This window comes from Osmerus mordax, chromosome 8 (genome assembly GCF_038355195.1).
Source record: "Osmerus mordax isolate fOsmMor3 chromosome 8, fOsmMor3.pri, whole genome shotgun sequence".
NCBI lineage: Eukaryota > Metazoa > Chordata > Actinopteri > Osmeriformes > Osmeridae > Osmerus > Osmerus mordax.
Genome location: NC_090057.1, coordinates 5,293,324 through 5,436,164, shown reverse-complemented (window position 1 = coordinate 5,436,164; position 142,841 = coordinate 5,293,324). Strand labels below are relative to the sequence as shown.

Here is a 142,841-nt window from a genome sequence, read left to right as displayed (position 1 = left end):
GGAGGCAGAGGGAGTGGAAGAAGAGGGAAGAGAATAAGGAGGGAGGTGAAGGAAGAGGGAGGTAGAGAGGGAGGCAGGTTGAGGGTGGTGGAGAAGGAGGGAGGTGGAGGGAGGTGGAGGGTGGTGGAGAAGGAGGGAGGTGGAGGGAGGTGGAGGGAGGTGGAGGGTGGTGGAGAAGGAGGGAGGTGGAGGGTGGTGGAGGGAGGTGGAGGGAGGTGGAGGGAGGTGGAGGGTGGTGGAGAAGGAGGGAGGTGGAGGGTGGTGGAGGGAGGTGGAGGGAGGTGGAGGGAGGTGGAGGGTGGTGGAGAGAGACGGTGAATCCTATGAGTAGCAGTACTCACAAAGCCGACTAAGAGTTTCTCAAGGCTGACAGGAGGTCAGACCTGGCCTCATCACCCTGACGGATGCACACCCACCTCACACAACAGGGGCATCCTCAGGTAATGTAGGTCACCCACACAGTTTGAGACATCTTCCGAACAGTTCATACTGAGATGTGCTGTTCTGTGGGCGTGTGTGAAGCCCTCTGTGACTCTGCTTGTCAAAAGGGCTATACAGCTCGATTTGATTGGATTGGATCTGTGTATTCTTAAGTTAACGCTGTGTTTCGTCCACGCGGCGGAAAACTCACAGTAGGACATTTACAGTGGAACCCTGGTCGTTTCCTGTTCCAACGAGGCTGTCCGTGGTGGTTCTGACCCATTCCAGGCCAGAGAGAGAGAGAGCCGTGGGGTGCATTAGAGAATGACTGTGACTGAGGGGTGTAGATGGAGAGGAGAAGGAGGAGGAGAGGGGACTAGCAGCAGTAGCGGTGAAGCTATTTAAATTGATTCCTCTCGGTGCAGGTCTGGGTCTGTCACACCATCTCAGCTCTGTTCCCAAGCCATCAGCAGTCAGCCGAGGAGGCTCTCCTCTCCAGGTCGCTCTGCATTTCTCCTTCATTTCACACTTCTGCACCTCTCCATCTCTATCCACACCGTGTTCTCCATGGCCATCTCTATCAATTTCTTTTTCTCTCTCTCTCTCTCTCTCTCTCTCTCTCTCTCTCTCTCTCTCTCTCTCTCTCTCTCTCTCTCTCTCTCTCTCTCTCTCTCTCTCTCTCTCTCTCTCTCTCTCTCTCTCTCTCTGTCTCTCTCTCTCTCTCTCTCTCTCTCTCTCTGTCTGTCTGTCTCTTTCTCTCTGTCTCTCTCTCTCTCTCTGTGCCGTTTTATCCCTTTGTTTTGCTGTTGTTTTCGAGTGCCACCCGCTCATGGTGTCCTGTTCTATTTACATTTAATTTCTCGGCCAGCTCTTTGCAACACGTCCAAGAGCTGTCTGGTAATTAACACATCAACACAATGACTTTTACAGGCCTAAAGGACTTTGAGGGGAGAGGGAGGGGGGCCGTGTAACAGGCGGTACTGTGTGACACTGTAAGGGTCTTTACTAAAACAACTCCAAGATTCACCAAGCGGGACTCAATTATCTCAGAGACAACAATTAAGGGCCTTTTTTCAAAAGCAAAGCAATCTCAAATTGTCAATGTGGCGAACGGCATCAATATATCACAAGTTGTATTTGGCAGGTGGATCATACTGTTGGGGACAGCAATGTGAGACACAAGCCAAGAAAACAGAAAATCTGTCTAATGACTACAGGGGCTGACAAACCTAAGATGGTATTGGTTTGCAAATTGAAAAATGAATGGAAACTGACAAGCCTCCCGGCGAAATCAATTCACCGAAATAAGCTGCCGATATTAAAATGCGCTAGGAGATGATCACCTGTAAAGCGCAGACGCAGTTTTTTCCTTGTGAGAGTCTCGGGAATATAAATCAGCCTGCCTCGCTTGGAAGAACGGACTCTGCAGTTGCCAGAGTTCCATCCAGCGAACGCCTCACAAACACTGTCAGGAAATTGTCTCGATCATGAAGACATCCATTATGAACTACCTTTTATCTGGCTCTGGTTTCCCTCTGCGTCCCACTGTGGTTGATGTGGATGGACAGGTGGTTACAGCCTGAGTACGACAGCTGCATGAAAGCATGCCGGCGGCCCAAACAGACCCAGGTATCTCAGTCCTGCTTGTCCTGATAGCTCCCAGGGGTGTTCGCTGACTTCATAAAAACATGTCCGGACCACTATTAAAGCCATTTGTTTCTGTCGTTTTGGCACTGGGAGAACCGCGTCTGGCTCTCCTGCCCTCCATCCATCAGCCGGTCTCCAGAGGAGAGGACCGCCCGCCCGTCAGCCCACCTGCCTGATCGCCCTGCTCCTGCAGGCCTGGACGCTGGCTACTCGGTCTGACTGTCTAGGGATGCCTGTTGTAATTACCCCTTGTGCGCAGGATGGATCACCAGTGACGTGCGTACAGGCTGGTGGTCTGAGGCCAGTGATTAGCCCATTGTACAGCTGGAGAGAGCCAAGGCCTGTGACTTCTCTTCCTAGTTGAGCATCATAAAATGTGTCCCGCTCTAGGTAAAAAAACAACTAACGTTTCAGGTGACAGGGGTGCTCTTTGATTCGGTGATGTCGTTCGTCATACAACTTGTTGTTTCTTTTACGCTGACTAAACAAGGCGATGCTAGCACACGCAGGCCTACTGAAGACACACAACGACTGAGGCAGCTTCTCCAGTGACCAACAACAAGAAAATCCCTCACTTCACATGAAGATGGGGTCAGATGGCTGAGCTGTTAGGGAATCGGGCTATTAATCAGAATGTTGCCGGTTTCGATTCCCGGCCGTGCCAATTGACTTAGTGACCTTGGGCAAGGCACTTCACCCTACTTGCCTCGGGGGGGAATGTCCCTGTACTTACTGTAAATCGCTCTGGAAAAGAGCGTCTGCTAAATGACTAAATGTGAAGATGTTTCTGTCTGCAATTCAGCTCCTCTCTGTCTTGTTGCAGGGTAGGTCATAGTGGGAGTCATGGGAGACAGGGCTGCTGGTGGGGTGGATAAAGATGGATGTGGCCTGGGGACAGTCTCTCCAGTCCGACCAACCCCAGCTTTTTGTCTCAGCCTTATGGGCTGTGCTCCAGAGCAGGGTCACTAATACACCCCCACACAGGGGCGTGTATGGCTACACTCCTGAGGCTCATAGAGGCACTCATTAGAGATTCTTGTGTAAATCTGGTAAAGTGCAAGGGTGAGTGTGTGGGAGGCGGAGGGGGGGGAGGGGGGGGGGGGGGTTGGTGTGCATATATGTGGAGGTGAATATGGAGGTGGAGGTGAATGTGTGTGTGTGACAGAGATAAATGGATATGGGATATGGAGGAAAGGGGCAGTTAGCTGGTGCACAGTTGTTAAATAATTACACTTACATGGATAAGCGGTACTTGCAGCACATAAATGTCTTCGGAAATGAACAGATTGTGAGTAACCAACGCGACATTCATGATGTACGGGTGTGAAAGCGAGAACAAAACAGGTACAAGTGGATCACTCCAGTAGCCTTGTCACTCCTTATCAACATATATCCACGGGATTTTCCAACAAACACTGTATGACATTTAGTCATTTAGCAGACGCTCTTATCCAGAGAGAGTATGAGAGTGCTTTCCGAGCCACTTCTCAAGTCAAGGCTTAATGTGCATTACAAATACGGTTGGAATAATTATTGCCGGAGCGTGGGGAAAAGGGATTAAATCCATACTCCCTCTGACCTATGAATGGAGGGATGAAATGAAGTAAACGAAGGAAATTGTGGATGAATATGATTAGCGTGGACTTGGAGATACAACGATTAGCAATGTAGTAGCTAGATTATGTTTTATTATTGTTGTTGCTAGAATAAACTCTACTTTAGTCTGCTGTTCTTTTAAGGATAGGTTTTCATAAACCTGTGTATTTTCAGTCATCCTTTTTCCAAATGTAGTTCAAAGAAAGTCACAATTAAATATTCCTCTCTGTCAAGAAACGTGATTTGATTGGATTTCAGATGGCAAACCAGTTTCACCTATACTGCGGAACAAGAAACAACAAACTTGAACTTTCATATCTGGATTTATTTGCATCAGCACAAAGGACAAAAGAGTCCCAACCTTGTTGCAATCACCAGATTTAATCTATTCCCTAAGGAAGTCTGTGTCTCTGTTTGATTTCATTAGTCGTTAATGCATCATTCCCCCCTCACTGCCACTTAAGTGACTGAACTCATTTTAATATGTTACCAAGGTCAGACCTTGTATTAGCTATTCAGAGGGAAAATCAATAACCGACCCAGACCTTGACATCACACTGCCATAGAATGGGTAAACAGATCAATGAACACAGCATATCTGTGTCTGTGTAAATGGGGGGAAATACTCAAAATCAACTGCAATGGTCATCTTCTGTTATACAGGAGCAGGTTGTCTCAATGTGAGACTAAAAGGTAGTTATTGAAAGGCAATTCATTCCAGCTCTTAATGACAAGCACCATTTTAGCAGTATTTACGACATGCTGTTTTCCAAAGATTAAATGTCCAATTTGCAGGTAAATTTAAAGCTAAATGAATTAATTTGAGTAAGTAAGGCAATCTGAAATCAATTAATGTCGACTCCTTATACCCTATAAAAACCACTTTGTAAGAACGGAGAAAGGGGGTGCAGTTCTGTCGGTTAAGGTGCTGAATTCCCATGTGGCTCTTCATACTTCCTCTAGTTATAATTTACGTTGTTCAGCGGAAACAGCCTGCCCCCTCATCGCGGGCTCTAATTGGGTTCTGCGCCCTTACCTTTTACATGAAAAGCATTTTATGGAGCCATTTGAAATACCTAGGCCGCATGAAGAAACGACAGAATGAGTGGAATCCGTGCCATGACTGTATGATGAAATCTTTTTTTATATACTGCTGCTAATGACTGACAAACTGTAATTGGTAGAAAAATACAGATTGTGTATGCTTGACAAAAGAGGACTTGTCAGACTGGGTTATGCACTGTTAATATTCACTTTTAGTCATGAGTCCTAGGGCTACCCTCAGAGATTAGTGTGATAAGTTGATCTAAATGGAGTCATCTACTAAGTGAGTTAGGAAGGAAGGAAGCACATTAAGGTAAATAATGAGCATACAGGGAGAGCTCATGCTGCTAGGGCAAATTGTAATATATGAAGTCCAAATGACTTATTTGGCAGTTGTTGTCTTGACCAGGGTGCACTGTGTGAATGTACAAACATGGAGAGAACACCAGATGTTTGGCAGAGGTACACTCAAACACATACACACCCATACATACAAACAAACACACACACACGCACACACACAAAACACCCACGTACACACGTGTACACACAAATATACACACGCTCAAACATGCACACACTGAAACACACACACTGAAACACACACACTGAAACACACACACACACACACAGTCACATTCAGACACACATGTCTCCTCTGGAAGTCATTGGGGAGCTAAAACCGAATCATATTTTCCTCTCTTGCCAGTTAATACTTCTCTTCATGTCTAAACCCTGCTGACTGCACAGTAGCTGGGCTGCCGATCTGTTGATGCAGCTGATCTAGTCGAACACGAGGCTCAGTAAAAGGCCGATCATTGGTAACATTAAACTTCAGAGCAACTCTCCATAAATTACCACTGTATTGAACATCCTTTAAAAAGGGACAAGTAATGTCCTATTTATTTTTGACAGCCTGCCTCCCTGCCTCTGAATGTTGAAGACATTATCAGTTTTAGTAGTATGAGATAATGGTGTTCAACCCACAACCTTTTCTATCATTTCATAACTGATCAGAATCACGTACTTCATCAAACCTACGCGGTTATCAGTAACAGACAATAAACTGTGCTCTGTAAATCCTTTGTGAAGGGTTCATAAAAGGTGACATGACTAGTAAATTGCAGTGTGTTAAGCTTCCTGGGTTTGCTGTCAGCATTGTGGTCACGTCTGGGTTATCTCTGGCTGAAAGTGCGTCATGACGGATCCTTGGAAAAATGTACCCCCGGTTGACGATCCAAAACAAAACAAACAACAGAAAGGCGAGCAACTTGAAACCAACTCCTGATGGATCTCTACCATTTGATAAATGTAGCACAGTGACCATGGCATTCACAAGTTCAGTCATTTCAATGTACGCTCCCTTTTAAATAACACAATTGTTAGGTAACTCTAAAATAGAAGCATTTCAGACACTCGTCAATAGAACAGAATTGCATAGGAGTCTGGGGCTCACTCTGAATAGAGTGGTGTCAAAAGTGAGAGAAAGAACATACATATTCGGCTGCAAAGCAATACCAGGTCAGATTTCCCTGAGGTCTCTGAGGGCTGAGAAATTAATTGTAATGTTCTTGAGATGAATAAAAGTGTTTGTGCTGTGATTAAAGAAGCCTGCGCCTGCCTTTCCCAGCAGGCTTACTAAAACAGAGACAGGACGTACTCTCCATCACCAGGCCTGGAATGGAGACATGAAACAGCAAACACACACACACATACACACACACACACACCTCGGGCATGAATGCACAAACACAGTGAATTTCCACCTTTTTTTTTGTTATTCTGCAAAATGGAACAATGGTGACTCTAAACTGACTTACTGATGTTGCCAGAGAAGCTCTTTCAGTTCTGCCAAGGTCTTCTGTGACACAAAGTGATAAGAGTGTTTATTATCTCTCTGACTGGAGTGCAGAACGCCAGAATAGAATGGAGTAAAAGTATTCTATTTCTGTTTGTATATTTGAAAAGTTCTATTGAATCTGATTATACAACAGTTAGTTCAGAGTAATTTGATTGGACAGAAAGGCCATCCATGAGAGCTGTTCTTTGGCTATGACAGCACTGGGACTAAATGTAACTTAATTATTTAAAATCATTATTAGAAAATATTGCATGAGGAAACACCAGACATGTGGTTTTATCATATTACTGACATTAATGATTTTTTTTTAGATTTATTGAGATGTTCTTTCAAGGCTAGAATCTGCCAAGCATAATTCTACTGTTTTATGAGTTGATTTTTGTGTTGATTTTTTACAGTTATTCTACCTGGAACTGTTTTAGACATCAAAGCCAAGGAAGGCTTGTGAGATGACAGATTTGCTTTTGTTAGCCTTGCTTGCATACTTCTCTTTCACTGGTCTTCCCATGGCTGCAAAATGGTTCCTGTTCGTTCATAGCTGTAGAGTGATTTAACTTTCTTTTAAATCAATTATTTAGACAAACCTGCCATTTTAGAGACATCCAGTTAATCCTGGCATCATCTGTGGTATCATACATTTTCAAATTCCAAGCCAATGTTGTGAAAATCTCTGTCTGGGATAACATGTTCACCATAGGTTCCAAAACTGTTATCAAGATTTATTTATTTTTTATTTTATTATTCTCAAAGATTTTTGTATTTTATTTATTCCTTTTGAGATGCAGCTAATTTACTTCCGATTTTTGATTGAGTTCAGAGAGTCATCTCCCAGGACTGTTGAAGATAGGAGGTGTGTCGTATCAAAGTTTGACGGAATTAACTTCTGTCTCCTCATTGAACTTGGCAAAGCAGGCTGAAAGCATAGCCTTGGGCCAGTTTCCCATTCATGCTCAAAAGACTGACATCTGCTGACATCCGGTATGTTCTTCACCTTTGCGTCGAGATCCTTAATTTTCCGTCCCTTTAAGAAAACTCTTCAATATTAAACTTTCTTCCCCCTTGATTCCTCCAATTAATGCTAACCCTTAAACCTCTCCCGAGATCACGTTCAGAGTTGAGAAGAATAAAAAGAGACTGTTAACAAGGGGAATCTGCATTTATTGTATTTTTTATTTTTAAAATGTAAAAGATGACTTTTTTTCCTCCACAGTTTCTCAGAACATTTAGCTGGTTCTGTTTGTCCCTGTCGGTGCTCAATGACACCTTAAAACCAGGAACTTTTGAGGTAGTTATATACCATAGGAAGCTGATCAGAAGGCCAGCTGTGTGTGTATGTGTCTTTGTGCGTTGGTGTGTGTGGATGGTATTTCTATCTGCTTTCCAGGGTAGGATTACCGATAACATTTCTACGAGCCTGATTACATTATGATTGAAACCATGGAGTCTTTATGAGGTGCGGTATCTGGGAATGATAAAGAAGCTGTGATAGTGAGCTTCAGCCACTTCATTCATCAGCTGTTGCGTCAACTCTACCTGAAGTGATTAATGGTGGCCATTTTGTGTCAAAACCCTCACCACAAATCAGTTTCTTATGAAAGGAAAAAGACAAATCCTCAGTCAGTCAGCATTGGAACTCTCAAACATGAACATCAGAGAGGAAATAAACTTACGGTTCTCAGCTAGAACCATCTGGAAAAGGTGCTAAATGCCGGGCCGACATTGTGGCATAAGAATGTTAAATGTTTGTATTTTCTTCAGTCACCAGATGGTGTTTTTTTCCCTGACATCTCTATTATTCAGATGTAGAAGACAGCAGGCTGTGATGCTGATGATATTTATGCCCTTGGTCTTTCAACCACCGTACAGTAATTGTGTCAAACAATGAGCCCTCAGTAACCTCTTGCAATTATTCATGAGGATTTCCACAAAGGGAAATAAAAAGACGATCCCTTTAGTGTGGCACAGTATCACCTTAGCACAAGTCTGAAACATTTAGATCTGGATTTTTCCATCGGATGCTTCACCACATGCACACACAAACCAACACACACACACTCTCTCTTACAAATACACGCTGACACACTCTTTCTCAGACACACTAACACACACAGTGATTCCATGTGATGTATGTCACAGAGGTTTTCCTCCTTTGGAATGTATTGTTACTGGGATAATGGAGCACGGCCCATCTATAAAAAGCTCCTGAAGTCAGATGAACAGTTGCTGCCAAACGACACCGAAAGCAATTACAGCGTGTTTCAACACCCTTTTTCATAGCGAAGACCATGTCTAGAGAGCTGGTCTCCGCGCGTACAAGACTCATTTGGTTTCCATTACCATACCCTGTTGAATCATATTAAAGTGCCTGACCGTCAATCATATGTCTCTGCTTCATCTCCACACATCACCTTTGTGTCAAAGCATCAGCTGAAGATGAAAAAAGAAAACTATTCTTTAAGAACTTGGCTCTTTGTTTTAATATCCCTCCATCAGATGTGTTGAAATAAGAATCGCTCAAACAATTTTCACCAGGACTTGTAATGACCCTGGCCCCCCTTAACTTTGAAATTAGAAGACAATAGGAGAGAGAATCTTCATGCCATCTTTATTAATGCTCAGGGACTGTGAATTCAGCAGAAAAAGCTGAGCTTTTTTTCTTCTTCTCCCCTCTCTCTGTCTGTCTCTCTCTGTCTCTCTCTCTCTCTCTCTCTCTCTCTGTCTCTCTCTCTCTTCTCTCTCTGTCTCTCTCTCTCTTCTATCTCTCTCTCTCTCTCTCTGTCTACCTCTCCTTCTCCCTTTCTCTTTCTCTCCCCCTTTATTTCTCGATGAGAATACACTCATTGTTGAATGTCACAAAGGCCCAGAAATACTCAATAAAAAAAAGAAGAAAAGAAACTGATTATTTCTGCCCCCGCTGTTTCATCTCCCTCGGCCCCTCCTCATTCAATCCCTCCTTCTGGCAGTTAAACTTTGAGTGGGTTGGCTGTTAATTGGATTCAGATTGCAGTAATATTATGGCACTGAGGATCACTCTGTTTAGGCCTATTTTTAAAGGTACAGCTTCTAAACTGAAGGTAGCATTGTCGTTTGTCACAGTCAAGAGTTTACCGTGTGAAAAAGCAGCATATCTGCTGTTCGTGTGTTGGGGCAGCAACTACCAGAAGCGCCTACGTTGCCCGATAATTATCCCCCGGGATGATGTCATACTTCATCCCAAGCATGTGGTCCCATCCAAATGATCATCATTGACTTCACCCTGCTGAGTCAGCTGTGTGTGTGTGTGTGTGTGTGTGTGTGTGTGTGTGTGTGTGTGTGCGTACAGATTTATAGACATAGAGAGAAAACTAAATGGATGTGTGCGTGTGTATGTATGTGCATGTGTGTGAATGTAGTTGTGTGAGTGTGTGTGCAGAGCTATAGACATGGACACAATGATTTCTGTTCAGTGGGGTGTATGTTACTGACAGCCTTGTGTAGCTGAGTGTGGATACTGTCTGTTAAGCTTCTGTGTCTCATGCCTACAGTATGTATGTTCTGGTCAGGCTGGAGAGTGCGCTGTCCCACTTTCAGGGGTTAGGGAGGGGTGGTGGGAGATGAAATGTGATTTTCCATCTTCAAGCACAGCCAGGAAAGACTGAGAGGTGAGAGAGAGTGAGAGAGAGTGAGAGAGAGAGAGAGAGAGAGAGAGAGAGAGAGAGAGAGAGAGAGAGAGAGAGAGAGGCAGAGTGGAGGGGGAGAGAGGGAGGGAGGAAAGAGACAGAGATAGGGAGAGAGAGAGGGGAGACAGAGTGGAGGGGGGAGAGAGGGAGGGAGGAAAAAGAGAGAGATACAGAGAGAGACAGAGACGCATGTGAGGTGTTCTTTCAAAGGCCGCACATTTGTTTCCAATTCTCCCAAGGAGCCCTGAAACCAAATCACAGCCTTTCTATTGGAGCAAAAACATTGGCACACAATGACCCCCCCACACTACCCCAACCCCACCCCTCTCCTGCTTTCTCCTTCTCTCTGGAATAATATTTTCTTTCACAGGCATAGAACATGTTTGATCGTCTGCCTTATTAAAGGCGAACTCTGCCTCTGAAGTGCCTCACCGCTGTCCCACTCTCTCTTGTCTCTCCTGCTCTAAGCACCCACCTCTCTGCAGCATAGAGGCCTACTTTGGGAGCTCAGATGTGGGATGCAGTGCCAGACCAGTCCCCCTGTTTCAATCTGGAGGGTCATATTGTGTGCAGGGATTGGCTTTCCCACTGTGAAACGTTCTCTCCCTCAGCCTTGATCAATAGGATGTGTCACAGTTTGCATTGCAGTCCTCCCACAAAAAACCCCCGCAAAGGAATGTGCAACTCAAGGAAAAATCTTACAAGATGTAATTTTACTTCACGTCTGGGTCCGTGAACTTGAATAGAGGAAGATAGAAACTTTCTTGAGGGGGTTCCAGGGTGTTGCAGTTTTATATGTTCTCCTTTTTCAGCTTGTTTTATAAGTGCAGTGCAGGGCTTTGGTGGGGCAAACTTTAGTACGTCCACTTTCCTGAGAGTGGCGGTTAAATTGTGGACATAATTGCTGCTGGACGGTTCTATTCTTTGTTCTGTAGCGTGTTGTCAGCTCTCTAATGATTTACACGGGTTCAGGTCGGGTCCATTGTTGCACTGCTGGCTGACTTTTCACAGCGATATCGTCTGTTTCCTCTGATGCAAGGGTCTAATTTGCTCATCTTGACCATGAAGATTAGAAAGTGCCTCTGCCAGCCTGCTCAAGAGACCCCCCCACCCCCCCCACCCCCCAGAGACAACCACATGATTCAGCTTCCTGTCTGTCCCATTGTTTGAGAAGAATTTCCTGTTTATTAATCATAAGACAGAGTGAACAGTTTCTGCCAACACCTATAGCAATGGTCAAGTGAAAGGAACTGAAAAGACAAATAGTCTAATACCAAACCATTATACTCCAGATAAGACTTTCGCCTCTCTCTCTTTTTCTCCCCACACACACACTCTCTCTCTCTTTGAGTCTCTCACTTCTCTCTCTCTCTTCTCTCTCTGTGACTTTTTTTGCTTTTGATCGAATATCAACAATATGTCAAATATGACGTTCCATGATTCTATTCATTGAAAAAACAAACAACAAACTCCAAAAAACTACCCTGTACACATTGATAAATCTGTCTGCCTTCCAAGTAAGCAACTGTTTATTACACAGCACTCCCTCTCTGCATTGATGGATTAGCTTGGTGGAATTTACAGGCGAGGGTATTATAAATCAACACTCCTCTGACCTTTCCTTATAAAATGGGAATCAAAAGCCAAGGCTGATTTCCAGCACAGCCTGAGTGCAAAAAAGTCGGCTGGGGTTGGAATGATGTGTCAAGGCATTTGTTGGACAGGAATATTAAAACCCTGATATAAAGCAGAGGACAGTAAAAACGACTTGAGTTATGGTGTCCGACAGACCATATCCTGTACACTTCAACTGTACATGCAGAAGTGGTTATCACGTATGTGTGTACGTGTGGTTGTGTGTGTGCGTATGTGTGTGCGTACATGTGTGCAGGTGTTTGTGTTTGTGTGCGTGTGTTGGTGTGTGGTTTTCGAGCACAGACTAATCAGAATGCGTCATCGTTCAGAGGCACATTGTGAGCATGAGCTCACACCATCCTGTCCATTCATTATCAGCTCAATCACATTCGGACTTTCTCTGCTCCTTCACTGTACCACATCAATTCTCGTCCCGTCTTCCACAACCTCTTCGTTCAACCGAACTATTCATTGGGTTATATTAGACAGAGAAACCATTTTATAAAACTGATCCAGGAGAGACACATTCAAACCAGACGAGCTGATGGAAAATGGCTTGCCAGTGCTCCTAATGCCTGACTCCCCTCCCTGCCAATGAGTGATTAGCTTAAGGGTTTTGTATGATGGAGAAAGTTGGGTGACGTTTTGTGAGAGGCTCATAAAAGTTCAGTGTTTCACTGTTCTCATTAGGTCCCAGTCAGCTTTGATTTCCTGTGCGCGAGCAGAGTGGCAGGCCTTTCGGTGACTGTGTTCTAAATGTAAATCACGGCTGAATGGAATTACGCTGCCGGTCAGACATCTGTATTTTAACTGGCCCACGGCCACCCCCCCCCCCACACCCCCCTAGCCCTTAGCAACAGGCTCCCACAAAAACACTAATTTATAGGCCAGCGCAAAGAATACACCCCACTACGCATGCAGGCCGGCGGGGAACAGCTTTACACAGCAAAAACAATATTTAGCAGATGAGGTCAGTCCTCCAGTGCCCGTTGGAGCATCTGCATGCGAAGTCGGCAGAAAATATTACGCTTGGCCAGTGTCGATGGGTTTCCTGTGCCTGTCCATGTAATTGTTTAGACTCTGGGCTGCTTATTTTTGCTGCGGGCTTCGGTATCTAGCCTTCGGCTGCTAATTGAGAGAAGGTCTGAACGGTGTATTTGGAAATAAAGGATCGTCTCTGCCCATGCCTCTGGGCAGCAAGAGGAGGCTTAAGGTGCTAAACAATTAGCTAAGTGAAAAAGAAAATGCATTTTTTTATGTAGAAAAAGTATTTGGAGTTAATCGGCAGGTTTGAGATTTTCTTTTGAAAAAAGAGGATTGAAAACAGTTCCAGGCAGACAGAGGCTATTGTGACATCACCAGGACGAGCAGCATCCCTGATCCCTCGGGGCACGGCCCTTCGGACCAGACTGTCTGAACCAGCCACAGTGACCACTTCTGGATTTAGTGTTTGAATAACAGTGGTATGGATTTACTTTGCTTTTAAATTTATTTCTCAGAGTATTCCATGTTCGTTTTTTTTCGAATCTGCCATTTGCAACAGATTTACAGCCCAGTGTAGAGTGCACCCAGAAAACCACTCAGTGGAATAAGTCCATTACTCACTCAATTACAGGAACAGCTCGGCATTCTGGGTATGGCCAGAGAAACAGGAAGGAAGTTGCCTTGTGGCTACTGGAAGGGTTTACAATGTCAATGTTCATAGCTGAAACCAGCTTTGCGCCTCTACTCAGCTCAGCATGGGATGAAAGGAGGAGGTTTAGAACTTGTAATGTAAGTAGGGTGTTTAGAGCAGTTCTACTACAGACACATTGATGCACTTTGACATTAACATGTCGCGTTTTGTTTTCTGTACTCTGAGGTGTTCAGTGGTGCTGGTGGAGCCAGCTTCATACACAGTGCCTTCACTGTCCCTGTCTTTTTCTAAGTCTCACCAAAAGAACACGGCAGAACAATATTTTTAATTACGCACAATTGCTGTAATTTACATCTTTATGGTCCTTTTCCCTTCAGAACAATTTCCGAGTGAACAGATTGTCCTTGTTACAGCCAGTGTGATACCAAGCAGCTACACATTTGGTCTCTCCCTTCTGAAATCCGATATCAAACAATAATTGGCTGGCTTCTTGGTTTCCAGATTCCTCAGAGACAACCTACTCTTTTCTATCTATATTGTTTATTTCCCCAGAACAGCGTGAGGCTTATCAAACACTATCTCAGTTTACATGTTCTGATTAGAAAGCGAGCACTTCCTCCTGTTGGGTTTGTTCTGACATCTGGTACTGTAGACTTTGGGCCAGGGGGCTTGGCCCAGAAGGAATCTGAGGAGAAACAAGAGGAGGAGAGGAGAGTAGAGAGGGGATCTTAGCTTGTGTGGAGAGAAAAAGAGGGTGGTTGGAGGATGACAGAAAGAGAGGGGAGAGACAGAGAGAACAAGAGAGAGAGAGAGAAACACAGTTTAAATCTTCACAGATCCAAAGATAATAGAAAGTGACATTCCCTGCAGTCTGCTAAATCAAGGCCCTACTTCCTCAGTTCGTTCTGTGATTGTGCCGTGTGCTGAACGGGTTGTTTGGCTGCAGGAACCTTAACAAAAACAGCCTGTATGGAGGAGTTTGAACCACCGACAGTCAGCTCAGAGGGAACTTCTAGTTGTGGTGAAAGGGTGTGTCTTTGTGTTAGTGTGTGGGTGTGTGTGCATGGTGTGTGTGTGTTTGTGGTGTGTGTGTGTGTGGTTATGAGTGTGTGTGTATGTGGGGAGGCGCGTGTCTGTGTGTTTATGAGTGTGGTTGTGTGTGTGTGTCTGTGTGTGTTTGTGAGTGTGTGTGTGGGTGGAGGGTGACTGCTTTGTGGACGTTTAAGATGAGGTTTGCATGGAGGCTGTGGAATTCTGAGGAATCTGCAGTCAGTGTCATGGAGAGGTCTCTCAGTGCTTCGCCATCGATCAGAGCAGGAACAGGAAGTGAGATGTGGAGCTTCCTGTAGCTGTGTTGCCCTCTCCTCCACATGAAACATGCTATTACGTTCACATTAGGTTAATAGTTTGAGTATTTGCAGCAGATAGCTGTGGATACACTAAATCAGGCCACACTTAGGTTTGGGGACATGGATTACATATTTTTGAGGACTAAGAAACAACATGTTGGCTCTCTCAGTCTATCTCATCCTTTATACCAGGATGTTATTTATCCCAGATAATCTCTTGGTGAATAACAATCTTGTTGTGGGATAGTATGGGATTGCTGCACTGGAATCAAAGCTATGGACAAAGAGAGCGAGGGCCTGGAGTGGGGTTCGCTCACGCGCCTTCGAGGCCTGGATGCAAAGACAATTACTGGGCTGTGGGCACGGGAGACAAACCGTGCTAAGTCCATGTGGGATGTCTTCCACTAATCCCCCCCAAACTAGGCCAAGAAGCCTTTTCCAGGAATCTGGAGAAACATCAAGAACTTGAGAATTCTATTTGCTTGACTGGGAAAGAGTGTTCTTTCTCGTCTCTTTTTTGTTGTTTTTTTTGGTTCCTCTCTCTCTCTCTCTCTCTCTCTCTCTCTCTCTCTCTCTCCCTCTCTCTCTCTCTTTTGTTCTCTCACTTCTCTCTTTCTCTATCTCTTTCCCTACAATACAGCCTACGTATAGTGCCACAGGCTCCTGCTACAGTGAGGGTGGCATGTAGGTTTCATATAAGAAACATGGTTTTCTTGTTTTGGAAATGAAATATATGAGATATTTAAACGATCTCATAGTAAAAGCAAACATTAAATCAAAAGGCACATTGTAATCTGGTGTAATAGGGTACAAGAAAAGAAATCAAGCAACATTGCCTTTTTAATATGGGCACTTACCCCCGACTCTGTCTATTCAGCGTGAATCTTTTGGCTAATGAGCTCCAAAGAGAGTTCAATCTGAAAAGAATAGTCAGTTTAGGCAAACAGTATCACCAAAGTTCTTCAAACTCATGAATTTGCAAAACAACCACACAAGTCTTTCTTTTCACCTGAATATTACATTGATTACTGAGAATTGTGTCCAATTACATTTTGCTCAAGGGGTGTAATCTCAGGCTTCAAATCTAACAGTTGTCAAGTGTGAAAAAAGTGACCTGACTGCACCTTTGGAGCAGGAGAGAGGATTACGAGTAGAAATTATATTATATTTTAATTACAGGCAAGACTTCATAATAAAACCAACTCTCTTCCATTACTCAGTGTCTGGTAATCACATCACTGTGATTGTAAACTCAGAGACAACTGAACTGAACTGAGAACCCTGAGAAGTTCATCTGAAAGCTCATGTCTAACTACATTTATCTTAGACTGTGATTAGTCAAATCATCTAGACAGAAAAAAACCCTGATCTCACAGGTAAGCATGGTGTCATTGCAGGTATAGTAACAGTAGAGTGAGATCCTCTGGAAATTCAATACAGAATTGGACTGGGACCCATCTGGAAACACTGGGTCTATGTGGTCTGTTTTAATGTTATTCCACTGCCTGGGGGGTCGGTGATGGAGGGTGGGGGGGTGAAGAGCCAATCAGATCTCTGGAAATGTTGGTTCCATCTCCTCCACAGTTCGCAGAGGGATGCAGTTTCGACGCGCTCAGCCTAATTGAGTTAGGTCATAGATATAAGAGTTTATTTAGAATAGGTAGAATCCCATTAGGTTCTCCTCCCAACATTTATTTTAGACCCCAGGATCATTTTCCAAGCACTAGCAGCCCCTGGCTACCCAAGACACAAAAACACACAGCAGAACAAAACAAAAAAACACATGTTTAAAGGTATGGTTTCATATCTCCTCTGTATGTCTCTCTGTGTTTCTCTGTCTCTCTCTCTCTGTTTCTTTCTATATTTCTCTATGTCTCTCTGTTTCTCTCTCTCCCCTCCCAAAGCTCTCTCTTTGCTGGATTAATTCTTGTAATATCAGTGAGCTGGGTTTCACAGAAGGTGAATGTACTTGACGTGTGTTCCAGCATGTGATATAGGAAAGTAGGTTACCCTTCTGAATCCAGCCAGACCCTGATGTTTTCACAAAAACACCCCCTGCTACCCTCCCCTTTCCACCCTGGTTTCATGTTAAAAAAGGAAAACCGTCTGACAAATTATGGTAGAGAAATATGTGGTACTACTAAAAAAAAACTGCAGTTATACACAGTACGTAGGTTAGCTAAAAGTCCTGCAGTGATAATATCTGGTCAGCTCTCCCTACTCTATAATTAGTGATACAGCAACATTATTTATGTCGCTAGTCTTCAGATGAAAGACATTTTAGTTTGTGGACCGTACAGAATTGTGGGCTTTAGGGGAGATCTCCAGTGTTGAACCGTGTTAAGTTGTAGGCAGTGTGTAAACAATGTTGGACTCCTGGCCTGGATAATGAATGCTTAACCTCGGGGCAAGCTGTACTTTCCCTCGTATTGATGTGGTCTCCGCCCAGAAACACTGCCCTGGCAGAGAGAGCCAGCTGCCCTGTGACATGGCCATGTAAATAAGAGCAGGCTGGATTTATAGCGCTATGTTGGCTACCTCTGAAAACACCCCAAAGAAAACTGAGGAATTCATCCTAACTGTCTCCTCGACCCCCACCCCCCTCTCTCTCTCCCTCTCTCTCTCTCTCTTTGACTCTCTCTCTCTTTGTCTCTCTCCAACTCTGTCTCAAGTCATCCCTATCTGTCTCTCTCTCTCTCTCTCTCTCTCTCTCTATCTCTCTCTCTCTCTCTCTCTCTCTCTCTCTCTCTCTCTCTCTGACTGACATGGAGTGTCAACAACATGTTCTCTACATCAAGTCTGAGAGAACCTCAAACATCAAACATCAACCATCTAATTGAAATTCAGAAAGATGGAAAAGTACAGTACATCATACCCCTTTTACGTTGCAGACTCAGAGCACATCCTGGTAACTGTCGCTTTCAAGTTTCATATGATACGTGAAAGAGCCCTCAAGGGCCTCTCAGAGCTATATTATCAGCTCACCAGCTCATCGAAACCGTGTCGGAGCGTCGCAGCAGAGACATCGTCAACGCTCTCAGCCACCCTCACGCCACTCTTTTCACCCTCACAAGGATGTTTGCCAGACAGGATGAGATCACAGGTCACAGCGCAGTCTTTCTCCCGGACTGAGAGGACCACAGACTGTGTGAACATACAGAGAGTGTGGTGAGGAGTGTGTGTGGGGGAGGGCCCGGGGAGGAGGGAGATGTGTCTCTGTGTTGTTGTACAGCTGCTCTGGGTGTGTTGTGAGGGAAGAAAGGAGAGGGCTGTTTGTCAGACAGTCTCTTCTCCCTTTGCTTTTGTCCCTGGGGGATGAAGAGAGGAGGGGAGTAGAGGGGTGACTCACAGTGAGGTAACAGGATGTAGCCTACTGCAGGACTTGATGCGTGTTCATGTGTCATCGTGTTGAGTAACACACTCAGACAACTTCAGGGAAGTGGGGTGTATGTACATGTGTGTGTCTGTGTGTGTGTGTGTGTGTGTGTGTGTGTGTGTGTGTGTGTGTGTGTGTGTGTGTGTGTGTGTGTGTGTGTGTGTGTGTGTGTGTGTGTGTGTGTGTCTGTGTGTGTGTCTGTGTGTGTGTGCTTGTCTGCACTTGCAACCTTCAGAGGAAGTGAGTGTGCTTTGGGTGGGATCTGACTGTTTTGACTGTCGTATCAAGTAGCTATTCTCTCCACCAAAACGAGCTCCTCACAGCATGTCTGCGGTTGGCACCTGCGTCGGGTGAATATAAAAATATTGAAGAGGTGCTTTGATGTGGTAAATACCTGAAGCACCACTGTGCCAGTAGCTGTCCCCTTCACCATCTGCTAGCCTTTCAACGTACACAGTGTGTCTCTCAAACTGAAACGGATTCCCAAGTACCCCTCTTGACATCACATCCACTACCTCAAATAATAAAAATGACACCCGTACGAGAAAAAATGAAACTGCTCTAATCCATATGGCACGGCAGATATAAAGCTATTGATCTGCGCTCGAAAAGTCTGCGAGTGTCAATAGATGCCGATACTAATGATGTGTAAAGGGGACAGGGGCTGGCAGGCAGATTTATTAATTTCATTCAGTTCGAGCAGCTGTCTAACTTGAGCTTCCTGTTTCCCTCTTTAGCATCTCGGCCTTTAATAACCCTGACAGCCGTCGTCTGAGAACCGCCTGCGAGGACGAGCTCACACAAGACACTGCTGCAAACTCACTCACTAACGCAGGCACTCCTGGAGTAATGACTGGAGAAGTTCAAACTCTTTAAACAGTTGGCTGGACTGCGTTTGGATCGGACGATCGTGACTAATGAAGCCACCGCTACATTGACTGATCTTTAAAGTATTCTCATGAAAATGCATCTTTTTCAGTTAGCTTGCGTCTCAGTTGAAGCTGTCGTTTTTTAGTGTGAAGTGGATGGATCAGATGGATCAGCAGAGTAGGAAGATGAAGAGAGATGCAGAGTATTTTAGTAGAGTTAGGGTTTGATTGATGTACAGTAGATGACATTGTTCTTTCTGGGGTTGTGTGACCCATGCACTCTATTCAAGCCAGACTCTGAGGTTAAGTCAGTTCAGATGTTAACCTTTTAAAACCTTTGTCAGCAATGTGGCCTGTCTCACAAAAGGAAACACACACAAGCACATGCATGCACACACACACACACACAAACACACACACACAAACACACACACAAACAAACACACGCATCACCCCAACCAATCTCCTCAGTCAAGGATTCTGGAAAGCTTGCAGTTATCCCTGACCCAAAACAATGTGTCAGATCCTGTCGGCTGAGCTGCACTTCCTGTAAAGAACATGAAAGACCTCTAGGTCACACTCCTGACCTTTGACTGGCGAGAAGCAGAATATCTGGATCTCTTTGCCTCGAGCGTGCCCTGCAAAAAGAAACACTGGACGCACAGACCCCAATTCAGTTCCTTTGTGGGTTGTGTTGTTTACGTGTCTGGGATTGTTTCTGTAGGAGGGAGAAATAACTTATGAAAGAATATTGACAATTTGATGCCTTTTTATTTCACTGCAGTAGGTATTATTCATTTCCCCAGCACAGTAAACGTCTTAATGAAAAGCAGTTTCTGTGGCAGAGCCGTGGGGGGTTCAGAAGGGGTACAGATTGGGTCAATCCACACCTGGTGCCCGCCAGACCCTGGAGACCTGTTACCAGTGTTCCAGCCCGATCAAGGAGTCGGAAGATTCTACGCACCAAGGTAGTTTCACCCCACGATGGAAGGAACCTGTACGGTTCCGGTTGCGGCTCCCTCTCACGTTTAAAGGAGCTGTCAGCAGTATTTACGACTGAATGAAAATCTGGCAACAAAAAAAGTCAGGCACATAAATGTTTCACAAATTTATATACTGTATATGACACTAATGAGACGTTTAGGTATATGTGAATTCCATTTGAAGTTATCATGGAATAAATGTTATCCATTGTTTTTGTTTGTGTTTTGTGACCTAGAATATATAAACTTTCTGTGTTCTGTGAATTTCTGATTCTCAACCTTCGCATGATGGGTGAACGCCCTCTGAAATCTCAGGTCTGAGGAAGTGCACCATCTAAAAAATACTGTTAAAGATGAGTAATTTACATTTCTCTTTTTGTCATGCCATCTCTTATCTCTCTCTTTCATTTCACCTTCTCCCCTTTGTCTCTGTGTCTCTATTCCTCTCTTTCTTACCACCATCCTCCCATCCTGCTGTCTCTCTCCCTCTCCTTCTCCCATTCCCTCTCTCTTTCCTTCTCCCTCTCCCTTTTTTTCTCTCTCTCTTCCTCACCCTTTCTCCCTCCCTCCCTCCCTCCCTCCCTCCCTCTCTCTGTGTGAACGACAGCTCTGTGCTAGACGGTGATGGGTTTGCCCTTGACATTGAGCATTCCGTCAGCCGTTCCGTGTCTATTGGTTAATGCATGGATCTCGTGGGTTTCTCGCCAGGGTTCTCCTGTTCCGACCGCATGTCACACTGCGAAACCACAGGCGTGGCCTGGGGCATGTTTTATGCATGCTACACAGGAACAGTGAAGCTACATACATGACACATGTAGGACATGATGCTATCCGGCCTGGTCACACGTATGTGTGAACCAGACTTGAATGTGAGATGCATGCAGATGTATTTAGAGTTTTCCCATTAAATACAACTAAAAACTAATCAGTTTAGTTTTCTTTGAACATTAATAATTATGTGGGAAAGGGTGTTTACTGGATGTTGAAGATCTACTTTGGGGCAAAGCTGTTTACTGGCTTTGAACATCCTATACCCTAACCCCCTCTCAGAACTTAAACTATGCACGGCATATTCTCTCTCTCTCAATCGTTCTCACTATTTTCCCTTTCTCACCCTCTTAAGTTTCTCTTTCCATCTTTCTCACGTTCTCTCTCATTCAACCTACCTCTCGCTCTCCTCCTTCTCGCTCTCCTCCTTCTCGCTCTCCTCCTTCTCGCTCTCCTCCTTCTCGCTCTCCTCCTTCTCGCTCTCTTCCTTCTCGCTGTTCGTTCTCTGGTGCAGCGGTGGGATTGAGGAGTTCAGGAGGAGTGTGTCGGTTAATTAGCCTCGAGGTAGCCCTGAATCAACACTTCCAGTGTCTGTGGCAGCTCAGGAGTCCAGCAGTAGCAGACCTAAGCCTGGCTGTCTTAATGGTCTCCCTCTAATCCCTACTCAGAAGAGACCAGATGACCCAACCCTGTTTGCTGCTCTTCCCAGCCAGTGCCTCACTGTCAGGACAAACACCATCACTTTAGTGACTTTCACCTTCAACTCAAAAGGAACTCACCACAGACAGTAAACATTCGATGGAGGACATGTTAGCTTTTTATTTTTTATTCTGCAGATGTCAGTAAAGCGAGGTGTGTTGGGGAAGATGCCCTGTCCTAACTGCTGCATCCACAGAGAGACGAGGGGCTGTGACGCACCGGGTTCAGGAGACTCAGTGCTGTGTGTGCGTGCAAGGCCTGCTTGTCTGCTGGATTTCCACAGAAACCCCCTGACTCCGTACCAGGCTCTCCCTGACGCAGCTGTTGCATGCTGCCTCCCCCTCCTCCCCCCCTCCTCCTCCTCCCTCTCTCCTCCCTCCTCCTCCCTCTCTCCTCCCCCCTCCTCCCTCTCTTCTCCCTCTCTCCTCCTCCCTCTCTCCTCCCTCTCTCCACCCCCCTCCTCCTCCCTCTCTCCTCCCTCTCTACTCCCTCTCTCCTCCTCCCTCCTCCTCCCTCTCTCCTCCCTCTCTCCACCCCCTTCCTCCTCCCTCTCTCCTCCCTCTCTCCTCCCTCTCTCCTCCCTCTCTCCTCCCCCTCCTCCCTCCATCCTCGCCCCTCCCTCCTTTTTCCTTTCTCCCTTCCTCCCCCCTCCTCCCTCTCTTCTCCCTCTCTCCTCCTCCCTCTCTCCTCCCTCTCTCCACCCCCTCCTCCTCCCTCTCTCCTCCCTCTCTCCTCCCTCTCTCCTCCCCCCTCCTCCCTCTCTCCTCCCCCCTCCTCCCTCTCTCCTCCTCCTCCCTCCCCCCTATGGTCTCCCAGCCCGCCACTGGGTGTTAATCCCATCGCCATAGAGATGCGGTGCCGTGAGGAGCGACGCAGAGCGACGCCCGAGGCTTCCATCAGCAGACCTGTCAGCTCCTGAGGACTCTGCTCTCAGGAGGGAAACACACAGGGACACACCCACACACACACACACATCCCACACACACACCCAACACACACACACCCCACACACACACACTCCAGACTTACACACAGATGCTTCGAACTGTTACGTGAGCACAAAGGGAAGCCAAATAGCGAAGGTAAATCCACACACAGTTGCGTGCACATTGTGACATTGCTTGTAAAAAGGCTGCATAAATATCAAGACATTAATTCACAGAGCATTTAGTTGGCAATACACACATACTTTTAAACATGTGAATGTCCCTATCGTATTTACAGTAACTGCCATTTTTAAGTATTTAAAAAAACTTTACTGCCCTCCCCTGGATAACTGTCCTTCTAACAGCAAATACAGCCCTTCCCTGGTTCTGAGGGATTGATTTTAAATGTTTTCAGGTTGATGCAGTACTTTCCTGTAATGCACCAATGCAAAGAACACAGCAGACATACAATATCGTATTTGTAGGATAAAACATTTCAAATAGAGATCACAAGCCACTGCAGACATTCTCAGAGACCAGTCAACCATGACATCCCTCTTCAAGTAGAAAAATCCAATATCTCTCTCTCTCTCTCTCTCTCTCTCTCTCTCTCTCTCTCTCTCTCTCTCTCTCTCTCTCTCTCTCTCTCTCTCTCACCCTTCCCTTCTTTCTTTTTTACAACCCCTCCATCCTGCTACCTCTCTCTCTCTCCTCATCCCTCCGTCCACCACCCCTCCTGTCCTTGAGGTTCCCTCTCTCCACTCCTCCATCACAGTATCTTCTTTATGTCACCTCTCTGGCGACATCAATACCCCGTTTACCCGACGACACGGCATAGTCCCTTCTCATGTTCCACACAAAGGAACACAAGGAAACAGTCGTCCCCAAGAGGGAACCACTCCTGCTTCAACGCTGCTTTATTCCCACGGGGCGGGTTTAGGGAACAAGGCGGCATTTTAAGGGTTAGATCTTTCTTTTTTCTTCCATACTTTCAGACTTTCTTTTCTCACTTTCTCTCTTTTCCACTCTCTCTCCCTCTCTCCCCCCCCCCTCTCTCTCTCTCGCTCTCTCTCCCTTTCTCGCTCCCTCTCTTTCTCTTCCTCTACCACTCTCTATCTCTCTCTCTTTCCCTCTCTCCCTCTCTCGCTCCCTCTCTTTCTCTCCCTCTCCCACTCTCTCTCCTTCCACTCCTGTGCAGATGGTGGTAGATGGGTCTGAGCAGTGTTTCGCACACATCAAACCAGAAGCTCCATCTGCAAGAGTCTCCAACCAGTCCCAGATGTGTCCTCACCTCTGCTGTTACCTGACAGCCTGCGTAGGTGTAGCTTTGAATAACACAGAAGCTGCACATAAAAGCTTGTTTAGCCAGAATTAATATATTGTTTACTGTATACTGGACAGAGCGAAAGAGCACCAGCACCGCAAAAATATAAATAGGTTTAATTTGTAACTAATGTAATTTAGTAATTTTGTTTACTTTCACGATGAAATAATGATTTCCTCCCATGTGAAAGAGGTGAAATGCATAATGCATCATTTTCAGCTTGGGGATACAGTGATTGCTTTACGTATTTGAGTTTAAACAGAATATGACATGGGTTCTTTTGAATATTTATCATTGGATCATTGGGATTTATATGTTTTGTTTGTAAACATTTGTTGATCATGGTCCCATGTGGTCCAGCAGAGGAGAGTGAAAGGAGAGAAGGAGAGAGCGAGAGGGGGAGGGGAGGAGGTGAGAAGGATGGAAAAAGGTTAAGATGAGAGATGGAGAGTGAGGGAGAAGGAGAGGGAGAAAGGGAAGGAGGGAGGATGAAAGAAACAGGGAGAGGGAGAGAGAGATTGAGAGACGTAGAGAGATTGAGAGAGGAAGAGAGAGGTAGAGAGATTGAGAGAGGAACAGAGAGGTAGAGAGATTGAGAAGGGGAAGAGGAAGAGGAAGAGAGTGTGTATGGGGGGTAACATAACCATGTCAACGTTTGTTTTACCAGACAGATTAACATGTTAAATTATGTACATCCATGATGCCCATGCTAACTCTATGTGAGAGGCCATCAGCTCTATCCTGGATGAGAGGATGAGTGATGCTCTTCAGTAATGAGATGCGCCTCCCAGCCTTTGCTCCTGCCCATTATCTCTGCCAGTATGCACGAACATGAGGGAAGCTTCATTTGAATATGAAGTGGACTTTGATCAAAATATTTCCATTTAGAGGACAGTTGCAAGTGTTATTCCCTTACTGTAAGAGTTGATTTTGAAGAAACCCAATTGAACTTAACCCCAGTTCAGCAGTGGACTGAACAAATAGTTATATTCTTATCAGCACGTAAATGGATCGGTCTTTTTATTGATGTAAAAAATGCATATGGAATGTATTTGCATGCACAGATGTACTGTAGGGATGGAATTAATAACATGTGAATCAGATCAACTTTTAATGGCGATGTTCAACTAAATACTATTCCTGTGTTACTGCACAATTTGAAATCCATCATCTTGCACATTGTAAACATTGATATGACTTGGTGTGTCTTTCATTTAACTGCTTGAGTAGAAAGTTTAAGCTGAACTCTAACCCTAATGAATTGTTTGTGAACGTCCGGATTAGAATGTCTTCACGAGCACAAAATTGCATCATTTGGGAATTACTTACATGGGCTGTTGTGGTAAATGCATAAGCGTACAAATAATCTGGAAGCTTTCAACTGGTATTGACACAATGTGTTTTTGTCTGTGTTTGTGCAATGGTTTAGCAACAGAGAGAGGGAGAGATAGGGACAGAGATAAAATGCGAGAAGTAGAAAAGTGAGACAGAGAGGGAGAGAGAGAGGGAAAGGGAGAGAGATAAACAGAGAGAAAGGAGAGAGAGCTGGAGCTCTCTGAGATGTTGTTCCTGACCCCTCTCGTCCTAGAGCAGTTCCTGGAGCCTCGCCCACACACAGCCTCTGAGGCTTACCCTCTGGTATCAGCAGACACACACACACACGCACACAGCCTCACACAGCCAAGCAAGTCCTGTTCAGCTGCCAAGAACACGACCTCCGTTGACCCCTGACCCCTCACCTTTGACCCATGTCACTGCGCCACTCTCAGTGAGGCAGGTCTCTGGAGACGGCCTGTGTGGTCGAGCACCACCTCCCTCACATCTCACCATCAGGGCTGTCGGAGAACTCTCCCTCCTTCCTCCCCTGCTTGTCTCTCTCCTCTTAGTCCAATTGTAATCATTCACTGTTACAGGTCAAACTCCAAACCCGGAAGCAATATCCTTGTGACGGGAGAAGTTTCTTCTCCTCTGTAACCTACTCACACACAAACATACCTATACAAATCTATACACACACACAAACCTTTACACACACACACATGTAATCAGGAGGTAATCATGACGTACGGCCAGGCCTGGTGAATGCAACGTCTTTTAGAACGCAACCTCTTGATCTGCAGTCAAATGCTCTAACCACTGAGCTACACCCACGCCAACCCACTGTTAATATAACTAACAAATGATAGGGCTGACCCATGTCTGATGTAAGACACAAGGGTTATCAAAATGTTGTGGTGAATGTGAAGATAAAAAAGGGACGGTTTATTGTGTGTTTAGGCCGAGGGTGAGAGTTAAATAGAGCAGAACCCAGCAGGACGTGGCTCTCCTCACCGTGACGCCTTCTTAATAACACCGGACGCGGTCAAAGTTCTCCTCACTCTGGAGAAGCTGTTAGAAAGCTCTAAAAGTCTTAAGGCTCTCTGGAAGGAGAGACAAGGGGGATCTCTCTCTACTTCCATCCAGCTGACAAACCACCTTCCATGCATTTCCTCAATTAGCTATTAGCATATGCACTCGATTAGCATGAGCATGACTAATTCCTGGTGTCAACACACAGATGTCTTAGCAGATTAGCTGGCTAGCGGTAACAAGACTGTTTCCTTATAGAAAACAGCCTGTGGAAAAATAACTCGACATATCTAGGCCTGTTACTGTCAGGATTGACGTTAACACCTCAAGGTGTTCAAAGTCATTTTCACAGTCATTTTCAGAAATATATTTTATATATGTATATATGAAAAAGGAAGAGACATTTGCAGGAATGTTGTTTTGATTTTGGCACACTGTAGGTATTTCCCTGTTAGTGGTAAGGGCTATTGATACAAATCCATCTTCTCTGAGGTAAATATCACCTGTTAAATATTTACATTTATGTGTTTATCTGACCAGCTCCTGAATGTTACATATGTTTACGATATAAATATCTGAGATTGCGAACAGTTGTGGTAGCTTTTCTCTGGAAATATGTTTTCGATTTACGAGTGGGGAAAATACATGGAATTTGCTCTTTTCATTTCATTTGACCTCAGCGATTGTGTCCCCTTTCATGTGTTTCTCCTTCACACGCTCTCCCCTCATAAACTCAACCGAGAAGTGAAAGGCCAGCTATCACTCAAAGCTCTTTTCATTTACTGTACATCTTTCATGTCATATTTCTAGTCGTATTTCCTCTCCCCAAAAACACACACCAGATCAGAACAATGATAACAGCTTCAGCCTTCATAAAGTGTGTGTGGGGGGACGTGTGCCACTTGCACCTTTTGAAAGCCACTTTTTGGGTCACTGCTGGTGGTAAGTTCGGTGTTATGAAGCAAGACGTGTCTCCAATTCATCTTTTGTGTTATGAAAAATGTTAACACACACTCACACAGACACACACACATACACACATAGCAATTTGACATCCCATAAATATGTGTGGTTATTATAAAGTCGGAGGAGGGCTATTGTGTGTGATTGATGAGGTTTGCAGCAGGAACAACATCTCTGAGGCCTCAGAGCCTCCAGCCTCAGAGCCTGGCCTGTCCTGGGATGGGAAAACTCTCAGCAGGATGCACTCAGACAGGGAGGGCAAAAGTCAACATTGTCAGCTTTGCGTCGTAGAAAGCCCTCTTCCAGACTACACCATCCAACACAGGGTTGTTTTGAAGAGGAAAAGGGGCAGTATTGATGTGGTCAGAGTGTTGGGGTGTCATCCAGTAGCTTATTGTTTACATGAGGCCCTCCAGACAGCTGGGAAGAGCTGTGAACCAGACGTGGATGTTCAGAGGTAGAGACACAGCTGGGTGTTTGCAAAAAGAATGGCTGAGAGTAAAATGTACACAACCCTGCAGAGAGTCTGGCAGAAGAAAGCCGATTATGGATTGCTGCTCCATCTCTCGTTCCAGTGGAAGTTGGAATGGAAGTGGGGAGGGAGACAGAAAGAGGAGGAGTGAGGAGAGAGAGAGAGAGAGAGAGAGAGAGAGAGAGAGAGAGAGAGAGAGAGAGAGAGAGGGAGAAGGAGGAGAGAGGAGGCGGGAGGAGGAGGGGACTGGGGGAGGAGAGAGGAAGAAAGAGAGTGGAGGAGAGAAGAAGAGAGGAAAAAGCATGAGTGAAGAAGAGAGGAGGAGAGAGGAAACGAACAACTCACTGGTATTTATTATTTTTAGTCTTAATTTGATGTCAATATCAATACTAGCAGTCGCTTCTCAGAGTCAGGTGACAGAATGTGGAATCAGATTAAACTTTGTTGTAAGTCTTTCTTCAGTCATTCTCTCTCTCCCTCTTCCTCTCTATCTCTCTCTCTCTCTCTGTCCCTCCCCCTCTCTCTCTCTCTCTCTCTCTGTCCCTCCTTCTCTCTCTCCCCCTGCCATGCACAGACACACTGCTTTGCTCTTCCCCTCCTTCCCTACCTTTCACTCTTATTTCCATCACACTGTAATATCTGCCAATTAGTGAGAGTCCCCGTGTCTGGCCAATAGCATGTGATCTCCCAGCACTTCTTGATCAGCTCCACTCCCTTTGATTCCCGAGATAAGAGGGAGAACTGCCACTTCCATCTCCACACATTACCGCCAGAATCATTGTGCTCTATTACTCAAATAATATTTGATTTGGCACTACACCTAGGCTCCAAATACAAAATAATCAAGGCATACATTCTTCCAGGATCCTTAGAAGGTTTGTTATTCTAGTTTCTTTCTTGTACGGCAGACCCTGCCTGTCTGTGTTTAATAAGGCATCATCAAGCAGAATCTGATCCTCTCCATGCACTCTGGGGAACTCAGTTTCACAGAAAGGCCCTGAATCACAGAGAAAACCCATCAAGATCAGCAGTTCACTGGAGTGCTCTTACTGGTGAGAAACTGTTAAATGCAGTAATCTATGGCTTGTTCTGCTATCCCAGACAGCACACTCTGCAGCCCAGCAGGGCTCATAGCTTGTTAGTGACCAGTGGAGGAGAACCAGCAGAGCAGTCTCCCTGGTTTGGGAGTCCCCTAGCTCAGCAGGCCCTTCCACCACAGCATCGCACACACACTCACACACACACACACAGTCTAATGCACACACACAGACGCAGACGCACAAACACATTCTGTACACACATACACACACTCACACAGTCTCACACACACATAAGCAGTTACACACACACACATATATACAGACATACACACACCACAGCACACACCCAACTCCCCATCACCCAACACTGCAGTCATTATTTTATATTAGGACCTCTGATGATGCCACACTTTCCATGGGCCCATGCATGTGGCCTTACTCCTGGCCAAGTGTCACAGTGTGTGTGTGTGTGTCGTCTGTCGTCTGGGTGGCAGAGGCCCAGGAAGTTTTGCTCTCATGAGGAACAGTATCGCCAGCTCAGCAAGATTCTGGCCAGGACTGAACAGTGTGTGAGTACACGCCAGCATCTTCAGCCCCCAGAATCACCACTCCTTCACAACAACCTCACTCATCGTTCATTGAAATGTCAGAGCCATCTGTTGAAACAGTAAACCAGTCCAATACAATGTCAGGAGAGCAGTGACCAGGCCTCGGGTGAGGAGAATGGGTCTGAAACAGAGAGACCCAAGGAGTGGTTCAAAAAGGGGTTGTGGATATATGTTCTGCCCCAGATCAGGAGACTCCTGTCACCAGAACCCAGGAAAGCCCATCTGTTGGACCCATGAATAACAGAAAATGCTGGGGATGAAGTTGTGAACATTGATTACAGTAATCAGATAGGTGAGCAAAGGGTCTGTTTGTATGAATGAATGAATGAGTGAGTGAGGGAGGGAGTGAGGGAAGGAAGGAAGGAAGGAAGGAGGGAGGGAGGGAGGGAGGGAGGGAGGGAGGGAGGGAGGGAGGGAGGGAGGGAGGGAGGGAGGGAGGGAGGGAGGGAGGGAGGGAGGGAGGGAGGGAGGGAGGGAATGTTTTCATGTAGATGTGCACTAAGTCTCAGGGTGTCTCACACACACACACACATACACACACACACATGTGCCCGGCTGCCTCGCGTCATCGCCCGGCCCCCTACCACGCCTGACAGGAGAGAAAACAGAATTAGTCAAATCAGGCACAGCACTGATGAGGAAAAACACAGATCCATGGCTCACACATCTGCCACCCAATCAGATCGGCCGGCCCTGAGAACAAAGCACAGACTGGAACACACACACACGCACACAAACAAACACTCAAATCCACCCACACACACACATACGCACAGCAGAGCAGGTCCGCCGCCCAGGCCGGTGTTGGGTTGCGTCTGGCGGGAGTGTGGCCGCTCTCCTCTTCCTCTCTCTCCTCTCCCCGTGTGTCGGGTAGAGCGTGTCGGGTTCCCCCTCCAGACACAACGACAAACAAGAGCTTATTAGTTCCTTCCTCCAGGCACAAAGCCTCAGTCCTGAGACAACAGGAGGTGTGTGTGGAGAGGACCTCCTTCTGAGGTGTCTGGGTCTGAGGTCTGACTGGCTCCCTCTCTGACACCCAGGGTCAGAGTGGGAGGCTCAGGCACAGGACTTTGCTCTGTGTTGTTTGGAAGGCTAATGTTTATGTGCTTCAAGCAGTAATGTGTGTGTGTGTTTGAGTGTGATGGAAAGAGAGCACTTGTGAGTGTGTGTATGCGTGTGTGTGTTTCTGTCTACTTTATCCTCATTTACAAAGTTGTTTACAAGGGGATGCATCTGCTGCATTGATCACTGCTTTCCCTGTCGGATCATTTAGCTGTCTGGAAATTCCCCACAAAAACATCTGAAACGTACTTGGCTTGTGTCTGGAGGGGCTCGGTCCCCTCATACTTTTAAACAGTCACGCTTCACCGCCTCTATGTGTAAGTGTTATACCATCAAAAGATAGATCATAATTTTTAAGAACCAGATTCTTTGAAAACCCTGAACAAGAAAAAACCTCACAGTGGTCTTCGAACTCGGATCTCAAAGAGACATGAACTCATAGTTTAAGTGGTCTGGAGGAAGTCAATAATCTGACATTTAAGCCCTGGTAGCTAACAGACTCTGTGTGGCCTTTCAGACCGGAGTGAAAGCATCCCAGAAGCAGCCTATGTGCTGTGTGTGGCATACTGGTTCACTTCTGTTACCTGACTGTGACTTTCTATTTATGCTTGTTTGTGTATGTGCGTGTGTGTGTTTTAGTGTGTGGCATTACATGTGTGTGTATGTGTTTTTGTTCAGGCATGTGTATGAGGGCGTTGCTCGTGCGTATGGCGGGCGGAATTGCATTTGTGTGTGTGTATGAGTGGGTGTCTTAAGCACGTGTGTCTAACTTCACAAAGGAAATGGACACTTACCTCCATCAGTCACTGTAGCTAACGAGCCAGTCACGCTGCTGTCGCCCAGGTTTGCTGCTGTGTTGTGTACACACACACACACACACACACACAGACAGACACACACAGACAGACACAGACAGACAGACAGACAGACAGACAGACTGTTTGTAGACCCTCCTCCCTTTATTGAGTGTGTGTGTTTGTGTGCCTGTGTGCATGTACGTCTGTTTGTGCGTGTGTGTGGGTGTGTGTGTGTGCGCGTGTGTGTGCATGTGTGTGTGTTTCTGTACAAGAAGAATCTTCTTGATCAGGACCAGATTGTTCATTGTTGTCACTTGACCCTGATTGAGCAGCTTCTCGTTCTGCTATTTTTAGTCCCTCCAACTTCCCTTCATACACACCTCTCAAGTCCAGCCGGTACATGATGATGATGATGATGTCATGCTTCAAACCAGGGCCGTCTCCCTGTCTTGTTAGGCTTAATTAAAAAGAAACGCTGATCACATTACAGAACTATATGGTTACACAGGAAGCGAAATGTAGTCGTGCACAAAAGAACGTGGCTCAAATTAGGCTTTCGCTTCAGCCAAATTATAGCTCTTGTCACATAATACATTTGAAATCATAGGAATATACAGAAACGTGATCCCATTGTGTTACAAGGTTAGTGGGGGAGAAAAAGCCTTCAGATTATTTAATGCGTAGTAGAAGTGTCAAGGGGTTAGCTTCTGTTATGTTTGGATGCACTTTTGTACTGTACAACCACAAGCAGAATGTACAGGGACTCATAAATACACTTTCTGAAAGATAGCGAAAGCACATGGAAATATAATTGAAAAAGTAACAGTTGTTCCTGATGGATGTTCACACTATGTTGTTTGGTAAACGAACGTTAGAGTCAAAGGTCAGAATAACTCAACGGGGGAACATTACAGAACAGTGTGTGTATCAGGTCAAAGTGTGTTTGTGTGTGTGTGGAGGGTATCTGTTTGTGTGTGTGTGTGCGTGTGTGTGTGTTGTGGAGGGGGTGTGAGGGTGTGTGTGAGTTCCATCTGTACATTTCTGTTCCTCTGCCTGCCTGCCTCCCTCCAGGACAGAGGGGTAATTTTCCATCCTGTCTTCGGCCTCTCATCCCTCCCTCATTTCCCTTCTTTCCATCTCTATCTTCTCCCCATGTTGCTTTTGGGCTGAAGGTTCTTCGCGGCATTTGGTAGGCCCCTGGTAAGCCACCTGGGGCCTGGTTTCTGTGTGTGTGAGAGAGAGCGAGAGAGCGAGAGAGCGAGAGAGAGCGAGAGAGGGAGAGAGAGAGAGAGGAGAGAGGGAGAGAGCGAGAGAGCGAGAGAGGGAGAGAGCGAGAGAGCGAGAGAGCGAGAGAGGGAGAGAGCGAGAGAGGGGAGAGAGGGAGAGAGGGAGAGAGCGAGGAGAGGGAGAGAGGGGGAGAGAGCGAGAGAGGGAGAGAGGGAGAGAGGGAGAGAGCGAGAGAGCGAGAGAGGGAGAGAGGGAGAGAGCGAGAGAGGGAGAGAGCGAGAGAGCGAGAGAGGGAGAGAGCGAGAGAGAGCCGAGAGAGCGAGAGAGGGAGAGAGCGAGAGAGGGAGAGAGGGAGAGAGGGAGAGAGCGAGAGAGGGAGAGAGGGAGAGAGGGAGAGAGCGAGAGAGCGAGAGAGGGAGAGGGGGAGAGAGCGAGAGAGGGAGAGAGCGAGGAGAGCGAGAGAGGGGAGAGAGCGAGAGAGCGAGAGAGCGAGAGAGGGAGAGAGCGAGAGAGGGAGAGAGGGAGAGAGGGAGAGAGCGAGAGAGGGAGAGAGGGAGAGAGGGAGATGAGCGAGAGAGGGAGAGAGAGGGAGAGAGGGAGAGAGCGAGAGAGCGAGAGAGGGAGAGAGGGAGAGAGCGAGAGAGGGAGAGAGCGAGAGAGCGAGAGAGGGAGAGAGCGAGAGAGCGAGAGAGCGAGAGAGGGAGAGAGCGAGAGAGGGAGAGAGGGAGAGAGGGAGAGGAGAGCGAGAGAGGGAGAGAGGGAGAGAGGGAGAGAGCGAGAGAGCGAGAGAGCGAGAGAGGGAGAGAGGGGGAGAGCGAGAGAGGGAGAGAGCGAGAGAGCAGAGAGGGAGAGAGGGAGAGAGGGAGAGAGCGAGAGAGCGAGAGAGGAGAGAGGGAGAGAGCGAGAAGAGGGAGAGAGCGAGAGAGCGAGAGAGCGAGAGAGAGGAGAGAGCGAGAGAGGGAGAGAGGGAGAGAGGGAGAGAGCGAGGAGAGCGATGAGAGGGAGAGAGCGAGTGAGAGCGAGAGAGCGAGAGAGGGAGAGAGCGAGAGAGGGAGAGAGAGAGTGCATAATTGCACGCGTGTGCGTGTGTGTCACGGTAAAGGAGTTTTGAACAGTAAAACTGTCATCTTTAAATCACGCCCGAGTGCTTGGTGACTGGTCCTGGCACACTCATGATTTACACAGCCCTGAGGCTCCTCCCTCTCTCTCTCCTCCCTCTTCCCTCCTTCTCCTCTCCTCTCCTCCTCCTCCTCTCTCCCTCCTGCATCTCTTTCCTCCCTCCCTTCCTCCTCCTTCCCTCTACCCTCCCTCCCTCTCCTCCTCCCCTCCTCCTCCTCACCCTTTCCTCCTCCCCCTCTCCTCCTCCCTCCTCTCCCTCCCTCCCCCTCTCCTCCTCCACCCTTTCCCCTCCTCCCTCCCTCTCCACTCCCTCCCTCTCCTCTTCCCACCCTTTCCTCCTCCCTCCCTCTCCTCCTCCCTCTCCTCCTCCCACCCTTTCCTCCTCTCTCCTCTCTCTTCCTCCCTCTCCTCCTCCCCTCCCTCTCCTCCTCTCCACCCTTTCCTCCTCCCTCCCTCTCCTCCTCCCTCCCTCTCCTCTCCCCCCTCCCTCTCCCTCCTTCTCCTCCTCCCACCCTTTCCTCCTCCCTCCCTCTCCTCTTCCCTCCTAGGTACCATCCGAAGAGGGATGGCCTCTCATGTTTAGTCAGGTGTGATTATATTCACGTGTGAACCTCTCTTTCAGCAGGGGGAGGAGCCTCACTGTGACGTGAGCGTCCTGGGAGATGCTGGTCTGCGTTGCTCTCTAGTTGGCTGGAGAGGGGAGAGGGCCAGGGGCGGAAACACACGGCTCCTCTCGGTCCTGAGAGGGCGGAAGTCGTTATGAGAAGCTGGGAGGAACCCAGCCAGCTGTCAATCAGAACGACAGTGGAGGGGGGATTCACATGAGAGAGCGCCACCTTGTGGCTGAATGACTCCCAGCACTGGAGAGGTGCAGCCTTCCTAATCAGGAAGGTAAACTAACACAGAATATTTTTGGCTTGGTTTTACAGCGTGTAAATAAATATCTAATTTCATAACCGTTCCGGTCAATGTTTGTTTGAGACAAACCACTTCCTAATTCAATTTCGGTGATAAATGTCCTGTATACATTTGAAAAGAGACAGTCTGATAGGACCTCTGATTCAAATTCAACAGCCAAGCAGCATCATTAAAATGTATGTGAGAGGAAGAAGAGAAGAGAGGAGAGTAAAGGAGTGGAGGGATGACGAGTGTGTGTCTGTGTGTCTGTGTGAGTGCGCGTGTGTGTGTCAGTGGGCACGTGAGTGAGTGTGTGTGTGTGTGTGTGTGTGTGTGGTTGTGTGTGTGTGTGTGTGTGTGTGTGTGTGTGTGTGTGTGTGTGTGTGTGTGTGTGTGTGTGTGTGTGTGTGTGTGTGTGTGTGTGTGAAACATTGAGTCATCCTATCTGTGTTTCCATCTGACAAAGCATCTCTTTGCCATTACTGTTCAGAGAAGCTATCTTCACACATATGTGTGGTCCTGGCCAAGTCTTGTCTAATGGCTCACTGGCTGATTCCTCTGCTGGGCTAATTACACTTCCATCAGCCTGAATGGGTCATTGTAATATTCATTCCACTGTTGGACTGGTGACATTAGCGTCAACTGTCAAATTATATACTCTCGCATTAACCAGCCAAGCTTCTCTTTGGCTCTTCTGAATAAGGACCTTATAAGAGGGTCTCACGTTCAGAGAAATAAATTTAAAAACGCTGTTCTGAAACTGAACACAAATGTCACATTAAAGCCTCTAAAACTGTGTTCCTTGCCCAAAATTTCCATCTGTAAAATGACAAAGCCACAAGGTGAGAACAAATCAATCTTCCATCATTGATCAGTTCTAATCTCGTTGGTTCAGCCGCGCATCACTACAGCCAGCATCTCATTCCGAAACTATCACAACATCACAACAAAACAGTCTCTAGTGCCCTCAACGCTACAAGCATCCAAAATTCACAGGTCTGGCCCCTCATTTCATTGGACGAGGCTAGCCAGGGGTGCCTACTCTGTGCTACTGTATTCAGCTCAACTTTCAAGGCCAAATTGGAAGGAGATGAAAGGAGAGAGGGATGTGCCATGCAGGGAATGATTATGAGATGTGTGCCAGTACCATGGGGAAACAAATATCCTCTAGTGTATCTCGATTAATGGATCCCAAATGCACCAGGTATCGACGATCTGGTGAAATGGCATCAGCCATCAGCCATAGTGTGATTTGGCCGTTTATTTACAGCTGCATTGTCATTCAGTTGATTTGAGTTAACACATGCTGTACTGTACTGATAGGTTACCATTTATAACTTTTTGGGCTGTTTGAACTGGGGTGAACAGTGATCTAGTTTTGGTAACACAACCTTAAGCTCCCCAGACCTATAACACTTAACACCATTATTTACATAGCAGTTCCTATGTGCCTATGTGTATTTACATGGTAGATAATGTAACCCAACAAATACCAGCCTGTGTGTGTTAGGTGATGTGTATAAACTGTTGGTATTACTGCTTTTTCCAGTACATCGAAATGCACACAGAAGCTCTAGCTACTATATGGTAAGTAAATGGCTTTAGTACAGAAGACATAAAGAAGCCAAGAAGAACTATGGCTCTCAAATCGTTCTTTAGAAGTGTTTGCTGGCCTAACAGCAGTAATACTCTCCTTGTCTGTGTGACTTATTTCCTCTGAGAAAGAAAACAGCAAGGAAGGCTGTTTGAATACGCAAGTCTGGCCTTCTTTAAATCCCTCCTCTGTGTCCATCACTGAATCCGGCTCTCTACTTACCTGCCTTTTGAATAACAAAATAAAAAACTAACTCCGAGCTTCTAAAGGCAAAGTGCTGGGGAGCGTGTGTTTCCGGTTGTCTCCCAAAGTGATTCATCCTGTTTTTCTTTACCTCTGTTGTGAGTAATGTCTCCTGGCTCGGAGCCCTTCCAGAGGTGCGTTGCTGGTAGGCTGTGATCCCCGTCAACGAAGCCCCGCATCTGTCTTCCTGCATCCCCTGGGGGGTCAGGAAGGAACGAGACACTGGGGGTGGGGTAGAGAGACAGATAGAAAAAAGTGAGAGGGTTAGAGAGAGAAACACGGAGATGGAGAGAGGGTTAGAGAGAGGTTTAGAGAGAGTGTGATGTTAGAGAGATAGAGAGAGGGGGTTAGAGAGACTGAGATGTGGGGAGAGGTAGAGGGAGAGAGAAATAGGGGAAAGAGGGGTAAGAGCTATACATTGCTGACTCAGATTATCATACATCATTTTAGCAAGGCTGTCTCATTTAACATACACCTGACGCCAAGTGTTGTCAGATTAACATCCCTGCACTTTCTGAGTGTCTCAGTCCTTGTTCCTCTCTTTCTCTCTTTCTTCCATTCTCTACCCCTTTTTTTCTATCTCTTTCATCTTTTTATTCTTTCTCTCTCTCTTTCCACCCGTTCATCTCTCTCTTTCATTCCCTAAAAGGAAGTATGGAACTGGATTCTGTGACATGTATTCACCCATAATAGCAAACAAACAGATTGGAAAGGTGAAGCTACACAGTACATGCATGTAAACAGCGAGGTAGATGAACTGAGGAAGCTTTAGCTGGGCGAGGATAGACTGTAGAGAGACTGTAGAGAGACTGTAGAGAGACTGTAGAGAGACTGAAGAGAGACTGTAGAGAGACTGTAGAGAGACTGAAGAGAGACTGTAGAGAGACTGTAGGGAGACTGTAGAGAGACCGTAGAGAGACTGTAGGGAGACTGTAGAGAGACTGTAGAGAGACTGTAGGGAGACTGTAGGGAGACTGTAGAGAGACCGTAGAGAGACTGTAGGGAGACTGTAGAGAGACTGTAGAGAGACTGTAGGGAGACTGTAGGGAGACTGTAGAGAGACTGTAGAGAGACTGTAGGGAGACTGTAGAGAGACTGTAGAGAGACTTTAGGGAAACTGTAGGGAGACTGTAGGGAGACTGTAGAGAGACTGTATAGAGACTGTAGGGAGACTGTAGAGAGACTGTAGAGAGCCTGTAGAGAGACTGTAGGTAGACTGTAGAGAGACTGTAGAGAGACTGTAGGGAGACTGTAGGGAGACTGTAGAGAGACTGTAGAGAGACTGTAGGGAGACTGTAGAGAGACTGTAGAGAGACTTTAGGGAAACTGTAGGGAGACTGTAGGGAGACTGTAGAGAGACTGTAGAGAGACTGTAGGGAGACTGTAGAGAGACTGTAGAGAGCCTGTAGAGAGACTGTAGGGAGACTGTAGAGAGACTGTAGAGAGACTGTAGGGAGACTGTAGAGATACTGTAGGGAGACTGTAGGGAGACTGTAGAGAGACTGTACGGAGACTGTAGAGAGACTGTAGGGAGACTGTAGGGAGACTGTAGAGGCAGGGTGTAGAGGCAGGGTGTAGAGGCAGGGTGTAGAGGTAGGGTGTAGAGGCAGGGTGTAAAGGCAGGGTGTAGAGACACTGTAGAGGCAGGGTGTAAAGGCAGGGTGTAGAGACACTGTAGAGGCAGGGTGTAGACACACTGTAGAGGCAGGGTGTAGAGGCAGGGTGTAGAGACACTGTAGAGGCAGGGTGTAGAGACACTGTAGAGGCAGGGTGTAGAGGCAGGGTGTAGATGCAGGGTGTCCACCAGTACTTTGTTAGACTCATCAGCCAGGACTCCAAGAAAATATGTATCTGATTACTGTTTAAAGCTTCTCAAGCACAGAATCCTCAAGCTGCGTTCAAATCAGGACATAAGAGGATGGTGTGTGTGAGTGAGTGAGTGAGTGAGTGAGTGTGTGTGTGTGTGTGTGTGTGTGTGTGTGTGTTTGTGTGTGTGTGTGTGTGTGCTAACTCGCTTTGCTCTCACTTGAGCTTTCATTGATGGGGTTGAATAGGGACAGGAAAAAATCATTTTCATAAAGGTAACTCTGTCTGTCATCTCAATCTGATTAGCACCAGCATCCAGACCATCGACTAATTGAAAGACTATACTGCACATTACACACACACACTTACACACTGCAGCACCACAACTGAACAGACACACCGGCTTCACAGGAGCACAGCAGAATATAAAGAACAAGGTTGTAAAGATGAATGGCAGATGGATACGATTTTTACTGTATCACAGATTTTAAAGATCTTTTCAAAGGTCTTGACTTCCTGAGCCAGTTTGATTTAGACTGCAAGAATGAGGGCTTATAGGCAAGGAGAAAGGGTACAGAGAAACAGGAAGCTGGGCTATTTGAGGACAGGAAATTAGATTCACATGATTGACATTTTACACTCCGGTCTCAGCACAGAGCGATGTTTGAGAACAGCTTACAGTTGGTCGGAACGAGATACAATCAGCTTGTGCCATGTGATTAAAATGTAAGGCTGTGTGTATGTTTGCATAATGCCTCGGGGAGCCCCTGTCATTGCAGGGCTGGTGGGAAAGAGCCTATTCAGTATCTCCGTCCAGGGAATAGCCAATGTCTACATCACACATCTGAACACCTCCAGTCTCTCCTTCTCTCTTGGGGGATAATTAGTGGACTAGTCTTCAAGATGTGTCTGTTGAGATTGGGTGAAAATACTGTACAGTTTGTATTGGACTGTGTGTGGTCATGGCTGCTTACACAAGTCCAAAAATGTGGGACGTTTCAAACTGTTCGATGAGGTTTGATCATAAAATATGCAATCTCCCTCCTTTCAACCAATATGAAGCAAAATCAAAGCATCAGCCTTACATAATAGCCTTACAAACACACAAACACAGACACTCACAAACACACACACACTGACACACACACACTGACACACACACACGCACACACACAGACACAGGCGTCAAATTGTGTTTGTTTTACACTCTTTCACAAACACACACAGATATAAACATGTCCATCTTTTATCTTTTCTTCTCGAACAGCAGAGTAGGAATTCTGCCCAGCCCAAAATATCTTCCTGTGTCAGAAACAGGAATACTTCACCACCAGGCAGCAGCTCCCTTTTGTGTTGGTATCTAAAAACTAAATGTGAGTTATTTGCCTTTATTGACACTTACAGTTCTTTTCCAGTCATCAGGACCTATTTTTCAATACCTGTGCCACATTTTCAAAACTCTTCATGCAGTTCTCATAACCAACTTTTAGTTGGAGAGTTATTTTCACATCCAAAATATACTAAAACTACCAAAACACTTCATACATGTCTGATAACAATTCATTCTTCCATAACACTAACAAATCACCCACTTTGTTACTCATAAAAAATTTACCTAAAAAACATTAACAACCGGTAGCATTATATAATGTTATCTTTAGTAAAATGTATTTACCAATCAAGAACCACTCTACTCTGTTTAGAATCCTATTTCTTACAGGAATGAATCAGAAATGATGCAATATGCTTCAATATGTTTTATTTCATTTTTGTGATTCAAAAATACAATATAGTAATTTGTACACCATCTTCCGATACAGTATGCTAGGCAAGTGGGCTAGATGGGAGGTTCCTGGTGGACCAGGTAGGAGGTTACTGGTGGACCAGGTAGGAGGTTACTGGTGGACCAGGCCTCTGCAGCACAGCCGAGACAGACTCCTCTCTCTGAATGACCCTTTGTCATAGGACAGTCTGATAGGACAGTGTCATAGGACAGTGTCATAGGACAGTGTCATAGGACAGTGTGATAGGACAGTGTGATAGGACAGTGTGATAGGACAGTGTCATAGGACAGTGTGATAGGACAGTGTGATAGGACAGTCTCATAGGACAGTGCGATAGGACAGTGCGATAGGACAGTGTGATAGGACGGTGTGATAAGACGGCGTGATAGGACAGTGTGATAGGACAGTGTGATAGGACAGTGTGATAGGACAGTGTGATAGGAGAGTCTGATGATCAAGGCTTAAAAGGGAAACTTTGTCTAGCTCCTAACTATTCTTTAACACCATTTTAGTTCACAGTTCAGTACAATGACTCATACTCCAGATATAGAGACTGTGTCAGTAGAGAAGTCAAACAGTTTTTTATCAAATTAAGTGTGTGAGAAGAGGACAAGGCATGAGTGGGGGGAGAGAGGGGTATGGTTAAACATGCATATCTGGGGGGAGAGAGGGGTATGGTTAAACATGCATATCTGGGGGGAGAGAGGGGTATGGTTAAACATGCATATCTTCTATCACACCCTGTTTAAGTAAATCCTTAAACAAATGACAGCATTAATTGTGTTTTTGCCTTGAAATGTTCTGCATCAGGAAAAACTAATTAATGTGAACATTTCAAACAAACGAGTTCCATGAAGTGTATATTCCTTTAAAGGGCATAACCTGTGATAATTTTTTTTTACAATTTGTTTCTATATTGTAACTCTCTCGAATTTAGCAGTATAACTGTTTATGGAAACCAATCAAACCAAGGTGCAAGGGTTTGACTACAGAATCCTAACGTTTCATGACTGTAATCTTTATTCCCCATTTAAAAAGCAGCCTCAAAATAACACAGAGCCTTTTCCCCAAGGCCATGCATCCAATCTTCATTAAACTTCATGTAACAGTGTCAACACAAGTTTCTCATCCGAGTTGTAATTTGTGGCCAGCTTTCTAGAGATCTCGTTTACAGGATTTGTGGAGCTCACATGTTTTGTAGGGTATCGATCTGATCAACAGTCAGTGTTTCTTTTCCTTCAGTGCCCAAGATGTTCTGTTATCTTCCTTGTTTGTTAAGACCAGCCGGCTGCACTTGGAAATTTTGTTGTTGATGTTGTTGTTGTCCCTCGATGGAATACCGGACTGTGAATTCTGGATCGACTCAGCAGCACAGTTCTGCTGAGTGGTTTTCCAACACAGAAGAAGAAATTTGGGAGGGGGGTGAGACAGAGAAACTGAAAGTAAGTTTGAATCATAAAAGCAAACTTTTTGAAAATGTGGAATCTGTCCCTCCAATCCACACACACTTTTAAGTAAGAACATCATATTTAACTGCCGCATCTTCAGTAATAAAAATAAAATGCTGTCCCACCCACATTTGAAACAATGCTACAACGAATTATGTCCTTTTTGCCCAAATAGCAAAGGTCAAGCAAGGTCGATCTTTATCAAGAAGTCGATTTTGTTCAGGGTTTCTTCTTCTCTCCCTCTGTCCCCGCTCTCTCTGACTCTATCTCTCTCTCCCCCTCCCTGATAACTTGCTCATTAGGTATGCACTGTGGGTAACTCGTCTAAGATGGCTGCCAGGAGGAAGTCAGAGCAGCCTTCAGATGGGTGGCACACCTCCATGTATCTGACACAGTGCGATACGGGAACGCAGGCTGTCTGGCTACGACTCACACAGGGCTGGGGGGCTTCGAGCCGAGATAGGAGAGAGGGATCGAGAAAGACGGAGAGAGAGTGTGTGTGGGGTGTGTGTGTGTGAGAGGACATTTTTGAGAGATTGAAGGAGGGAGAGAGAGGGAGAGGGAGAGAAATTGGGGACGAAAGAGACTGAGAGACAGAGAGAGAGAGAGAGAGAGAGAGAGAGAGAGAGAGAGAGAGAGAGAGAGAGAGAGAGAGAGAGAGAGAGAGAGAGAGAGAGAGAGAGAGAGAGAGAGAGAGAGAGAGAGAGAGAGAGAGAGAGAGAGAGAGAGAGAGAGAGAGAGAGAAACAGAAAAACAGAGAAAGTAATTACGAAAGTCAGAAAGAAAGTCAGAGAGAAAGAGAGAGAACCAGACCGGGTGGAGGGGTGAGCAAGTGAGGAGAGACTGGCAGGCACAGGGCAATGGAGACATCATGGCTGACAGGTTCTGGCCAGTCTCCAGGTAGGGAAGGCTGGTTTTACGGAGGATTAACCCAACAACCTGGGGCATGGCTTCACAACCCTCTCTGGACAACTGACAACACAGAGCAAGCCAGAAGAGACTACAAAAAATCAATCCAAATCGCCTGACAGCATTCTGTACAATATGTCTATTAAAGTAAGCATGTCTACCAACTTGATAAAGAAACATTGTATCTTAATGAACATCCTGAAATAAGATTACTTTAAGATAAGGAATTTCATAAACTGTCACATTTTAAATGACGGGTGTCACATTTAGGAAGGAAACACTTCATAAGTATGCAAACTGTATTTACATTAAAGGAGATGGGAGAGAGGAAGGTAGGAGGAGGGAGGGAGAAACAGAGAGAAAGAGGGCTGAATGCAGAGCTTAGAGCAATTATTTGTCCCTTGTAAACATCAAGTTTTCTCTGCCAGCTTACTAATAGAGACTTTGGTCTTTGAGAAATAAATGCATCCATATAATTACGTTCATGAATATCATGAAACCATAAGAGGATTCTTATTTGCCTAATCAGTGTGCAAACCAGTAGGAATCTCAAAACACTCTGACCTTCATACCTGAGTTTGTGTTGCTACTGCTTGAAGAAACTGCCTCATCTCATGATGTTTGTGAGGTCTTTGTGATAGTGGAAAAACAACCACACACCAACCACAAATCCTTCATTCATTATTCATCTGGTGATGGAGTGAGATTGGCCATGGGATACTAATAAGCTTGTCAGGATTCTGACATCAGCGATGTTTCAGACTGTGTAAACACACAATTTCACATTCCCTTTGATGAAACACCTAAGGAACATTTGCTGATGCCAAATGAACGCAATGGATTCGGAAAAAACACGAACCACGCTCTGTATAGAACCGAGGATACTGGTCTTAAGTATTCAGATGCCTTTTGTATGAGCCACACGATGCCTGCTGCTGGTGAAACACCTGTAGCTACCGTTAATTCTAATTGGGTATTTATTCATTTCAAAGGATCCTGATTATCTAATCATCTGCACAACAGTCTTTCTTTACTCTACCAGGAGAAGGGAACAGATGGACGTTTCTGGATGGAGAGATAGAGTCGTTAACTACAGTCGTATGGTATGTGGGTGAGGCTTCACTGCCTGGGCATCAGGTGATGCTGTGATGGTTTGAGAGCTGTCAAATTAAATAGGATCATCACCTTGTTGCAAGGGCTTGGGATGTTACAGGGTTACACTTGACATTGCTCCCTCACCCATGAAGCTAAGGAACAGACAAGGGTGTGGACAGAAGCCAAAAGCCTCCATAACCTTTATGGTGTCCTAAAAGCATACTAAATCTTGGATTAGTAACCCTTTCTATCACCTGCAGTCAGTGAGGTGATGTATCAGTGGAGAGCTTTGAAAGAGGACAGGATGACTTTAGACTGATAGTGCTGCATGACTAGATGGAGAACTGGACCAGTGATCTATATCTCTTTCAGCTTGGACCACTGCTCCTCCTTCTCCTTTCCTACAAGTCATCTATTTCTTTACCCAATACGCTGTCTTGTAAAGGACACTGTAATTAGGTATTGATTAGAGAACAAAATAAATAAAAAACTGTGACTTCCACATCAGTCCATGGTCCAGAAATATCTTGCAGTTAAGTGTCCAAACAGATATTTTATTCCTGGCATTTACAACTCTCTCTCTCCCTCTGTTTGACCCAGGTCTTATCATTCGCATGCATGTTGTATACTCACACAGACACAGCAGGGATGGTAGAATAAGACCATTGAAACAATAGCCAGCTCTCTTCTGCAGAAGATAATGGTGTACACCCTAGCCCTTGATGACGGACATCACACGACCATAGACATCATCAGTGGCACAGGAAGACGTCCTATCATTTGCAGATGCGTCTTCCCGTTGTTTGCCGGAGATCAGAGTCTTGTGAAAGGGAACCCAGTAAAGCCAGTCAGGTTTGTGGCAGGTTTGTGGCGGTGTGTCGACCATAGTTGCTCTGCATTTTATAAAGGCTGCTTCGCCTCTGAGGCTGGCTTTTACTGCGTCCTCTTAGCTGGGAGTGTTTTACTGTTGATTGGAAAAAAGGTTTGGCCCCATGTGTTCAGTGATTTTATTGCTCAGGCATTTGGGATTTTGAATATATTTTCTGTGGGTCAACAGACAGATCTGAGAGACAGAGACAGAGCATATCATTAAAACTGGTGGGAGTTTTTGATTTGACACAAAAGAATTCCAGGAAGAACTCGCAATAAACAGCGTGGTAAACCGTGACTTTGTGGGACCATGCTGGAAGTTTTGTCTAGTTTGTCTTATTATTATGGATGCGGTGTCGTTATTGCTTAAGGTACCCGAGCACAAACAAGGGTTATCTCAGTCCACAGATACCATACCTGTTCCAGCACTGTAGCTATGCTGGGCTACTGTACCACATCATACATCACAAAACACCTTGTTTGTGTATCGGTAGAGTCTGAGGTAGTGGTGGTCATTACCATTTCCATTCTTTTGAGGATTTTCACATAGTACCACAAACTCACCACATAAAAAGTAGTTTTTACTTTTACTGTATGGAACATATCTTAAAATCGAACATAAGAGAAAAGGAAGCAGATGTTTCCATGATGTACTGCTGGGTTGTAATAAAATACAGTAGCTGTTAATAATAACATACCACTTAGAACACGAAGAGACAACTTTAGATGGTCTGGGGAGGGCTGAAGAGGTGGCACTGAAAGGTTTTGAGCCTCTGGTGTTTTCCGTGTGTGTGCATTTGTGTATGCACGTGTGTGTGTGTATGCACGTGTGTGTGTATGCACGTGTGTGTGTGAGCATGCATACAGTAGGCTGTGTGTACGTGTGTGTGTGTGTGTGTATGGGCATGCATACAGTAGGCTGTGTGTACGTGTGTGTGTGTGTGTGTGTGTGTGTGTGTGTGTGTGTGTGTGTGTGTGTGTGGGCATGCATACAGTAGGCTGTGTGTACGTGTGTGTGTGTGTGTGTGTGTATGGGCATGCATACAGTAGGCTGTGTGTACGTGTGTGTGTGTGTGTGTGGGCATGCATACAGTAGGCTGTGTGTACGTGTGTGTTTGCTAGGGGTGTTGAGGACACAAGACGACAGTCTGCCCTCCTGCAGCTCATAACAAAGTCTCTGATTAGTTTCTCTCCCTGTGACTCCGACCTCAGGCAGCATCTGTACTGCTCCTCCACTGGAACAGTGGACGGAGGGCTAGGAGAAGTGTACCCTCGTCACAGCAGGATACCACGGGACAGGAATTAGAAGAGAGGAGAAGCATGCCGGGGCCTTCTCTGTAGTGCCACCTGCAAAACAAATAGACACACACACGCACAGCAGACATCCACATACAGCAGATATACACCGTGCATACACAGCACGCACACAAACAACTTCTCAAGCAAATTAACAGTATTATAAATATTCAGGTAGGCCAGAGTTTGCAAAGTCATAATGCAGGATCATTAGAAAGCATCAGTGAGTGATGGTGCTGTGAACTGCAGGTATGTAGCTTACTAGGTGTACTGCAGTGACATTATATAACACAATGTTCCTCCTTCCAAACACACTGCTTTTTGCTAAACACACTGCTTTTTGCACTGCATTACAAAATTGTATCTTGTACATTTGTATTTTTTGTAATATTAGTATTTTTGTATTTTTATATTGTAATTTACGGCAACTTCTATTTTATTTTATTGTATATTTAATTCAATTCTAATCCCACTTAGTACTGCTAGTTTATGTACCCTTAGTATAGATAGTCCACATATTTAAATTTTAGGTCCCTATATGTTTATTGTATGCACCTTCCTGCCAAAGCAAATTCCTTGTCTGTGCAAACTTTCATGGCGAATAAATCCCATTCTGATTCTGATTCTCAGGCCTGTTGAGAGAAACATTGTAGTTGTATCTGCAGGATACAATTCACAAACACAGCTTATAAACAAGTTGTTTAAGATCCGCATTCTAGACACAACGAAGAACAGTTTAAGTCCTTCCGTTTCATTTGTTTTCGCTCCTAATCCTGTGTGTTCAAACGAAGGGGGGAAATGAGGGGTAAAATCACTTCCAACAATCGCTGTTATTGTGATGCGAATCATAACGTCTCAGCTGTTGGGCTGAGCAAACAAATTGGGTCCCTGCGGTTCACCAATCCTTCTTGGATCCCACAGGCTTCCATTGCAGTGAGTGTTTCAGGAAGACCACAGCAATACTAGCATATTTTGGAAGGTATGGTACGGAAGGAAGTCAAGGTAAAAGCATTCAGTCCATGCACAAAAGCCTTTAATGTGAGGAGACCACTTGGTTTCCATGTTGGACATTGGGTACATTGTAATGACAACAAACGAAAAGCCACGGATCTGTCTTCAAACCAAGTTTGTTGCATCCTTCAACAGCGCTACCTTGAAGCCATTCCCGGAGCCCCTGCGCACACACACGCTTATAGACACACACACAAGTGCACACACACACTCCCTTCTATGTTGTTGTTTCTCCCTGGGGTAAATACAACAGTGCACAACCACATTAAACCTGCTCGACTTTGGGAACAGATGACAGTGAGGTGTTCCCAGCCAAGGTCCCCTCCCTGCCTGCCTGCTGGCTGCTCGTGGACCATGATAAATGGGCCAACATGGCCGAATCCTCATTTGGCTCAGAGAGCATCAGCGATAAAACGACTAGCTAGTCTAGTCAGGGATGAAGTGTCCCACCCCTGTTCTACAAGGACAAGGCCTCTCTCTCTCACACACACACACACACACACACTCACTCAGAGAGAGAGAGTTAGACTGTAAATGTGCTTGCTATCCTGCTCTGATCACAGCTAGCTGGCTAGTGCCAGAATACATTTCACAGAGGGATGGATTTGGTTGGGATGCCATGAATGTATGCTTAAATAGAATGTATGCATTAATAAAATGTCAAACAGCATCTGTTTGGAATAAGCCCGAACATGCACACTGCTTCACTTGAACCCATTTTTATAATAGAGCTTTGCTCTTCAAACTGTACGTCATTACGTTGTTGTTGAAAAGGTGTTTGTTGAACCAGCCGCGAGGAGGTCATGCAATAAAGGTAGCAGCAGGCGAAGCAGACTATATTATCCGTTGATTAGGAGGTCTGAATATACCAAACAGCACGTTCGACAAGAGCATGAAAAAACGCATATAACCTAGTTATACCGTATGTGGCTATGAAGATGTTTTAGAGACCAACGAGGCGCCGGGGAGTGTTGCTGTGCTGTTTTCTGCAGGACGTTGGAGCCGGCAAGCGAGGACTGACACTTCACAACTGCTGTTCTTTTGGGGGGAAAATGTTTAGACAGCTGATTAATTATCCCAGAGGCCTCTCTGGCGAATCACTTATCAAAGAGACCAGAGCAATACTGCTAATCCTTCCCAATGATGAGAGGGGAAAATACATGATTTTTAATTAAAGAATACTGTAGCAAACATTACACAGCCCCTGGCAAATCCAGTCAGTTTGCAGAAATAACAGAAGATGGATATCCAGTAGGAATCCGATAGCCCTAAGAACACTGAGGATAGTTAGTGTTTTAAAGGGACAGACTCAGCAATGTGTGTGTATATCAGGGACCTGATGTAAACAATTATAGTTCAAGTAGGCCTTACATGGAGCGTGCACATGATAAGTCATAGCCTACGCATAGACCTGGGGTTATACGACACACGGTACCACTTTCTGAGACACGAGATGTTTCCGGAGGATAACTGGTGTTCTTTGATGATTTTGTTAGACGAATTTGAATCCTTGGCATAACGTTTTTGACTAGTCAGTGTTTAAAAACACTCCTTAAACAGTGGTTTATGCAGTTCACTATGCATGAATTGTGGTTGTCACTCTTTCTTCATACATTAACACTAACCAATGTTTACATTTACGAGGTTGTGGAGCGGTAAATGTCTTCTATCTGTGACTTGGCTTCCCTGTCCACAAGATAAACTACATCTATGCTTAATGCCTGCATGGCCACAGAAATTATTTCTCCCTTTAGAGTGCTTTTCTAAATGCTGCCTATACAGTTTGTATAGGCAGCTCTTTTGTAAGAAAAGCTTTTGCCATAGCAACCAAACTGCATGGTTTAATTGTATGGTAGCTTAATACTCTTCAACACTTCTCTGTATCCATTATAACGTCATAGGAAGTGTGTGGTTGCATTTCAGGGGACTTAAGGAATTATTTTGAGTTAATCTGTTGCGCCATACAAACATCTATGCTATATATTTCAGTGGCTAACAAAGTAATTAAATCCAACCAATGTAAAACTATCCTTTTTTTGAAGTTGTACATTGTTCCCTCCAAGTCTCTGGGGTGCTATCCCTATTACAATGTAGACTACTCGATATGACATTGTAGCATTGTCATATAGTTTATTTAGCTCTGTCACAGCTGTGATCTAATTCGTCTGCATACCCACACCCCATCGTGGCTGTGAAGCACATTTACCAAAACAATCCTAATTGCATCATCTAATTGAGCTAATTGTTAATAATGCTCATTACTCAGGCATTTGGTTTGCCGGAAGGTGGGATTTCCATATCTAATTATCAAGAAGGACTAATAACTATAATCTCACCAGTATACACAATCGCATATTGTTTTAATGAGATATCTGATTCCGAAGAGTTAACTATTATGAGTTGGTTGGAGTGTGAGTTGGCGTGAGTACCTACAATTCAAGATGGGTTTCTCTACTCAACTGTGGGCGCTTGCAACCGGTTTGCTTTTCCACGGGCAAGAGAGCTACGTCATTCCAACATCACTGGGGAAGCTACGTGTCACTAGCTAGCTAGTTCATTAGCTATCAGTAGCCTTTGAAATGTTCATCTGCCTCTTTCTTCATCTAGGCCTCGTGGGGCGCCATCAAGTTGACATCAGACATGGTTGCAAAAAAAATACCAGAATGTTGGACTGCCTACTTTTGTCGATATACTTTGGACACTAAGTTAAAAAGCTGTGTAGCCGAGTGTTATTACAGTTAATCACATTTCCAGGACTAATTCATAATTTGTAACCGGAGCCCCTGCCAAAGTGTTGCCACTCAATCTGCCATCTTTACTCTCGTTAGATAGACCTAGTGTCCTTGTTTGGGTTCAGTGTTGCCAATCTAGTGACTTAAATTTAGCGACTTTTCATCGTCCCTTGCGATAAAAAAAAAAAAATAGATATATATCATTAGCGACTATAGTGACAAATCTCTGCGACATCTGAAATCTCAGTTTTCGTCGTTAAGCAGCAGAAAAATAACTAGAAAGTGGCATGTTGCCCCCACTCATCCAAAACTGAGCTGGTTAGGATTTTCGTCATCACATAATTTAGCGACTTTTCAGAGAGCCAAGAGCGACTTCTGGTGAGATTCTTTTAGTAACACTTTGCATTGTCTGTAAACAGACGGAATTGTAGTGATGACTAAGATAACACTAGCTAGCTAGCTACTTGTACTTGTGGCTGACATGGAAGACAGACGAAGAGCAGGTAAAATGTTGTGTAACTCTTCCATCACCTCTAGCCTAAAACGCGTGGGTTTGGATGTCACCCCAGCCCATCCTCGGGGAGTGACGCTAATGCTTTATTTTTTCCCGGCTGATGGAGAAAGGCATGGGGTCAGAACCAGGCCAGTTCTTTAATTACACAGTCTCTCTGTGGCCTTTCAGAGCAGCTGGAGCAGAGCTGGAGAAGCATTAACCCCGGACACGCAGCCTCAGAAGCCCAAGAACTGGAGGGGGGGAGCAGTGGGAGGAGCCGGGAGGCAAGGGTGAAGAGATGGAGCAGAGCAGACTGCCTTCCCGACGCAAGGTCACAGGCTCATCATCGGAGGAGGCCATCAAAGCTGTTATGCTAATAATGTTTGGTTTGTGGGAGGCTGCGGATATAGAATCTCTCCATCTATCATAATATGAAATTACCTTTCTTTTCTTTCTCATTAAACACTAAATCATTTACGATATATTTCACAGAGTGAGTTCTGTATGAAGTGGCATAGGGTAGGAATAAAACACATGCAAGTTTAATCAAGTTAAGGATTAGTGTTGTGGACGCTTTGTTTCTCAAAAGCTTTCTGTTCTCAGTACATTTTCCTGCTGCTCTCAACACCAAAATCCGATTCCTTGACATTTTGACTTCACAGCATTCTCCCAGTGCTTGGGGTATAAAACATGTCCTCTGTGCTGCTGTGTATTTGTGAAGTTGGGTCCTACGTGCGCTGCAGGATCTGTCATTCTCCAATGATTGGCAGAGAGCCTTTTGGAGGCGTGCCATAAAGCTGTCAGCCTGGCGGACAAGGAGGCTTCTTCCCGATGATATGATTTATGTAGGAGCTGATCGTGTCAGTGGCTTCATAAATTGATCCTGTCATTTATTCCTGTGAACTGACGAGCCGGCTGCGCATGCCTGCAGACCTGGTGAGCCAGCTAGAAGAAAGGCCTGTATCTCTGCTCGCATCACGGCTGAATGGGAAGCCAGCAGGGAGGGAGAGGAGCTGAGCTTGGCCTTGGGCTTCCCTGGACTGACGAAGAAGGTGTTTTATTGTCAGGTTTGTGATAAGATGGGGGGAGGAGGAGATGACTCTCCTCTCCAGTCTTGTGTTTCAGATTCTGAGTTGCACTTTCCCCGCAAGATTACCTCAGTTCTAATCAAGAGTGGAATTTAGATGAGCTTTTAGACAAGGCTCATTTGGTATGGAAGCGACGTCAGAGGGGCATCTGCTGAAGAAAATAACAAGCTTGGTGTTGAGAACATGAGCTGGAGCTCATCATGCAGCAGTACAGCTAACTCACACTCACTAAGTAGGAACGTTCAGGAACACTGTGGACCTAAACCAGCAGTAATTATCACCTCAGCACTACTATGTGCCTGTCAATGCAGGAGGGGTGAGGGTGTGCGGATTTGAGCAACCCCTGCAGTGAGTAGTAATGAGGATCGCAAACAATGATTCACTGAAACTATGTTGGTTCGACCAGTGTGGTGGATATGCAGTGTTGTATACCAATGAGCCAAAACAAACCAAAATGAAACCACCTGCCTAGTATGCTGTTGGTCATCCATGTGCTGCAACTGAGCAGTGGACTCTACAAAAAAGGTGTGGACACCACAAGACCGCTTAAGGGGTTTTGTGGTATCAGGTACTGAAACAGCAACGGAGCCTTACAGTCCTGTCATAAACTCCCTTTCAGAAATTGCGAGGATGACATTTTGCATTTGATTCAATAAAAAACTAATAAATGTAAGAGTCATCCAGAGATCCTACTTATACACATCTGTGCTAGCACGACAAATCTATGTTTCCCTGGCGACAGGTCTCCAATGGTAACTGGAATCTGATTGGGTGGGTTCGGAATGGCAGGGTTGTGTATTTTCTTGTTTTTTTGTGGTTTGTTTAGCTTCATTACAGAGCATCTCTTCTGTCCTCCTTCTCCCTCAAACCCAAAACTACCACGTTTCCAAATGCCAACCACATATACTCATCTATCAGTGTAACTATCACAGGGGGAGAATGGACGGAGAGTGGAGAGAAAGCCCCCCCTCATCTTCCTCCTCCTGCTCCCCCCTACTTCCCCCCTCCTCTTTCCTCTCTATAACCTGCCCCCCCCCCCCCCCCCTCCATCTCCTACTGTGATAGTTATACAGATAGCTAAATATCTGTGGTTGGCATTTGGAAACCTGTCCAGTTTGGGCAATGAGGAGCGAAGACTAATCACACAGTTGGCATTTGAGCATGTAGTAATTGCCCAGCAGGAGCCAGGAATGAACAGGGTTAACCCTCTGATTGAGGCATATTGTCATGTCCTGTTTACTTTTGTAGAACTTTCTGTAACATTTTCTCCTTGTACGGAAATGTAATCATAACTTATTTTGAGAAATCACACTGATTTTGGGGAGTCTGGTGGCTGAGCGGTGAGGGAATCGGGCTAGTAATCCGAAGGTTGCCAGTTCGATTCCCGGTCATGCCAACTGACGTTGTGTCCTTGGGCAAGGCACTTCACCCTGCTTGCCTTGGGGGAATGTCCCTGTACTTACTGTAAGTCGCTCTGGATAAGAGCGTCTGCTAAATGACTAAATGTGTAAATGATTTTGATTTCTCTGCGTTTGATTGTTTCTGGCATCAGTTTTGAATAAGAATGTCTCAGAGGCTTTCATGTTTAAATTGAGGATCTTTTTACATAAAATCTTAAAATATATTTTCACAAATCTGCAAACAAGCGCACACACAGTTCCAGTAATCGTGTTGGGTAAACGTACACATAAAATTTTTGTAGTCAGAGTTAGCCTTTGTATTTAAGGTAATGCTATAGTGGTGTACACCGGAGTTACCAACACACTAGAATCATGGAGGACATGCTGGTTATTCCTCCCCGCCCTCTGTCATCTCATTGTGACACGTACACTCCTAATGGGGAAGGAACGGAGGTGTGACAGGTGTCACCACCATCACCTCCTGACTGTCTAGTGTGAACACACTTCCCACGAAGCACAACATCTGATGATGTGATTCCTCCTACGGCTGCAGTGACAATCTTGTCACATGGCCGGCATGTAAAAAGACATGCTTTAAAAAAATAAAACGGTGTTGCGGAATTCTCATTTATATGTTACAGAGCAACAACACAGTAAGACGCTCAGGGACTGCAACGTGCCTCGGACCATCGCACCATCCCCTTATCGTCCCAGAACAGCTGTGTGTGTGTGTGAGATGGAGTGTGTGTCTGTGTGAGAGAGTGTGCGTGTGAGAGTGTGTGTACTTCTCAGTTCAGCTGTGAGTCCATAAGAGCCTCTCATCACTTGGACAAGACTTCTACAAGAGAGAAGTTCCCTGGATTCGGTGGCATCCCATTCCAGCTGTGAGTACCAGGTTCTTTGTTCCCTGCTGTGACGTTCCTCACTGATGTTGCTTTTAATCCTGTGTTGTGTTTCCTGAATACAGAACCAAGGGCAATGTAGAGGACGAATGTCATTGATGTTACAGTTGCTGCTAAAGTCAGTGATGCATCAAGATACGGGCTAAGGGTTACAGGCTCCCCCCCCCCCCTCTGTCTTTCTCTGAGATACTACACACTTCAGACTTTATACCAAGATGCAAGTGCAAAAACTGTGGTAAAAAACTAGTGCAAGCAATGTCTGGCGAATCTCAGATCCTGAATGATGTTCTTATTCTTATCAGCTGTCCTTGTAGCCATTATAAGACCCAGCACACTGGCTAGACATTCACACACACACTACCGCCAACATACCTCACTGTTGATGTGATGTTTCTGAACTGCTCTTTTTATGACATTTCAAAATATTCAACATATCACGTCAGATTCTATACTGTGAATACCTTAAAATCCATACTGGATTTTTGTTGCTTTTACACCCTCTCCTACCTTCAAAAGCCTCTGAGATATGATATTACTGTCAAACTCAAACAAGAGGCTGATACAGGATTGTATTGAAAGAAACGTGTGTGTGCCTGAGAAAGAGAAAGATAGACGGAGAAATGGAAAGAGAAAAATACCTAAACATCTCTTCTTCAGCCCTCCAGCATTATGATAATTTTGTCATTTATGCATTTGCAGACATTTGCATTCCTACTTTGCATACAGTGCCTGTCTTTTGTATAGGTTTATGTAGCCATTAATGTAATTTTTGATCTTGTCTATTTTGTATCCCATGCACATTTGATTTAATTGTACTACTTAGTAGTAGTATAATTCATCCAAAAGGCTTCAGGAAGCTAATATTGGGTAGTGGGTTAGTTTGTTGGTTAATCAGTTGGACAGTCCTCATTTCTAGATTACTTCAGTGTGCAGTGTGTATATACAGTATAAATGTTCTGCAGTGATTCCCCAGTCTGGTTGAACCTTTTTAATGCTTTTCTCTTGCCTTTTGTGAAAGACTAATGGATGGAGTTTGTATGGCTGTTTTCCTTTCAAGCACATGGGGTTTGCTGCTGTATCTTTTTGCATTGTTATGCCGTTGGTTAGAGAATAAAATAGACAACTCTCTCTTAGCGGTTTGCATGCAAATTCACAGCTTAACAAAAGAGAAGAGTGCTTCGTAAACACCCGAGTTTGTTTGTCCCCAGAGACATCCGTCTGACTGAGAAATGATGAGGAATCGACAAGCAATCAACAAAGCTTGGGGAACGACTTATTAATCACATCACCGTTGCACAATGATCATGCTGAAAATAGGCACTTGAGTCTTAACCATTACTTTTTGAGGGGGTTCTACTTCATTATTTCCAGGTCTATTATACATGCATGCAGTGACAGATGCGCACACACTCACACGCACACACACACACACACACTCTACACTCTAAATACAGACTGAAACAGGAATATGCAGATGCTGGTGTTGATGTGTTGCAGGACAATGCTGAGCATTGATAGCAATATTATTTCATTTAGGCAAGTGAACCAAAGATTAAATCCACGTAAATCCTTTTAAGAGTAGGGTTAGGGTAAAGATACATCTGGGGTCAGAAAAGGTTGCTTAGAAACGCTAAATTCACAGGTTCTGTATCTGATAGAAGCGATGGTTTGCAGAACCAAAGGTGAGGGGTGATGGGTTTACAGCTCAGTGGTTTTGTCTGCAGGTCAAGAGGTTGCAGGTTCAAATCCCCCTCTACTTCTCTTCTAAACCATTCCATCCTAGTGAATGGTGGTTCTAATGAGCAGGGATGCTACTGAGGACATATTGGAGTAAACAAGTACACATATTGTTTCTATTTCCTTTTAGGGCACAACACGGGGTAATCCAGTTTCTATCCTACGGGAGACGTAACAATATCGTAACTCAACTCAAGGTCCTGTGAGCTACTGTCTCGAGCGAGAGGCCAAGTAATATATAGAGAGAGCTGTTTGAAGGTCACCCAGTGATCTGCTGACCTGGGAAAAAGATATGTCAAGTCTCACCGAAATCTCATCCTAACACACATGTATTTCCCAGTGGTGAGTCTGTCAGTTTACTCTTCCAGCTGATACTGGAGGATATTATATAAACACCTATTGTTCTTCGGACAATGCCTGTACGTTACGTAATGGCAACGCCAGATCCTTGTTGAATGTCAATAGCTGTGCTATAACTGAGGTTCCCTGTCAGGAACCTGAATCACACAGATGAGAGGAGAGAAGGAACACAAGCTTTTCTTTTCATCCAAATCAGGGTTACGACTCAGAGAAAGACAGTAATTCACATAAGCCTGCTGAGACTTATAAATGCTGTTGCCGGAATGGAAATACTAAGGGTTGTCTTCGGTGTATGTGTTGACCATTTACAATACACTTTGGAAACATGGTGGTGTGTTGGGCAGGGTACGGCCTGTCTAACTCTGATCACATGCAGATACTCAGAATGCCTGTGGAAAAAGACAATTACTGTATGTCATGTTAGTTAGATCATTTGCTAGAATAAGATCCCACTGCAACTCACAAACACAATATTGTCTCACAGTGATTGCAGAGAAGCATGCAGAATGCACTTAAAGCTAGGACGACAAGGAGAGGATATTAGATGTGTTTGTTCAAGGTGGAAAATCTCCTAAGAGGCAGAGCCAGTGGAGCCTGATCACACACATGCTTACATTTCATATCCTTCCTCACCCTCTTTGAAATGAGTCTCCAAAGAGCCATTTACGTCTATTGTTGAGGCAGGCTGATTGCAGTGTGATTTGCTGACTCATCAGTCATGTTTATTGGTCTGCCGGGAGGTTTGGAAGCCTGTGTTCTGGATTCAGATATCGCTACTTCAAAGAGAAATAAGCATATAATTATTTATACCTATGCAGTGTAGAGGTGTTCTCTTGTACTGCCAGTTAGTGTTGATTCATGCATTTAATATGCATTTCAGTTTGTGGAACAGGGGTGAAGGCTAGGTTTAAATATAGTGAAATTAGTTTAGGAGTGTCTAATCTGAATGATACCAACAAGTTTGTCTTTACAGCAATGATGTATCATTCCCCAAAAAATACATTGGTTTCATAATTAGACTTGACTTAATCATTGTTAAGTCAAGCAACTGTGTTCTGAAACCCATGAGTTTCAGCATCTCCAGCATCTCCCCCATTCAACGTCTGACTCTACTTTTGACAGGCATGTCTAATTAAATGCAAACACCCAGACCGTAATGAACAGCAAACACAGAAACTTTCTTGTCCTATAATCTTTGTTTTGTTTTTTAAAGCAAAAACCAAGCCGGGGCAAAATAATGAGGCAAAGGAGAACAAAGGCTATTGCATCTTAGTGCGCATAAACCTAGTCTGTCATTGGAGATCTGCAGAAGCGAACAATCCCACACCTTGCATAATTGGGTCACCTAAGCAGTAAAACAGCCTTGATCTGGGGTTTTGTTGACAAGCAGCCCCACAGCGCACAGCACAAGCACACAAACATTTTATTTATCATTAATACGGATGTTCAGACAAAACTTGAACAAAATACCACCATCCCTCTAGTCCGTGGGTGTGGGAAATGCGGGAGGGGGGGTGGGGGGGGGGGGTCCGACAGAGATGTGTGTACATGCATGTGTGTGTACGTGCATCCCAATCTTTTCACGCAATGTGTCCCCATTCAAACACGTGTAACTGTTTTGCCTTTCAAGATATCAACATTATGCAATTTGCAAACAACAATATAATATGAACACCAGTCAGGGAATACTGCCCGGCTGCAGAACGGTTTCACTCATTTCAAATTGCCTACTAAGGGACCACATTCGACATAATTGCAGGATGCCCTTGGTCATTCAAGGTTAGATATGTTTCCAGCCAATGTAACAGCGCCGATAAGACCTCCCACAGTTGATTCTGAAGACTGCTGGCCTGATGAGCTGTGAGCCCACGGCTGCTGGAGCCAGGATGATGGTCGCCCCTCCTCAAGTGAATCTCCTCAGGTCAAGTGCACATAAAGCTTTGTTCTCTTTCCCCCCCTCACTCTCATCCCTCATCCTCCCTTTCTCCCCCTCCTCCCTTCAAACCCACTTATATTTTCTCATTACAGAGTCTTGGTTGGTGCCAGTGTGAAGGGGTTGTCTTTAAAGTGGCCAATACATGGCGGCAGATTGAAACAGAGATTACCGGTCTCTGTATGTGCGTCTGCCTTCCTGCCCTCCTTCTGCTTCTCCTCTGACTCCCTTCCTCTCTTCTCACTCTCTTTCAGCTGTACCCGATATTTCTGTCATGGAAATTTATATTTCTCTCTTTCTTTCTCCCTCACTATCTGTCTCCCTCTCTTTCTCTCTCTCCCTGTCTTCCTTTCTCTGTTTCTCTCTGTTCCTCTCTCCCTATCACTCACCCTCGCATCTCTCTCTCTCTCCTTCCTTTTCTATCCCTATCCCTATCTCCTTTTCTCTCACTTTCTCTCTCTTTCTCTGCCTCCCCCTCCTTCTCTCTCCCTATCTCACTCTATCTCTCCTTCCCTCTTCTCTCCCTCCCTTTCTCTGTCCCTCCCTCCCTCTGTTTCTCTCTCTCTCTCATGTCCATGTCACCGGCCTTGTGTCAGACAGGGCACAGAGGCTCTAGCGAAATCAAAAAGATGAATGAACCCAAGCGTTAAATTGCCTCTTTCAGGGAAATGAATAAATAAAAAAGAGGAACTAATTCCTTGATGGTGCACATTCCAGGTGTGACTCCATAATGCCAGGTCCCCAAGTACCACCTCTGTCCTAATCTAGCATGCATCAGAGTCTGCTAGATAAATACTGTCATTCACATATACCTGAAATTTGAAATGCTATTGGCAAAATGGAAATACTTAGGGAGGAGTCTGTTGTTTTCTGTGTTTGTACTGACAATGCACAATACACTTTGGAAACAGGGTGGTATGTTGGGCAGGGGAAGCCTGTCTGATCTCTGAACACTTACAGTTCCTGACGATGGCTTGGAAACTGTTGTTGTGTACAGAGACACTCAGCGCTCCACTCAACATCTGTCACTCAACATCCTCCAGCTTAGAGCAAGTGAACAAGAGTTTCAGAGCATGTAATCAATCATGACCTCCCTGTTGAACTATGCAGTTTCAGAGAATGCAGTTTATTTAACATAGTATGTAGTGTATTATACACTGCTCGAAAAAAAATTAAGGAACACTTTGAAAACACATCAGATGTCAATGTGATTAAATATTATGGCGGATATCTATAGCTACTGATATGCCATACCCTGATAAAAGAAAACAGTTATTTTAGTTATTTTGAGCAGCTTAGTATGTTGGCCTCATGGGGACCAGGGTATTTCTGTCCACTCAATCTTTAACAGCGTGATTGGGATCTGCCGTTTGTCAGATGCAAGTCTCACACCTCCCCTCATCTCCCTCCTCTCCCTGGGCACTGCAGAGTCACTCTGCCAACCAGCAGACAGCTGTCCAGTCCTGACTTACACACTAAGAGCTAGGACTGATTCAGCATCCTACCTCCCTTCCAACCCGCATTCACAATCATCAACTCACACAATGGCTCAGTGGAGTGAATTACATGGAATGGAATTGAAATTAATTCCATTGCATTCAGTTCTGTTCAATTACTGTAAATTGACCAGGTAGGACTGAATTACTGTGGTGGCTAGTTAGTGAACTGTAGTAAGACGAGGTAGTGTTGGCAAGCCTATAGTGTTGAGTGTGGAAGCATAGTGTGGGTTATTATGAGTCATGATGGAGCCCCTTCTGTTAGAAACAAAAGCGTTGTGGGTGTGTTTCCATCATTTCCTCTACTGAAGTGCTGCAAGTCCTCTCATGCTGATAGAGCCAATTAAACCTCCATCCCTCTCACTGCTATGACTGCTTCCTTCCCTGGGTGCATTCTCTCTCTCTCTCTCTCTCTCTCTCTCTCTCTCTCTCTCTCTCTCTCTCTCTCTCTCTCTCTCTCTCTCTCTCTCTCTCTCTCTCTGTCCTCTCTCTCTCTCTCTCTCTCTCGCCCTCCATTTCTCTATTTCACTCTCTCACTTTCTTTTTCTTTCTCTCACCCCCTCCCTCTTTCTCTCCCTCTCTGTCTCCCTCTTTCACTCTCCCTACCTCTCTCCCTCTCTCAATCCCTTTCTCATTTTCTCTTGCAATCCTTAATCCATTTTTCTCTGTGTGCGTCAGGTCTGTCTGTGTGCCCCCTCCCCCCTCCTCTCTCTCTCTCTCTCTCTCTCTCTCTCTCTCTCTCTCTCTCTCTCTCTCTCTCTCTCTCTCTCTCTCTCTCTCTCTCTCTCTCTCTATCACTCACTCTCAATCACTTTCTGCTCAGTTCCAGCCTTTATCACTCATCCTGTCTCTCTCTCCCTCTCTCTCTCTCTCTCTCTCTCTCTCTCTCTCTCTCTCTCTCTCTCTCTCTCTCTCTCTCTCTCTCTCTCTCTCTCAGCTATCCTCCAGCCTTCCTGTCAGTTATCATACATTATTCTCACTAGGCTCTGTGTCCACACCCACACCATCATCTTTGAATTACTGTCATTACTCAACTCTAACGTCTGATTGCCAGGTAACTCTACAGTAAAAAATACATGTTGTCCATGCAACCTTTTCTGCAAATGTCTTCCTTTTTCTGCTCACAGCCTCAAAACTGAGATGAAAATGGAAATGACTGCAGCGTGCCGTATACTGGAAGTCATTATGGGAAAATAGCCCCTATGACAATAGGCTAATAAAATTCACCCCCATGCATTTTTATTTCTCAGTAAGAGGATTAGGGTTCGCTTCCCAGTTTTCCGATATTCAGGATTAGTTCTGGCACACTTGGCGTGAGTCTAGAGCTCTGCGTGTCCCTGCATCTCCGAACAGAGAGGTGAGGCGGAGGAAACGGGGTGGACCCTGGGAAATAGTCTTCACATGGATGCTCTGGCAACTCCCAGTAAAGAGCTATGTCTTTCAAGTGCTTCTTACGGCTATAGAGCTGCAATGAAACTGCCAAACTGATGTTCAGTACAAACTTATAATTGAATTGCTGTGTCTGAAAGATATAGAAAGGGATGTGGAAAAGCATTTGAATTCATCTTTTGATGCAGTCAGTTATTTTTCTTAATCGGTGTGTGTTCCAAACTGTCCTTGTTTCTTTGGTCAAGCTCTCCTGTCAATGCACACATTGTGATTTATGTTCACATTCAGAAAGCAACAGCACTAGAAGTGTTTAACAGCAGGAGAGAAATCTTCGTTATTTCTTTTCAATTTGAAATGTTAGGAATTTTTCAAGTGGCAAATTTGACATTAAAACAGTGACAAGATTGATTGAGATTTATTTTTGGCCCTGCAGTTATACAAAATCATTTGTACACCATGAAAACTTCAAAGATGTACAGTAACAGTCAAAAGATTGGACACACCTTCCCATTCAATTGAATGGGACAACGTGTCCAGACTTTTGACTGTGTGGAAGAAATTGCGATTTCTGGTGTGCTTACATTATTCACTAATCAATAGAACTAGTCATTGGATACTAGTTAGTATGTTCTTATGTAAGCTTGCTATTAATAAGAGTAGATTGTGTCTATGTGTCAGGGTTAATAGATGTTCGGGATCAGGAGAAAGTACTGGGTAAACGTCCTTTGTCATGACTACAAGGAGAGCGCCAACTATGATCTCTCTAGTCTGACTGGTCATGTGTTGGGAGCTGTGAATATCTTCCTCTGAGACTGTTGTAACGTCATTACTGCCTGACTGTCACTATCTATGTTTACATTCCTGTGCCCTATAAAAGATGGTCCTCCGGCCTTCAGAGCCGAGAGAGACATGATTGAGACCTGAGCCTGGTGTTGTGTTGTCATTTATTGTCAGAGGTCTGGTATTCTCTCCCAATCTGAAGATTGATAATATTTATTAAAATCCAGAACTCAACTGAACTTAGTCACTCCGTTTATGAAGAGACGGACAAAACACTTTCTTCATCAACTGGTACTGTACGTACTCACACACAATGAGAAATTCATATTATGTGTGCCACTGAGTTCAGTTACAGAGTCTATAAAGGTGTTGCAGGTGACAATACCTCCAGTACTCTCTTTGCTGAAGCCATGACTGCAAGTTTCAGTGTTGCGGTAAAAACAAGTAGTGTCCACCTATTAAATGCAGTCTTTCTGCACTGTGAAGAGAGAAAACTCAGATATCCACAACATATGTGACGCATGTCAGGTTGTTTCTTCATGCAAAATAGATTAGGGGTTTAAAATTCAATTAGGCTGCTTTATTTTAGGGTTTTTAGTGCTAGCAGGTCATTTTTGACCCTAAGGACAAGGGGGTACACAGAACATTTTGACCACACAAGACTTTAAGTGGTACACCAGAAGACTGAGCTTGACAGTAAACAGCAAACACAAGTGGATGTCTGGCCTCACAGTTTATATGAAGGCACAACAGCTCCGGCACAGACATAAGGCTGATTCACAGTGGCCAATGAAAGGAGCAGCATACATAAACTCCTGTACACACACATATATATACATGCAAACACACACATATACACACACGTACATGCCAACACACATACATGCACAGACATATATACACACACATAAACACAAGCACAAAGATTTACGCACACGCACACAGTGGCACAGGTTTAACAGAATTGAATTACGTTAGTCAAATCGAGGAATGTCGAACTGTGGAATAAATGAATCATAAACGCCTTGGGGAGAAGGCGGGAGAGAGACGCTATTCATCCATAAATCTCCCCGCGCTCCAACACTTAACGTCGGGCTTCCAGAACAAATTGAAGGAGTTAGAATCATCCATCTTGAAATTCTCCAATCACCGCCCCAAAAACTATGAGCCACATTAATTACAGCAAACGTTGGTCTTGTTAACATGCTGCCTGAGGAATGGGATGGGTACTGTAAGAAAAGAGTAATGGGTCACATCCGACTGCAGCTATAAGACAGAAGTAATGACCAAGAGTATATTTACAGGAAGGTGAACGTCCATGTGCACAACCCTGGTCAGTCTCTGCTCTGCCAATGATAAACGCCCACAGATCTTCTGTAATCATGTACCCTAACATTTATCACTGTGGGGGAGGGGAGGGGAGGGGAGGGGAGGGGAGGGGAGGGGAGGGGAGGGGAGGGGAGGGGAGGGGAGGGGAGAGGAGAGGAGAGGAGAGGAGAGGAGAGGAGAGGAGAGGAGAGGAGAGGAGAGGAGAGGAGAGGAGAGGAGAGGAGAGGAGAGGAGAGGAGAGGAGAGGAGAGGAGAGGAGGAGTCTGTGTGAGATTTCAGACAGATGTGAATCTCCTGAATGTGTGCGCGCTCCAGTCAGTAATTGAAGTTGTGTCAGAGGTGTTGATGTAGAAACAGCCAAGCTGAATCTTAATGAATCTCTTGATGGGATGAGGACGTATAAAGAAAGCCTTGCTAGCAGCTGCTGCTCACAACATGCTTCACTGGGAGCCCCGTCTGAATATCTGTCCATACCTCTACCTGCACACTCACACATGCATATATACACACATACACTCATGCACACACGCACACATACACACACATGCATGCACACACACATGCACACACATACACAGGCAGACACACGCATACACAGAAGCACACAACTTCACAAGCGCACACAGACACATGCACACACACCCACACACACACACACGCATACACACACATACAAATACACCAACGCACACGGACACGCACACACCATCTGTCCCCTCACCCGACCGTATCACGCAACAACACTTCCACCAGGCCTTTCACTGACTTCACAAACACAGGAGCAGAACATGTGTGTTTACAACTATGGCTATCATTCACATTCATGCAGGGCTCACTTGTAAAAGTATCCAGAGACACCTCAGTGTGGCAAAGCTGTAAAATATTATTATTAGTATTAGATAACTGATCCGATTCATTTAAAATAGTGACCTGAGTGGAAAAAACTGAAAGGGTGGTATTATAACAATTTCTTCTGTCACCAGGTTACATCAATTGCAATTTACGTAAAGGAAATTAACCATGAAATTATAGGTGCTCTCTCTCGCTTTCACACACACCAGACACGCACACACCCACACATGTGGGTATGAATTGTAGTTTGCCTGTGTGTGTACGTGTATCTGTGAGTGTGTGTGTCTGTGTATGTATATGTGTGTCCATGTGTGGGTGAGTGTGTGTGTCTGTGTGTGTGTGTGTGTGTGTGTGTGTGTGTGTGTGTGTGTGTGTGTGTGTGTGTGTGTGTGTGTGTGTATCTGTGAGTGTGTGTGTCTGTGTATGTATATGTGTGTCCATGTGTGGGTGAGTGTGTGTGTGTCTGTGTGTGTGTGTGTGTGTGTGTATCTGTGAGTGTGTGTGTCTGTGTATGTATATGTGTGTCCATGTGTGGGTGAGTGTGTGTCTGTGTGTGTGTGTGTGTGTGTGTGTGTGTGTCTGTATGTGAGTGTGTATACGTGCATGTGTCCATGTGTGGGTGTGTATCTGTCCGTGTGTGTGTGTTCCACGGGTAGTCACATGAGGACTTTTTGATGGCAGTCAGCCTTGTCCACTGGCGGCCTTGTGTATGACACACACATAATGGAAACATCAGCGGGAGTGTGCAATCTCCCTCCCCGCCTGTCTTTGTCAGTCTGGCTGACAGGACAGCACAAGGACAGGGTCAAAGCTACCACGTTGTATCTTTGCTCCGCACAATCACCACAGCCAGATGAACCACAGACACACACACACCCTGCCACCTCATCTCACCTGCAAGGAGGTGGTCCATGGAGTCAGAAAAATCCCAATCTATCTACACAGCAAAACGTCCACGCCCTCTCTGGAGGATCGGCAGGGCGTGTCGGCAAGTTACTGATGTATTACTTCTTCCTGCGGTAACCATGGCGATCATCCTTGTCATATTGATCCCAGTGTGTGTCAACGCAGGGTTGGGAGACAGTGTTCAACGGAGTGTTCAGCGAAAGAACGACAAGAATGAGAGGTCTGAACTTTTCAACAGGAGTAGCCGCTTGCGCTGCACCCTCCCATGTCCCGTTTTACATTCACACGGGTGGTTTAGTGAGCGCAGGGTGGAATAGCCAAACAGCTAGGTTGTGGGGTTAGAGGCAGGGTGGAGTTGGATCTGTGGCCCACATGCAATAAGCTGTGCTGGCCACATCATGAAGACTGCATTTCAATCAGAGCATTAATCGATTTCTTTGGCGGGAAGGTTGGCGCAGAGAGAAAGGGGGGGAGGAGTCACTTAACGTTGGGGCCTGTGTGACAGTTCCAGGAGTGTGTGACTGGAGAAACAAGCCAAAGAGCAAATCACACAGGTCCCACACGCTTTCAATCAATGTCAGGCTCTGCCTATACCTTTATACCGTTGAGAGGTGTGTGTGGTTGTGTGTGTGTGTGTGGTTGCGTGTCCGCATGTGTGTGTTTGTGTGTGTTACATGAATGTGTACTAAAGGCACGTTAAAAATGATAAAAAAAAGCACCTGGCACCACAACCATTCTGTCAGATGAAAACATTAAAGCAACAGGAATCTGGTTGACTGTTAGTTCAAATAGGCATCCAATCACTGTCACCTGATCCCAGATGCATTAACCAAACACACAGGCAGCACTGTGAGGCTACAGCAGCAGCTGTCAGGGCAAAACACACGTGTGTGTGATTCTGGGGGGGTTGTCAAGAGGGATCAATCACATTGCTTCTAACAACAGAATGACCGGGATTCTTAAAGCACAGTCACAACTCATTAAGCTTAGCAGTCAGCTAATTAGGCACCCTCATTACCTCAGACGGCTGCGTTCTGATCCAGACTCGTTGCTGTCGGCTTGAAGGGCTTTCAGGCCAACAACGGCTATCTTATACAACTTCCTCCCTGGGTTCTGATCTCCACAGGGACTGTCATAATGGCCTTTTAACTCACACCTGTTTTATTTCTGCCTCTGGTCTCATTAGTTGGTCTGGAGGATGATTGCTGTATTTAGGCGTTTGCAGATCTGCAGGGTTTTATGAAATGATCTGTGTGTTTTTTTAAATGATCCCTTCTGGAATGTTCATTTCAAAAGACCAGCGTAGAGCTGGATTCACACAACTGTCTTTGACACCTAGTATTGGATGAGAGCGTCTGCTAAATAAATACTGTAGGTTAATTATTACTGTAGTTGAATTTCACTGATATTTAAGTCTTCGATTCACACATGAAATAGTCTGCTTCTACATCCCTCATGAGCCATCGCCAGTGTGTCCACCTCTACTTGAACATCCCATTGAATCCAATTAGTGGGGATGGAAACTTTCCGCATGTATCCTACAGGGGCTGGACTCTCCAACTGAAGAACTTTTGATTGGTCCAATATGTTCCACTTTAATAACTGTAATCTGTCTGACAGCCCAAAGGTTAAAGCCCAGTGATTTATCTGCTTCCTCCCTCCTCTGCCGATCTTTAATTGCCTTTGGGTTAATTGTTAAGGTGTACGCAGAGATCGTTTGGAAATGATCCATCATTTAGTACTGTAATAATGAGTTTCCAATGGCTTCCAGAGCCTCTTCTGCCTCGGTCTCCCCACAGAGAGGGCCTCTTCTCAGGCATGAAGAGCTGAGGGACACCCTCTTGGGGGGCAGCAACACCGTATTTCTGTGTCTGTGTGTGTGTGTGTGTGTGTGTGTGTGTGTGTGTGTGTGTGTGTGTGTGTGTGTGTGTGTGTGTGTGTGTGTGTGTGTGTGTGTGTGTGTGTGTGTGTGTGTGTGTGAGTGTGTAGGTGTTTGTGCATGCAGGTGTGCATGTTAATTTGTGTGTGGGTGTGCATGTGTGTGTGAAAATCATTATTCTTAATCAAACCCCATTTATTCCCTTGTGAGCTTCGATCTTTAAGAACAGAGTAGCATAGCACAGACAGCAAGATGCAGTCATGCTGATCCATAAGTTAGCATGGTAACTCTCTGGTTGCAGGTAGCTTGTTAGCTATCTGGTTGCAGGTATCTTGGTACAGTAGCTCTCTGGTTGCAGGTATCTTGGTACAGTAGCTCTCTGGTTGCAGGTAGCTTGGTACAGTAGCTCTCTGGTTGCAGGTATGTTGGTACAGTAGCTATCTGGTTGCAGGTAGCTTGTTAGCTCTCTGGTTGCAGGTATCTTGGTACAGTAGCTCTCTGGTTGCAGGTAGCCTGGTACAGTAGCTCTCTGGTTGCAGGTAACCTGGTACAGTAGCTCTCTGGTTGCAGGTTGCATGGATGAAGGTAGTTTGGAGGCTCTCTGGATGCAGGTAGCATGGCTACATGGTGGTACCATAAGACCCAGGCCAAACAGGAGCTAACACCATCAACCCTATACATTCTCTGCCACTTACCTCTAATTGGGGGGACAGAAAATTAACCCAATTTTGCAAACATTTTCATGTTTTAAAAATGCTAACCTGCGGTAAATTATACATTCCTCTCGTCATTCTCGTGAACTTTTCAAAGAAGCCCAGAGTGGGCCAGTGCAAAGGTTACGTTCTAAATACTTTTTTAAAAAGCTGTCATTATGGTAAAAGAGCACTTTAAGACCATTAAAGGTTTTAAAGGAGAGTTCACCCCTGCACCACAGCTGTTGATGTAGGCGTTGTGTGGAGAGGAGGAGGGGAGAGCCAGGCGGAGGTGAATGGCTCTCAGACTGAAGCAGTTGCCCTGTTATTTGTTATTTCCCTGGGATTTACTAGGGTGAAAGGACACTCATGTATGTGCAGTTGCCATCTGTGATCGCTTTGGTGGCTGTAGGAGCTTTTTAACCGCTGGACTGCTGGTGGCTGGATGCAGAAACGTATTGAAGGGATACATTTTATGGTCATCGGATTATGGTGTATGATTTGTGCGGACCTGTACACATGTCTCCTAACCTGTTTTGTTTTGCATGTCAAGTGACCTGGGAAGTTAATATGATTGATTGTTGCAATCGTTCCACAATCTGTCATTTTTCAAAAGTTAGGGAACTTTCTTTTACCGATGTCTCGGACAGTTTGTGATGTATGTCACAATGACATGGGTGTCAAACCCAGGTCTGCTACGGACAACCACACATTTGCATACACACTGTTCCACTGATCCTAACTTGTTTCAGCCCAATGATAAACAACCTACCGGAGGGAGCTTTTCTTTTTGTGTGTCATTTCATTTTAAACTGTCACACATTGCTCCCCTAAAATGTCAGCTTTGCAGTGAGCGATTTATATCTTTCCCCTGCTGTGTCTTATCCTCCGGGCTCCTGACAGGAAGAAATTGCTTTATTATTCCCCCAGAGTCAGGTGGATCCTCTGACAGTTTCGCACTCATCTGAGATCGTTGGCTTCTGTCTGAGAGGAGTGTTGGGATTGGACAGTGGCACTTTGGGAAATTACCCCCTTCATTCTGACTGGAGGTGTGGAGCCCATGGATGGGAGACAGAGAGGCAGTGCACCCCCTCTCTGTGTGAAAATTGAGTATTCTTTGAACTGGGAACCCCTCTGCTTGTTTGCAAGACCTTGCTTTTAAATCCAGGAAAAATCCACTTCAATCTCTCAGTCTTTCTCTCTCTCACTCTTACTTCCTCTCTGCATCCCTATCCTTTTGCCTTGTTCATCTCTGTGCCCTCCTCTCTATCTCTCTTCTGTGTCTCTCTTTCTCTCGCTATCTGTCTTTCTCTCTTTATCTATCAGCCAAGCTTAATCTCTTTCTCCAATTCAGTGTCAGCACTAGAAGTCATCACTTGTTATTAATTTGTATTCACAGACCTAGTGTTGATATCTAACAAATAATACAGAGGCATACCTAAAATCTTTGAGAAAGCTTATGATCAACACAAATAGTACACATGCAGTGACACAAGCCTGTGTCACTTTTGCACAGGCCACAACATTCCAGTGAAACAGCTTACTGTTGAACAAGATTCAAAATTCAAATTTTCCTGAAAAGTTCAAAAGGTTCAAATACCAGCAGATAATTACCTTGATGTGAGGTCCCAGAGAGAGCTGGTTAAACCTACGATTGTTTGTTTTCATCTCAGAGTTGTCCTCATTTCTTCCCCTGATGACATTGCAAACACGAGTCAACACAATGATCTCTAATCCACACACATCTTGTGATGACACACACTTTTTTGGAGGACATCACACACATCTTCCTTCCTTCCTTCGTATGTTTTTTTCCTTCCCCAGGGTGTGCAGAAGAACTCAAAAGCTAGCCGCTTTCTCAAACAAATTTTCTGTCTCATCTCCCTTTGATTTTTTGGCCTTTCTATTATTTGCTTTTAATGAGTTGCCTGGTCTGTTTCTATTGAGGGAGGGACTTCCTGTGTGGAGTGAATCCAAAGTTTCTTTAGGTCATTGTTACCATGACTACATGACGGCAGTGCTATATATGAGCAACAGTATTTGTTGTGTTCCCATGGTATCACACATAGTCAAGGGATATAAAAATACAACGAGAATTTAATCAAACTCAATATGCATTACCGTCAAACACTATAAAATGCCATAGGCCTACTCATCTTTAATTCATTATCCCAGCACCTGAAAATGAAACCTAACTATTAAAAAAATATATATATATCTCCGCCAGTTTACATGTTGCTTACTGAAGTTTGCTTGCTTGAAAAAATTCTCTGAGAACCCACAAAAAAAACTGAACATTCCTTTTTTTATACTGTCAGTTGACAAAAGTTTTGCATCAAATAGAACATGGAATGCCGGTGGCAATCACAGAGAGAGGCCCTCGTGAGAGAGGATCAGTCTAACCTCAAATAGAGACTTCAGACCCTATTTATCTCACCCTTGCTCCCCGCTCCCTGCTCTCTACTCCCCTCTGCTCTACTCCCTGCTGCTCTGATATGCTCCGCTCCCCTCGTCAAGATGCATCACAGAGCTACACTATACAGGACCTGTTGGCACAGGTTCATGGAGTAAAAAGTATCAAAAGATCCACGTGCTTTTAGAATTCTGGATCTTAGTTTGACACGGTTTGATTGTGGTTACGGTTTTATTGTTGAGCTGTTGATATGATATACCATAAATACACGCCAAGGTTGGAGTAGCCTAGGTGTTGCCATGTCGCTCATCAGCTCTGCTTCCACTCTCTGTTGACGTGACGCTGAGATCAATCTGTCCTCTCACAGACAAAATAAGAACAACCCTATTTTTTGTGTATAATTATCTATATGTCTATCTAAAAGTCCGAAATTACCTTCTAAACCTCCTTAACCTCTTCAAAGGGAATAGTTTCCTGTTTTCGGTGACCAACCTCCAAGTTTGAGATCTCTTTCAATAAGCTACATTTGCCTCACATACTGTTTAACACGGAAGCATGAAATAACTAATGATAGTTATTACAAATGATACTACGTCAAGAGAACAAAGATGCTCCACTAATACAAAGATGCTTAATTGAAAGTAAAATACTGGCCGAAACATGCCTTACCTATGATGCAAACGAGCTACTGGGCATTCCAGAGAGAAAAGTGGAAGCTAGCTTGTTTGCTTTGATGATCTTGTTCTGCTAGGATATGAATTATGAAACTTAGAAAAGTGTTAAAGTGTGCGAGAGCGTTTGAACATCTGCTCCGGTCGCTGTCACAGCAAGAAGAAGAGATCGGGCTTTGATGTAGAAACGTGTTGGGATTGGAGCAGGGAAAAACTCTTCTCTTATTTTTCTCATTCATCACACTCGACCCTACTCGTCTCTTACTTCCTATCCTCTTCTTTCTCCTCCTCCTCCTCGTCTTTCTCCTCCTCCTCCTCGTCTTTCTCCTCCTCCTCTTCCTCTTTCTCCTCCTCCTCCTCGTCTTTCTCCTCCTCCTCCTCGTCTTTCTCCTCCTCCTCTTCCTCTTTCTCCTCCTCCTCCTCCTCGTCTTTCTCCTCCTCCTCCTCGTCTTTCTCCTCCTCCTCTTCCTCTTTCTCCTCCTCCTCCTCCTCCTCTTTCTCCTCCTGCTCCCGCTCTACCTCTGCGTTCTGGATCCCAGCGTAGATCAACTGTCTCTCTGTCTCACACTCAGTCGTAGTTCCCATACTTCTCCAGTGCCTAGGATCCCCACATCACTCTACATCTAATTAATAACCCAAACCACAGACCTTTTCCCACCATGCAGGGGTGACAGTCCTCAGCCAGGTTTTCATCATTTATTGATTGCAGATTTGCAGCGCAACAGCTTTCATAAATGAGTGAGGATGAAGGGAAGGATGTGACGGAAGAACAATTAGAGGGAGAAACAATACTGGTATGTCAAATGAATATTTCATTCTGTTTGCTGAGTTTCTGTCTGACGGTGACAGTTGCCAGATGCTCCTGACATATTCCTGTCTCTTTCTCTCTTTCTATGTCTTTCGCTCTCCCTTTCTATCTGTTTCTTTTTGTGCCTCTTTCTCTCTCTCTTTTTCTCCACTTCTCTCTCTCACTCCCGACCTCTCTCTTTCTGTCTATCTTTCTATCTCTTTCTATCTTTTACTCTGTCTCTCTCCACTTCTCTCTGTCTATTTCTCCAAGTAATATTTACAGTTTGTTTTTCCTCTTGATCTATCCCTCTCCTATTTTTCCTGCACTCAGTCATAGACATGACACTTATCTTGGCTTCCACCATGAAGTATTCTCCACCACTCAGTATCATAAACCTGAGGGTTTTACATGTACAAACATCCGGCTTGTAAAATGGCCTGTTAACGGATAATTTTACACCCCACAGTCGACAGCCCCCACAGCCCAGGAGAGGGGTGTAATGCCAGGGCAAAGATAGATTTAAACCTGGAGGCAGTATCGTTTTAACAAGTTTATGATGCATAAGAGAGGCTTTATTCGTCTTCTGTGTGAGAAGAAATGAGGCCATAACTAAATTACTGATTTATGAGTTTTATGATCACTATGTAAATGTGTTAGCAGATGCAGGACGGACAGTCATAAAAATTTCAGTGGACCCCAGTTTTGTGTGAAAGAAGATTGTTGCATAAGGTGCAATCATTACATAAATCAAGTGCTTATTGTGTTTATGATTCTCACAGCCACAGTCATCAACAGCAGGGTTTGAGAGAGCAAGAGCTTAATTCGCTGTGACATCAACTCAAAAGCAGGAAACCATCTGGCTTCCGTTTGGCAACCCCATAGACATCAGTAGTAATTTTGTTAGCCTAGAACATAACAGATGATGCATTGATCCTACCAGAAGACTAGATGGGATTGAAGAGTTGGGGCATCCATCATGATATCAGTCCACTCTCACCTACAGGAACAAGCTACTCCATGGACGTCAGTCACTTCCTGTCCTGTGTAAATCAGATCTGCTTTATGTGGCGTTATCAAGTCTAAAAGATACATTTAAGTTGCACAAAGCTATAGGCATCTGCATATCATGCCATGACTGTAATATATACAGACACAAAAATGTCCAGTCATTTACGTTTATGTAAATATCTACATTTAGTCTTAGTTTTTTTTTTGTCATTTAAAATAGTCATCTATCCATACAATGAATAGTTTTTGTGACTACATGATCGATTACAATTGTATTTGTATAGCCCTTTTTACAAGCATCATCACAGAGGGTTTCACACACATCGATAGAACTGCAGTAAACAAACCTAAACCTTCAAAGAAGGAAAATCTCCTTGGAAAATAATGAAAGAAACCTTGGGAGGAGTTATTCAGTAAAGGATTCCCTTCCTCCAGAGACGGTCAGGCGCACAGGGAGGTGCAGACCATAGGCTGAACATAATTATGCTGTAATAGTAGATATTCGTTTTTTCAAAACACAGATATCCAGAGTTCTGAATCAGTAGGGCATCCGCAGCTCTCTGCATGTGCACCCCTCAGTTCAGGCAGTGGTTAGCCACTGGACTGGGAAGCACAGGAAGAGACCGGAAACTCTGCATTGTCCACGTTGGCAAACAGGCAGATGTTGAAAGCTCAAGCCCTCTTACCAAGTGAAGGATCTTATGTTGGTGTGTAGGTTGGGAGGTGGGCATTAGTATATCAGGTACCATGTTTCAAGCTTCTGGTTGATAGGAGCAGGCTTGGCTCCAGAACATGGTGTTTTTCAGGGGTTATGATCTCATAAATGTATCGTAACTGTTTGTAGCTGTCAGCTGAGAGTCGTCCACGGTGTGACGTGCCACTGTTCTGGAAGATGGATGATCCGACTGTCACCAACAACAAGGTCCACAGGAATTAGCAGTGCATGTGTGGCATGGAACATGCCTTAATGAGCTGTTGGGGGTCCACAAGGGTTTGTGTGCTAGTGTGTGTGTTTGTGTGTTGGCATAATGTCCTTCGAGAATGAGCGCTGTGACTGTATTTTATTGAAATCTGTCAGTGGTAATATAAATAATAACTCCTGTTTTTTATTTCATCGAACATTTTATAATTATTAGTGAACACTATTCAAACGTCTTTTCTTTCCATGTTTTCCCATGTTCCAAAATACCTTTTGTATGTGTTTCGTTATTGCGTCTGTGTATTCTGTTGCACAATGAGGTGTCTGTCCAAACAGATTATGTTTAATCCCTTTAGTCAACAGCATTGACGAACAGGTTTTAGGGGTCGATGTTGCTGCAACCCAAACATTGTTTCAGATCAGTATTGGAAAAACCATGTCCTTACAGAGCAGTAGTCTGGATGTGTGAGATGAACAGAAGACTATCAGAATGGCAGTAAAACTAATATAGCTTTACTAGAAGTCACATGTAGCCTACAGTAGGCCTATATTAATTATGGGTTGTATGGCATCATCAGTTGTGGCCAATTCACCTGTGGAATTGGGAACTTCCGTGGTTATTTTTACGCCGGCTTGATTATGTAAGCTTTGCATGAATAATTATTTTGCATCCTCTTCAGAGTTCCCTCTATAAAACATTGAAATAATAGAGATAATTTGTTTTTGTATTATTTATTGGTTTCATATAGGCCTAGGTGTCAGTGTCTTAAAATATCAAACGACAATGCAGGAAAATCCAGAGCCTACATAGGCTACTCTATCTTTGCATAGCCTGTTGCATTTTATCAAAAACTAGAAACTCTGTATACTGTGTACTGTACCATCAGTTGGTGATATATGGTACTAAACATCAGGGCTCTCCAGGCTCACGCATTTCAGCTATTTCTCACGCTCTCACGCAATACCTTGTATTTCTCAAGCATTTCAAGCATTTCTCACGCTAAAGAAGAGATAACTTGTCCCGCTACATACAATTAATGGACGATGCGCATACTCGAGTTATACAGAGTTAACCCCCCTCCCACCCACCCACACACACACAGACACACACACACACGCACACACACACATACATGTTTACCCAAACGTTAACAGGTAAGCCTATGGTAATCTAACGCCAAAGTTTTGAGAAAACTTGAGAGCCCTGGAACAGTGTGTTCTGGTGTCTGATCTCTTCCGCTTTGGCCACCTGAAGCCGCGTTAGCTTGATCTAGGCAGCAGGTAGGCTACATGTGCAGGCAATCGTGCTCTGCTTCATTTAGGATGTGCCAGAGCAGTCCTCCATCGAGCTCAAAAGGTCCACCTGATTGTAATGCCAACACCCTTGTCGCGAAAACCTCTTTATAGGCACCTCCAAGTTTAACCCTCTCCAGAGTAACAGAAAGAAAGAAAAGAAGACAGGCCTTTAATGTTGTTCCCTGTCTAGGTTGTCTCTTTGTAGTTCAAGCGACACACATTAATTGGGGATGATGAGAAAGAACAATTCCGTGACCTTCCTAACTCATTTGACTCTGATGTGTAAAGCAGACTAATGAATTAGGAGGAGGCGGATGCGCTGTAATTTGACTGTAAATTGCAAACTCAAATGGGCAGAACGTCAACTGCCACTATAGAGACGCAACAGTGCCATCTAGTGACTGAAGGGGGTAGTGCTGTCTGCGTGAGCGCGTAAGTGTGTGTACGCGTAGATGTGTGTCGTGTGCGTGTGTGTGCGAAAGGCCTACACATTGTAGAAGTGATTTTGATCGGACTGTTATTAAGCGACTAAAGAATTCTGAGATTCGTTACATCTATAGCCTAACGGACGCTCGATCCGATCTGAACATGAAGTGATTGTCGGCTTGAAAGAAGACAACGTTTTATTTTCATTCAACTTTGATCGTAACTATTCATCAATTTTTCTCCACCCTATCCCCACCCAGCAGTAGTCTCATCTGCTTCTTTAGTCTCTGTGATCACCCCGAAGATGATGAGCTCTCACACAACTGTATGTCAGAGCCACAGTCGTGCTTGACACCCTGTTCCAGCCCTTTACGATGCATTATAGATGGTAACTTCACTCTGTTCAATCGGCAAGTACTGATGTATGTGTGCGCGTTTGATCTGTAAACCCAGATAAGAAGCAGAGAGCGTAGAAGTGACTGGGGCTGGGTGGAGGAGCTTCCACACCACTAATCAAGTGCTCCTTCTTTTATCCTAGACATCAGACATTTTGTCTGTTTCATGCTGTAGCATGGAGGGCCCAGACATAAGGACCCCTGTTGAGTTCTGGAGGAACCCCAACCCCCCCCCCCCACACACACACACCCCCCCCCCCCACACACACACACACACACCTCACCCCCCTCCCCCTCACCCCCTCCCTAAAAGATCATCTCTGGAACCACTAAAGTGTACTTTTTCTATGATGAAAGCATGTGTTCGGATGTTTGATTTGTCAAAAAAATCTGGTAGGAGTTCGTTGTTCTAATACACTTTTTCAGACGTTGATTTTGACTGTACAAGCTGTGCCGTGGTATAGCAAATTATTTATCTACCTCAAGTGCAGGGACGTCATTTTCCCTTTAATACATGAAAGCTACTATTCTTACTTCAGTAGTGCTCAAAACGAAAAGTAATATTAAAAAAGGCACAGGAGAGAGGGCACCAGAGGCCACGGGGGAAGTGGGGGCAGGAGCCACCAATCGATTGTGTGGAAACACATGACAGGGGCTGACCAGGGGCTGGCTGGGGTCGATGTCCGAGGGTCGTCTGACCTGGGGGTGGTTGCTGTTGTCAGCAGAGCCGTTCTCTCTCTCTCTAGAGTCCACTGAGCAACTGCTGCTGGAGCAACCGCTCTGCTTCTGGGTCATCCCTGTCCTGAAGCCAAAGCTAGAATGTTTGTTCCTGAATATGCAGTTAAACCTCTTTTTTTTTCCTTTGATGGAATTTGCTGTATTTTCGGTACAGGGGACACTTTTTTAAATCATGAATTCAGGTAAACGTATTTAGATACTATAGACATCTTACAATGTTACACAAGATATACAATGACTGTGAAAGCACAAAGAACAATACAGTCACTTCATTTGAGTTTTAAACTTTTATCATCCAACAAAAATGTTCACAGAGGAGAAGCATTACAGTTCCTACACTGTACCGGTATGCAGGCGGCAGAAGTACTGAAGGATAAACACATCCTCCTCTTCATCAACAAACTAGTACAGGATGTTAGTATTAAGGTTAAGCCAAACTATCTGAAGGAAGAGTAATTACATGTTCCCATCATTGGTTCAGGGATTCATGTGTGGTGTATTCACACTATTCTCTCAACTTCAGGGAGAGAATAGTGTGAATACTTATATTCTTGACTTTCCAAAACTATAGAAGATGTTACAAAAACAAAAGTTATAAAGTTACAGATGTGTTCTGTACTACAACACCACAGCTGGACGTCTTGTCTGGTGGTTGTCTGTGGTCAGGTGACCTCCCCAGGTGACTGGTCAGGTTAGTTAGCTGTGGGGTCAGATATCTTCCCCATGAACAGGATGCTCTTGGTGGAGTCTTCAACAATCAGGACCAGGAAGGGCCTGTTCAGGTTCATGGTGTCGGGCAGCGACATGGGCATGATTTCGATGGTGGTGGCAGCGGCTGCGTCAGTGCCGGTTTCGTCAACAGTCAGCACGGCCTTGTGGGAAATCTGGAGGGGACAGGAAGTCGATTTGTTGTGTTTTGTGAGGGGTACGATTAGACTGGTTACTGATTTAAAAGTAACTAAATAAACCATCCAAAAGGGTTCAAAGTGTAAGTGCCAGAAGAAAAAAAAAAAATTCTGTACAGAGAAAATGAATGCCTAAAGCACTGCATAATTTAGACCCCATACACAGGGGGTGTGTACTGGATGGTACTGTACCTTGGACACCTTCAGTTTGGTCTCCTCGGAGATGCCAGAGAAGTCCGCCGTGTCTGCGAAGACATTCACCATGCCCATGTTCTTTAGAATTTCACCCAGCGAGGAGGAGGCAGAGATGGAGATCTTAGGCATGAACAAATCCACAGAGCTGAAAAACAGACACAAGTTTAAATTTAAATTGTTTAGTTTCCTTGATCCCCAGGGAAATTCATGTGTTCAGGTAACATTAAGATGACATAAGTTAAAAAACGATTAGGATACACACAACTGCAGTACTAAAGTATCTGAATAAAGGAAGCGAATGATTCTGCCTTGGAATGTAACATAGAATAAATGAATCAGTAAAATATATAAATATTTTAAAAGAACATAAAAACCGCATTTCTGGTTAAATCCAACCTGTCCCTTTGTGTGCAAAAGTAAACATTAAGACCTGAATCAGAATCTGGTAAGTAAACACACAGTAGGACTGCACACAACCCAGATCCCCAAAACTACAGTTAACCACCCCTGATCTACAAGCTATAGTTCTTTGTCAGTAACTCATGTCTTCAAAAGAGAAAATCACTCATTCATTCCAGGCGTGTAGGTTTCACTATACATGAAAATGTCCCGTCCACTTTTTGAAAACGGCAAATCTGTCTCCCTCTGTATTAAGAAAATTACATTCAACAGCCGCATCCTCAGTAAAAAAAAAAGAAGCTGTCCCACCCACATTTGAAAACAAACCTGAGGCCTTGATTCATTCATCAAAATACATTAATTTGTAAGAGTCCAACCTTCTGAACATTGAGTTGTGCCAGTGCTTGATGTAGTCCTTGTTGAGGTACGACTCCACAGTCTTCATCTTGCCTTCATCGGGCAGGATGACCATCATGGAGGTGTTGCCTTTGTAGGGCAGCATGATGACGCTGGTGAAGTTGTCTGGATCTTGGAAGAAGTCATAGCGGCCCGTCTTCTTCATCATGTCCACCTCAACCTTGGTGTTCTCGTCCACCTGGAAGGAGGCCTTCTTCGTCAGTTTAGCTTCAAACGGCTTCTCCCACTTTCCTACAGAAAATAAAACATTTTTTTAAATTGTATGTATATTTGTTGACCTTTTTTCTGATTTTGGGGGATAGAGACATTTGAGATGTAATCTCAATTATAAAGAACTGAATGAATTGATATCAAACTCCCCATCCACGTTCACAGAACACACCCTCCCGAACCCTCAAACATACTGCTACCGTTTGAGGGGAACATCACGCGTCCTACCTCTGAAGAGGACGTAGTTGATCAGCACCATGGCGGTGTCAGGGTCCAGCCCCTGCACCAGGTCCGTGATCTTGTCCTGCGTCTTCTGAGCGATGAACTTGTTGATCTGAGCCGCAGCCTGCTCCGTCTTCTTGAAATCGACATTGAAGGCCTCGCTGGAGTAAAAGTGCTTGGCGTCGTTCAGGAACTTCTCCTGGGGCTTGAAGCCGTCCCTCACGGCCAGGGCGTTCCCCATGTCCAGCAGCATGGTGTCCTTAGCGTGACTCAGCATGTGGAGGAGGTGTTCGTAGGCTTCGTTGACCTGCTCCGGGGTCAGCGCGGAGTATCCCAGTGTGGAGAAGATCTGGCTGTGGGTCTCGCCCTTGGCTCCCAGCGACAGCATGGAGAGTGCGGTGGCGATGCCCAGGGGGGAGAAGAATACGTTTTTGGCGTCAGGCTTGGCACTCAGGGATCTGTAGAGTGCCATGGCGAAGTCCGCGTTGTGGGGGGCGAGCTTGTGGCAGGCGTCCTCCCCTTGTCCATGGGAGTGGTGGGGCTCGTTGGGGCCGTGGTGGAGGTGATGGTGGTGGTCCTCGCTGTGGCCCCCGTGATCCCCCTCGTGAGGGGCGGCACACACCACGGACAGCAGCACGGCCGCGATCACACTACAGATAGCTTTTCCCCACATGTTCAGGTCCTAGAGCAGGCACACACACAGCTACATTTACTCACTCAGCAGACACGTTCATATAAAGGGACTTTGCATGGAACCGTGCATGGAAGAGGTGTGGGACACGACACAGTGTACAAGCTGCGCAGCAGCACAGGGTGTAACTTTACTTCCTTGGGCTGAGCAGGATTTGAACTCACAATCTAGTGTGAATGAGGTACATAACTGGAATACCTCTTTCTTACAGCGGGACCAACCAAGAGGTCTGTTATATCCTTCGTAAGGATGCAGTTTAACTGCACAGTGTCAATTGCAGTTATTGAACTGTTTCAGGGAAAACATTGTAATACTATTCTTCAGAGGCCTATTAAAATGTTCACCTTGCACACCATTTTGTAAACATCAAATTTGTCAGTGCCTTTTTTCATCCCTTTAGCTTCTTTAACTTGAAATACCATTTCTCCCCATCTGAGCACATTCTTTTAAATAAAGAATGTTGGCCCTGAATGTACTGGATGTATATATAAATATATAATGCTCAAAGAAAGGCCTTGATCAAGAGAGAGCCAGTCCTTACCGTCAATATCTTTGTTGCCGGAGAGCGTTTGTGGGCAGAGCTGAGTGTATATATGCCCCTGTGAGAGTCAGCTGACCACACCTGGCTAATTATTAACCCAGACCAACCATCCTCCGACCTTAGAGTATCTAAAGATTTGGCTGCAGAACAACATCCAGTGATGCAACCAGCACAACAGCACCAGTCTCACAATGCCTCCAATTGAATACCGCCAATTAAATGTATCAGTGTTAGAAAAAGTAAATGAAGTAAAGCTTTTACAGCCTTTGATTCCTGGTAATATCTGTGATTCCTCTGTAGGCCCCCAAAACAGCCCTAATACTAGCATCCTGATTGGATGATGATTGCATTCAGCATTGCTGAGTAGGAAAATTGTATTCAGGTGACATATTTTGCACTCCATGACAAATGCTGTGTCCATTTCAAGTCATAATTTCAACAAATATCAGCATGTCAGTCACATGCTGCCACAGTGGGAGGTCTGTGGGGAGACTAAACCTAGTTGAACCCAATAACTGCTTATTCTGAACATGTGTTATGGTGCTGTGGTTGTGTAGCTTAAATTGGTTTTCGAGCAAAATGACCTGAGTGATGTCATGTAAAATCCAGCCTGAAGCAGTGTGGGGGGAGGGAGGGAGGGAGGGAGGGAAGGAGGGAAGGAGGGAGGGAGGGAGGGAGGGAAGGAGGGAGGGAAGGAGGGAGGGAGGGAGGGAGGGAGGGAGGGAGGGAGGGAGGGAGGGAGGGAGGGAGGGAGGGAGGGAGGGAGGGAGGGAGGGAGGGAAGGAGGGAGGGAGGGAGGGAGGGAGGGAGGGAGGGAAGGAGGGAAGGAGGGAAGGAGGGAAGGAGGGAAGGAGGGGGGGAGAGGAGGGAGGGATAGAGAGGGTCCCGGCCCAGGGAAATCAACAATCAATGTGTTTATGGATTCTGTTTAAGCAGCTGTCTTGTTATGGCTTGAATCTGCATGCTGGCTGCCGCTTACTGAAGCACAAAGCTGTAATTATTGCTGAATAGGAATCAGCCCAGGATCATTCATCATTGTGCTAAACAGATACCACAACAGAAAGGGACAGAGTGAGAGAGGGATTTCAACACAGTGGCAATCAATCAATACACGCCCACACATACTAAAACAAAAGTACAGAAGCACACATTTATACACTTTCAGCTCCCCCCCCCCACACACACACACACACACATCACACAGTCTGAGTTAGCTTGAGGCCAGTGTACCCAGGTTCGAGTGGAAGTTGTGGTGGAGGGGGTCAGCGGTGGGGGAGGGGCCCATGGGAGGGGACCTGGCGGATGGTGGAGGGGGTCAGGAGTGTTTGAGGGAGCCAGGGGTGGGTAGAGGGGGGTGGATAGAATTTGATAGGGCTTGTTTCTAGTCAGGACTCTGACCACAGGTCAAAGGTCAAACCAGCAATGAGGCCATAGGGAATATCAGTCTTCTCTTGTGACCACCTACAAAGTTTGTACAGAAAGGTCACAGCAGCTATGACCTGCTGCTCATTTTCTCTGTCCTCATCTTCATCATCCTCTTCTGATCCTTTCCCAGCTCCATGTTCCCTCTGCCTGGCTAGCTCAGCGCACACTCTCACACAGCTCTGTCCAAACTCCAACACAAGGGTGTTGAAAGAATATAGATCTCTGCTTGCTAGTGCTGTTGACCTGAGGGGGCAAACTCCAGACAAACAGCCTTGGTTTGTGGTTCTCAGAAGATCTGAATATGTGGTGTGGTCTGACAGAACAAACTCAGTACTCTTACACACATACACCACACACACACCACACACAACTACACGAAAAACATGTTGTGTAACATCTGGCTTGGTAAAACTGTACTGTTCACTTTTACATTTGCCATACACTGCATGTTCAAATAGTTTGTAATCAAACCATCAATCAACAACAAAACTAATTGACACATTTAATTACATTAAAAGTAGACACAATGCACTATACATAAAATATAACATTTAATATGATAAAGATTTTCAATATTGCTTTGACTGATTAGTGTGTATCTGTGTGAATGATAAAATAATTACTTGGTAGTTTTCAGTGTGTATATGAAGTAGTCTTTAAAAGCTAACGTTTATCCAAGCGACATGAACTGCATATGGAAAGTACAGCAGAAGATCAAGGGTCAGAAGTGCATCGTTCCAACCGTATTTTGGTGGTCAGAGTCAAGAAACGGTCTGTACCAGGCACACAGTGTAAAGTCACCATTCATCTACCAGGCACGGTGGAACAATTGTTCGCATACATTCTTCTTCCGAATTGTCTTTCAAATAAAATATAGGTACTGCTTTTAAATGAACTGTGAGTTGTGAATAGTTCTGTGACATCTTATTACTGGTGCCTGAGAAGGCTATCGAAGGTCCAGTCGTGGGAAGAGAAGACAACAGTAGAACAGGATCCACAAGATGAACAGTACCTCCAGCTCACCACTAGAGGGCACATCCTGGAAATACACTCTCCCAATGCTGCAAAATTGAATTACAAAAGTCAGAAAAAAAATTAAAAGGTTGAGACATCAAACATGAACCCGTTAGAAAGATAGCTGAATGCCAGTTTGAATAAGAGCATGTGCAAATGAATGTGAATGGAAAATAGAGACCCATTACATTTTGTATTCTACGGTAAATGTTTTTAAAGAATTACTTTACCGTTTTAGTTCTGTTGTGTCCTCCTCCAACTCTTCTTTCTCAGGCTCACGTTCATGCCAGCTACTTCCCACTTGTTCCTCCACGGTTCTTTCCTCCCCTCCTCTAAACCTCCATCGAATTCTAACCATGTCTTTCACAGAAGACTCTTGCCCTCCTCTCAAAACCTCTTCCTCCTCTAGGTCTGCGCTCACAGTTTCTACCTCCACCACCTCTCTCATCTCCCTCTTTTCCTCCCTCACTTCAAAATATGATTGCAGACATGCATGCTCCTTTTTTTCCTCCTCCTCCTCTGTTCTCCCTCCATCTTCCTTCAGGTCTTCCTCCCCTTTGCTTTCCTCGCCCCTTCTGTCTTCTTCCTCCATCCTCATAGCAAACCTCCTCCTCACCGTAGCTTTACTAACATTGCTAACCGGATTCATCCCTCCATCTTGCTCTTTTTCTGCCTTGTTTATCTCCTGCTCAGGAACTGAATGTTTATCCTTCTGGTGGACAGCCTCCATGTCTGCCACCATCTGATCTAGCACTGGAGTTAGTCCTGGAGTTAGTCCCGGAGTTGATCCTGGAGTTATCCCAGAAGTTAGTCCTGGAGTTTGCTCTGGAGCAAGCTGGGGAGTTAGTCCTGAAGTTAGCAATTCACCATAGTCTTGATCGGACGGCCCTAAGACATCACACACCTCCCTGTTCAAACCAAGGATGTAGTTGTACGCTTCCTCCTCATCTGAGTCCAACGTGGATAGCATGTAGACGCCCTCCTCCGAACTCTGGGAGAAGATCCCCTCGTCTACGCAGCGCTCGCTGGAGATCTCCTCAGGAGCCGTCTCCATCCAGAACCACACTCCTGCATCAGCACTCTCCGCACTCAGACCCAATGGGCTAGTGGACACAGTGTACTTCAAGGAAACAGGGCTGTCAATGTTGATTTCAGTGGCGGAATTGCTTCCTGGTGTTGGACTTTTGGACTGATGAAGGGACGGGACACGAAGGAATTTAGAAAAGGTAATTTCAGGCAGGTGGGCGGGGGTTAGCCAAGGCTCATCTGAAGGACCATTGGTCTGTTTCATCCTTGGTAGCTGCTCATTGGTCATCTCCTGGCTTATGGACAAGGTCTGTGCTTCTTCACAAGAGGGGGACGTGGGCCCAAAGCTAACTGACTTCACCGGGGTTAGGCCATGGGGCTTTGGTGTTAGTTGGACATCTCTCCCTGTTAATAAAGTTTTCCTTGATTCAAAATCGGGGCGAAGGTCCTGTAATGGAAATAAAATATTAGTGTGTTTGAGAGAACACACTGGACATAATGTAGAGAAACCTAAAGTATTTTGTACCACCAGCCCAAAGCCAGTGCTCTGACCCAGGCTATTGCATGTCTGTGTTTTTTCCTATTTTACTGATGTTCATAGTGTTTTCATACTTTAATTTACTTTAGTTTCATTGTTGAAGAAGCTGCAAAGTAAGCATTTCATTGCAAAGTATTCCTTCTGCAAACAAACTTTGATTTGCTTACTTCATCAGGGCCAGGGTAATGTTCGGGAAACTGTGACACATATGTTATGATGGACCGCTCATCTGGGGCACAGCGGGTCACATCTATGACAAAACAGAAGACACAGCAGAGTCAAACCAGTAATAAAGCCCTATGTGACATTGCTTCTAAAAAAGAGCTATACAACTACTATTTGATTTGATGTATAAATCCATATTGGTTTATTATATTTCTTTGACGCAAATTTTGCGACGATGCTCATAACAGGAAGCCGTTGTCCCACCATCCGGGTCCAGGAGAGTTGGGATTCCCAGGCTGCTCTGAGCTATCATGAAGGCCTCCCTCACATTGTCTCTGTGGTCTCTGGAGAGGCTGTTGCTCAGGTCCACCAGGCCAGGGGCTACGGATTTAACCAGAGCCAGGAAAGCCAGACCACTGCTCCAGCTCGTTCCAAAGTCAAGTACGCTTACGCCAAACCTGGGTAAACAAGAAGCAGTCAATCATACAAGGAAACACATTTATAACTCTCTCGTATATCTTCTAACTTACTTTGATGTGCGTCTGTGTACCCAGTGCAGAAGTGTCTTGATAGCTTTTCCATGATGCTGTCGGTTGCTGGCAGCCTTCCTGCCCTTGGATGGCAGTGTGTTAGAGTGGTTGAAGTCATCAGTGACAGGTGAAAGGTCACAGGGTGAAGGGTAACAGCTGATGGGTAATGATGGGAGGCTGGACGAGAGATGTTTCTGGAGGCCACTTGTGACCTCTTTTATCTGAGAGGAAAAAGATGACATACCATAACATAAAGGTACCTTAACTGATTTAGAATGTATGTGTGTTAGAGAGAGAGTGAAAAGGAGAGACAGTGTTGAGAAAGGAAAGAAAATGTGAGGGGAGAGAGTGAGACAAGTCAGAGAGACGGGAGGCATGGGGGAGAAAAGGGGAGTGAAAGAGGAAGAGAGAAAGAGTGTTTTTCACTTGAAAAAATAGGATAATATTCCAGATCAAGCCCAGGACAGCAGAGGGAACGCCATCAGCAATAGTGACAACGTCAATGCTCGGTAGCTTCACCTGTAAAAAAACCAAAACTAATAAACATAAAAAGTACAACTACATCTTGATCTGCAAGGATATATTGCCAAATATGCCAGTCTGGCCCTCTATTGCTCAAGTAAATACAGAGTTGTCACTTACATGTCTGTCGTCAAGGAAAGCCAACGCCTTTGCGATGTTGTTGAGTCGGAAGATGCGGTATGAGGATGGTCTGAATCTGTGGTACTGACAAAGAACACAAGAGTAGAAGGTTACTTAAGCAGTAGATATGTTATGAACAGAATGGTCACGTCAGTTACACTGACAATTTGATAAATGTTCATACATAATCATTTACTCTGGGTAGAAACATTGTCCATTTCAAGTTAGTCAGTCCACCTATAGCACTGTTATTCCTCACCAGTCTGCATCCAGACAGCTCCTCCAGTAACGCCAGGAGCACTCTGCCATCTTGTATATCTGTGAAGAGGTCTTCAACCTTTATTGGAAACTGGGGGAGATACTTAGTTGGCTGGACTGATACTTGACATATCATACTTTTAAGTTATGTGAATCAATGCCAGTGACTATTCAAAGTCAAAACATGGCAACAAGTAAGATAAGTGTTCAGACAACTTTCAGTGTGCCTTACTTTTTCCAAGTGTGCGTTTATCCACCTGGTGAAAGTTCTTTTCTGAATAGCTTCCCTCTCACCTGGCAGAGGAAGAAGGTGCTTTGTCTTGACTTGCACAACTCAACTCTACACATTGGTTGAAGAAACTTTACATATGTTAAAGTGAACATAACTGTGACTGTAAAAGGCCCAAGTAGATGACTAAGGGAACATGATGAGACCTGAGCGGTACTGCAAATATGTTCATCCAGAAAGCTGAATTTTAATATGACCCTGGGTTACTAATAAGCCTTTATTTGGTTTCAATGCAGCTTTTTCTTTGTTAATGAGCTTGAATGGTATTTTGTAAAGAGATGTCATCAAGCCAAGGACAGTGTCTAAAAAGTATTTACATGTAATAAAAGTTGTAAAGAATTACATTGTTCAAAAAACACAGCAAGATTAGACAACGTCTGACATCAGTAACAAAGTTAACACCGTCACTTCAACATCCCATTTTCAATTACCTTTGAGTACGCCAACATTAGTCTGTCCAGTAGATTCCTCCTGATCATATAGGCTCTTATCCAGGTGCCTTGCCATTAAAGACATCTCATGACAAGCGCTTCACAAAAAGGCAGCAGCCTTAGCTGAACTAGTACTGCAAGACTTCCCAGAACAATTTAATGTTTTCCTAGAACCTGTGTGACAAAACTCCCAAGATGTTGGAGGATGACGGTAAGGTGAGAGAAGCTCAGTGAACGAGATTGTGAAATAGTGATAAGCAGCTAAGTACCTTGCCTCAACACGTCAAATCTCCTCCTACTACATCTCACCATCCACCCAATTATTTAGTGGATGAACAGTTATACTTTTGTTTTCGTCATGTCACAAGCGCATGTCAGATGCTTGGAGTGATACTGATGCTTCGTCAAGTGGGTTTCTCATTGCATCTGAAACATTTATGTATTTTGATGGAAAATTACGTTAAGGCATTAACATTCAAGGATAACGTTGCAGAAACCTGTGACCGATTGAAAGCAACTTTATTTTGAAACAAATTTACAGGCAATTGGTGTACAAAGAGGCCTTTTACTATAAGATATCTGGTCAGTTGAAGCCCGGAGAGGTTCAGCATTTCCTGGAAAAGAAGCACACCATACAGAAATATTAGGTGACCCATTAAAACATTTAATATTGGGCAATTTCTTGCTCGGCTAATTAATTACCTGTTATAATTTTCTACTTTGGGAAAAGTGGGTCTAACCTGTTAAAACAAATGGTAGATACATTATTTTCGAATGATTGAGGATAATGCAATAATTGAAATTCAGAACAGGTGTGGTGGCCCTGGTCAGATAGACGATGTGGAGGCCGAACTGTTTGTCAGGTACAGCTCTTCCTGTCAATCAATATCTGGCCCCCGCGCAATGCTTTCTCTGCCTGCTTCAAGAAAGGTGACGGTTACTAAACGGCACTGTCACCACCGTGGAAAGCAGGGACTCCCTAAGGAGGAATGTACTAGGAACATCGCACGTGAAACTCCTGAGACTCCAGAAGTCACGCCTTAGCTTCTTTGACTTTACTTTATGCTACCTTGTTCAGCTGCCAACAACTTTCTTTGTTTGGAGCTACATCACAAGATAGCAATTGAGGGACTGTGATAGTCGTGCTTACTAGAAAAACGTTCTTCATGTTTAGACATATACCACTAAAGCATTAGCGGGAATTTCCATTATATGGCAAGAAAGACTAACAATTATGTTCTACGGCAAAACCTGAAATACTTACATGCAGCTTCCTTCAGATGAATTCAGATTGAATGCGTCAACAACGACCTCTTACTTTCTGGTTTAGACACGCGTATATATGCATATCACCCCGGAAACACACCTAACATACCGTTTGATAATGACATGTTATTTTAACTTGCCTCATTGTTATATATGTTTATTTTGCCTATGATATAGATACATTTATTCATATCATTCGTACGATTTTTGTTTTAAACTAATAATTTAACTTCTGTTTAATCCATTTTAGAACTTGCGTAAGCGAAGTGATTGACGTAATATTTAACCAATGACACGTGAGCCTGACTTTGTAAAGTCCAATGAATGATCGTTCTTACATATTACTTCCTTCCATCCTTGACTTACTGAGGAGTAGAATGTTTGTGTCGCGACTGTAAATTGTGTTAAAGTGCGACAGTTAATATAGCCTATCTCTTAATTTGTGATTCAATTTCTCGTTTGACGTCGACTGAAAACATGAACAACCTCCTTAGGTCGACTGTTCGTTGTCTGCGGGCGAATTCGTTGGCGTATCTGCCAAAGCAAGCTGATGGACATGTCTCGTTTGTGTCCGCCCGACTAATGTGTGCGGCAGACCAACATAAAGACCTTGGTGACATTGTAAAGAAAGACAAAGTTGTCGTGTTTATGAAAGGTACACCCGCACAGCCGATGTGTGGCTTCAGCAATGCCGTAGTTCAAATCCTCCGGATGCATGGAGTGGATGACTATGCAGCTTACAACGTGTTGGACGACCAGGATCTGAGACAAGGTCAGTGAGACAAGTTGTTGTACTAACGTTAGCTTGTTGTTTTGCTCGTTGGGTTTTGATGTCTTTATGAATTCATGCTAAAACTCATGACGTTTTTGACTTCTTAGCCAAGACTAGCCTTAGCTTAACGACAACGTTTACAAAACGTTTATTTCAAGCCATTTTTGTGTGTTCGTTTTTGGCTCTTGACTTTAAGGTAGTGGTAGGTTTGTATTCCTAACGTTTTATCAGTATTCTGCAGCCGGACCCTGGGCGTGGTGGGCCTACATGTAGAAAGCTGGACATGACGTGCCTGACTAGTTACAACGTTGACAATACCAAGAATAATGCCGGTGTCATTGTACTTGCGTAAACTCTGCAAAAAACAAGGAAGCTATGACAAACGCTTTGCTAGCTTGCTGAACAGTGTCGTGTACACTGTACAAGACTTGTCATTTGATATGATATTCATTTTACAACTCACTCAAATGTTGAAATATTGGTCAATGAATCAAGGTAATTTTATGACCAATGTATGAGCATTTATACGCAACAATAAGTGTAATTCATAGTAAACCTTGTCTCCCACAGGCGTGAAGAGCTTCTCTAACTGGCCCACCATCCCTCAGGTGTACTTCAATGGGGAGTTTGTCGGGGGTTGTGATATCCTGTTACAGATGCACCAGAGTGGAGACTTGGTAGAGGAACTTCAGAAGCTTGGTATCCGCTCTGCACTGATGGACGCAGAGAAGCAGTCCAAGTAGAAATGGGCACCAATACAAATCCGGAGGTTGACTGTAACTACTCGTCACCAATCGAACCCACATGGACACTGACCTGTTAGACACTTCTGTAGATCGATCTGGCAAAAACCCCTTCTCAAGCGATGTTGTTTTGTTTGATTTCAGTTTAAAGGTTTACAAGTCTGGTAGAATGTTGCTTGTACCTGCTCCGGCCCCTCAGATCTACAAGTGCCTATAGGTTAGAGAAACAGCTGACGTTGACTTGAAGTTCACATAAACCTCCGTGTCTGAAGGTGCGTCATGCGACCTGCTGAAGACCAAACTGCCCTCAGGTTACCAAGGAGATGTGGTGGATGAGCACCAGTCTCCTCTGACGCACTGCCACCTGTAGATCTTTTAAACTGGTTAAAACACTTCACAAACTTCTATTCCTGCTGAAACAGATAGCTCCCAATGTAAGGGAAGCAGTTTTTTCTGTAGTATCTGTTAACGTGACAAATGAAGGGAAGAGATGGGTTAAATTGCTCACACTAACTTCACAACCACTTATTTCCTACACAACACCCTTTCCATCTTCTGCATATAGTACATCTGTGTTATCCAAGCTACCCTTGTGTAGAACGCTGTATATTTAAGTCAATGTACATTGAAAATATATTATGTATTTTAGCAGCATGTAAACTGATTAATTATGGAATTAAATATTTTGCAATGATTATCCTGGAAGTTACCTTTTAATTTGATACCTTCATCCTGAAAAAAGATATTACTTCAAATTACATGTTTTGCTAAGATTGTAAATAGTGCTCAGTCACAGTGTTATAACTCCTATAAGGGGGGTCAGATGGCTGAACGGTTAGGGAATCGGGCCTTGGGCAAGGAACTTCACCCTAGTTACCTTGGGGGAATGTCCCTGTACTTACTGTAAGTCACTGGATAAGAGCGTCTGCTAAATGACAATGTAACTCAAGCCGTTTCTGTCCACCTGCACAATAGCACAGAAAGATACAATGTGTCCTTAAAAAAAAAAAGCTTCTGTATTGAGGATTATCAGATCAACCAACTTTTGGATTTAATCTCTAAGGCACCATTTGCTTTCATCTAGTGTTACCTGCCAAACCCCCAAATAGAATTCTAACAATGTTCCATGTTCACATAAGAAAGACCAAAGCTGAGGTTCTAGTTAAGTCTAAAAATACATATTCCAAATTGGAATTTTATTACAAAAAAGCTATTTTACAAATATTAACTGTAAGATAATGGTAACACACCCCTTTTAAACACACAACAATATGGGTTGACTTCCTAAACCCTCCCAAGTCCAAACTTCTCTTATAATAGGTCCTAGGTATTAATAGAGCATGGAGGAAATATCAAGGACCAGCTGTTACTCAGTCCTGGAGGATGAGGGAGGTACAGACAGGGGAGGGAGAAGGGGATGTTGATGTCAGGGTTCAGAGCTTCTGTAAGAACCTCAGCACCAGGTCTCGCAGGGTGGTGCGCAGCGTCTCGTTGTTGTCGCACACAATGTGGGTCCCGTCCTCCTCCAGCTGGATCAGTGTGTCCTCGGCCTGCAGGTGGAGCATGTGGCCGTCTGCCGTCTCCTCCACCTTCACCTCCGTGATTCCGTGCTGCAGAGAGGACAGAAGCAAACCAAATGGTTGTAGATCAGTGGTCCCACCCGTATTACTAGGCTTCCCACTAGGAAGCCTAGTAATACGTACACTGATTAGGAGAATGGAATAAAAGAATAGGAAATACAGCAGTCAGAAAGCTTGGACAAGACTCACCTTGTGGAGGGCGGTCAGGAAGGCCTCCAGGGGGATTGCTCCACTGAGGAGAGGTTTGGGGGCCAGCAGCTCTGGGGGATCCTCCATCACCCTCTTCCTCTTCTTACTAGGGGCCACGGGAGGGGGCTTGGGCACCGACTGGCCATGCACAGGGATCAAAGACAATCAGTTGTACACACACACACAACTGATCGCATATCAGTTTATGATGAAAGTCTAAAATTCAAGTGAATTCCAAGACAACTATTATATTTTTTGTATTCATAATAAATCAATTTACATGCAGCTAAACTGCATTTATTATGTATATAACAAATGAAATGACTTAAATGTACTCGGTCTGAATTATTTTCCTTTCATAATGCGTACCCCAATCTTGTATTACCTGGAGCATGTGTTTGTTGTCCTTGGACTGTAGGACAGCCGACACTGTTGCAACAGAGATGCCAGGCTTGATCTCAGAGGGGACAAGGGACCGGGCCAACTGTAGAATTACACCTTCAACTCATTACAGAACACAGGACACACACAACCTGAGGCTATTTGGGCCTAGTCTCCCTTTGACACAAAGGTCTGCAGCACCATTCAACCAGTAACATCCTCTTTTTTGAGTGAGCATAACTCAGTGGTATTAACTCAGTATTTGACTGCAGAACAAGAGCCTTTATACCCTCAATAAATACTTTTTTATTGAGGTCATAAATAGTATAAATGTATACCGTTAATAAATAAGTATTGATCAACGCTAGTCCCCACCTCAGGCAGCAGTTGGATGCGTTCGTAGTGCCGTCTGAAGGGCAAGCTCAGGACGGAACAGCGCCGGTACGGCATGGGAGCAGGCTGCAGCTCTAGCATCAGGTCTGAGCGGTGAGGCTGGGCCAGGGGAGGCTGGGTGTACTGCTCTGGGCACACCACATGGAGGGGCTGTGTGGAGCACAAATGAGAGAGCACATGCATGGGCCTGTAGTGCTGCAACCATCTTTTTTTTTTCAAAACAAACTCACCCCAGCTACTTTCTGAATCAATTCCAATCTGATATGGATAAAATGAGGGTATTAGAGGTGTGCGGTGGATACCTGGACCTCCTTGAGGAGCTTGGACACCTGGTGGAAGTTGAGGCGTGTGTCGATGGGGCAGTAGACACACTTCATGGCCAGGGGCTGGTAGGGGGCCAGGGCTTCTAGGTAGGAGAAGTCGGGCTCTGGGGAGGTAGGAAAACAGGGTCACACACAGTCTTGTAACTACAGTGAATTAAGTGTACTGATGGTTTGACAATTATAACTGGCAAATTCAGTGCACAATCCCCTTTGATTAGCCTTTTCCAATTAAATCTTCAATCCCGAGCATACACACATTTTAATTGGTGCAGGTCAAACTAAAGCACAAAGGCCATTGTGTGTGTGAGAGATGTCTTTCCTGCAACACAGGTTTATTAATCTCACCAGTGAAGATGATGGTGTTGAGGCTGGACTTCCCCCACAGCTCCAAGAAGTGAACCACATCACCGAAACGTAGGGAAGGGTGACCGGTAAACACCACGCATGGCTGACGGAACTCGCTGCTGAAGCTGCCATGGATGGTGGGGTAGTGCTTCAGCTTGTTGGTCTGGATCAGCTAAACAGACCGGTTAAAGAGATTGAACTATTAGAGTTTGCCCAAATTGGGGACCAAAGGGCTCTAGTAACTGAATACTAATAATCATAATAATGAAACTGTTTATAGTCTTACCTCTGCATGAGGAAAAGGAGGTTCTGGAAGATAGACCTTTGACTGTTTGTTGTGACAGAGCCTGAAATAAAGAAGACAAGCTGGTAAAGAAGGGAAAGTTTGCCAAAGCTAGCACACAAACACTGTACACAAGAAGAAATCAAGGATTTCCTGTGTGAGTATTTACATGTAGTCATTTTACATTTAGTCATGACTATGTTAGTCACAATAAGTAAATTAGCTACTGCCTTATTGTCTGTTCACATATTCTATCTTACGTTCTTCCAAAGCTCAGGTCATGTATATGTAGCTTTGGATAAAAGCATCTGCCAAACTAATCAAATGACATTTTAAAATGTAGATATGCTGACCACTCAGCAAAGATTTGTGAGAACTCCAGGGAGCTGTTGGCCACGGGGGATATGAAGTAGAAAGGTGTGTTTCCGAGGTTGGCGTTCTCTATGAACTGGTACAGGCACTCCAGAAGATCGTAGATCACTCCAGAGGAGTAGCAAGGCACCAGCACGTTGCCCCCTGCACGAATAGTCATGGCTGCAAACAACAGTGGACAGTTCGGTCACACCAAGTGAAAGACTGGCCAGTGGAGACACTTTAGCCTCGTTCTGGTTCAGTTAGTTCCTCAGTGGAGTTTTTGCAGACTCCTGTGTCTTTGTTTGCAAACTCGCTCATTCTATACGACTGTATGTTTGTGTTTAAGGATGGGTATAGATCAGCAGAAGAACATTTGACTGCAGATCAAGAGATCACAGGTTCAAATCCCCCTCTGTATGTCGCTCTGGATAAAAGTTCCCAATAAATGAAAATTAACATTTATTTAATGTTTATAATTTAATGAAAATTAAATTATTTCCTAGAATCACACAACACAAATAAAAAAAGAGATTTTAAGAAATCTTCAGGGTCCCATTGTTGGGTAGCTAGGACAAATATTCAGTTTAAAGCCAACTTACCCAGGTTACTGCAGAAATCTCCCAGCATGCCATCTGGGTTGGCAGTTGGCATTTGAGTGAGGCCAGTCAGGATGAGAACATCACTGTTCTTCAGTGAGCTCTGATCCATTGGCTGGAAAAGGGATATGTTGAGGTATATTCAAGTTAACATCCTGTACAACAACACTTTTCCAGTTGTGAAAATACAGTTTATGCTTTATTCAAATTCATATATTTCCCTCTTTGATCCTGAACAAAGTTCAAGATTTAGCCAAATGTACCGCATCTGAAAATGTACACAATGCACAGTCCAGTTGCTGAGCGTGTGAGATTCACCTGAGGATGAGTGGTGAGAAGGGAGGATCCAGACACATAGGACACTTTCTCATAATGGGATTGGATGATCCAGTTTGAGCTGCCCAATGAGTAGCCGGAGCTGAGGGGTGTGACCTGCACAGCGCCAAACAGTTCCTGGACAGCAAAGATATTGGATATGTTTTAAGTCAGTACAGCTTTTGACTGCAGATCAAGAGGTTGCAGGTTCAAATCCCCCTCCTGTATGTTGCATTGAATAAAAGTGTCTGCTTATGCTTAACGTACTGCATTATTATTACACAAAGCAACACAATAAAATAAGCATCTCTATGGTTAGTGTGGATGTTATGCTGAATGTTTTCAGGAGGAAACTCTCACCACTTTCTGGGAGTAGCCCACAAGCTGGACTTTGCTGAGAGCAGAGTTGACCTCTTGAATGCTGTAGCTTCGCTTCCATGCCCACACATGAGCAACATCTTTTAGTGGTCCAGGTAGCAGCCTACAAACACAAAATGACACAGAATGACCCAAAACAGGTGGTAGACCCCACCCAGGAGACAATCTTAGCATATTTTAAGATTTGCATACCTTTGTATTTCCTTATTCTTCCAGCAGACGGCAGACTGAGCCTTGGGTACCCTTTCCATGAAATTCACCAGCTCCTCCATTAGCAATCTGAAAATGTTGAAGTCAAGTGATCTCTTAAGTTCAAACTCTCACTCAAACTCTGTTTGATGATACATATTCCCCAGAGCTGTTACTGTGATGATGTAATTCCCCTCACCTGCCTATCTGGAGAGTTGGCTCTGTGGCGTACACCGTTCCAGTGAAACCGGTGTGTTCAGTGATGTAGGGGAGGGCCATCATACAGTGATAGTTAGAAATCAATATGACATCAATGGTGGATAAGTCAAGCAGCTCTTTCTGAGGAAGACAGAGAGAAGAGAGAAAGTGGAAAAAAGTAAACAGCTGTTATCAGAGACCTGTAATGATGATCTGAACTTAAGTGGAATAGTCAAAATATGGCTAACTGTCTGTAATGAAAACATGTACAATCAATCTGCACATAGGTGGTGAAACAAACAGTGTGTATAGTGCTGTGTAGTTTGTCTTACAGCTGGTTTGGTGCTTCACGACTAAGACAATTCTAATATAATCCCCCATGCCCCATTTGGTAGCTTCACAAACTGGTAAATTACATATGATAACAATTTTGTATATAGCATAACATATACTATTTATTCAGAAGGTAAAGGCTGTACAACTTTATTTTTTACCTCTGGGAGACAGAACTCTGGCTGTGAGTCCACAAAAACACGACCTGCACACTCCTTGAGTTCCTGAAAGACCACAGGTAGGTACAACATCAGTTGAATACATAGTAATCAAAACGTGGATAACTTGGGTACACAATGTCGTGATACCTTCTGCAGGTTAACCGTGCCATCTTTGGAAATCCACCCAGGTAGTTTGGAGAGCCTTGGACTGAAAGAAAGGAGAAAGCATAGGCAGTAGGAATAGTTACAGAGGAAAAGTACAGCACGAATGTAGCGTCGTGTTAATGGATATGGATATGACGAATACTGCTTTGTATGGCCTGCCGATAGACCCACACTCACCTGTGCACCAGAGGAAGGGGAAGGAAGTTGAGGACAGACGTGGTATCCAGCCCACAGTCCAACATGATGGTGGTGGATTTAAATTTGAGAACATTGCATGGCAATGTAGGGTGTCCAGATAGGCAGTACTAACAGCAGACAACAAATATACAATTAGACACATGCTATCTAAGAAAGCATAAATGCAAACAACAACGCGAGAACGCTAGCTAGTTAGCTGGCAGTCTAGCTACCAAGTTGAAAGATAGTTTGGTCTTGGTTTGTAGCATCCAAATAAAACGGTATGAAAATTGCCCCAGCTGTAGCTCCACTCACCAGTTTCATCGTAGAAGCTGTTTGCTAGCTAGCTTCCACTACAGTATCTTCAATTCGATCATGTAGCCAGAGAATGTCTGATATAGAAAAAACAGGCTCTGATGTAGCGTCAATTTCATGTAGGCTGCTACGTTTCTTGTTTTGTCCCACATTGTGTAAATAGTCATTTTTACATATACTGCCCCCTACAGCATTGGAATACAACATGTTCACATGTCAAAGTAGATTTAGTGAAAATAAAGAAGACAGTTGGTTTGCGCTATATAGACAACATGTTTTGCTATTCTTTTTCCAACATGCATTACTTTATAGCAGCGGCCGACCCAGACAGCAGCAGCCGACCACAAGACAAATCAACAAAGGCACGTGGCCACTGACAGGCAGACCCTACCCTGCCTAGCTAACGTCATGACATTATCAGCTATTTTGTTTGTGGGTTATTTGTTCTGTCGGAGCGATATTACAGCATCCTTGGTTCTACCTAACAGGAAGGATCTACGCCAGCTACCTGCCAAGCCACTCCCGCATAAGATTGGCCAAATGTTGCGAAACACCCGTTGTGCCACTCTATAGGGGTTGTCTTGTTTTTTAGAAGGCGTTAGCTAACCAGGATAGCTAACAGGTAGCTAAGCTACACCTACAGAAGTTCATGTTCGTTAATGGAGGACTCATACAATCGGTAGTAAAGAAGTTTTACGAGTGGTCAAGGACAGGTATGGATCGCTAGTGTGTATGATAGTTACTTCGTGATTCGTTAACGTCGTATCATTAGCTAGTTCACTTGAGGTGATTTCGAGACAGTGATGGCTTTAGCTAGCTTCGCTTCAGATATGACTTAATACTACTGAGATGACAATTTAACTAACAGATCGTACAACTACAGTAGTGTAACTACAGGAAGCAGATTACTTTTACTGACTTGCTAATAACATTTAAGATTGTGACACATTTGTCATGGCACTAAAAGTTAGGGACTGCTAGAAGATATCCTCTCAATTGACAATCCCATATCGTCTCCCTTTCACAGATCACAGGTGTAAACTAAGTTTATTAGCAATGGGAAATACCTGCAGCAATAACCTGGGAATCCCCCGAGCGAAAGGGCCTAATCCAGTTGGATGCACTGATTTCATGATGGATCACACTGTGCAGGTAACACATTGTTTTATGTTGTTTACAAGTGACAATGTTCAGAGAAAAGATAAGAAGTAGCCTACTCTTGCCTAACATAATGTCAGCGCAGTAAGACCCATCCTTGGCAGCCACTATGTAGCTACATTGCCGGTTTATGAATCAGATGAAGACAAACAGCCTAATAATTAACAGATGAAATGCGTCAATCTAAAATTAAATAATCAACTGTTGTCGATAGGGCACGTTTTTTCGTCTGTATTATCCCTGTGTCGAGACAGAGAATCCAGACACGCCTGACTGGATCCCAAGACACGAGTATTTCGATGGGCTGGCGGACTTCATGAAAATCAATAGAACCATAAGTGACAGGATTTTCAATTACCTCTTTGGTAAAACATTTTTTTTAGAAACTTTTGCCATATTTCTTATATGTATATATATTATATTATATTATCTTTTTTTTTTACCGATTTTAGAGTTTCATTGACAAACTCATTTTGATTTGTTCGAAAGGTTCCTACAAAATACCTGCAGCCTTGAATGCTCCATTTAAGTCAAATGAGAAATGCCCAGTAGTAGTCTTTTCCCATGGCCTCGGAGCTTTCAGGTACATTTACATATCTATTTAATAGTTTTTTTGCCACACAATGTACGCACACACTTTATATCGGTTATTCTCCAATTTGTAATCATGTAATCGTTGCCTTGCTATAGCTATAGCTTCAGTACCAGACACGTCTTATCATTATTGCAAATAGTACATTCAGAAGGCTGCAATTACATGAGCGTTGTCTGTTTTCTGCGTTACAGAACCTTATATTCAGCCATATGTGCCGAATTGGCGTCCCATGGATTCATAGTGGCATCCGTGGAGCACAGGTAGGCTGTTGTCCTTTGTCTCTGCTACCCGTCACCACTTCATTCAAGGCTATTTCACAATACAATACATTGGTATGAGCCTATTAAACAGACATTGAAGAGATTGCATTAGACGGTCGGTGTACTCATGTTAACAATAACAAAACATTTACAATAGGTACACCCCTCCCTTCCCCACAGGACGTTTATTGTTTATTTTAGGCTATGGGTGGAAAGGTTGCATGGACAATGGTACATACCAAGTCATCACATTTTTACCGGTATGGACTACAGAGACCATGTAGCAATGACCTGCATGGGGGATGGTAGTCCAGCCTAAAGCCGCACACTATAGTTTAGGTTAAGCCTCATCTTGCTCCAGTTTGACCCAGTTCAACATAAAAATATAAAATAAAACATTTAAGCATGTGCGTATTTTTTCATGTCTTATTTGTGTCTCTTGTCTAGAACAAGAAAACATCTACCTTATACTAAATATAAATGTCATATACAAATGTACCTTCCTGATCCACGGATCCATGATAAACAAACATGAAAGAATACGAACACCAAATCTTTGCGTCGTCTTGTCCCAAGAATTTCAGTGCCCAGTCTAGCCCAGTCTAGTTGTGTTGTTTTGTGCACCTGCCAATAAAAAACTTGAAAACAAATATGAAGGCATACAGGTATCGAGGTGTGTTTTGTCATCTTGTTTTATTCAAGGGATGAATCAGCGTCCGCTACATACTTCTACCATGAGAAGCCTGATTCTGAGAAGGGCAAGACTTCTCCGAAAGGCCCTCCAAACATGCCTGAGAACCTGGTGGAGGAGTGGATGTACTACAGATCCCTGAAGCCTGGGGTGTTGGAATTCCCTCTCAGGAATAAACAGGTTCATCAAATCAAACTTTTTGCTTCACATACGATAGATAGTACTCCACCTAGCCCAACCTAAACCCTCAAGAGCATGATTCGTATTGTAAAGTATTCAGCTTGTCTTGATTATGAATAACGGATTGATTTATCTGATAATTTATCCACACTTGGACATTTACTTCTAAAGTATTCCAGTCAAACTTGTCTCCAAAGAGGCGTACAGGAGGGGATTTGAACCTTGGACATCTTGGTCTTTAATTGAAATGCTCTACCACTGAGCTCATACACATCCCTGTATCTCAGCCTGAAGAGTTTGTTGATATTCAGAACAATACATACAATTCATAAACAATCACCTGGACTGATTTTTTTTCTTCATTATTTTCTTTCAGGTGAAACATCGTGCAGAGGAATGCATCCAGGCATTAGACAGACTTATTGAAATTCACTCAGGAAACTCAGTGGAGAACGTGCTGCAGACAGAGTTCGACTGGACAACTTTAGAGGTAAACCTCAAGTTTCATGAATCGGTTGGTCCTTACAGATTCCAAAATGTGTCAGCATAAGTTCTTGCAATCATCAGCGTAGTTGTGTTGAAACCTCATGAACTACTTCCTCCAGTGTGAAGTTAGTTTTGTTTGTCCTGACCAACTGACTTCCTCCTCTTTTCCACCTCCCTCTCTTCTCTTCCCCTCCTCTCCCTCAGAACTCCATGGACCTCTGTCGGATAGCAGTGATGGGGCATTCTTTTGGGGGAGCAACTGTAGTTGAAGCTCTTTGCAAGGGGGATGTCAAATTCAGGTATGTTTAAGTGGAAACATTAGGCTTGCTGTGTATAGGGTCTGTGCACGGTCAGTCCATGGACATTGTTCAACTAAACATACCACATATCTTGCTCTTAATATTTGCCCTTTGACCTGTGCAGATGCGGAATTGCTTTGGATGCGTGGATGTTTCCCCTGGATGATGAGATCTACCCCAGAGTGAAGCAGCCCATCTTCTTCATAAACTCTGAGAAGTTCCAGTGGGCGGGTAACATCAGCCGAATGAGAAAGCTGGACTCCGCTGTCATTCAGAGGAAAATGATTACTATAAGGTAGCATACTCATACTGTACATGGTACGGCACACTGTCCAAAACATACTGACAATTCTCTCCAACGGACCAAGCCCATTGGAGAAAAGAAAAACTTAGTTTTCATGCCAGCAAGGCTTGAACTGGTTGAAGGAATGAAAACGAAAACCAGAAACTATCTATATTTCGCTAAAAACAAAACCTTATATGATTTAACCTTTTAAATGTCGATATGAACCTCACAAAAGTTTGATGTGCTGCTACGATGTAAAGACAACTTCTTGGAAATAGCTTGCTCCAGTTACACAGAAAAGCCTAAATGTAGGAGTTTGGCCTACAAGTTTCGATTCGTGGATCAAGGAGAGGCCTCTGTTTTTCTTGGTTACTCGAGCATGCATATTCATAGCGTCCAAAAGATCCCTCTCCCGTTTATTCACTGAGCAACCAAGTTAGAATGGCACCTTTATTGGCTTAGGATCATGATATTAACACAATTTAGAAATCATTTAAGAAAGTCATTTATTTTAATACATATATTTTTTGTAAATGTCTATCATGTTTGCTTTTGGATCACATCTCTATGCTTCCTCTGCAGGGGGACAGTCCATCAGAGCTTCCCAGATTTCACCTTTCTAACAGGAAACTGGATCGGAAAGATCCTTAAACTGAAAGGAGAGATCGACCCCCTGATTGCCATGGACCTCTGTAACAAAGCCTGTCTAGCCTTCCTGCAAAGACACTTGGGTGAGAAGGAAGCAGAGATGGCAAAAGTACACACATCCTTCACTCAAGCAGAAGTACAGATACTCATGTTTAATAAGACTCTGGTCTTATTAAGTTGAAGTAGTGACTACACCTTTTCACTCATTAAAGTAGATAAGTGTGGGCTCTGACATATACTAAAGTAAAAAGTAGCAATTACTACACCTGTTTTGGTATCATGCAGGAAACTGGACCTCACATCATATTAATACAAAAATGACACTTTAGACAGGAAATCCTTTTTGATGACGACAATTTCGAACATCTCCCTCATATATGGCCATGGGTGATCAGGAATGTCTCTATTCTAAGTCATGTCAAACTTCCCCCCCTCCACACACACAGTGAAAGGAGATAACAGAAACCTAAAACAGAGTAGAGTAAAGCAGAGTACAGTAGTCCTCATAAAATACTCATCAATGACATAAACTTGTTTAGGAAAAATATGGAAAATATTTTCAGCCTTTCAAAACAATTTTTTGGAAAATATTTGTTAAACCATTAGAGCCTTTTTTCTAAACTTTGAAAATATATATTTTAACCTTTAGAAACGTAAAAAAAACATCCTGTCGCCCATCAAATATTTTGTCATTTGGATAAAAGCATCTGTTCAATTAAAAAGTACATTTGGTTAATAAAGCAAAACCTGTCTGTCACCAGACATATAATTTGATTAGAAATAGGATTACTCATGTCAGCAAATGCTGATTATCAAAAACTGAATTGTTTTGCAGGTCTTCAGAAAGACTTCAACCAGTGGGATCATCTAATTGATGGGAAGGATGAGAACCTCATTCCAGGAACCAACATCACTCTGCTCCAGTCTTCCATCTGACCCACCGTACCTTTACTCATCAACCAGTGGGATTAGTTGTCAGTGGAGGTTTATTAGCAAGTCAATACAAGCTCACTCACTCACTTTACCTGTGTGCCACTCTCAGCCTTGTATGATGTGAGTGATGGACGGTCCAATGTAAAACAATCATTCAAAAACTTTTGTTAATCTGAACCATGCCTGGGCAAGTAATTTCTTGGGAGAAATGTTTTTCTGATTAGGATGAGTTTGATTCCTAGGATGTGTTTATATACATAGATGTATACAATACATACAAATACTTGATTGTATGCATCAGTTGTCATCGTCTTTGAACATATTTTAGCCTGTGTTCTTTTAACATGTTAACTATGGTTGCAGTGTGATTGTAGATAATTGCCCAAGGCACCTGGATGATTTATACATTTTGTAGATTGAAGACTGTGAATATGACCTCATATTGTTTAACTAATATGTATTTATCAAGCATGATTGCACAGATTACGTAATTACAAGATGATGAATTGATAGACAAACCAAACATTTTTAAACACTAAAGGTTTGTTGAGCGATGACTGAAAAGTTGTTTCTTGAAGATTACTAGCTCCATACATCATCTGCCTTAAAGAACCATGTCCCTGGCTGGATCAAAATGTAACAGATTTTCTACCCATCTTTTACATGTTTTTCAATCCATCATGCTGTCTGAAATGTACTTTGTACACCACTGTACTGCAATAACTTGTATATGTATACACCAAACCAAAATAAAAGTACTTATTAAATAACTACACTTACAGCAGTTTTAGGCTCAGCATATTCCTGAAAGATATTCCTGTATTATTATGCCATGCCATTTCTGTACTTTCAATATTTCTCCAACTTTTAGGTGACTGAAACTCACCCTACTTTAACATCCTAAAAAAAACACCAAATATGAGAACAGAAAACTTGAGTAAAACAATGGGCCTGGAGAAATGACGATGTAGTAATGGTTTCACTTGCCTAACCTCTGAGCTACTTTTCAGTTTCAACTAGAATGAGTCAGTTTTGAAACATCAGGATATTTATTGTTTAAACAAATGACTCTTAGATGACACTGCACATTTATTTATTTTCCTTTTATAGAAATGACAATCTGTCTGCTGAAATAAACACTTTCATGTTTCACTTCAGATGTGAACAGAAGCTTAATTCAGTTAAATGTGCATTCAACAGCAATGAAACATTAACAATTGTACAAAATAAATGTCTAACTTAGTTTAAACAGACACAATGTTGCAGATTCTACTCAAACAAAAGCTGTTAAAAGTGGGGACAAAGGTTTTCCCAATAACTTTCCCACTTGTTAGTATAACTTTACTGATGTAATCAACATGAGTGAGGCATAAGGCCAATCCACCTGGAAAATAAATGTGTTTAAATGAAATAACTGCAATGAAACAAATTGCTCATCTCTTTAAAGAATGTTCTGCTACAGCCGTGTATGATGACAGAAAGCAGCTTAATGAACTGGCAAACCCAACTTGAAAATCTCCACACAAAAAAAAATCTGATGAGAAGTCCATTCTTTAGTCCCTCAACTGCTGATTGGCAGGGAGAGTCTCACTCACAAAGATAACACTGTCCTCGTCAGAGCAGTCCTCAACTTTCAAGGTGAGGTGGGTCACAGAGTTCATCTGATGCTCTGAACACACATTAGAAAGAGAGAACAAACTACCTTACAATGCAGTTACATTGGTTCAATCCAACTCTTAACAAGATTCTAAACTGATTGTGAACCAATAGATATACAGATTACCAAGAAGTCACTCATCTAATGCACATGAATGTTGTGATAGACCGACAAGATCACTCACCAAAAGCATCAAGATTGGAAGCCTTCACATAATCAGCTACCACAATATCCTTTTAAAAGACAACAGTATTGTTAGAATAATTGTGACATAATACTGAACTAGTAACCGATATGTTTGCATTTACCCCATCCTGTGAGACAGCACTGGCCACAACTTCTGCCTCAGTCCCTTCTTCAAACTCTTTCAGCGCAAATGTTGAAGACAGTAAATAAACCATTAGCAGAGGGCAAATCAGACTTTTTCCAATACAGAATATAGTACTTAGGGTAAAGCAAACAGGTTAAGATTGATCTTGAAGAAGGCCAATAAATAAAAATAGAGATTAACAGACTGACATTCCAAGCAGGTCCAGTCTTGTCACAAGTTACATACATACCGTATCTACATTGTTCAGGACAAGAGGCTTCTGAAACAAGGACATCCTGAAGAACAACAGAAAAAAGCCAAGTTTCGCTTTAAAACTTTTTTTGTGGTAAATGAAGTCATGGTTTCGTAAACTCGATTCCCGGCCGTGCCAAATGACGTTGTGTCCTTGGGCAAGGCACTTCACCCTACTTGCCTCGGGGGGAATGTCCCTGTACTTACTGTAAGTCGCTCTGGATAAGAGCGTCTGCTAAATGACTAAATGTAAATGTAACTCTAAATAGTTCTGTTACCTTGTCTTCTTGGATGATAACCCTGGACTCGTTCTCCACATCAGCGGACACAGCCGCTTCCGTGTCGGACACAGCCGCTTCCGTGTCGGACACAGCCGCTTCCGTGTCGGACACAGCCGCTTCCGTGTCGGACACAGCCGCTTCCGTGTCGGACACAGCCTCATCCGTCTCGGACACGGGTGTATCGTAAGCTGATATTGAAAAGTCAACTTCATGTTGTTTTGTTACTCTTCGCATTGGATTCTCTAAATGGCACATATACACACTAAGGCTGCACCAAAATTCTGCCGCCAAAAATGTTGGTGGAAAATCGCATTTTCAGTCTGATAAGGACACTCGTTTTAGCAGTAACCTCAAGCAGGTTTACTGTGTCAATTTAAAGTCTTATATTCTAACAATTATACAAATCACCTTTTAAAATAGTTTTGTTTAAATTTTTGATTTATTCTCATACATCCCTAATATACATATAGCTAAATAGATCTGCAAGTGTGACACATATTTCACATCCAAACTGAGTACCTGTATTTGGTTCAGAAGAAAGCTGCACCTCTTTTACATCCACCCTCAACTATAACAAAAAATAAAGCAATGATATGTAGGACAGATGTGTTAAATCAATCGAAACTGTGTGACCGCCATCAATACTTTACCTTGTCCTGTGCAGGGATACAGGATAGGGCATCCGCTGTGGTCGCATCTGAACTCTCAACTCTCTCCTCTGCACATAGGTATGAAAATGTACACATTCAAATGTGACATTCTTAACACACCACAGGTCATGAAGATAGGAAGGGTCAACATATCTGCAGAGTTGTATTTCAGGGGTTAATGAGGAGCACTTACCACAACAGTCCTCCAATGGTGCCGAAGGAGAGAGATCGAAAATGTCCCGGACCTGGGATGAGTCAGAATTGTTGTGTTTCTAAAAGTAGCATATAATGCAAATGTGTGTAAATTGACAATATGTGTATAGTTCAAATCTAAAGGGACGCTACACTGCACAGTTGATCTGGGTCTTCAGGTGGCACCTCAACCGCTTGGTCTGGACCAACCACCTCATCCAAAACAGCCTGAGGGAAACAAAATGTATCTCATTAATCTCTCACAATCAAGCATACAATGTTGAGTCAGGTACCCAACATCTTGAAACTGAATGTTTAAAAAACTAAATTACAAATTATTAAATACTTAACCAATTTCTCTGAAGTTGTATTGTTGGGGTCATCTCCTGAGATTGTGTTGTCGCTGTCGTCAGTATCCTCATCCAAGTCTGGTAAATATCAACATATGAAACTCAACTGAATTCATTCTTGCACTGACAAATCTTACAAAGACATGAAATCCCCAAGTTGACCAACTCACAATACTGGGACCCTTCATTTGACGAGGCAGTGTCAAACTGATGTTCACTCTCGTCCGGTTCACTCTGTAAACATTCACAATATGGATGAATGAGCTTAAGGTTGGCAAACATATTTAAAAACCTATTTCAATGCTGCAATACACACTTGCTCAGACTCTGAAGACGTGCATAAGATATTCTGCGGGTCTACCACCATTTCAGAATCATGCTCAACCAGAAGAACCTAAAATAAAATAAAAATTCATAATTAATTGTCACTACAATTTATGTAAATAAATCAGAAATAATTAGGGCATCATCTTACCTTGACTGAGTCTTCAAAGACTTTCAAAACCTTTACTTTGCACCAGGTCTTCCTGGCTATGGACCAGATTACATAATTGGATCCAACAGCAATGTTCTCCCCGGCCCTCTGAAGTCGACCAAACTCTGAAAGACAATTGACCCAACCTAACAACATTTAGTCATGTGCATCAATTCAGGTGTCATAAGCACTTGAAATGTGATTATAATTTTAAGGGTGTCACTCACCAGTCCCAAGAACAGTGTCAGAGATGCTCTCTTCATTCAGGTCTATGGACTCAAGTTCTTTGCGCAGATTTTTGAGCTCTTCAGATGTGACGCAAGAGTCCTTATCTTTGCTTTTAAGATCCTCTGGGGCAGTGTGACTGGGCTCTGGGCTCTCCAAGGTGTTCTCTACATGCAGTTTGAAGACTTCTGTGTACATATTATCTTGGCTCTGGTCACCATGTGGCAAAGTTGTCTCTTTAGGGACCTCTTCTAATAACCGGGCAGATTCTGAGTCAACCACACTTGAGGCTTGGTCCAACAATAAAACCTGCAACCTATCTTGATCCACACAGTCTTCTTTGAGCACGTTCTGGTTGGCAACCAAGGCCAGTGTAAGTTTATCACCACTGGAAACACCACTGTCTGACAAACAATCCGTCTGTTCTGCTTCATTGAGTTGCTCTTTACATATCTCAATCACGGTTACCGTCTTTGTATCATCTTCCACCATGTTGGATAACGCTGCAGGCAAATCTGTCCTCTCTTCAACTGTCTGCAGTACTTCAAACTCCTCCTTCTCAGTTGGTTCTCTGTCTTTATTCAGGAGGTCTGTGGTTGACTCAGTCTCATCTTTCTGGCCAATGTCAAAATCTGTATTTTCAAGTGTGCTCTTCAAGTATGGGTCCTCGTCAGCATGCTTCTGACCTGTACCTGGAAAGATTGTTGAACAATCCTTGTGGCCCTCGTGGAACCCATCGTCAAGTTCTTCTTGAACTGTACTTGGAACTAAAGTGTCAAATGTTTGTTTTGTGGTGGTTTTAGATGGTTCTTGTGGACAGGGATCCATCACAGCTGTTTGTTCCCCAATCTGCACTGATTCACATGGCAATGATGGATTGGCACATGGAGTTGACTCACCAGTGCTATCTGGTTCGTCCACTGTATGGCTCTTCCAGTAAGCCTTCATCACCTCATTTACCACTTGGCCTTCAAGTTCCACGTGGACAAAACATGTAGTCCGGCCCGCTTCATCACTGGACACTGTCAAAAAAGTCAGGTGAAGAGGCTTGTCCATTATTAGCTCCGACAACTGGTCTGCTGCCTTGTCATCCCAGGTGCCTTGAGATGCATCAAACCCTTCGAGCTGGCAGAGGAAAGCTTGTGGAGGAATGTTTAACAGCAGAGGAGGCAATGCTCGTACATCTTTTATGTTAACTCGGGACTCATTTCCATAATCAATAAAGAGAATGGATAGGTAATCTCCTTCTATGCTTCTGACTTCTGCACGATACAACTGCTCGTCATCTGTAAAAATAGCAATGCATGGACTTCCAGTGGAAAGGGTGTCAATCTCAACTGGTTTGCACTGCACCTCACTGCCAGCTTCACTGACCATTTTTGTGATCTTGTCAAGTTCATCTGAATTAGCCGACTGACACCAGAAAGACTGAGGGCCAATGATGGTTGAGACATAGGCTTCCATGGTCTGTCCCACTGCAATGTCTGCTTTGCAAAAACACACAGATTCATTGTTGTTCAATGGGAATTTCTCTGGTGCCAACTCTTGTACAGAACAGCTTTTTGGGGGATTTTCTTTTACTTGACTGGGTCCCATGGAGCTCTCTGGTGTCGCATCAGATAAGGTTCCTGGATGTTTAAGAGGGATGCCACATGTGACCTGTCTGCCACTGTCCCAAAGGCTGACTTCCCACACAGATCCAGACTGTTTCACAAACTTGCATTTCAGCTCTTTATCACCACCTGCTCCAATTTCTTCTTTGAATTTGGACAAGATTTCTTGGTTCAGTTCATCTTTTTCTTCCTGAGCTGGTGTTCCACTTAGTAGGCAGTGAATGCTAAACCTGGGACATTCTATGGAACATGTGTCTAGTCTACACATCTTGGAGACTAAAGTAGTGGCTGTGTTCCCGAAGTCTATGAACTCCACAGAAGCTGTCCCACTCCTTGATACCTCCTGTACCACCGCACGGTACCATGAGGAATCATCTGGAAACACTGCTTTGACCAAGTCACCTTGATGCAAGTCTCTGACATCTACAGTCTCAGTCATCTGTTGTTCTTCATTGAGTTTTTCTACAAAGGAAAATATGTCATCTTCCTCCTTGGTCAACTGTACAAAGAAGCTCCACGGGCTGTTGCAGTGCGAAATAAAGACATCTGTCTCCAAACCAGCCTCGATGCATTTTGAGGGCAAGTCTGATAACTTTGGTAGAGTTTGCACTTTGGCTTTTGGCGCTACATAGTTAGTCTGTTGAGCTGGGCTGAGAGGTGACTTGGGAGTTGGGAAACGCTTTGTCTCGGTCTGGGGAACGGTTTTCATCTCAATGACACCGACTTCTCTTGGCTCTGCACCATTTCGGACATTCCCATTCCTGACAGTCGTCTGCCTCTGATGTGGAGTTGTGTAGGGTGCTTGATAGGGAATCCTTCTCTTTTTAGGGATTTCTTCTGCTGGTCCAGCTGCTTTAGGAGCACAACACTGGTTGGTGACCTTTTCATTGTGTCCCTGGTTTTCAATCCTGTGCTCTTTGATGCGAAGTTTCTCCTTAGTCTTGGCATTAACTTGTGTTTTCCCATCATAAAGCTCAACAAGCAGTTTTCCACTTGGCTCTTTTGCCACCACAAGAGCCCTGCATGTACAATCCGTCATGTGAGTTTCAAACCAGCTGTTGACCTCATCGGAAACCTCACCTTGGATATCCGACAGCCCACATTCCACAGCTTGCACAGGGACGGACATGATCTCACTAGCTTCAATAGGGATCGGAAGCAAGTTCGATTTGTCCACTTTAATGGTGTCTCCGTAATCCACAAAGTGAACAAGGACAGTGGGCTGTGTAGCCTTGATCTGTCCTCTGTACCATTGTCCATCTGTATACTTGGCAAAGCAAACTGTTCCGAATGTTTGGGGGCAGTTTGAACTCTCCAGCTGATGACACAGGGTATTGACACTCTCCGCCAGTCCTTCGATGATTGTGGCATTCCTTTTTAGCTGGCAGTAGAAGTGATTAACATTTTTCACACTAGTCACTGTCACCAACTCCTCCGTTCCTGTTTTGATGCCGTGGGTGGAGTAGTAGTACGTGTCCAACCTGAAAGGGGAAGGAGGTGCTTTCTTAGACGGAGCACGGTTGGCAAGTCCTTTCTGAACCATTAGGCTGCAGACACTCACAAAGGGTGTTTCCAGATCCACCACGTTAAAGACCACCTTTTGGGCATCAAACATGACTGCATAGATGGTGCACTTCAGTGCCACGTGGTTGTCTGCTGCAGTATCAACAAAGTCCTGAAACTGGGCGATGGCATCTTCGGTCCATTCGACAGTATTATGGGAAGTGGGGTGAATGAGGTTGTACAGGCTGCATCGGAAAGCTTGACCTCGGAGTTTCAGGAAGGAAGGGTTTATATTTCTCAAGTCTTGAATGGAGACAGTCTTAGTTTGACCATAGTCTATAAACAGTACATCGACATGAGGTGTAGCATGCTTTTGGATGACCAAGGCCCTGTACCACATTCCATTGCCTGGGTGACGGGCGACACAAGCCGTCTCCACAGGAGGCAGAAACTGGCTGTCTGTGTAGAAGTTTTGGATGTCTTGCATGAGCAGTTTAAGGTGGCCAATATTCTTTGTCAGTTGACACCAAAAGTCATTTGGACTTTCAATGAAGGACACATTGACTTCAAATGAGCTTCCTATTGGGAATAAATGCTCCTTGAAGGCAGTTCTGCTTTCTTTTCCAGTTGAATCCTCAGTGGATAAAGCTGTGAAACTTGTCTTGTATGCATCATATGGAATGTCTCCTGGGTTCAGTGCCGTGGGGAGAGCGGTAGGCCCACTGACAACTTTTGATGTTTTCTCATCCTTTACTGCATATCCAGCTGTGCACATCAGCTTGCTGAGATTGCTCTCTCCATCACTTGATGAATTTGTAAGATTAACAACATAACCGCCATCCCATTTGGCAGTTATATGGATGTCAACAATCTTGTCTACCACTACTGTTGTGAAAAAGTCAGAGGCATCTTGACTCCATTTTTGATCTTTTGGTCTGATGCCTGCTAGGCTACATTTCAAGGCGAGCGGAGGTAACTCTTTCAACCTGTCCGGAAGCACCCGGAGATTGCCACACTCAACAATCTCTGTGTTTCCATAGTCAACAAAAAATACCTCACACTGGTGGCCAGTGATGCCAGACACAGTTGCTCTGTAAAAAGCATCATCTTCAGACTTGGCGGCACAATAAAGACCGACTGTTGGATGTTTGATCATGTCTGCACCCTCTGGGTTGCTGTACATGTCAGACAAGTCATTCATCAGCTGATCAAACTCGACAGCATACCTCTGTGTTTGAATCCAGAACTCTGATGGGTTGCTCACATGCTGCACCACTACCACATGGGAGGACTGGAGCTGGAGATCTTCTGCTGTGAACTTCACCCGTGTTTCAGTGGCATCGCCACTGGGAGGACTTACTCGAGTTTCCATTCCACCGAAGTGTTGAGGTTTTGGTGCAAGTTTGCTACACACAGCATAATCTCCATGAGGTCCGTCACACTCAAGAATACATTTCTCCTTAGAGCCAAACATTGTGTTGATGCACATGTTTTCATCTCCGTAGAGTGTCACATAGTGCACGCCCTCAGAGAGACTCTGGTACTCAAATTTGGCAATCACAGTCCTGTTCAGGAGAAGGGTTTTAAGATAATCGATCTGAGGGACTGTCCATCCGACTCCTTTGTCAATAATGCCATGGAGGGAACAGACGTATGTCACAACAGGCATCCTGAAAAACTCTGCAGCCAGGAATCGAATGTTTTCCATTTGAACAAACTGTTTCTTCCCGTTATCCACCTGCAGTACCTCCACTACACTGTTGGCTGGGAAGAGCTGCTGTAGAACCGACCTGTACCACTTCCCGTCACTTCCTCGTGAGGCACATGGGGAGCCAAGGGTTTGAGGTCTGCTGAGGCCTGTTTGAACTCTGCCCTCGTAGTACTGGGTGATCTGCTCTGTTAGCTTCCTCAGCTCTTGCGAGAAGACCTTAAGCTGACAGAAAAGACGCAGGGGGTTTGTGACTTCAGTGATGATAACTGTCTCCACGGTTTCCGTTTGAAGCTCAGGATACATGTACTGTTGTTGCTTTTCCATCAGTTCGTGTCGGTCCAGCGGATCATTTTTCATTGACATCTGCTGAGGTTTGTTTGACGTAGCTGCTCCACTGTGTGCCTGCAATGACCTTGAAACAAAAAGCCTGAATCTTTCAGTTGGAAGCTTCTTGGCGAATCCCATTTCGTACATCTGCCTGGATATGCTGGGGATATCCAGGAGGAAGGTTCTGTGGGGCACCAGGACATCTTGGATAGAAGCAGTGGCTTGTTGTCCACAGAGAGATTTCAGGTACTCCAATGCCACTGGAGACCACCTGTTTTCTGTAGACAGCGGTAACACGTTGGAGAGAACACAGAATTCGACCTCTGGTGGTAGACGAAAGAACTCACTGTGACCCCATGCCAACATGCCAGTGGTGGCACTTAAGCTTCTGCCCTCATCAATGAGAAACACATTGTAGTTGGAGCCATTTTTGGATACTATGCGTGCCCGGTACCATGTTTCAAATACACTGACCAAGCACTGGTCCCCTGGATTTCCCTCCAGCTCCCGAAAGGCTTCTCTGGGACACTGAATGTCTTTTCGTAAACATTGATGGGCGATTTTCCTCTCTTGATCAAAGTTACACCAAAACTCTACGAGAACACAGAGAGGATTCAAATTCACTCTCTTGATGAGAACTGATACATTTGAACCAGGTGTTGGGAGTTCAGGAATTGAACACATCTTGATTCGTTTAAACAATACGGCCTTCCATCAATTCTCAGTTCCCATAGCACACTGCTTTAATGCCAGACTAATCTGTAAAACAAAAATAAAACACCCATATAGGAAACAATCACTTCAATGTTATCACCACAGTAGGTTCTAATACTGTACTGTTAATGTTAATGTAATATACTGAAATTAAGTTTGACACCAGTGTTTGCCTACCCAAATCAATTATGGTCTACCGTATAGGCTACATAATATTATTTAAGAAATATAAACTTAACTGATTACTGACTGTCAGAGGCTACACTCATAAAACATCATGACTATGAATTTTATTCTGATATAGAATTGAGTTACAACACTGACCAATGAATTGGAAAAACCAAGTGTGAAAAAATTACAATATAAAGTATTGTAACATTATGGATTAATGTGGATAATGGATAATGTTATCTGCCACTCACAATGTTTGCTATGTAGCAATGTATTACATGCGGGGTTGTTTCACAATCTTTCACAAGTGTTTTTTTAATTATCATTTTTTACAAATTGTTTACTCTTTTTAATTCCTTCAATTAGATTCACTTTAATTCAAGACTCAAAAATAACGTATCGTTCGCGAACGAGGTTACTTCCAAGAAGTAGTAAGGCAAAACCAAACCGTCAGGCTAAATGTATAAATTAACTGGGTGTAATTGCCAGAAAATTTATAACGCCAAGTATAGACAAACAAAATAATTTAGCTTTAGTCACAGGGCTGCCAACTCTCACGCATAAGTCGTGAGACACACGCATTTCAACCAGTTCACACTTCTCACGCCACACTTTTTATTTCTCACGCTGAGAAGGCAACGCCGACCAAGTACTTCTTCTACTAACGTTGTAAACAGTAATGGACGAGGCGCAAATCAGATACACTGAGTAAGGCAAACTTGGACGCGCGAACACCCCTGAAAGCTCGTCTCGGGATGTGGGGGGGTTGCAAACACACGTGAAATGTCGTCCCGGGGGGGTGCTGCTTTGCATGCAGCAATATTTTGTTTGGCCCCACCAAATCTCACTCCAAGGTTTTAGAAAAATTGGCAGCCCTGTAATTGAGTTATATTGCCAAAAACAGCATTCGAACTAGAGACTTTGCTGGGATTTACCCCCAGTCCTGATAACCACGAGCTACGTTGTTTCTCAATAGTTTGAAAGTGTGATTGCATATATTCCTCTTTACGCCGTTTGTTGGGTGGTTAAGTTATGAATAGTGACTAGCTAAATATCTGAAGCCAATTATGTAACACATATTTTAATCCACTCGACAATCACATTATAAACCATATCTGCCTGACATTCGGTCTGGTTTGCTAGTCTAACAACCAGAAAGAAAAAGCGATAAGAGCTAACTGTAACTTAGCTAACTCTGTATTGTTAGCTTGCTTGCACTAGCTAGCTACTGCAGTAAGCTATTTCTTTGATGCATAACGAGGCTAAAGTAAAAACATAAATTTGGCTTGTAGAAGTTAGCTATATTTACTCACCTCGGTTCCTCTTAAGTGGTCCAATTCTGAAATAATTACTGATCGACGAAGTTTTCCGAGATTTTGGTCCGTCCCCACGCTGGATTTGACAGCTAGCTTGCCATCTCGTTCCAATGAGATTCCACAATTGCTAGTAGCTGGCACAGACCCTCTTAGCCGTTGCGGCACGGCGGGAGTTTAATTGCCCAATTAATCTAACTAGAGAAAGTATTTAAAGTTTGTGCGGTGGATTCTTAAACAAATACCCACACTTATTAACCGGCAACGTATTCACAAATTTAACTGAAAGTGAAACAGTATGTTGGCTTGCTTTTTCTGCACGATGTGTGTTTGTCACGTTTTGCTGTAAATGAAGTTCAATCGGGGGTTTTTCCCTCTCATCCGGGACACAGGATGGCTGACCTTTCAGTCAGTTCAATAATTTCGCATCAAATCCAACAATGAAAATGCTTTATTATTGGTTTTAAAACCCCAAATCAGAAAACAAAAAACGGGCTGTTTTTTGTTGTTTTGATTTTGTTGTTAAGTTATAAATAGGACATGAGAAAATGTGATATTTTCTGTCTTTGATTTTGACATTTAATGTTTGTCAATGTCATCCGATTTGAAGATACATTCCATTCCATCTTTTCGGCGAAAGCTCACTATGATAATCATGTGGTTTATTGTTTTGATGTTGCGTGAGACAAGAATAGTCTAGTAACAGTTTCTGACATTGAAAAACGTAAATGTAGGCCTACATTCTATAATCCTATATCTATGGTGTGACTAGAGGGATGGGCTCCAGTGCCCTGTTTGAACACTTTAGAGACGTGTTTATTATGGTCACTTCTCTACCTCTTATTTATGCTGATTATTTGTTAGTGCTTTACATAGAAAAGATGCTTTCGTCTTGGTAAGTTTTTCAAGAAGGGCAAAAGCAAAGCGAATGAAAATAGAAACGGAGCCATACACTTTCAAGGGCTCGGGGCTCTGGCCAGGCGTGTAGCAGTTCCGTCTATAAACGGATGTAGGTCATTGACTACGTCAGTATACTGCGCCCATCAAACAGATCACCAAAACATTTTTCAAGGCCTTTTGTGGCGTGATAGTTTGAGTATATCTAATCATGGCTATGCAAGCAGCAAAACGAGCAAACGTAAGTTAATATATTAGTTGAACATTAGTATATTAGCTGATTATTCGATGTTAGCAAACGAAATGGCTTAGCCCCATACTAATAATATGCTCACAAGCTAGCTAGTAGCACGTTAGTAAGTTAGTGTTACGGGGGCAAAGCCATACAGGCTAGCTTCCTTTACTAATGTAATCTAATCACAGATCCAAATGAAATGGAACACAAAATATTTCAAAACTACTGAATGGAAATGTTGTGCTGTACTATAATTGACGAATCATTTATGAGGAAATCTTTATTTGTGGGTGTTGCTCCATGTATTAACAGCTAGCTACCATAGCTAGCTACAGACTGTAGTACAGTACCAACATTGGATGTTTCCTGTCTCCACAGATACGATTACCTCCAGAAGTTAACAGAATCCTGTACATAAGAAACCTGCCATACAAGATCACAGCTGAAGAGATGTACGACATCTTTGGAAAATATGGACCAATTCGTCAGATTCGAGTGTATGTATATTTGTAAAGTTAAAATACACGTGGTATTGAACTGTGGTCAATACTTATCAATTATATTGCCTTGTCTGATACTGCGGACCTAATAAATTGATTGAAATAGAAAACTAAAGCACATACAAGCAGATTCATATTTTTTCTGTTTCCCTACAGAAATGTCTTCTTAAATGTAATGTTATGTTTTCCAGGGGGAATACACCAGAATCAAGAGGCACAGCATATGTCGTCTATGAAGACATATTTGATGCCAAGAACGCGTGTGATCACTTGTCAGGATTTAACGTCTGCAACAGATACTTGGTGGTTTTGTACTACAACGCTAACCGGGTAATTATCACTTATCAGTTTTTCATAACTTTGGTTGCAATGTGGGTATTTGTCCTACTTCATCCCAAAGGTTGTCAATGTCATATTACATTTACATTTAGTCATTTAGAAGATGCTCTTACCCAGAGCGACTTACAGTAAGTACAGGGACAGTCCCCTGAGGCAAGTAGGGTGAAGTGCCTTGCCCAAGGACACAACGTCATTTGGCATAGCCGGGGAATCAAACCAACAACCTTCTGATTTAATAGCCCGACTCCCTAACCGCTCAGCCATCTGACCCCCTATATGTAGTTATCTGTTCTATATAATGTAAAGATTGATGTAAGTAACACACAAATATCTTTTGAACTGTTGCAGGCTTTCCAGAAAATGGACACAAAGAAGAAGGAGGAGCAGTTGAAGCTGCTGAAAGAGAAATATGGCATCAACACAGACCCACCAAAGTAGCTACCTAGAAAACTTTTCATCCCTCTTTGATAAGAAAAAAACAATTACACACGTACAAATTCACACATCAATTATTACTTACACACGCAAGAACATTGTCCTTGTCACAAGGTACAGTAAACACATGTTGCACACTCATCATTAGTGAACATCTTTGCATTTACCAATTTTTTGCTTTTGGATCAATTTTTGTCATGAAGGTAATTATTGATAATTATCCTGTGGGGAATTCCCATTGAACCTCTTTTTTATTTTAATGCATTCTGGTAGATTTGTATTACTTAGTCCTGTTTTATTGTGTTGTTTAGAGTTTTTTGTGTAATAAAATGTCATTTTATTAAAACCTCTGACCATAATACTTGCATAAATACAGTTCATGTTACATGACTATGATTCATGTGCATGTTACAAGCACATAAATCATAGTCATGTCCATGTCAGACACTCTTGCTAAAAGTCACTGCAAAATACTCACACATTTTGAAGGTGTCAGCAACATTTAGTGGTAGCATGCAGTGCAGCAGTAATTTTACACTTCTGACTGGAACGTTATTTACCACATACAGGTAAATGTTTCCTTCCTTTACATTTGTTGACGTTGTTAGTAATGTACTATTGGCTAAAGTAGAGCTTGTGCCTCTCCACATAGTGTGTTTAGCCATGTCACATCAGAAGTTAAGCCAAATGTCAAGAGGCATGCAAGATTAATGCAGAATTCCAGCCTTCAAAATATTTACCTATATGGTCAGGTTCATCAATTAGCTCTGAGGGAGGAGCCACCAGCCTGCACCTGCATTTGAAGAGGACATGGAAATACATATGTCCACTCCATGCAGAGAACGGCTCTGTTTTAACATAAACTCACCTTGATTACGTGACTCCAATTTACACTTGAGACGTCAGCCCATATAATCTTTTATTCGTTTAAATCACAACACAATAGGGAGTAGTGCAGCCATGTAATTGGGGACACAATACATGCTACATGTACAAAATAATCATTTTACACAGTTGCCGTGCTTGCATTTGGTATCCTAATTGCAATAATAATACATATTTAGGTATAAACATTTCTGGGCAAATATGTTTATGTAAAATTCAGATTAGAAACTGAAAAGTCTAATATAGGGAAACAAGGTTTTGTGTTTGGGTCTTTGCATTTAAGTGTATTGGGAATATAAACATGAATCAGAGAATATGCACAGATGGCTCATAAAAGAAATGTCTTTACCACACTGCAGTATAATATTTATGCAGGTAGGAAACGATCTGTATCTGTATTCCGCAGTCTTTAACATACTGGCATATAGAGAAGTTTTATGTGTGCCAGTCAAGGCGTAGGTTTCATTAAACATGCCACCCACTTCTTCAAACCGGCAGATCTGTCCCTCACTTTTTTAGTATGAAATTGTATTTAACGGCCGCATACTCAGTAAAAAAAAAAACAAGCTGTTCCACCCACATTTGAAAACAAACCTAGGCCCTTGGTGCCAGTCAAGACCGGTGGGATCATAGGTTATTTCCTATCTTGGGGAAAGACGATGAGCTAAGATGCGGCACCTGTATGGGGGCGAAGAGCTAGCTTCTATACAGTCTGTATGCTTCAATATGAGAGAGGGTAATAAAAAAGTACAAAAAGTTAGTTAGGAGGAGCGAGGTTCACTTTGGGGAAAACTGTATAGCCTACCAAATACCAAACATGTCTTCAAGCGTTGTTCTCGTTACAATTCATAAGGAATGGCATTCACTTGTTCCTTTGACACAGGTCAACACTTATTCTTTTAACTGAGAGACGAACAGAGAAAGTGACATAACAATTAATGTTTCACACAGTGTTGCAGTGGCCTCATTCCATGTATCCTTTACACCACTGGCATGTGGAAACGTCATTGAATTCAGCACATTGATAAGCAACCTGTAGCTGTATTCAATAAATGACATAATTAACTTAGCCATGACTAAGTGGGCAATAAAAGTCGGACAACATGCACTTTCTCAATAGGTGAGTGGGTGGAAATTATCAAAATGTCTCACTCTCTAAACCTCCAGGTAAAATTATGCCTTTATATTCAATGATGTGTTTGATTTGTAATTGACCATTGCATGATTATTCCTGTATTATTCATCTGTGGGGCCGAATACTTTTTTCAGTAGATTTTTTTAAATGTCTATGTGCCATATTCAGTATCTACCTCCTTGAAAATATATCTGAACTACGGAGTGCGAAAGGGACTTTGTAGCAACATAAACCTTTATCTACAAAGAAACATGACACCTACAGGTGCATCAGTCAAAATAATAGTTTTGCCAAATCACAGAATTACATCCCATTTGACAAAACTTGTATAACCTACTGTTGTATAATTTTTCTTTTCAGTTACCTATTCTGTCTTTAACTGTTTTAACCGTGACTGCATTTCTTTGTCTTTGTTATTCTTATAGGATGCAAAACGAGGAGATTACCTTTAAGATAAAATAAATAAATAAACGGCATGCAAATTAACTACATTTATATTAACCAACAGTACAAGCACGTTTGGAAAGAAAATTCTGATGAATGCTAGTCCATCTCTTGATCCATCCAGATCTAATCTTTTATCAGAATGAATAAGTGTTTATGCAGAGATAGGTACGTTACCATAGGAATTTGGTTTGGTTGACATTACTCGATGTATGAAACACATATAGCTAGCAATCAGCAAACATGGAACAATAAATAGTTGCGTAAATTCAACATAGCACATCACAGATGCGCAAGCTCCGATGGAATGAGACTATGGAAAATACTTTGCACACTTCACATTTTGGCAGTTGAATTTAAATAATTTAAATATATATTCATATTTATATATCTATATATAGTTGTGCATGGTGTGAAATTGTAGTAAGACAGTCTGTGTATATGTGTCTGTGTGTGTGTGGTCGTTTGTGTGTGCCTCATTTCAGTTATAAGTACTGTATTTCTGTGTGTCCTCTATGTAATTATGTGTAAATCTTTTATTATAGCAAATAACATTCTCATGCACACAAGTGTTTCAAACACAAGAAGCGGATCCATTGAAAGGTAGTCCAAGCATATATATTTTTCTTCAGTGTAAATAGCTGCAAACTGAATGGAACATTAATCTTCTGTGCAGTCCATACAGGCGTTTGAAGAGGCCACCTATTTCTGGAGGTCACACTGGAGCAGCAGGACGATGGAGGGGTCGCTCTTGGCCGCCTCTTTGAACTCCTCCAAGGATATCTGGTCGTCGTTGTTCTTGTCCATCTTGCTGAAGATCTTGTCCACGCGCTGCTCGGGTGTCAGGCCATCCTCGTTCATCTTCATCATGATCACAGTCCCCACCATCTTGTAGATGGCCTTCAGACACACACACACACACACGAGACAGCAACGCTCAGTTACATTCACAACACCTCAGACTAGTCGGGTTTATCACATGCACTGGAAACCTTCTTTGCGCTGGAAGGATTCAAATGATTTCTCCATGACAAATGCATGTGAATCTACAGCATTGGGGGATTTGTCTGACAGTTGTACCCTGATGTACCCTTACATATGGAACAAGCTTAAAATGATGAGTTGTTAAATATCTTTTCTCTCATTCCTATATTATTACAAGGCTATATGTTCGGATCACTGGTTAGGGGATGCTGTTTTGCGAAACCTCTAACAAACAAACTTCTATGTCCGTACCTCGATGATCTCCAGCATCTCCACTCGTGTGATCTTGCCGTCCCCGTCCAGGTCGTACATGTTGAAGGCCCAGTTGAGCTTCTGCTCGAAGCTGCCCCTGGAGGTGATGGACAGGGCGCAGATGAACTCTCTGAAGTCGATGGTCCCGTCTCCGTTCTTGTCGAAGGTTCTGAAGGCGTGCTGGGCAAACTTGGAGGCGTCTCCGTAGGGGAAAAACTGAGCAGAGAGGGTGAGAGAGACATTGCGTAACTTAAAAATAAGTATTCGCCCTGTCTAAAGCTTGTGTCACGGTAAAGGCATGAAGTGAACTAGTCCAGGCCTGAGATTTTTCCTTTGTGTGTGTGCGAGTGGGTGGATTTTGGTGTGAAGTTTTGGGGGGAGAGAAAAAGAGAGACAGAGAGTGACAGAGAAAGAGTGAGGAGAGAGAGAGAGAGAGAGAGAGAGAGAGAGAGAGAGAGAGAGAGAGAGAGAGAGAGAGAGAGAGAGAGAGAGAGAGAGAGAGAGGAGAAAGGAAGAGAGATAGAGGGAGAAAGGAAGAGAGATAGAGGGAGAGAGGGAGAGATATAGAGGGAGAGAGAGAAAGAGACAGAGAGAGAGACAGAGAAGGAGAGAGAGAGAGAGAGAGAGAGAGAGAGAGAGAGAGAGAGAGAGAGAGAGAGAGAGAGAGGAGCACCAAGTGGATAGCTTCATTCCTCTTCAGGGGGAACGTCAAGGAGGCGGAACGTGATTAAGCTCTCAGAAATGCACAGAGCGCCATTTCCACCCATTTAACCATGCTTGGCCACTCAAGAAGATACACCCCCTTCACCCCACTCGCTCTGGGCTCAGAGCAGCAACAAACACACACAACACTAGGCAACAGCAAACCTGATACACTTAATGTCATTAGTAAATCTCATATCCAACTGCTTTACAGCCACCCACAATACTCATAGACGTCAGAAGACATGACCTAGTCCATCGATCAAATAACATTTATATTTAGTCATTTAGCAGACGCTCTTATCCAGAGCGACTTACAGTAAGTACAGGGACATTCCCCCGAGGCAAGTAGGGTGAAGTGCCTTGCCCAAGGACACAACGTCAGTTGGCATGACCGGGAATTGAACTAGCAACCTTCAAATAACAGTAAAAGATATGCCTTTATGTAAAGCAGAGCATAAGCCCACCAGGATTCTGAGACACATAGACTTAATGCAGCACAACCTGCTACAGAAAAAAATTAAATAAATTCAGATTCTGTTACTATATAATATATAAAAACCAGATTCCTCTCACTTTACTACTAAAAATAGGTGATTTATCTTCCAGTAGTGAATAAACCAACAGTCTTTTTCCAACAAACAAGGTCAAGTTCATTGGCCCAAAGCAGGCAGTGAACGCAACCAATGACAGAAGTGCTCCGTGTCTGAGGAGATGTGCTCCTTCTGCAGCTGTGATCTGGCTGGGAGATCCAGGGCCCCCAGGAAAACCGGAGAGATTCATTAGAGGTGACCCTTCCACTTGACCTTCCTGATAGACCAGGTAAAGGTGGTGGTTGACACGCGACCTTGTCTGCTCTCCCAAGATTGCGAACACAACCCGCAAACACCAAATAATTAATTACAGTTCTAATTGCGGCCATGTGTGGGTTTCAACTGATGCTGGAGCTCTCCAAGAAAAACAGGCAAGCAGTGTACTGTGTGAAATGTTCCAGAAAATGTATCTTTCTTTTGTGGTGTGCAAAGAAATGACACTAACCAAGTACCCAGCAAACATGTAGGGATGAGGGTATAGCTCAGTGGTTAGAGAACGTGACTACAGATCCAAAGATTACAGGTCTAAATCCCCCCTGTACTGTAGGGTGCTTTGGCTAAAGGCGTAACATCAGTGAATACTTGATACTCTTCTGTCTAGGTTTGGAAAGTGTTAGGTGAGAGAGGAATTCTAAAGACTGAGGACTCACTGAGGATTCAGTTCATCTGCAGTAAGGACCCTCCCTTCACATTTTGCTGCAGTGGCAAACTGATCAGACTGCAGTTAGAAGTTACAGGGTGGGGGGAGGAGGGTTAGGAGATGGACAGACTGAAGAGAGGAAGAGAGAGAGAGAGGAATGGAGAGAGGGAGTGAAAGACAGGAGACTGAAAAAGAGAAATGCAGAAAGACTGAAACATTGAAAGACAGAGACACAGAGAAAAGAAAAGCCTGTGATGATGAAAGGGAGAACATACCATTTCCAGTCCATCTGTTTTTACAGAGCCAGACTCATTTTGCGCGTGGCAGAGCCACGGGCCAGGCCAGCGCTCTGCGACCATGCCAGGAAGTGAGGCACACAGGGAGGCGGCATGCACTAATGCAAAGTGACTCTCACAGGGAGGCCCCCTGCTGCTCCATATGGCTCTGCCCTAGCACCTCAACACAGTTCTGGACAGGGGGAGAGGGGGAAAGAGAAGAGGAAGGGAGAGAAGGATAGAGAAAGGGGGGAGAGGAGGGAATGAAGAGAAAGAACTACCTCGTCACCGAAAAGTACACAGTGTGGAGGGTGGGGGGGGGGGAGAAGAGAAGAGCAGAGAGGAGTAAAGGGGTGACATTTGAAAAGAGGGAGAGAGACAAAGGATGAGGCAGGAAAGACAGGATGGAGCCCGTGCAGAGCAGAGAGACTGCTGCTCTTCCCCTGTTTGCTCCTCTGTGACAATCTGGCAGGTTATGAAACACTTTGTTATGTAAAAGTGGCGACAGGAAAAGTGGGACAGGGACATGAGACTGTGAAATTCCTCTTTTCAAGCTTTTTTCCTGTTATCTGATCCCCCTGTGTGTGTGGAAGGGAAGAAGATAATACTGTCAGTAAAAGTGCAGAAAATGTGGAAATCCATTAAAAAGAGGAGCCAGACAAGAGCACAGTCATCATGGTTCCTCATGAATATAAAACTGTCATATTCTACGATGCTTGATTATTGCTTGACAAAGAAATTGCCTTTACGACATCGGCTGCCGTTTCCTCTCTTAATGGTTAGATGACGAGAGGTTTTTATGTTTCAATTCAACAAACGTTTCAAACTTCAGGGGAGGGTGGTGAACATTTGTATCTTAATGTGGATGCATATGACGAGCAGAGCCAGAACCAGGCCGGAGGCCAGCTGGTCTCCGGTCGTGCCCGCCCAGAGGAGACCAAGCTGGGCTGAGCTGGCCAGGCTGGCTCAGTCTGGCACAGCTGGGAGGATGAATGCTGATGTTAGAGAGAGGAGCGCTGCGCTGGAGGAAGGGGGGGGGATTAGAGAGAGACAGGGGAGAATGAATAAGAGAGACGGGAGAGAGACGGAAGAGAGAAGGAGAGGCAGAGAAAGGGGGAGAGAGTGGAGGGAAAGAAAAGAAGCCGGAGGCTATAAGGACCCTGCCCCAAATCACCAATGCTAAGTGGCCTCGTAATCAGTCGTCAAGCAGCTAGCTCACCCAGTCGAAGGAGGAGGAACAGAGGGGGAGAGCCACAGGACCTCTCCGTGGACACATAAACTATGCAGACACACTTTTATTGCAGGCCATTTCACACTATCATAACAGCAACGTCGAAGACCAGTCTCTGGATGTGGGCTTATGCAAGTGGAAGGAACACATTAACAAGCCTCTTTACAACACAGCCCATAACCAACGTCCGAGAGGGAAATTCATCAAAGCTATCGTATGCTGTTAAACCTAAACAGTCACATGGTGATATAGTGAAATGTTTCCCCAAACAAGACAATGGGTTGTAGACTGAACCCCTCCATACGGAGACACTTGGATGTGCTGTGTTTATGGCTGTTCACTTTTACCCATCATCGTTCTTTGGTGCTGTGAACATTGCACCCATGAAAATATAATCAGTATCCAAATATAAATTGGAGGGGGCGTAACCGAATAAGCAGAGGTATTCATCGGCCTTACAGACTACGTTCAGGTCTGTCCCTGGTGTTCTCCCAGGCAGTCCCACTGACATCCATGGCATCTGTCCACCGGCCCCGCCCTGCATAGGCCAACACTGCTCTGAGTGATAAAGTGATAATACTCACAGCAACAGACAATTCCTGCTCCGCACTGGACTGTTGCCACGGCGCCACTCATTCTGTCCTACAGTACACACACGTCAATACACGCAGGCACACACACGCAAAAAAACACGAGCGTGCTCACACGCATCGATACACGCATGCACACACACACACACACACACGCAGACGTTCAAAAACACACTCGCACAAACACACACGCATACTTGAACGCACACACAAACGTCCTCACACATGCACACACACCACGTGCCAAACTGTTGCATCCACTTTGTATGAAGGCGCAGAATAGGTCACGACATCGGCTTGCTCTGTGTAGCAGCCTGTGTGGACGGTTCAATATGACACGACCGTGTGAATGTTGTTGTTTCAACCAGCAGCCATGACACGGCTGTTTCCATGACACTGCCAGGTCAATACATGTCATCCAGATGACTGGTATGAAGGGTAGAGACTGTATCACTACCCATCTAACTCTTTCCCCACATGGGAAATGTGAAAAGAAATCTCCTGCCTCTAATACGCCTCAATGGAAAATATCCTCATCGTAGTGTGACATTGAATTGGGTAGCGATTTGTTTTGTACACGCCTGAACGTTTTATACACCAGCTCCCTGAACAAGCAGCAGCAACGTGACCAGAATGAAAGAGGTTGCTGCTGTTCTGTGTGCTCGGCACCCCTGTGACCTCATTCATGTATGAATAATGAGGCGTTCTGGTTTTTGCAACCTTTCCAACTCCAAATGCAGCCAGACTATTTTGAGACTCATAAATGTCTACACGAGAAAGAGTTGGGGTTAGACTTACGTGTGCAAGTAACTATTTACCTTCTACTGCCACGGCTTGCTCCTCAGACACTAGCTCATCAAGCAGAGAGAAGAAAAGACTGAGAGAGCACATGTGTGATCCATCACTTGTTTGTTTCAAGTCAGGGTGGCCAAGAGGGCACTCAGACAGGGAAAGTGAAGCTGAGAAAGAGAGGGGGGATGGACAGAGAGACTGAGAGAGACTGAAAGAGAGACAGAGAGAGACCGAAAGAAAGAGAGCCCTGTGATCTGTATGTGAAGTCTCAGAGACATGCAAGGCAGAGAGCAAGCTGCCAGCCAGCACAATGTTCGACTAGCACTAGCAGGGTTATAAAATACAAAGGCACACACATACACACGCGCACACACACGCAATATGTCTCGAGCCATTCATCTCAGCAGCAAATTGCATTTTTAAATCATTCTGTAATTACCCTTAGAAGTGTTCAAGCGACATGCATCGCCTAATGTCAAAATAAACGGCTTACAGTAGGCCCACTGCTTCTACAGCTTATGGCTACAGGCAGAGAGTAAAGCAGTCCTCACACACACACACACACACAAATACACAGCCTACTTTAGACCAGGGGCGTAGCCAGAAAAATATTTTTGGGTAGGCCTAGAAAAATATGGATAGGCATCTTTTCAGTTTTTTTTTACTTATTTACTTTGCGATGTGCACTCGGTGCATAGTTTTTCGGAGATATTTTCGTCTTTGGGTAGGCCTTAGAACAAATTGGGTAGGCCTGTGCCTACCCAGGCCTACCCATGGCTACGCCCCTGCTTTAGACATTTTGGATGAAGGGGTAGTTGATTATTGGAAACATTCCAGATGAGGAATATACTTCTACAGAAATGGAGGATTTCCAGTGGAATGGAGAAAAGTGAGTGATATCTCTATCTAAGAAATTCAATGTACCGCTCCTTGTTACAAATGGCAAACTTGAAATTGATTGTAGATCTAATCTCCCTGCCAATAGAGGGCAGTATTGAGAGGTGATTTGAAGAACAGTGACCAGCAAGCCATGATAGGCTCTGATTTAGCGGCACAACTGTGGACTTACTGTCTGACTGACTGACTGGCTGGCTGACTGGCAGACAGTCTGGCTGATTGGCTTTCTGACTGGTTGGCTGGCTGGCTAGCTGTGTGGCTAGCTGGCTAGCTGTGTGACTGGTTTGCTGGCTGGTTGGTTGTTTGTCTGACTGGCTTTGTGGCTGGCTGGCTGGCAGGCTGGCTAGCTCTTTGTCTGTGGCTAGCTGTGTGACTGGTTTACGGGTACCTGAGGGCTTCCCAGAGCTCTTTTTTCACACCTCAGCCAACAGCATCTATCGTAGCCTTCTTATGGAAGAGCAGTAATGGTAATGGCTTATGCAGGAGTGTATGTGTGTGTCTGCATGTATCTTCAGTCCCCCTAAGATCCCTTCGTTCGTCAACATCTTTTCCATAAGAGAAACAAAAAAACCTTCCATGCATAAGTGTTAAGGATGTTGGTTCCTCCCAGTATTGCCTGGTGTTTCCAATTTTTGTTAAAACCCTACAATGTGCTTCTGTTGACAGAAGCACATTGTCTCTCTCTCTTTCTTCCTCTCTTTCTCTAACTCTCTCTCGCCAGGGCAATGCGTATGTTGCCCTTTACCCAATGATTGAATTAGATGGGCAGTCTGCCTGAGGGTGATTGTGCCTGCCTGGCACTACCCCCGCTCTCCCTCACTACCACCCCAGACTCAGTTATATAAATGCTTTTCTAGCATGTCTCAAGTGGCCATAGCTAAACACACTTTGACAGGTAATAAATGAATAGCTAAATAGAAATATTTTACAGGCTGAAATATGAAAGGTTACACAGTATACCTACCAATCCTCAGGAGAGTTTAAAGTATAGAACCATTCTGGGTATTCGTTTTGATTGATTCAATCCCAGTGCTAATCTCTGGACACAGCAAATGTCAAATAAAGCTGAATCATAAAACTCAGAAGGTGGAAATCCTTTTCTAGAAGGTTCTCCACTGTGTGCAATCCAACAGTTTTTGACAGTCTAATGTTTGATGAAATATACTAACATCAAAATCCCTTAACCTTCATAGAAAATCCCTCCCTGAACCACACAGCCAAAGCTTCAGTAGCTCCAGTCCAAGCTCTGACCACTGGTTTCAACAACTCCCACCCTCCAAGGCTGGTTTGATCCCTCCTCTGCATCTCAAGCCCCAACAACACTGTATTATCTAGCCATATTCCCATCTCCAGTAGTCTCACAGATGTGAAACATCAGCTGATAACATTCATGGCCCAAAGCAAGAATCTTCTTGTGTTGCAACATTAACAGTTTTGTAGTTTGTTCCTTGAGAGCCTGTTCCTAGGGGGCATTTCCAACACTGAATGTCTAGGGGAGGCTGATCATTTAGACTTACTGTTCCCCTCTCCTATCAGAGGAAACACACATCTATTAGTAATAACCAGGGGGGGAGAAAGAGAGGGAGCGAGAGAAAGGGAGGGGGGAAGGGGGAGGGGACACCGAGAGAGAAAGAGGGAGAGAGTGGGAGAGAGAGAGAGAGAGAGAGAGAGGAGAAAGGAAGAGAGAGAGAGGGAGAGAGAGAGATAGAGGGAGACAGAGAAGGAGAGAGGGAGAGGGAAAGGGAAAGGGAGAGAGAGAGAGAGAGAGAGTGAGAGAGAGAGGGAGAGAGAGAGATAGAGGGAGACAGAGAAGGAGAGAGGGAGAGGGAAAGGGAAAGGGAGAGAGAGAGAGAGAGAGAGAGAGAGAGAGAGAGAGAGAGAGAGAGAGAGAGAGAGAGAGAGAGAGAGAGAGGGAGAAAGGAAGAGAGAGAAAGGGAGAGAGAGAGATAGAGGGAGACAGAGAAGGAGAGAGGGAGAGGGAAAGGGAAAGGGAGAGAGAGAGAGAGAGAGAGAGAGAGAGAGAGAGAGAGAGAGAGAGAGAGAGAGAGAGAGAGAGAGAGAGAGAAGGCCTCGGCAGCACTATCTACTCTGAGTCATAATCTAATAAAGGTTAACTCCAAAGAGCTATCGGCTAGGAATGAGATGGCCCCCTATTGATTGCGGAAGACCGATTTATGTCCTTTGAAAAACGACAACCTTGTAGTGACATTGAGTTGCTCTTTGCTAAGTAAGTAAGTAAGTAAGTAAGACTTTATTTATATAGCACTTTTCATACAAGAATTGCAGCTCAAAGTGCTTTAAATAAAATCAACAAAAACAATAATACAAGTGTTGATCTAAAACATTTAACAAACCAAACTAGCCGCACTCTATCTGCGGTTTCTCAAATCCATCTTTGATCCGAGCTGCCACTTGCAGTTTCTAATACACAAACATGACAAGGGGGTAGACAGGACGAGACTAGAAAGTTACAGCATAACATGAGGAGAGAGGAGGAGAGAAAAAGGCAACACCCAGACAATGCTCCTAGAGGAGTACAGTGTGGGAACAGACAAAAACCTCAGCACATAAGCACAACAACATTTACAAAAACACGTGACTTGCAACGGGGAGTGGGGGGGGGGGGGGGTAGACAAGCAGCATCTGGACCGGCAGCCATGGTAGGCGCTGGACACAGACCCGCCAGCCACCCTGGGGAAACAAGCAGGCGAATGCGTTGGATGGGGGTGGGGGGGTGGTGATATCTGTAGTAGGTGAAAGTTAATGTGTGAGTAGGTCTGGATTGGCGCCCTCGACCTAGGCCACAATCAGTCCGATTCTCCCTATGCAGATTGTGTTGGCCAGGAGACATCCTTGGTCATGACCCGGGCAGAGACCAAACCACAGATGTCGGTGGGGGGGGGGGGGGGGGGAGGGAGCAGCAGCTAAGCAGCGGCACAACTGCAGGTTGCGTTTAACGGATAGATACTTTAATTAAATTAGGGGGTGCCGGGAACCAAGTTATTCCACAAGCTTTTTCTGATGAGCCGGAGATGGGCTCTCCTGCCAATATGTTCAAAGCAGGACGGACGTACCGGTATATCTACCTTCCCAGCATTAGTTAATTAGGCAGTTACGCACATCGCTAGGTGAGGCTGTATGGAGAGGTGAGTGAAGGAAAGGACAGCAACAAGAGCAGAAGCCTCCATTATTTCAAATCCATCCACTTCTATGTAAAACGAATTATGACGAGTTCACCTATTTGACTGAAGTTGGTGCAGATGCGTTTGCAATACAAGGAAAATTAATTTTTGAGGTTTTGAATAACTCGCCTTTTTAATGATTTAATTGTGACTGACTAATTCCATGCTAGCTTCAGAAATGGGCCCTCCCATAGTAGGGCTAATTTCTACTATTTCTACCATCTCCTCATGTATGTAGAAGAAGACATACTGACCATCTCGAAGTAACACTTAATAACAATACTAATATTTTATGATCTCTCTGTACTTTTACTCTGTAGACTTCCTCTGAACTTGCGCCTCACACTTGCAGTGGGGTTCAGGGCAATGTGAAGCAAGCGATGAACCCAGACGGTTGAACTGAACAACACAGGAGTGTTTTTCGGTTGCGTCTCCTGTGTTGTGACAGTGTGGGGAGCCTCTGAAGATGACAAGACACTATTTTTAGAGTGCTGCTGTATGCCATAATTATGAGATAGAGACAGGGAGATACAGAGAGAGAGTGAGAGAGAGAGAGAGAGAGAGAGAGAGAGAGAGAGAGAGAGAGAGAGAGAGAGAGAGGGAGAGGGAGAGGGGGGGCAAGGTACTAGTTATATATGCCATTATGGGGGCAACAGGGTGCAAACCAGATTGCTTTGCACATGGTCCTGGCCTCCACAAATACACAGACACACACATACAAACACGTCTGTTGCTGAATGCCAAAGTGCAAAATATGCCACAACATATTGTCAAACGTTGAACACACGTCAACTGGATTATGTTTGTCCAGCAATGTCGCTCTAGCACCTAGACACACACACACACAACACACACATGTACACACACACGTACACACACAGACACCTCTCCACTTCTCCACTGATGCCCTATAGCCATGAAAACGAGAATCAGCGTACCAGATCTATCCCATCTATCCAGGTCAGCTCAGTGTGTTGCTGGGGTGTGTGTTCAGTGTGTGATCGGTCTAGCGCTCTGGAGTGTGTGTCAGTGTGTGTTGGGTGCGGCGGGCGGCTAGTGCAGCATCAGAGTGTGTGAAGATTCCCATCAGTGTGATAGGCTGCTGCACTGAAACTCCAAGGAGTTGTTCGGCTGTTGTGTGGGTGATGTCACCACAAAGCTTCCATTTAGAAGGAGCCAAGGCCAGCTGCCAACACACTGATGTCTACTGCACAACACGTCTTTCAGCAACACGGAGACGCGTGGGTAGAGACGGCTTAGCAGCGTGGATGTGTTCAGGTGTTCTACGCATTGGAATATTTCCACGGTGAGGTGAGAAGGAAAGCACGTCATCCTCACCCTCATCATCACCCTCATCCCCTCAGCCTTCATTGTGACCATCATTATCAAACTGAATCAATCCTCCATCCCACAATGAAAAACAGCTCCAAATAAAACATTGTTAACCATCATAAAACCAAATAGTCTACCCCTCATCAGTCTCCTTCAAGGCCAATTACAAAATGATCTGCTGCTGGAAGCTGCTGAATTCAGCAGAAACCATAGCTGTGTCCATTATACTGCCTTCTATCACTGATAGAGAAACACTGCTTGCTCATCACAGCAGGGCAAAACATCATCTGTCAGACTAGTTACCTAACTGACACTAACAATACAGCGTTTGATTCTTGTTTCTCATCTCGTCCACTCTATTGTATTGGCTGTCATTAGCTTGCGTTGAAAAAAAAAACACGTTTTGCAGCTCACTGTGCTCGCGGCCAATCCATACAACTGATCGACTAGAAGGGGTTTCGTCTGGAAAACTATCACAGGAAATCATTGGAACGCATGGCGGTCGGAGAGCTAACAAAGTACGTCTAAATATACCACTGCATCACAACAGCCAAAATCAAAACCAAAGAGATGCCCCCTTGAAGACAAACTGCTATCTTCCAGCACTCCTCAGTGAGGACTTGTCTTCTCTCAAGGCCTGAAGGATGGCTGCGTCTTCAAAAGCTGTGAGATGAAAAACCAGATATGAATAATGAACGGTTATCTGTCATTCCCTTATTTGAACATACTTTCACTTTCACTGAGGCAGAATATCCTGCATCCTGCCAAATGGGAAAAGTGTCACCTGGACAAATGGAGGGTGTTTGGAACAACCAAAGGTGTGTTATTCTACCCATCCATCTGTCCATCTATCCATCTACCCATTCCTCTATCTATATACATCCCTCTACCCATCCTTTTACCCCTACCCATTCCTCCATCCCCCACTTTGCGGTCACTGAACAAGTGAAAGGAACACAATGTTCATGCACTCACACACATGCTTGGGCACACATACTCACGTAAACACAGATGTATACAATACATGCACACAAACAAACACACACACACTGTTTCTAACCATATTTAATGTGTGAGGCAGCCACTCACATCTGAAGATACAGAAACATTAATATCTGTCTCTCCTCCCTCTGTACTGTATGAGCTCAGCTAGTTGAGGTTCACACATACACACACACACTTATATACACACACACACACACACACACACATGGTACACATGTTAGAAAGCACCCACTCGTTCCTCTGCCTCTCATCATGTAGCACTCACACACACACACTCACACACACAGGCGCATTTTCACAGGAACAATCTGTCCTGCTAATGCGAGGTCATCTATACGCTCACAATCAGAGCCTGTGGATAAAACCATATCAGTTATATTCTGTTGCTGGGATACACAATAGGATTTCCACATAACTGGGTTAAGCCCCCAGCACCAGCCAATAAGACCCCTTTAGAAGCCAGCTCAGAACCAAACTGATTTTTCACCCCGATTTGCACTGTATTGGCCGCGTCAAAATGGAGCGTCTGAAAAGTACTGTACGGATATTTAAATGTTTATGCCTGGATTCAGAATCTAGTATTTTGAGACTACACTGCAGCTCAGTGTAGCTCATGTGACATTCATTAGGATGCCCCAAAACCTTTTAGCCAGTCTTACATAACAGCTCCTCTGCTGTTGCATTCTCTTGGGAGAGGACTCAGCAACTGATAAGTGGCTATTTATTGACTTGTCACAACACTGACACACTTCGTAACGGTCAAAATCCTTGTGTCACGCAAAGTCGTCCTTAGAGTAAGACCTCAAGGCACCCGATCACTCAAAAAAGGATGATCAAGATTAGATCATCAATTATTAGCAATGTTTTGACTTAAAAACTGATTCACAATGAAACAGTAAAAAAATATAGATATATTGAACAATATCCCTAAATAGCAAAATTCTGCAAAAGCCCGGTTGTCAAGCCTGCTATTCTACTCAACTGAACAAAACTGTCTATCTAGCTATGGGGAAACATAATGTTACCAATAGTAATAATGTATTCATTTAGCAGACGTTTTTATCCAAAGCGACTTACAGGGAGGGGGTAGGGATTTGAACCGGTGACCTATTGACACAGCTGCTGACAGAGTGTGTAGTGAGCTTGGCAGAGAGAGGGAGGCTGGGTCAGTGGAGCGTACCTACCTTGACATAGAGCTGCTGGAACTCGTCCAAGTTGAGTCGGCCAGTGGGGCAGTCCTTGAGGAAGCCTTTGTACCACTGTTTCAGCTCGTGCTCATTGAACTCTGTGCTCTTCACCAGATCCTCCATGGCTTCAGGGGTCAGCTTGCTGTTCTGTTTCCCCATTTCGTCTGAAAGAGAGAGACTGACATTGACACAAGCATTTCAGACTATTGCAAAGTCTTACCGTGGCAGACTCTCTTTAAAGAGGGAATAGCACAGTGTCTCAACTGGAGGTTGGTATTCAGACATCTGGCCTTGAAAGGGAGAACGTTCTTGAGAAGTTGACGCACAGCTCTAGACGATGTTGTTTTATGACAAGCTTTTATCCTGCACATAAAATAGGCCGTACTGTACTTTCGCACTGCTCCTACACAATCACTGAACAACAAACAAACACCCAAGTCCCACAGGAAAGTAACATTAACCCCTCCTGTCTGCGATTCAATAAATACGATCATACGAGAATGAATACATGAGAAACATGTGCTGTTTCTTATGTGCCATTCTCTCCTGTTCGTTCCTTTTTCAACACCCTGCAGCTGTTTAGCACACACACACCTCCCACCGCCATCCTCACACAGCGCCGCAAACACACACACACCTCCCAACCCCCATCCCCACACCCCAGACAGCCCCGCCAACACACACACCCGCCCCTGCTCTCTGTAACCACTGTTCTCTGGCAGCACAATTAGTTCATTAGGCAGCCTGTCATTAGCATAATTACCCAAAGGCCAACAGATCCAAAAGCCAGATCCAAAACAGATGTGACTTTTAGAAAAGACGTCCTGTTCACGGTTGTTCTTTGAGTCATGAAAAGATCTGATTACAAGAACTTGAGGAAAGAGATTCATTTAGCAGATAATTTTTGTATTTTTATGTGCAATGGTTCCATATATTACGTATATGGAAACGGACATGAAATGTATGCTTGCACAAAACAATTCGAGGGGTCATTTCCATTAGTTTGATTGTTTCAGCTGCAGCAAACAAATAATCAGCTTCAAGGTAAATTTCATTATTTCAATCAGCATTATCACAAAGTGAATTCTCTGGTTGATGAATTGCTAATGTTTTAATTAGATGCATTTTCATTTTGCCTCTGCCGAGGGTTAAGCAATTATTCTTCCAACACATACACCAATAACACTCCAAATCCAGACGATGATTTCAATCCATTTCACGGCTTAGGAAACCCATTCTATGACCAGACAGACAGAGATTTACACACCCCATGACCAAGCCATGAATACTAAGCACCAGCCACTGGACTGTGTAACAGTGGTGGATCACCAGCCACTGGACTGTGTAACAGTGGTGGATCACCAGCACCTGGACGTCGTCCAGGCTTGTCAGATGGCCAGATACACTGTGTGGATGTCAGCTCCTCTGATGTATGGACTGCAGAGGCAGCTATACATCTATCCTTGGAGATTGGACTTCAGTATAAACGGCTTAGTCCTCAGGGTGTGACTGCACAGTTTGCAATCCCAGGCACCCCACAGTGACAAAACAAGACTGATGTCAAACCTTTGTTACAATTGTAGTGGCTTTCGAACAACTTCCCCCAGACCTGCTTGATTCTGATACATGGCTCTCAATGTGCCACAGGAAGCAGCTTACAATGTCCAACAGTCCAATGGTCTCTCTTGTAAATGTTTTTGTCCTTTTTTAAGGAGGTGTGTTGTTGAAGCTGGATCAAAGAGGATAACAGAATTCATGAGTCAAAATGATTCTCGTAAACTGTAATCTCATAAGTGGCCCTGACACATAACCAGTTCGAAATCTATAATTTCTTAAAAAGAACCTTTTTCCTCTCAGTGTTTTTCGTCTCAAGTTTGATTGTCCGAGCAAACGCCTCTGTGCCCATGCTCTGAAGATGGGCCTCCTCCATCCCTCTGACCCATCTGTATCGTGACAACACAGACACAGAGCTCTGTGTGGTGTGACAAACAAGAGCGAGGAAAAAGGCTGTGTCTGTCGTACCAAGCACTGCATTCTGACACAGCAAGTTGGTTCCTCTGCTCTGTCACAACAGTCGCCGTCACTCACAATGAAGCAGGCCTTAAGACTACGGCAGGTGATATGTCCCATAATGTGAGTCTCACAGTCACCAGACAGTGTGTGGGAGGGTGAGGGTGGGGGCTGAACATAGGACCATAAGGGTAAGAGTTTCACTCACCTCACATCCTTTCCAGTAAAAATGGAACAAACTTCTCACAACAACAGCTATCTCAAACACAGCACCACTGCCAAGAGCTGTGGTCGGACTACGTTAACGATACTGTATCTGTTGATACTGTATCTGCAGCACCACTACTGGAGGTTACAGTCTATTCCAGATTCAGAGAGTAATGTATATACACTCTGAATGGAGAGAACAGAAATGTTGGTAAGAAAAGAGTAGGGGACAAAGAAACAAGCCAGTTTCGGACCATTATGTTCTGCATTAGTGTTGCAGCCCCTCTGACCAGCTATTTAACACTAATTTTCAGGCGATCCATGCTAATATTGACCAGCTCATTTAGGCTTCTGAGACCAAGATAATATGGTTGTCACATTTGAGTCCGACTGCAGTCCTACTGCAGAGAGGCATGATGACTTGAAACCTAAGACAGTATTTTGTTAAAAAACAACATAATCTAAATGATCCCTAGAGCCTTCACTGTTTACATTTCTTAATATTGTTGCCTCATACATGAAGAAAACATGTACATATAATCCTATTAGCCTTGTTGAACATAAAGCATAGCTTTCTGCTGGTTGGACGTATTACGTAAGTTCAGCATGTTCCTTTTCCTTTAATTTCCAATAGGGAATGACCTTGAGAGCCAACCCCCTGCCCAGCACAAAGCATTTAATACAATAATAGCCTACATGTTTATAAATGACTTCTGATTACATAAAATGTCATGATGTAATGAACTGTTATCAAGCTCTCTCAGGAGCATTGCAATCTGGGGATGTATCCAGAAAGGGCCTGGATTGTGTTTGTTGATAGTGTCTAGTTTTTTAAAGAAAGGCTCTTATGCACGCAGCAAAACACGAAACAGTGGTATTCAAAAATATATTTTTATACTCAACTCTAGGTGATTGTTTTAGAATTCCCGCAAAATCCTAATATTTCAAATGTTTCCTAAATTGACATCACCACACAAATGGTTCCATGCGTGCAGTGCGAGCGCATACCGACATGCTTGCGCGAGACGGCAGTAGCACTACATCAGCACCACAACAGTGGAAAGCTGCACGAGGAAATGCCACATCACATCTGCAATATGAAATAGACAGACTCGCGACAATTACTATGGACTGCTTATATAATAAAACACTTCTCACAAGTCTGATATCTTCTCAAAGTATTTCTTGTTCGTTTTCGTAAAAGCCTACTTTTGTTTCTGAAAATGTTCCGGTGGAACAGTTGCGCCTCTTTAAACGACCAGTTATTACAGCCATGCATCCTGCATTAAAATACCAGGATGCATAACAAAATACATTGATTATCTTATTACCTTGTTCTCCAGCTGATAACCGCAATCCCTAACGAAATGCAATACTATGCTTCAAACCTCTAATATTGTCATAATATGAGGGTAAACGAACAATGATCCTTTAACTATTTTACTTTCTTTATTTGGCCCAGTGGTTTGTAACTGGGTTAATAATCAAAATGTAACCAGGTAGACTGTATATGGTTTACATCTGAAAGAGTCACAAAGAAAGAATCCTACCTTGCAGGAGTTGGAAGTTAAGGGAGGTTTTGTGTCTTTGTGGGGTGCTTATCAGCGGGAAAAGACGTCCTCTTCTAGAGACCACTTTGTCGAGTTTTTTTCGAGAAGAAATTAGCCTCGTCGAAATACACTGATGCAGTTCCGAAGAGGCTGCAAGGACGACCGTCCACGCACGCTGTTGAAGATATAAGGGCAGCGTCAGTCAGTGTGCATCACCACCCCTCTCCGTCTCTCAGCGGTTAGTGGACGCACGACAATAGCTAGGCTACTGTTTTGGCGTGGTAGTGCCTTTCGAGTTTGCGCAATATATCCTACGTCTATACAGAGAATATGGCTACGCCGCCTTGCACTTTTGTATTAGCAAACATTTATTGAGATACTGGATAAGTGACATGGCCAAGTCAACAATTAAATTAAGTTGTAACATCATATTGAGGGGTAAAGTCGTGAATTCCTAATTCTTTGATTGATTTTCATTGATTTGGCCAGCTAGGCTATAAAGCATTAGCTGATGATGCCCAATGTAGGGAGACCTGTCTAGGCTCATTGTTAGCCTAATTTCAATAGTAGCATATTGAATCTATTAAGTCCTGTCAAATGTAAAGTTAAAAACCAGCACATTGTCCAATTCGTAATCTAATTACTGATTTTGACCACATAAGTGAGTGCGCGTGAATCACTTTTTTCGCGCCACACTTCAGTGTCGATTCTGGCAACGAGCTGGCATCAGTTCAAGCTGTATGTCTAGGCCTACAATAAACTACGTAGCTGGCTAGTTTGAAACTTGTGAGAATTATCTAAATCCAAATCTGGGCCTATATGGTAAGTCATAAAATAAGTGCCATTAAGAATAACTTGATTGGGTGTAATAGTGTGATTTCTGGAGCTCCGCAATTAGTGCTGACGTGTTTCAGGTATCAGCCTAGGCTACTCGTGCATTAGTCTAGCTAGCTTAGCTTGTTCTACGTGTCCACCTAACTGTGGCCCTATCTGGATTAACGTGTAGAAATTCAGTTAACACCACTATTACAAATCATGTGTTTTCGTTTGAAGGTGTATCCTACCTTTGGATTCCTTTCATGTGTGGGATTTGCTTCAGCTGAAAGGTGAGTTACTAGACAACTGGGATGAACAGGTGCTTGGGTGGATCGAGCTAAATGTTGTGAAGTTTAGATTGTTGCTGCCAGTTAAGTTGGTACAGGGATAGGAGAGAGTAAACTGTTATAAGATAACAAAACTATTACAGTTTATACAGAATTAATTGCAAAACACAAAACTGAATTTAACAGCAGAAGTCAAAGTCTCACACTTTTACCTATGAATTACCACTAAACTATGCTTATAACAACTATCCATGTGTCACAGAAACAAGTTTTAAAACATAGTTCAGTTAACCGTGTATATGTTTTTGTAGGTTCAGTGTATGAAAGTGAAATGGAAATGGATAATATACAAAATAGACCCAGCTGCTCTGCAATGGAACAAGGTGAAGCCTTGTTATCGCCCAAACGGCCAAGGACAGATTACACAATAACAAACAACAAAACTGATAAAATCAGTTTTGAATTTCCCAAACCGATGACTTTCCAAACAAAGTGCGTTGAAGCTGACCATGAATATGTCAAACACACAGGCTATCAGCATGAAGAACACACTGAAGCAACTTCAAAGAGAAATGAAGAGTCTCAGCCAAGTGCTGGAACCCATGCAATCTGTTTTAACAGTACAGAAGGTGACCCGCTACAGGAAAAAGACAGGCAAATTCCTCTTATCGGTGAAAGAAAATTTTTTCACATTGTGGAGGATGTTGCAGAGGATACATCACCAGAGTGTCAGACCTCTGATGACTCAGTAAGTGACACCACCCCGAGTCATGAGTTCTGTCATCCTGGGAAATCACTCGAATGCACTTTAGCCGGTAACCCCTCTGCAAATGACTTTGCACCCTCAGAGCAGAGTGAAGACAGTCCAATCCCACTCACGACCTGCAGCTCAGCAGAGGGTGGACCTGATACTCTACCAGGCTCTGCTCATGAAAATGTGTTTGAGGATGTTGACACTTACAGTGGGACCAAAGTGTTTCTGGAAGGTAGAGAGAATAATATAAATGAGAATGAGGTGGGATTCTGTCAAAATGTCTGCAATGAGAGTAAGGCAGGGAATTGCATTTCACCTAGTGATTGTAGAGACTGTGAATCATCCAGCTCCAAATTAAGCTCTTGTGGGAGGTATTCAGAAGCTGGAGAGAAAAATGAAAGTGTAGTCAGAGGGGAGAGAGATGTGGAAGCAAATGCAAGTATCTGTAATGGAGAAACAGAAGCCCATGTTTACAGCCATTACATTAATGAGAATAATACCCCAACAGCTGAGACAGTTGCATGTGAGGACCGCTCTGTTGTGACTGATGATGGTGAATTACACAGTGATTCAGACAGTAACGGGGCTGAGATCAATGAGGGCCTTATGAATGATCATCTCCACAATGTGACATGGGATTTTTCTGTCTGTGAGAGGACAATTGAAACTCAGAGCAAACTGGATGATCAGCACGCAACAGAGAAACTGTTCTCAAGTCAAGAGCCAGCTGAAGGAGGAGACACGACAGACCTGGACCCTGCCTCTATAATTGGTCCTACAGTTTCCTCTAATGTCGACAGTGAGTATGGAGAAGAGGAACACTGTCATTTTGATTGGATATCAGGAGTCGAATCCTCCTTAGAGAGAAGAGATTTTGCTGTATCCTATCCGTTTCCGGAATATTCTTCACCGAGGTTGTCTGAGCCTGTCCAATGTGAGAATATTACCTCTGCACTGCCGGGTCATTTAGAGGAACTGAATGGAGAACAGGGGGGATCTGAAAGTCAAGACACTTGTCGTTCAACTATGGAGCGCCATTGTTCCACCACTGTGGAACCTGACACCAACATCCAGGGGATCACTCATCAAGAACTGGCTCCTAGCAACAGTGTACCTGGCCCTACGGAGGGTTTCGATGCTACACAGGAAGTTAAAGCATATTTGGACACAGTCGGACGCCTGTGTGAGGAACCCACTCCAGCTGGTGAGGTTCCTACCAGCTCAGACCTGCTGGACGCAGGCCTTGGTTCACCTTCACCATCTGAGCATGCTGTGTTCAGGAGGACAACAGATGTAGCTGAAAGGAAAGTGATTAAGACTGAGTTCCATGTTAAGTCAGTGGATTTAGAGGTGGGCAGGATAGCCCAAGAGGGCAGTACGCCCCACGGACACCAAGAGATCACAGAAACCTTAACAAGTATTTGGATCAACGACTGGGCAGAGAGACAGTCTACACCAGCACTACCTGTTGAAGCTACACCTGGAGAAAAGGCCGCCAGGGAACACCTGTCCGCAGGTTACCGAGACAAAATAGGGCCACTTGTGATTGAAAATGAGGACATTTCCTTCTTAACTCCTGTGTTCCCTGGTGATGCTGTGGTACCAGCTCTTTATTCACACCCAGAGAAGGATGAGCATGACACCTTGGCCCATCAGGGAGACACATCCTCTGGACCATCTGCTCCACTTTTACCCTCAAACTGGGCACCTGTGGCTTTTGACACATTCGAAAAGATCCGTTTTTCTCTCGACAATGACGAGGTCGAAGGACTGGAACACAGCCCTCTCCTCCACAGCTCACCCAAGCAGGCGTTTAACCCTGGGCTCCACATTCAAAATGGCTTCCCTGAAGCAGAGAGAGACACATACAACGGGAAACCTCAGGATGAAGAAAAGGAAGAATGTCTAAAGGAATCTATCGCTGACTTTTGCTGTGACATTATATCCAATGCAGTTCCAGACTATACCTCTCACAAAGTCCCTTCTCTAATGAGCACAGAGCACCCTGAGTTGTCTGGCTGTATGGTTTACGGAAGCTCCCAAAACAACCCTAAGCCCCAGCTTAAACTGTCCTCTATCAATACGGGCGACGATGACAATGACTACCCCAGATTCGAGATGAAGGAGAAATTCGATTTGGTCATTGAAGAGCTGAGTTTATACTTTGAGATCAGCCGTGACTCAGGAGAAGCTGCAGTCATTGAGCTATGCGTTGGGAAAGAGCTTAGCCCCAGCGAAGAGTATGTTTCTGCTTCACGCTTCAGTGACCGTCCGCGCAGTCCAGCTGCAGGGCCACCCAGAGACACGTCCATGGGAGATGATGAGGGCACTCTGAAAACCAGTCGTGCTGAACCAGAGAAGGCATGTGCTGCTGAGGGCCTGGACAGTGAGCAGGAGGTGCCAGTTGACTGCAGCCTGCTCTCAGAGGGAGAGGAGCTCATGTACTCTTCAGTCAAGCAGAAAGGTGGGGAAGAGATCTTAGGTAGACTGGGTTTAGCGTTATTATTGCTAAGCCATGGTTATTCTGTGTTTTGACATAGTAGTTACCGTATGTGGTAGAAGTTATGGTTGATATTTTAGCCTACGACTAAGATAACAAGATTAGATCAATCTATTCATAATATTATTTAAGAAGATTTATGGAAGATAAAAAGAAAGTTATCTTACATAAATCATAAAATCCCTAAACGATCTCCAGAAAAAAATCACTGTCGTGGCAGTATCAACAAAACTATCAACAACAATTTATGTGTGCAATTTAGGAGAGGATCTCTCTCAGCCTGTTGATGTTGGTGTGTCGATATTGTCCCTACAGAGCCCAGGGAGGCTGAGCAGAGAGGACGATCCTGGGACCCAGCCTTCATGTTTCTCTCCTGCCTCGATCAGTTCAACACAAGTAAGTCACGTCTACCACTGGCTGGAGAAATAAGGACTAGCACACACTATGAGAAGATCGATTTTCTTCAAAGGTTCATGATGTGACTCCCAGTTTACGTGACCACATTTAAACCAATGGTCTGGAAATGTAGCAGTGTTGTAGACTGGCTGCTGGCTGGTCAGTGTGTTTATGTTGTGGATGATGAGTAGGGTCCATAATTGTGTGGTGGAGTTGTCCAGATGTAAGTCTTACCGTAGCTGCGATCAAAGCTAATGTAGCAGTGATGATTTGGAGCCACCAACTTACTAGTCCGGTCTGAAACCTAGAACCAGTATACAGAATGTATTACAGAGAGAGAGAGTAATCAAGTGTTGTGTGTGGTTGTCTTCCTGTCAGCAGGAAAGCCTGAACAGAACCAGAGACTGGAGCCTTTAAAAACTTGCTCTCGTCCAATCAGGGTGGGTCTCTCAAAGAACGCCAAAACCAAACAGCTGCATCCCTACAAATAAACTTTTTAATAGTTTACTACCAAAATCCTACTTGTTACTATTTATATTTAAACATATTATATGCATGGCAATTAGAATATATAATGGCAGTTGATTATCTTAGTTTAGCATCATATTTGTTTTCATTGCTTGTTCACTGCAATACTGTTTTAGAAAATATACACAGTACTATTGCTTTGGGAGCATCTTGAGTTGTTTAAAAAACCTGTTTCCCAGAAGATGAAATATGAATTTAATATTACACCTTGGCAATAAAAACGACACTTTCTGTAGGCTGAACTTCAGATGTTAAATGTTGTTGTTATTACATTCTGTGAGTAACTACTTTTCAATAATCTTGTCATACACATTTCATTCAAAAGGTAATAAATTCCTCTGCAAGTGTGCCAGTTTACATCCAAATATTTAGTTTTAACATTTGTAAAAAAAAATCTCTCCCAGACTTTCTTTCCCTTGTTCTGGAAATTGATGGAATCTGTTGTTGGAGAAGCACACTGTTAGAACATGTGTACATCACCAACACAACTTCTCCTGGCAGTGAAATCTGAGACATCTCATGTATGCTAATGATAGCATCGCACTCCTCTGCTGAAGCACAAGCATAAAACACATGTTGGAATTAATCTGACACTCGCCAGACAACTAATGATGTTCTATCCCAATTAAAACCCAGTGAGATACTAACAACTCCACTGTGAATTTAGATGCATTGGAATACCCTACAAATCATTCTCGAATTAGCCAATTCTGTATGACTCAACTTTAGTGTTTTGTTTCTGCATGAAGATTACTGGCTGGCTGTTTTCCATGCAGTTCTGACAACAGACATGGGCAGGTCTGGCTGTGTTAAAACCATAGCTGGGCTCAGCGTGACACGAGGAGGATACAAGCGCTCTGCAAAGGAGCGAGTAGACTTCAAAGACTAAAGTCTTCAAAGACGTAGAGCCAGAAGGAGGAATCTATCTTTTGAAGTTCTTATAAAATTTGTGTTTTCAATCCTCACAGATGTTCCTTCATGTAATTCAGTTACAACCATTATGAACTACAATAATTCTTGATCCGTGGCTCTCAGATGTTGAACAGAACTGACTAAATCCCCTCGGAGGTTTTATATGCTTCAATTACAAAACGTTGTCAGGATTACAAAATACACAGTTTGTTTTTTTAATAATTGGAACTGAACTAGGTATTAAGGCATCAATCCACTACAAGAGCAAAATCCAAGGGGAAAAAACCTTGAAGTGTAGAGGTCATTTGGAGCCATGCTTCTGTGATGAAGAGGTTCCGATTGAGGGTTTTTTATACACACATTCTGCTCACAGACTTCAAAGATCAAATGGTAACACTCATGGGCTTGGGCTGGAAAGAGCTGGAGTTTAATTCTTAGTGAGTATATTACAACACTGTGTGCTGAACCTGTCTGCAAAATAATTACAGAAACGTGAGGGAATTGACAGTAAAGAAAAAAAACAGAATTCAGAATCAGAATTCGGTTTATTCGCCATGTATGTTATACAAACACAGAATTTACTGTGGCAGGGAGGTGCAAACACTAAACATATACAAATCTTAAGTTAAGTAAAGGTACAGAATTTTAACTATTCCTAAGAATTAAACAATCCAAGAATAAAACAATTTAAAAATAAATATAAGAATGAGCAGCATGAGTGGTCAACATAGTGCAATGGTGCAATCAGACACTGGGTTAAATAATGAATGAATGTCAATGGGAGTCCTTGGCCTTGTTGAAGAGGCCAGTAGCAGATGGAAAGAAACTGTTCTTATGGAGTGAGGTTTTGTTCCTGATGGACCGCAGCCTTCTGCCTGAGGGGAGTAGCTGGAGCAGGGAGTGGCCAGGGTGGGAGGGGTTGGCCACAATCTTCCTCGCTCGCCTCAGGGTCCTCGAGGTGTGCAGGTCCTCGAGGGTAGGCAGATTGCAGCCGATCACCTTCTCAGCAGTGCGGATGATACGCTGCAGTCTGCTCTTGTCCTTGGCAGTGGCAGCAGCGTACCAGGTGAAAGAGGTGAGGATGGACTCAATGATGGCTGTGTAGAAGTGCACCATCACGTATGTTACTTAGAACACAGTTTTTTAATCATACACTCATGCAGTATAGGTCTACTGATTCATATTTCAACCCCTTTGACTTACAGCCCACCATCACATAGATTTCATTCTGTACATGAAAGGGATTTCTGTTGCTCCAAGCAAAGCCCCCTGCAGACAGATGTCAGCCATGTCAGAGTAAAAGATGTGGCCACGGATCTTTAATGACTCAAAATGCCCATCAAAGACTCCAGCTTGTTGTCGACACGGAGAAGAAAAAAACATAAAACAGCTCTTTCTTTTCAACCTTCTCTTCCCATCTCAGACAGTAAAAACATTTCTCACACTCAAAAACAGGCAATCGTGTTTCAGTTCAGTCCTGAATGATGGATTCTGTAACAGTTTAGGTATCGATAAATCATGTAGCATGACAAATAACTGTTGCAACAGATCAGTCTCTATGATTAAAGTTCAGTGAAGAGCAGATTACAGTATGTTTTAGTATCTGCTGGAAAAGATAGGAAACCTTTAGGGTATTATGTGGTGGTACCAATGCCGTCTTTATCAATAGTAATCTTTAATCCAAACTCACTGAATCAGCACTTTGACTCTGCAGTAAAACCTACACTTTCTGCTCAGCAAACAGTGTTGATTCCTACTGAGATTTTAAGGCACTATCACGATACCAAACTATTCAAAATCCAAACAACCACAAAAAAACTGTCCCACAGCCTGTCTTAACACAAGCATGATGGCAAACAGTATCTGAATAATTCATAATAATCTTTGGCATATTTTGATGTTAAGCAGCATGGGCTTTGACAAGGCACAAGGTGGAGTAAAATGAAACGTAAGAGGATTTCAACCAGATAGGCTTTTATAGTATTGTAGGTTGTTATCATAACTTTGCATTTGAGGTTGGCTTGGCGTTGATTCAGCCTTTAGGATTGAACAGGACAGGATCTGAGCCAGGAAAACAATACAGTCCATTGAAAGGGGTGGAGGACTTTTGGATAAATTTCAGTGTAAATGGATTGTAATTTTTTGCCAAGCCTTGTCCAGATGAGCTCCAATGAAATCTGAATCAGGGCCAAAACTCTGTCTAAATGCGACGTGGGTTGACTTAATGTAGTCGTGGCCCACATCAAGTGTGAAATCTCCCATAAAGCCATTTGCAGCACAGATTACAGTATTATCTTTCAGACTCCCACACACCACTCATTATTAATATTAGTATTCAGTCTATGTGGAAAGTATTCTCATCTGGAGCTGAGGAACTCAAAATCAACACATGGTGTTTGTATACTTATACTAAAAGGTTTAACCATGAAAAGTGTAATATGTACTTTATTATTTAAATTATTGTGCATTTTATTCATTTACATTTAGCAGACGCTCTTATCCAGATCGACTTACAGTAAGTACAGGCATGACCGGGAACCAAACTGGCAACCTTCGGATTACTAGCCCGACTCCCTCACCGCTCAGCCACCTGACTCATTTAGCAGATGCTTTTATCCAAAGCGACATACAAATATTGTACATGGAAATATTTTGCATATATAAATATTTTTAATGTGTCACTGGAGGATGACCTGCAACACATCCATA

General features: G+C 44.0%; 8 protein-coding genes and 1 non-coding gene across 9 annotated transcripts; 3 read left to right on the top strand and 6 right to left on the bottom strand.

The window, feature by feature from the left end:
• Window positions 1-75,278: 75,278 nt before the first annotated feature.
• On the bottom strand, window positions 75,279-78,768 carry LOC136947536 (alpha-1-antitrypsin homolog). Its single transcript, XM_067241640.1, has 5 exons — window positions 78,587-78,768; window positions 77,361-78,036; window positions 76,883-77,153; window positions 76,104-76,251; window positions 75,279-75,890 (listed from the first exon to the last, which is right to left on the bottom strand). Exons 2-5 carry the CDS (start codon window positions 78,025-78,027, stop codon window positions 75,699-75,701), a joined length of 1,278 nt encoding a protein of 425 aa, XP_067097741.1. The 5' UTR covers window positions 78,028-78,036; window positions 78,587-78,768; the 3' UTR covers window positions 75,279-75,698.
• A 1,731-nt stretch (window positions 78,769-80,499) lies between these two features.
• clmnb (calmin b) lies at window positions 80,500-85,048 on the bottom strand. Its single transcript, XM_067242009.1, has 10 exons — window positions 84,905-85,048; window positions 84,417-84,478; window positions 84,186-84,275; window positions 83,927-84,010; window positions 83,711-83,803; window positions 83,285-83,505; window positions 83,019-83,212; window positions 82,757-82,839; window positions 81,256-82,499; window positions 80,500-81,072 (listed from the first exon to the last, which is right to left on the bottom strand). The coding sequence occupies exons 1-10, from the start codon at window positions 84,987-84,989 to the stop codon at window positions 80,958-80,960; spliced, it is 2,271 nt and encodes a 756-aa protein (XP_067098110.1). The 5' UTR covers window positions 84,990-85,048; the 3' UTR covers window positions 80,500-80,957.
• Window positions 85,049-85,740: 692 nt separating this feature from the next.
• On the bottom strand, window positions 85,741-86,028 carry LOC136948593 (small Cajal body-specific RNA 13). Its single transcript, XR_010877362.1, has one exon. It is a non-coding gene; the product is annotated as a small Cajal body-specific RNA 13 (non-coding RNA).
• Window positions 86,029-86,518: 490 nt separating this feature from the next.
• On the top strand, window positions 86,519-88,380 carry glrx5 (glutaredoxin 5 homolog (S. cerevisiae)). Its single transcript, XM_067242018.1, has 2 exons — window positions 86,519-86,942; window positions 87,513-88,380. Exons 1-2 carry the CDS (start codon window positions 86,648-86,650, stop codon window positions 87,683-87,685), a joined length of 468 nt encoding a protein of 155 aa, XP_067098119.1. The 5' UTR covers window positions 86,519-86,647; the 3' UTR covers window positions 87,686-88,380.
• A 467-nt stretch (window positions 88,381-88,847) lies between these two features.
• ints9 (integrator complex subunit 9) lies at window positions 88,848-94,485 on the bottom strand. The gene is made up of 17 exons (XM_067242017.1): window positions 94,361-94,485; window positions 94,046-94,173; window positions 93,851-93,911; window positions 93,704-93,766; window positions 93,211-93,350; window positions 93,015-93,101; window positions 92,805-92,925; window positions 92,448-92,582; window positions 92,133-92,244; window positions 91,533-91,713; window positions 91,183-91,243; window positions 90,897-91,068; window positions 90,531-90,655; window positions 90,211-90,378; window positions 89,840-89,938; window positions 89,455-89,592; window positions 88,848-89,295 (listed from the first exon to the last, which is right to left on the bottom strand). The coding sequence occupies exons 1-17, from the start codon at window positions 94,367-94,369 to the stop codon at window positions 89,119-89,121; spliced, it is 1,977 nt and encodes a 658-aa protein (XP_067098118.1). The 5' UTR covers window positions 94,370-94,485; the 3' UTR covers window positions 88,848-89,118.
• A 396-nt stretch (window positions 94,486-94,881) lies between these two features.
• On the top strand, window positions 94,882-100,664 carry pla2g7 (phospholipase A2, group VII (platelet-activating factor acetylhydrolase, plasma)). The gene is made up of 11 exons (XM_067241615.1): window positions 94,882-95,073; window positions 95,388-95,512; window positions 95,733-95,883; window positions 96,008-96,101; window positions 96,305-96,373; window positions 97,076-97,244; window positions 97,621-97,734; window positions 97,935-98,029; window positions 98,154-98,324; window positions 98,898-99,046; window positions 99,799-100,664. Exons 1-11 carry the CDS (start codon window positions 95,010-95,012, stop codon window positions 99,897-99,899), a joined length of 1,302 nt encoding a protein of 433 aa, XP_067097716.1. The 5' UTR covers window positions 94,882-95,009; the 3' UTR covers window positions 99,900-100,664.
• A 306-nt stretch (window positions 100,665-100,970) lies between these two features.
• On the bottom strand, window positions 100,971-110,126 carry tdrd6 (tudor domain containing 6). The gene is made up of 14 exons (XM_067242139.1): window positions 104,291-110,126; window positions 104,064-104,188; window positions 103,905-103,982; window positions 103,759-103,822; window positions 103,590-103,666; window positions 103,392-103,466; window positions 103,240-103,291; window positions 103,047-103,114; window positions 102,916-102,964; window positions 102,394-102,584; window positions 102,114-102,159; window positions 101,862-101,917; window positions 101,738-101,786; window positions 100,971-101,565 (listed from the first exon to the last, which is right to left on the bottom strand). The coding sequence occupies exons 1-14, from the start codon at window positions 110,124-110,126 to the stop codon at window positions 101,450-101,452; spliced, it is 6,882 nt and encodes a 2,293-aa protein (XP_067098240.1). The 3' UTR covers window positions 100,971-101,449.
• A 2,525-nt stretch (window positions 110,127-112,651) lies between these two features.
• On the top strand, window positions 112,652-114,405 carry sf3b6 (splicing factor 3b, subunit 6). The gene is made up of 4 exons (XM_067242016.1): window positions 112,652-112,778; window positions 113,151-113,269; window positions 113,464-113,602; window positions 113,960-114,405. The coding sequence occupies exons 1-4, from the start codon at window positions 112,749-112,751 to the stop codon at window positions 114,047-114,049; spliced, it is 378 nt and encodes a 125-aa protein (XP_067098117.1). The 5' UTR covers window positions 112,652-112,748; the 3' UTR covers window positions 114,050-114,405.
• A 552-nt stretch (window positions 114,406-114,957) lies between these two features.
• vsnl1a (visinin-like 1a) lies at window positions 114,958-134,087 on the bottom strand. The gene is made up of 4 exons (XM_067242114.1): window positions 133,940-134,087; window positions 130,170-130,336; window positions 117,747-117,962; window positions 114,958-117,410 (listed from the first exon to the last, which is right to left on the bottom strand). Exons 2-4 carry the CDS (start codon window positions 130,329-130,331, stop codon window positions 117,213-117,215), a joined length of 576 nt encoding a protein of 191 aa, XP_067098215.1. The 5' UTR covers window positions 130,332-130,336; window positions 133,940-134,087; the 3' UTR covers window positions 114,958-117,212.
• Between the last annotated feature and the right edge of the window lie 8,754 nt (window positions 134,088-142,841).

Coding starts and splice junctions, on each gene's coding strand:
- clmnb (XM_067242009.1), bottom strand. CDS start 84,989: ATGTCTTTAATGGCAAGGCACCTGGATAAGAGCCTATATGATCAGGAG. Junction 83,804..83,926: donor CTTTCCTTGACGACAGACAT/GTAAGTGACAAC, acceptor GTTTTTTTACAG/GTGAAGCTACCGAGCATTGA. Junction 81,073..81,255: donor GACACAACAGAACTAAAACG/GTAAAGTAATTC, acceptor TCAATTTTGCAG/CATTGGGAGAGTGTATTTCC.
- tdrd6 (XM_067242139.1), bottom strand. CDS start 110,126: ATGTGTTCAATTCCTGAACTCCCAACACCTGGTTCAAATGTATCAGTT. Junction 103,467..103,589: donor ATACAACTTCAGAGAAATTG/GTTAAGTATTTA, acceptor TGTTTCCCTCAG/GCTGTTTTGGATGAGGTGGT. Junction 102,160..102,393: donor TTATCATCCAAGAAGACAAG/GTAACAGAACTA, acceptor GTTGTTCTTCAG/GATGTCCTTGTTTCAGAAGC.
- vsnl1a (XM_067242114.1), bottom strand. CDS start 130,331: ATGGGGAAACAGAACAGCAAGCTGACCCCTGAAGCCATGGAGGATCTG. Junction 117,963..130,169: donor TCCAGCAGCTCTATGTCAAG/GTAGGTACGCTC, acceptor CTCTCTGCTCAG/TTTTTCCCCTACGGAGACGC. Junction 117,411..117,746: donor AGATGCTGGAGATCATCGAG/GTACGGACATAG, acceptor GTGTGTCTGAAG/GCCATCTACAAGATGGTGGG.
- glrx5 (XM_067242018.1), top strand. CDS start 86,648: ATGAACAACCTCCTTAGGTCGACTGTTCGTTGTCTGCGGGCGAATTCG. Junction 86,943..87,512: donor CGACCAGGATCTGAGACAAG/GTCAGTGAGACA, acceptor TGTCTCCCACAG/GCGTGAAGAGCTTCTCTAAC.
- ints9 (XM_067242017.1), bottom strand. Junction 91,244..91,532: donor TCACAAATCTTTGCTGAGTG/GTCAGCATATCT, acceptor TCTTTATTTCAG/GCTCTGTCACAACAAACAGT. Junction 91,069..91,182: donor CTCCTTTTCCTCATGCAGAG/GTAAGACTATAA, acceptor CGGTCTGTTTAG/CTGATCCAGACCAACAAGCT.
- LOC136947536 (XM_067241640.1), bottom strand. CDS start 78,027: ATGTGGGGAAAAGCTATCTGTAGTGTGATCGCGGCCGTGCTGCTGTCC. Junction 77,154..77,360: donor CAACTACGTCCTCTTCAGAG/GTAGGACGCGTG, acceptor TATTTTCTGTAG/GAAAGTGGGAGAAGCCGTTT. Junction 75,891..76,103: donor CCAAACTGAAGGTGTCCAAG/GTACAGTACCAT, acceptor TGTCCCCTCCAG/ATTTCCCACAAGGCCGTGCT.
- pla2g7 (XM_067241615.1), top strand. CDS start 95,010: ATGTTCGTTAATGGAGGACTCATACAATCGGTAGTAAAGAAGTTTTAC. Junction 96,102..96,304: donor CATGGCCTCGGAGCTTTCAG/GTACATTTACAT, acceptor TCTGCGTTACAG/AACCTTATATTCAGCCATAT. Junction 98,325..98,897: donor AGGAAAATGATTACTATAAG/GTAGCATACTCA, acceptor CTTCCTCTGCAG/GGGGACAGTCCATCAGAGCT.
- sf3b6 (XM_067242016.1), top strand. CDS start 112,749: ATGGCTATGCAAGCAGCAAAACGAGCAAAC. Junction 113,270..113,463: donor CCAATTCGTCAGATTCGAGT/GTATGTATATTT, acceptor TATGTTTTCCAG/GGGGAATACACCAGAATCAA. Junction 113,603..113,959: donor TGTACTACAACGCTAACCGG/GTAATTATCACT, acceptor GAACTGTTGCAG/GCTTTCCAGAAAATGGACAC.